General features: G+C 41.8%; 1 protein-coding gene across 2 annotated transcripts; it reads left to right on the top strand.

The window, feature by feature from the left end:
• Positions 1 to 57677: 57677 nt before the first annotated feature.
• EMC2 (ER membrane protein complex subunit 2) lies at positions 57678 to 119497 on the top strand. Of its 2 annotated transcripts, none has more exons than XM_065398811.1 (11): positions 57678 to 57752; positions 69365 to 69478; positions 73018 to 73082; positions 76604 to 76689; positions 86678 to 86735; positions 103231 to 103316; positions 103481 to 103540; positions 106346 to 106427; positions 107455 to 107565; positions 109335 to 109439; positions 118891 to 119497. In XM_065398811.1, the coding sequence occupies exons 1-11, from the start codon at positions 57713 to 57715 to the stop codon at positions 118975 to 118977; spliced, it is 894 nt and encodes a 297-aa protein (XP_065254883.1). In that variant the 5' UTR covers positions 57678 to 57712; the 3' UTR covers positions 118978 to 119497. The 2 variants fall into 2 exon arrangements, with proteins under 2 accessions (XP_065254883.1, XP_065254884.1); XM_065398812.1 differs by lacking the exon at positions 57678 to 57752 and adding an exon at positions 64081 to 64110.
• Positions 119498 to 144179: the final 24682 nt, after the last annotated feature.

The raw sequence follows: 144179 nt of genomic DNA, 5'->3' as shown, positions 1-144179 counted from the left end.
TATCAGAGGGGTAGCCGTGTTAGTCTGAATCTGTAAAAAGCAACAGAGGGTCCTGTGGCACCTTTAAGACTAACAGAAGTATTGGGAGCATAAGCTTTCGTGGGTAAGAACCTCACTTCTTCAGATGCAAGTAATGGAAATCTCCAGAGGCAGGTATAAATCAGTATGGAGATAACGAGGTTAGTTCAATCAGGGAGGGTGAGGTGCTCTGCTAGCAGTAGAGGTGTGAACATCAAGGGAGGAGAAACTGCTTCTGTAGTTGGATAGCCATTCACAGTCTTTGTTTAATCCTGATCTGATGGTGTCAAATTTGCAAATGAACTGGAGCTCAGCAGTTTCTCTTTGGAGTCTGGTCCTGAAGTTTTTTTTCTGTAAGATGGCTACCTTAACATCTGCTATTGTGTGGCCAGGGAGGTTGAAGTGTTCTCCTACAGGTTTTTGTATATTGCCATTCCTGATATCTGACTTGTGTCCATTTATCCTCTTGCGTAGTGACTGTCCAGTTTGGCCAATGTACATAGCAGAGGGGCATCTAGGTTCCCAGTGAGCTTCCTGCAGCCAAGCCTGTCTCTCTCTCTCCTATCAGAGGGAGACTACTCTGCTCTGGCTACCCTGGCCTTCTTATAAGGCTGAGTTGCTCCATTTGGGGCGTGGCCCCAGCTGCAGCCACTTCCCCAATCAGCCGGGGTTTTGCTCCTTTACTCAGCCCCAGCCCTCTGCAGGGCTGGAGCGGGCGGTCACCCCGCTACACCGCTATACTTACCTACATGCCTCCAGCTTTCATCCAGACCACATCACACGATCCATTGTCTACTGCCAAGCTCTAAAATAAAACCGCATTTGCTCCGATCCCTCAGACAGAGACAAACACCTACAGAATCTCTATCAAGCGTTCTTAAAACTGCAATACCCACCTGTTGAACTGAAGAAAGAGATTGACATAGCCAGAAGGGTACCGAGAAGTCTCCTACTACAAGACAGGCCCAACAAAGAAAATAACAGAATGCCACTAGCCGTCACCTACAGCCCCCAACTAAAACCTCTCCAGCGCATCATCAAGGATCTACAACCTATCCTGAAGGACGATCCCTCACTCTCACAGACCTTGGGAGACAGGCCAGTCCTCGCCTACAGACAACCTCCCAACCTGAAGCAAATACTCACCAGCAACCACACAACAAAAACACCAGCCCAGGAACCAAACCCTGCTACAAACCCTGGTGCCAACTCTGTCCACATATCTATTCAAGGGACACCATCATAGGACCTAACCATATCAGCCACACCATCAGGGGCTCGTTCACCTGCACATCCACCAATGTGATATATGCCATCATGTGCTAGCAATGCTCCTCTGCCATGTACATTGGCCAAACCGGACAGTCTCTACGCAAAAGAATAAATGGACACAAATCTGACATCAGGAATTATAACATTCAAAAACCAGTAGGAGAACACTTCAATCTCTCTGGTCACTCAATAACAGACCTCAAAGTGGCAATTCTTCAACAAAAATACTTCAAAAACAGACTCCAATGTGAAGCTGCAGAACTGGAATTAATTTGCAAATTGGATACCATCAGATTAGGCTGAATAAAGACTGGGAGTGGTTGGGTCATTACAAAACCTAAACTTAATTTCCCCAATACTAATTTCTCCCTACTGTTACTCACACCTTCTTGTCAACTGTCTGTAATGGGTCACTCTCTTACCACTTCAAAAGTTATTTTTCCTCCCTTGGTATCCTGCTGTTAATTGATTTATCTCATTAGATTGACCTCACACTTTCCTTTCATGTATTTATACCTGCTCCTGTATTTTTCACTTCATGCATCTGATGAAGTGGGTTCTAGCCCATGAAAGCTTATGCCCAAATAAATTTGTTAGTCTCCAAGGTGCCACAAGAACTCCCCATTGTTTTATCTGTGGAATGAGTTCTCTTTTAACAAGACACCTCTACACGGTAGTGAAATGAGCAAATCTTTGATCTAAATTTTCTGTAAAAGATAAAATCCCTGGTGAAAATAAAATGTAGATTCTGCAGGAATTTAATCTAGAACTCCTATTGATATCAATGGTTGCTGTCCTGCATTTGTGTTGCTTGCAGAACTTGCATTGATTTTAATATGGCCTGATCCTGCAATGCTGTGCATGCATTGATTCCATTCATTGGGAGTTGACGCCCATGGACTGCAGGATTCAGTCCTATTAGCATAGTTAAGAAAAAGAGAGAGAGAGAGAGGCTTGTAAACAGAAAATTTTAATGATAACCATTCTCTCACTAACCCTGAAGCTATTAGACCCATTTTGGATTATTTAATTTTCCAAATTAATGAGCACATGAACAAATCCAGTAATACAATAGAGGAGACTGTGTCATAGTGTTTTTCACTTATTTGAGCATGTGTACTTTAGCTTTAATTATTTATGACAATGCTTCACAGTATCTGGCTCCCAGACAATAGTGAGGTGGGTATGTGTGGCCAGCAGCAGCACCGGAGAAATATCAAGGAATGCAGCAGACAGGTATATTGGGGGAGGAAATTCATACTTTTGATGGTAATATCTCCCAGGTGCTATCTGGCTGCTCTCTCCATCAAGCAACAGGACCTTCACTACACAGAGGGTCTTAGAGGAGTTCCTGCATCTGCTAATAGTGCATGAGCCAGGGCTTAAGGTGGAAGGGTTCAATGTCTGCAGTGGGTTTTGCTGAAAGGGTAATGCATGCATACATTCCCCTCCTCCTGTGCCCTATTACTACACTGTTTTTGATGAAGGACAGTGGTGAGTCATATGTGGAGATGACAAAAATGGAGAGCAGCAAATTCAAACAGTGCACTTGGTAGATCCATGAAATATTGTATTAGGAATGGGGCATTGTCACCGGATGAATGGAGCCTTGGAGAGGAGTTCAAGCTCCAGCTCTGGTCTTGTCTGGTTTCCTTATAGATCAAGGGAATTCTGGGACTTGTAGTCCAGGAATCTGTGGAGTTGTAGGCCTGAGAGCAAGGGTATAAAGGCAGGTAAACCAGTGGGAGCAAAGAATAGCTTGTGGGTTTCTCCACCCAAGGGCCCTGGAAGGGGCTGTTGGAGGAATTGCATGGAGAGCTGTATTACTGGAGAAGGCAAACCCAGTAGGAGATGGTGTGTCCCAGAAAGGACAAAGAATTCTGGAGCAAGAGGGAGAAATTCCCCTCATTGAGCCAAAATAGTTGAAGGCTGCATAGACTCTTGGAAGAAAATCAGTGGCTCTGACAGAGTTAGAATAAGGTTTGTAGTTTGTACTGAACTTTTGCTTACCTTTCAAGTGGAGAACTTCTTGGTTTAGCCTGAGGGCTAACTACTGTACAAGCAGTGGAGAACCAAGGCATGGAAGAAGGAAACTGAGCAATGGCTTACATCTGATGTCAGTGAGGTAAGCCGCCCTCACCCAGCCACTTAAAATGATGGTTTCCCAAATCCCCTTAACCAGAGCTCAGACACTGTTGCAAATAATCATAAAAGAGTTAGAAAGATATGTGACTATGTTTTGCAAACACAGCTGTGCATATATGATAGAAGAAACTGGGATTGAGGTGTGCTAACCCAATACATCTGATTTTAATTACTTTTTTCCTGGTTCTCTCAGTTAGGAAAGAACCCTATATTCTTAAATATATGAGCAATGTATATAGCCATGTTTTTATTCATGGGGGGGAAAAAGACTCTCCTAAAATGTCCTTGTTCTACTTATCTCCTGCTAATGTGCAAACATCCACACACGCTTGCTTGTTTGCTTGCTTGCTTGTTTTCTGTCCCTCATCTCACCCCCAAGAGAAATGCTCGAATGATTTAATGAGGCTTTCTACTTGTTTTATCAAGGTTAAGTCATCCAAACCAAAAATAATGCCATATGACTTAAAGTGACAAATCACACAATTTGAATTCTAAATTTCAAGTATCAAATGAATACTTAAGATCTGAGCTTTACTACAGGCGGAGTTATTTATTTATTTATTTTATTTAACATCGACAAATTTTGATTAGATAAAAAAATTATAGAACTCCTTCTGTGAAAAGCATGTGAAGAGAAAAGCATTAAATTTACTAAATAAATTATGTTGTCAACTACCATTTTTTTACCTGTCTATAATCCTAAGTATATAATACAATCCTAGCAATATGAAACCTCCTTTCAGCATTTTGCTATCAAGCCTTTGTGGATCAACCCATCGTAACTTTTTTGGAATAATTTATTGGATTTTCAAATGATCAAATGTAAATTATTTTTATTTATGGCAGCCTTGGGCTGGAGCATGCTCAGCCGCTCTGTAGGGTATGAGTCACACATAGGAGCTATGTAGGGCTAGAGCATATTTAGTACAGATGGAATCTTCAGAAAATTTAGCAACCTGACACTCAGCCAGTCTCTAATAAGCATGTGCACACTGGGATTTTTTTCCCCAGAGGTTCATAATTTGGCCAAATTGGGGTAGTTTTTCTCAGGAACAACTAAAGGTGCATCCCTGACACTAGGACAACCCATCCCCTGCCCAATTTCAAGTTTGTGCTCTAAAGCATGGAGGCACTACAGCTTCAAAAAATATTCTTACAACTAATTCATTAACATGGGCAAAAGAACATTGTGACCAGGGTCTCAGGGAGGCCACGCTGAGATTGCTCAATTAGGGCAAACTGCAAAGAATGGGGCAGACAATCCCCAAAACTGGTGGTTTTTCTAATACTTTAGAATGATTCACCAAGCCAGCCATAAAACAGCTTCTACAATACTTTACTGGTTACCCAGAAGCCAAACACAGTTCCCTTCAAGCAACCCAGCCTTGAGCTCCCACCCAAACAGCTAAATCAAATATGATGAGGATTACTGAAAATCTTGTTTATCATATAAAAAGTTCTACCAATCCCAAAGGATTGGACACATTACCCACCAGGTTAATGAATATTTCATATCTTACCCACATACACACTTATAGCCAATTCTTATTAACTAAACTAAAATGTATTAAAAAGAAAAGAGTATTGGTTAAAAGAACATTATACATACAGATATAAATAGAGTTCTTAGATGAATTTTACAGTAGAGATGGTGAGCTTTAGATTTGCAAAAAGTTCTTTCAGAATTAGTCCATAGATTACAGTCCAATGTCCAATATCAGAGTGATCCAGATGGGATTGGAGACCTCAATCTTGCAATTTAAACTTCAACTTGCAACTTGCTTGAAGCTTAAGCATCTCTGAGATAACAGTTTCAGAGCCCAAAAGTATTTTTTTATAGTTCTCTAGCAGGCTATCAATAGCCTCTTGACAGCAGGCATTCCTTACATGAAGAATAGTGGCTTTGAAGTAACCTCCTATTTCCTAAGCATCACCGGTAATTAGCTACATGAATTAACATAAGGCAACTGCCCATCTCCAGCCATTTACAGGTAGTTTACTACATGCTTCAAAGAAAAATGAAGATAGTGATATTACTACATTCACAGTTCATCTAAATTTAACATCTCCTTTTGATCTCTGAATTAACAGAATACAGCGACAGAAAGGAACCATTTGGGTACATTGTCAACCTCTAACAATATATATGTAACTACACAAAACACCACACCTATTATCTACTAATATGTCTCTAAAGGTTGAATCTGGATCAATTAGCCTGCAAATTGCTTAATCCTTTCTGGCTCAGTGTCACAAACATATTTGTCCATAATCTCATTCTCAGAAATGGCTAAACCATTTTGGCTGAAACATTCAGCATGAAAAATTTCAGCCCAAATGGCTAGTTTGGCAAAGTTACAAGCAAATTAAAGTAGAGTCTTATAATGAGAAATATCAGGCATCCTTAACTGTAAGCATTGCTATTTGCACCCCCTACAATAGAGCTCTCTCGTAACTATCTTGGTGCATGCATATATTTATAATTATTGTCTGTACCTGTATGTAGACATACTGTATATTTCCCAATACACTTTTTTGTTGTTATCAAACAAATGGCTCTTTTACAGTGGCTTAAAGCTAGCTAAGTGGGGTTGGTTAAGTAAAGATTCCCACTGATGTGATTGATGTTATTGTAAAAAGTGATTGGTGGTTTTGTTTAAAATCTCTCTTGTTTAAGGTCTAGGTAGAACAGTATTAGACTTTTTCAGCTGTAGCCCCCAAATTAAGTGTGGCTCACTTCAGCCAAGTCCAACAGGAAGAAGGAACAAAGCCATACCCTTGGCCCAGTCTCTTTGCAGCTGCAGCCCTCTCCCTAGAGTTCCTTTCTCCCCATCCTCCCAGCCAGATTTGCCCTTTTCAAATATGCTGGGGAACTAGCTAACAGCTGGGTCAGCCCTGCTACTTGGCACATCCTTATATTTAGAGCGGGGAGCTCTAAGAAGGCTAACTCTTTCCCATCTATCATGAGAATGGGTGTATAGATCCTGTCACACTGCAATCCTTCCAAAAAATATGGATTAATTTCAAAAGCCTCTGTAATGGCCAAAAGAAGATACTGTCACCAGAAGCTGTTGCTTATATACATGTGTTGCCTAGTGTGAATCATTCTTGGCTGTATACATAAATAAACCTCCTGTAATTGCTTTAATAATTTTCAAATAAAAAATGATATAGCTGTAGACAGCTATAAATAACTAAAATGAAACACATTATTTGCACCATGCTTTCACATGCACTTGTTTAGCTCTTTTGCTGCTAACTTAAAACATGTGTCTCTATGGAACTGGAGCATTCCACTGCAAAACACAGTTATAGAAGTGACCCACATATTAAATGACAACATTTGACAAGTTTTAGCAGTTAATTTCTGGGAGGGAGTAGATTGTGGTTATAATCAGTATAAATGAAAAAATGTGTACCTATATAAACCTAGGGTTTAAACAAAACATCTGTATTGAATAATGTTGATAGAACAGCATTGTAGCCAGCCACCATACCATATGATAATGGTGTGTTTCTAACAATCCCTATTTCCATCTCTATCACCAAAATCAGATCCAGACCATACCCACTGGTATGAATTCTGTTGGAAACCAATTGGGATAGTTCCATGGCTACAATGGAGGTCATGTGACCCTGAGTAAACCTGAGATGTTGTCCGCTTAGGTATGGAAGATGCCTTTAACAAGAGAAACTCAGGGATTTCAATAACTGATGAAGTTAGTAAGACCAGATAGGAATTAAGGTGAGCATCAGGATGGTCTATAAGCTGTAAGAAATTCCCAACTTGTATCCTTTATGAAATGTGAATGTTCAGCAGGAAGATGGATGAAAAGTCACTGACAGCAGATGTGCTAGTGCTTGGCAGAGATCAGGATGTGGGCAGTCGTGCCTCATAGTTAGAGCAGGAATGAGTAGTCAGAAATAGGAATCTAGGGTCAGCGGTCAGATGACAGAGCCAAGGGTCAAAGCCAAAGTCAGGAATCAGAGCTGAGTCACCTGGAGTGAAGCAGGGCAGGGTAGGCACTATCACATCTATGGGCAAATTCTTTAAGAAGCTACCAAACTGCTGCTGCTGAGGCTTCAAAAGCTGGTCTGCTGACTCTTTCCACCAATCAGGCAGTGTAGCCAATCAGACAGCCTATTACAGACCAGCTGGACTCAATAGGTTGCCTGGAAACCGGCTCTGATGGAGGCCCTGATTCCTGATAGTGCAGGTCAGCTCTCAAAGTGTCCAGTGTCCCAGATTTGGAAGTTTATCTAAACTTTATTATAGTCTCTTGGGTTTGTGTAGTCTTTTGGACAATGGGCAGGTTTTTAAGATAATAACTGATAACCAGCAACTTAAAAAAAGCAGAGTTAGAAAAAAATCATGTAGAACAGTAGCTTACAATATTCGTTTAATTAGCATGTGGGATTAAACGTATTGTTTTTCTGTACTCAAATCTTTTATTAAGAAAGTTTTACAAAATTAGTAAGATAATGTACGAGTAGTGAGAGAGTGGCATAATAGGAATAGAGACAATTAGATGAATGAATTCAGGGATAGTAACGGACAAATGGAGATTTAAAAGTCACAAAGAAAGCAAAAACAATGTACATAAGTACACAGCAAAATCTGAAGGAAAACTTCAACTACTCACAGTAAAGGCAAAAGAAAAAAGGTTAAAACTCAAAGTACTTGGAAATATATAACCACTTCTGACACATTTTTCATAGAATTTTAAAGCCAGAGAGGGCAATTATTCATTTAGTCTGGCCTCCCTCTATCTGCTTATGCATTGTTATTTTTCTACCAAAATCTTTTCAAACCTGATTTTAAAATGTTCAGAGAACCTCCTGCAATAGGGTTTCTTCTTTGTTGTCTCTGATACAGTGTAACCAATTAATTACAATGCAAGTTCATGAAATGAAATGCTTTGTCACATTCATCCTTGGTTTCACAACTTGCATAGCTAATTTGCAGAGCAGAGTCTTTGGCATGATGATGTTTATTTCTCAGTCCAATGCAAATCTTAATCCCCAATATTTACCTGACTTTCACTTCATGCTCTTTGCCTGTCGTGTCATGGCATCTGGCAAATATACAAATATCCACAAGGAAACCACATGATCAGAGCAGTCTAGGTTTTTGTTCTGTGATTGTTAGCCAGAACCAAGCATATTACATATTACGATACATTGCTGTGTGAGTCACTTACAATGGTACAGCTGTACCCTAGTACAGAGTTGAAAAGGCATTTTTAAATATGCCAAGATGGAAATCATTGTCTAGTTACTTAAAAAGGGACACTTTTAGCCTGAAAGATTTTATATTGGCATCTATATCTTTGTTTAATAAAAAGTATCACCTTAATCTACCTGGTCCAGTACAGTATAATATAAACACTCTCCTTACATTTAGTAACTGGTAAAATCCTTCCAAATTCGGAATGGAGCCAGGGTTTTCGAGGATCTTTTACCCCATTATGTGAAAATTGCAAGTTACACACGATACTTCATCACTCATGATTTGTGCACCCTAAGAAATAACTAAAGCAAACTGAAGTGACTTTTAGGGTGGAATTTTATCCTTCAATGCTTAGGGTAAATTATGGTTGTGAGCTCTGTCTTTAAATTACATAGGAGATCAAGATTTTGTTTCTCTGATAAAGGCTGCAACATCTGAATATATGGCATCCTCATTTTCAGAGCTTTCTGTTGTTAAATACATTACAACCACGGAAGATCTAAATTCTATAAAGTCAGTGGGTGTGCCACCATTCTGTGAATCCATTACATTTTTCTTGTAGTATTGTGTGCCATTATTCCATTAATTTTATTTAGCCACTTGTGTTATGTGGAATACTGTCTGTATGCCATGATGGTTGAGTGTCTGGCACACACTGTTGACAGCTGTTTTGAAGTTAAGAATATGAAGTGTGCTACATCTGGCGATGCTGATATTGGAGAGGAGACAGTGGAAAAGTCCAATTTCTCTTTAAAAATAACAGGAGTACTTGTGGCACCTTAGAGACTAACAAATTTATTAGAGCATAAGCTTTCGTGGGCATCCGAAGAAGTGGGTTGTAGCCCACGAAAGCTTATGCTCTAATAAATTTGTTAGTCTCTAAGGTGCCACAAGTACTCCTGTTATTTTTGCGGATACAGACTAACACGGCTGCTACTCTGAAATTTCTCTTTAGGGACTCCTTGGAAGGATTTACAGTATATAAGCCTCCTATTCTGCAAAGGGACTCCATTAGCACCCACCCATGCAGATCATTTTGCAAAATCAGAGCCAAAGATTGTATGGCTGTGACCCAAAGCACCCCTGTATTCACACCCTACACACTATTGTAATAATCTTTGTGTAAAATGTGCCTTGTGAGTATCATTTGAAAACTAATAACTCACTGGTTGATATCATGGTGAAATGTGGTAACATTATATGTAAAGTTATGAATTCCCCCTGTATGATGTTACTTGTTCAAAACAAGACAGCCCAGCTTTTTTAGGCAAAAGTTGTTAAACAGGTCTATCTTAAACGAAGGAATGTGTGTTTACCTCTATTTGCATATAAGTAGTAAACCAGGGCATCAAGACAGCAGGAGGAGGAGATGGCAGGAAACAGAACAATTTGCATTTCAGCAAACACAAGTGGGAGAAAAAACAGCATGGAGCCTCCTTCACCATCAGAGTCCATGTTGCCATCCTCACTGCTTGAATAATCTTTACTTTAAGGGGTAACCTTCAGAACAATCCACTTCAAAGATTCAATGGACTATAAAAGAATTTGGGGTTTTCTGCCCCTTTATCTCTTTCACCTAAGAAGACAAAGGCACCAGCACCTTTGTTCCTTTAGAAGAGATCCTGATCGAGGAGCGTGTCAGTCACTATCTTGCCGGAAGGCTGTGCGTGAGAAAGCCCCATCTTGAACAAAGCCTTGAACCAAAACTTGCTAGATTAAGTTTTAGACTTCTAGAGGCATGTTTCACTTTTATTTGCTTGCAACCATTTCTAACTTTGAACTCACTTAAAATCCTATCTTCTCTTGTTAATATCCTTGCTTTACTATTAATCTAAACCAACAGTGCTGTGTTCATACTAAACGAATGTCAACTCTGGTTAATGTGGCAAACTGGTGTTTTGTCTCCTTAAAGGAGCAAATGAACCATATTATTTCTCTGAACTGTCCAGGAAAGGGCTGGGCATTGCAGAGAATACAGTTTAGGGAAAAATCAGGATTGGGAGTGTGTTGGAGTCACCCTGCAACTAGTAACCAAGCCTGGCAGAAACCAAAGTGGGGCCGTGGGGCTGTAGACAAGCTGCTGGGATCAGAGCTACTGAACCAAGGCTGTCTAGCTTGCAGACACTTGGGTCTGACCTGCATGCTGATAGGCTGATTGTGAGTGGCCCAGGTGGATCACTACATCAGTGAAGCATTGTGAGCCACCCAAGTTTACGGGGCAGGAAGTGATACAATCCCTCACTGGTCTGGACTGCACCCCAGAATGTGATAATGGCACATTATGTGACAAACGACCACTGAAGGGACTGACAAAATTATTTGTTTAAAGCTGATCGGCAAAGGAAAAAAGTTAGGCTTGTGCCCTGTGCTTTTTAATATGATTTAAAAAAAAAAATGTTTTCTCTGCTTGCTGTTGATATTAGAAAATCCTTGAGTGCCCTGGCGGACTGTATGTATGATTGGAGAACTGGTAGAATTGTAAAATTACTGACTCCAAGAAAGTGAAACCTGATTAATTGGGAAGGATAGTTTCTGAAGTCTTTTAATTCAGACTGTTAAAAACTCTTTGTCTTTTTTGGGGGAAAAGTTCCCTTTGATAAGAATTTTATACCTTGTCCCCGCAAACTCCCAGTCCACATGTCTGAGTCATCCAAAAAGTCTTCCAGAAAGCAGAGGAAAAAGAAACCTTCACATCCCTAATATTTGCAAGAAGACAGAAACCTCCAGTCTTCCAGCAAGAAGAGGCACAAATAATTCCCCCCTTTTTAATGGAGATTGTCTTCTAACAAAGTGGAACAGAAATGCACTCATATTTGTTTATAGTCTGAGCAATATATAAAAAAACAGTGAAGTTGCTGACTGAAGTTGTATATTATATTTGAATAATAGCATAAGCAGGCTCTGAACTAGATAAATTCATGGAGGATAGGTCCATCTATGGTTATTAGCCAGGATGGGCAGGGATGGTGTCCCTAGCCTCTGTTTGCCAGAAGCTGGGAATGAGTGACAGGGAATGGATCACTTGATGATTACCTGTTCTGTTCATTCCCTCTGGGGCACCTGGCATTGGCCACTGTTGAAAAACAGGACAGTGGGCTAGACGGACCTTTGGTCTGACCAGTATGGCTGTTCTTATGTTCTGAATGAGCTCTCCACTAACATCTAGTGATGAACTGGGGGAAAAAACTTCAGGAGAAGACTGTGTTTGTATGGACTCACCTACTCTGCCTAGCTGTTCAGCGGACAGAGCTGCTTTGCCAAAGTGATTGATTTTGGCTGGTTTTGGGTTACAGTTCACTGAATGCAGGGTAATTAAATGTTTTCCTTACTGTATGAGTAAAGGGCAGCAGTACTGTGCTTAGCATGCCCTGATTGAAGGGGTCACCCTAAACTGTACCTCACTTGCTAAGCAGAGGATAGAGATGGCAAACCCCAGTTAAAATGAGAAGGGAGTGGAGACAGGAATGCCTACTTGATGATGTGGACCAGTGGTCCCCAACCTTTTTTATCTGGCGGGCGCCAGACGACGAGCCACGGAGGACCGTGGCGGCGGACGAGCATCCGCTGAAATGCCACCAACAAGCGGCAACGTCAATAGGTGTCACCGCCGAAATGCCACCGAGAAGCAGCGCCATCGCCGAAATGACGCCAAAAATCGGCGTCATTTCGGCGGCGATGCCTCTGGATGACACTGCTTCTTGGTGGCATTTTGGCGGATTCTCGTCCACTGGCCAGTACGCGGGCACACTTAGATGCCCTGGCGGGCGCCATGGCCCCCACGGGCACCGCGTTGGGGACCCCTGATGTGGACTCTGCTTCAAGAGTCCTAGACCCCTCTCCAGAGTTTAAAGACAAAGCTGATTAGCGTCCATTGAGAGTCCTTGTTTCTGTTCAATGATTACTAGAGCTGAAATCGCTGTTGAGTAGGTCTAGGGGCTAAGTCTTAGATGTGGTATGGAGACAGCGTTGCAGTAAAAGACAATGAAATCACTAAGAACTGGGGTAGGTGGCCAAATCTCAGAATTTGGCTTTGCAGAAGTGGCAGTGAGCAGCAAGCAGCAGCAGTGATAATACTGACAGAGCTGAATGGCAGCATAAATAACAGCAGCAGAGGTAGCAGTGAGCGGACCGCAGTGGCAGAGATAACAGCGTCAGGAAGTGGTGGACATGGCAGAGATTGTTTGTTTGTTTGATGGAGATATCCCATCTCCTAGAACTGGAAGGGACCTTGAAAGGTCATCAAGTCCAGCCCCCTGCCTTCACTAGCAGGACCAAGTACTGATTTTGCCTCAGATCCCTAAGTGGCCCCCTCAAGATTGAACTCACAATCCTGGGTTTAGCAGGCCAATGCTCAAACCACTGAGCTATCCCTCCCCCAGTGGCAGCAGCAGTGGTGAGTGGTGGCAGAGTACAGCCGCAAGTGGCAGCAGAGATGGCAGCAGCAGAGCCATTGCTTATCCCCCATCCCTTTCAGGGGAGCGAGGCAGACCCATGTGAATGCACCTCTGAACCCCAGGTCTTCACTGACCAAGGACAACCACCTGTGAGTGGGGTGCCACAGAGGGAAAGGGGAGTGGTGTGTTAAAGGGACATTTGTCCGTTGGCCTTTCACACCGCAACATGGGAAACTGGGGCAAAGATCACTGCCCAATGTACTGTAGGGTGGGTGTTTACTTATGGTCACATACTTTTGAATTGTGGTTGTGGTGTTTTCCCAAATTAATGCTCGGTTCCCTTTCCCTTTTATTAAAAGTTTTCTTTTATTATACAAAGATTTGGGGCTTGTGCATGGGGAGATATTTTCCCTTAGAGACACCCAGAGGTGGTCAGCTTTCCCAGATTACTGAGTGGGGGCTTGAGCCAGTTCTGTTTTGTATTGTTAAGTGGAGCCCTTAGATATTGACCCTGGCCCTTGTTGCTGCTAACTCCACCTGGCAGAAGGGTTAAAATAGTGTGGATTAAAATTGTAGCCCCCAATGCTGTTGCACTAGTGCTTAACTTTAGGTATGTAAATAGTCATCCATCAAGTACTGTGGCTTCTTCTTGTTGCTGAAGAAATACAGAATGGCAAAAGTACTCCCCTGAAGTAAGAGTACCCAGTATCTTTTATAATATATGGGAAGAAAAAGGAAGGAACTCAGCTCTGCCATGTGCATTACACAATTGGTTTCTCCTTCTCTCTCTTTTTCTCTGGGGCTATGTGCATGTTTTCATGGTTCTTGCCGTCACCGATGGACCTGAACAAAGCCTTAATTGTGAATCCCTTGAACACTGGATCTGAAGCAGAATCCAAAACTCAGGGCCATCTCTCCACCACTCCATCTGCAGAAAGGTTGGTCTGATAGCTCCATTGGTTAATATGTGCTGCTAATAGCTCCATGTGCAGAGAGTGGAATGTGCCTTTTTCTAGGTCAGCGTTTCCCAAAGTTTTTTGGCCACGGAACACTTTTTAGCCTATTACGGAACACTTATAATATTATTTTGTAGTCGTTTGGTTTTCAAATAAAAAATTGTGTTATTTATGCTCAGATATATTTTATTTTATAAAACAAGCAAAAATACAAATTTAAAATAACTTGAACTAACAATTTTTCTAACTGGAAAGCGCGTATAAAGTAGTACAAAAATCAAGTGCAAGAGTCCAAATTAAAAACAGTGTTCTACTTAAAAAAAACTGTTTTTATATATACACAAACACCAAACAAATTAGATTTTTACTAGGAAAATCTATTTTTATAAACAGAAATACAAATTTGGATTTAATGGGATTGGTGTTTCTGCGTTCTGCCAAATTTAAAATTAAAAAAAATTTAAAGACCCTTTTTTTAATTACGATTCTTTCATGGAACACCTATTCACATTGTGTGGAACACCAGTGTTCCATGGAACACAGTTTGGGAAACGCTGTTCTAGGTATTAACATTAGAGATTGTGGCGAGCAGATGAGTGACAAAGCTCAGAGGAAGACTTGTTGGTCATCCTTTATTTTTGTGTAAACTTAAATTTTATTGTCAGGCTTCCTGGCAGCAGGCTGGCTGAGAATTCCACAGAAGAGAATGTTAGTGGATGGCAATATGAAAGCTGGCATTAAGCTGTCAGTTAGCAATAATTCTGTCAAATACTGGTGTGAGGTGATTGACTATGCATTTCAGAATTATATCATTTTTTATCTCACATTATTAAATAAAATACTCTAAGGCTAGGTCTACACTGCAGCGGGGGTCCGACCTAAGATACGCAACTTCAGCTACGTGAATACCGTAGCTGAAGTTGCGTATTTTAGGTCGGCTTACCTGGCGGTGAGGACGCGGGAAAGCCGACCGCTGCCGCGCTGCCGCCGACTCCGCTGCCGCCTCTTGCCGAGGTGGATTTCCGGAGTCGACGGCAGAGCGATCAGGGATCGATTTTACCGCGGCTTCACTAGACGCGGTAAGTCGATCCCCGAAAAACCGATTGCTACCCGCCGGATCGGCGGGTAGTGAAGACAAAGCCTAAGTCTTGCTTACTTAGGAGAATTCAGATCTAAGAAGACATCACATCATAGGACTATCTAAAGCTTCCTATAACTAGGAACAGAGAAGTCCAGAGAAGGGACTTGGGACACACTTAGGTGCTATGGTGCTAATTGCTATAGAAAACCCTAAGATATCTGCTTGTTAACTTTGTCTCTGTGCTTGAAAAAGTAAACTAGTGAGCACTTCATTCTGTGGATTCAGGCACAGTGTCCACTTTTGGTCCCTCTCTTAGTGTCTAGGCCATGTCCTCATTGGATGTATATTGGCATAGTTCTATTGAAATCAGAATACTAACTTACATGAGTTGATAAACTGGCCATCCAGATAAACTTCCACTCTGTGATGTGTTAAGGACTATGTTTGGAACTGCAAGTCAGTACTTGAAGAGTTGGGGGACGGGGGGGAAGAGATTTCCTGGTCCTGCTTGCAAGCAGGGGGCTCTGCAAGGAAGCTTGTGATCAGAGTAAGTCTGCAGAGAGCCAGCCTAGAGTAATGTAGGGTGAGTTGTGTCTCTCTGTTTTAGGGAGCAGCCTGCTTTGTCTTTCTCTGTTCTTGCTTTCTTGTGTGTTACTAGTGTAAATCCTAAGTAATAAAGCAATGTTACATTGCAACCTTCCAGTAAAAGTATTTTATATATTTACCTTGAACACAGCAACTACAGTCAACATTCACATACGTCAATATACTGATATATAATGTGTATGTATATATACACACACACACACACTCTCCACATAGAGCAATGGAGCCCTATAAAGTAACTAGGCAGCAAAACATAAGTGTTCATATTTTCTCAGAGTCTGAAATTCTATCCAATCCATTCCAGCACAGAGAAATGTGCAGCATCAACAAAATCAGTCTCTCCATTTGAAAGAAAATATTAATGTTTCTGCTGATGTACCCACTTTTCCCCAGGCATGCTCCATCTTCAGATGTTTTTAATAGAGTTCTGACACTCAGTCTAATCAATCCATATTAGAGAAACAGCAACAGGACTTGACATTACTTTTGGAAAATTACATAATTTAAGCGTTAGGTTGGGCATCTGCCACAGGGTTAGTCTGCATTAAGTGAAAGCCATTGGTAAGGGGAAAAAAGTTTGACCTAAGAAAACTTGGAACTAGTCAGCTAGCTTCATCCACTTTGCGTACTTTGTATTGTAATTTGAAGTGAAACTCATTACAAATAGGGCATTGTTTACTACAGTAGACTCTTGTCTACTCTTGTTTGGTGAACTAGGGGTCACCAAATGAAATTAATAGGCAGCAGGTTTAAAACAAATAAAAGGAAGTTCTTCACGCAGCGCACAGTCAACTTGTGGAACTCCTTACCTGAGGAGGTTGTGAAGGCTAGGACTATAACAATGTTTAAAAGGGGACTGGATAAATTCATGGTGGCAAAGTCCATAAATGGCTATTAGCCAGGATGGGTAAGAATGGTGTCCCTAGCCTCTGTTCGTCAGAGGATGGAGATGGATGGCAGGAGAGAGATCACTTGATCATTGCCTGTTAGGTTCATTCCCTCTGGGGCACCTGGCATTGGCCACTGTCGGCCTTTCTTATGTTCTTATGTTCTTGTCTACTGGTAGTGTTTTTTTGCTTTTTTTTTTTTTTTTTTAAACAACCACTATCTTGCTTCATATGTTATATAAATGGCAAAAAAGAATCTGAATTTGCTACTTATACCCTTATGGCCTCTGTTTATATTCTCTGCCATATTCAACGTAGCTTTAAAATATTAAATAGTACTTCCTACTTGTAGAAGCTAGTGAGGTTTAACTTGTAGAAGCATCAGCCAACTGGTGGTTGAGTGGTATGGAGTTTACTGGACACCCAGATGTTATATGCTTTCCAGAAAGATTGTGGTTTAATTGTGGATATTTCATTTTTGATTCTGAACAGTAAACTATTATTACATATTGCTCAGGGGGTAATTGCAACCCTATAAGCCTCAGCATGATATAATTAATATAATACAAGCCTCAATTATAATTTTAAAGATTTTGACATTTAAAATGACAGTCTACATTTAAAAAAAATATTTACATATTACACCACTATGAATATACACTTATTTGTGGTAACCAGAAGATTTCATAACCATTAGTTATTCATCATGAATTTACACATTAACCTCCCACTTCTCCACAGAAAAATAGGTCAATCCCTTGTCCTTTACAATTTATCTCCAATGGACACTTTTACTATTTTTTATGCTCTGTTGTGGTGTTGTTTTTTTAAACTTTTTTTCCAGCTACATTTGTGATACATCTTAAATTTAGACAACACACAAAGTTATCTAAATTATATGGTATTTAAAATGATAAAAAGCAGACTGGAAAGAAAAAACTTAAAATTTTATGTTTATACATTTTCTGAACTAAACTGCCAGTTTAATTAAGTTGCAAGTGCACTTGAGGGCCTGAAAAAGGAAGTCATCTGTAACATCTAACACTATTTTAAGGACTTAGGGTGGGATTCTCAAAAGTACCAAAGTACTTGTGTACACCTGGAGGAGTTCCTGATTAACTCCATGTGTGGACATTCTTATTCCAGATTAAGAATGCCTTGTTCTTGTTTAGTAGCTGAACCCACTTTGAAATCAATGAGAGCTAGGTGTCTAAAAACCTTTGAGGATCTGACCCTAAGTGACCTACCAATAGTGCTGTGTAAATAACTGATTTTTTGGTTCATTGGGCTGTACCAAAAATTAAATTAAAACATTACATTTTGGGTCAGCGCAAAACATTTTTTTAAAATTTTGGCCAACTGAAAAGTACAAAAAATGTGTTTGACCCAAAACAATATTTTTTTTGACCGAAACAAATCAGCAAATTGGCATGTTTTCAATGAAAAAGAGTTTTGGACAACACATTTTACTCAGCTCTACCTAGCAGTACTAGTTCCGCTGACTTTCAATGGTATTTGTGCTTACGTGTCTTTGGAAATCCCACCCTGAATATAATTCCCTGTAAATGATGCGAAAGATCATAGCCAAGATTTTCAAAAGCTTGATTTTTTGGTACCTGAATTTTGGGAAACCTATCTTAAGACCCCCTAGGTGCCTGATTATCAGAGGGTGGGTGATCCACACTGTCTGATAATCAAGCCCCTTTTAGGTCTCAAACTGAAACTCAAAACCACAGTTACTTTTGAAAATCTTGGCTAACAGTAATAACACTTGCACCGAACTTTAAGAGTCGGGTTTTCAAAAGCCCTCAAGAATGTTCTAGGTCTGATTCCACTGACATAAAAAGGTGTTCTAGACTTGAATTTAGTGGGAGCAAAGTTAGGCTCTGGGTGAGTGCCTCAGTGTTTAAAGCACAGTGCAAACATTAAGTAATGCTTATAACAAGTGTATGAGGTAAGTGGGTTAGTAGTATTATTCCCTTTTTAGAGAAGGGGGAAACTGAGCCAGCAATGCTACTCAGCAAGTCACTGTCAGGTCCCTGCTTAGTGTTACTAGTGTAAATCCTAAGTAATAAAGCAATGTTACATTGCAACCTTCCAGTAAAAGTATTTTATATATTTACCTTGAACATAGCAACTACAGTCAACATTGGATGCTTAGAACTTGGGAATTCCTGTATCCCAAACCTATGCTTATTTCTATAGAGGGTGCAGTCACCTTGTTTTGCCTCTCCCTACCCTCCCTTCAGTAAAAATAGGGAGAGAAAAGGGGCGGGGAACCAAAATCCAAAAATGTTTCAGTTTTTATTCTGTTTGAATGTTTTCATGTAGAACTAATACCATTTTTAGACCTGCTCCATCATAACAAAGCAAAAAAGATAAGCACAATTTAAAGAAAATCCATGAATCCTTTGTGTGAAGCTTTTTCACTCCAGATACCAGCCACATGGCTGTTAGAATCAATTCAAACTGGGGTGACTTATCCAGAGAAAAGCCTACTATTTTAACCTACATTTGAAAGGAACATCTGCCTCTGAAGTAACAAGTGACACAATGAGGTAATGATTTTCTAAGCTCTCCATTAAAATGTCCTTCAGTGCTGAAGACCTGATTTTCAGAAGTGCTGAGTACCCACATGTGTTTGAACTCTTAAACATGAATTATGACTCTGTCAGCTAAGAGACCTAGGGTGTCCTCATTTTGTCTGATTCCAGTGTAGATTTCATGACCTAACACTTCATTCACCATAAAAATAGTAACTGAGAGCTTTCAATAGACTTCATTTCAATTCTCTCCAGTTGCTATTAATCCATTTTGTTTTGCCCAGTGATAACTTTACCCACTGAAAGGCAGCCAGTTATCTTTCCCAGGTCTTGGGAGATAATAGATTAGTACACAGACCCAACACAGGAAACAAAATAAACGGAGGGAACATGAAGAATCCTCAGATCTGGAGCCAAAGGGAATAATACTTTTCACGTGGCTACTATATCCCAAACTTTCTAAAAGTAAAGTTATGGGTTCTCTCACTCTTTTGTACTCCATGATTTAACGAATTGCTGTCTTCAAAGTGAAGCAAAAAACAAAACAAAACAACAAAAACAATAACAACAACAACAACAAAACCTTGATAATTCATTGCAGCTTCCAGGGGGTCCAGCTGCTGTTTCTGCCATTGAGTAATAGATATCAGAATCCATTATGTTTCAGTAAACATGATGTCTTGCCTGGTATAGTCACATCTGTGTCAGAAGTTATTGAAATGATTGTTAGATCATTTCTTGATTAACACATTTAAACATGCCTCTTTTTCTCCCTCCCCGCCCCACCCTATCCCACATCACCTTTTTAGGTTCCCTGTCATTTTTGCTAGTTACAAAGAATCAACTTGCTTTCCAGAAACACTCAAGTCCCATTTAATTTCATGTGGAGTCAGCCACAATGCACCTTATTTTGGATGACTGTCCATTTTATATTGAAGAAATATAATTGAGTGAAACTTTTGACTGTATTGTCTGCAATGCTGTATTTATTTCCCCTGCATTATTTACTCTCTCCTCATTCCCTACAATCTGCTTCTGCCCCAGCACTCACCAAAGTTATCAGTGACCTCTTCCTGGCCACGTTGCATGGCCTTACTCTTGCGCTTATCCTTCTTGAACTACCATCTGGCTTCAACATAGCTGATCATTCTCTTGGTAGAAATTTTCCCTGCAGAGATTCTGACCTCTCCTGATTCTCTTCTTAAATTGCCTAATATTCTCTCTCTATTGAGGTCTCACAGGGATTCTCCTTGGCACTTTCCACTTCCCTGCACACCTTATCCCTGAGTGACCTCATCCATTCTATTCCCCTGTTAGCTATCAGTGACTTCCAGATCTGCCTTCCATCCCTGTTCAGACTAACATCTTTCTCTCTGACATCATTTCCTGGCTGTCTTGCTACCAACTCAAATTTAATAAAGCTATCTCTGAGCTCCTCACCTTCCCTCCCCGTCATCCCACCTTGGCTGCCTCCTCGCTTCTCCATTACCTCTCTCAGGCGAGGGAGGGCGGAGAAGCAGAGCAGCAGCGCGTTCAGGGGAACAGGCGGAGCAGAGGTGAGCTAGGGTGGGGGGGCGCAGGAAGTAACGAGGGGGTAGAGTAACTGCTCCCCACTCCAGCTCACCTCCACTCCACCACCACCGCCTCCCCCGAGCGCCCGCCGCTCGGCTTCTCCTCCCTCCCAGCCTTGCTGCGCAAAATAGCGGTTTCGCACGTGGCAAGCCTGGGAGGGAGGGGGGAGAAGCAGAGCGGCGGCACGTTCAGGGGAGCAGGCGGAGCGGAGGTGAGCTAGGGTGGGGGGCGCAGGAAGTAACGGGGGGGTAGAGGAACCACTCCCCGCTCCAGCTCACCTCCGCCGCCTCCCCCGAGCGCCCCACCGCTTCGCTTCTCCTCCCTCCCAGCATTGCTGCAAGACTGGGAGGGAGGGAGGAGAAGCGGAGCAGCAGCAGCGCGCTCAGGGGAGCAGGCGGAGTGGAGGCGAGCTGGGGCGGCGAGGGCACTTTTTCCCCATGCCCCGGAGTTGGCACCTATGATGGCCGGTGCCAGAATGCTGCCCCTAGAAATGTGCCACCCCAAGCACCTGCTTGTTTTGCTGGTCCCTGGAGCCGGCCCTGCATTTAGCACAGGGGTTCTCAAACTGGGGGTCGGGACACCTCAGGGGGTCACAAGGTTATTACATGGGGGGGTCGCGAGCTGTCAGTCTCCATCCCAAACCCTGCTTTGCCTTCAGCATTTATAATGGTGTTAAATATATAAAAAAGTATTTTTAACTTATATGGGGGGGGGTCGCACTCAGAGGCTTGCTATGTGAAAGGGGTCACCAGTACAAAAGTTTGAGAACCACTGATTTAGCAACAAGGCATTCGCTGGGAAAATCCCACCCTCTTCCACCCTCTAACTTCACCACCTCAACCAAGCTTCACAATTATCATAGCTGTGAACAGTATTAAATTGTTTGTTTAAAACGTATACTGTGTGTGTCTGTGTGTGTGTGTGTATATATAGTTTTTTGTCTGGTGAAAAAAATTTCCCTGGAACCTAACCCCCCCTGTTTACATTAATTCTTATGGGGAAATTGGATTCGCTTAACATCGTTTAGCTTAAAGTCGCATTTTTCAGGAACATAACTACAACGTTAAGCGAGGAATTACTGTACTACCCTCACGTCTGATCTCCCCACTGAGAGCGGCCGTGCTGTGGAAGGACAAGTCCTGTCTGTTCCCAGCCTGGCTGGAATAGCAGGTAGGAGCCCTCAGCTGGGGTGCTGCCAGGAGCACAAGGAGATCGGATTACATGGAGAAGGGCTTATTTCATGGTCTGTGACACGTGAAATTGGTAGGGCCCTACCAATGTGGGATGTGCTGTCAGAGTGCATGATACTAGGGTTCTCAGGTAATATGGCTTTTACGTGTTTGGAAAAGAAAGGACTTTATTCCCTCCAGATAATATGGATACTGATGGGATGTCTGTGCCCACTGTTATTTTAGGGTCTCAACCTACCCTCTGCTGCCCTGGCTCATGAAGTTGTACCCTGATATACGAACACCTGGCAGGAGAAAGTTTAATCACACACTGAACAGTTGCAGGACAGTGGTGGAATATGCATTTGGCCAACTGAAGGCAAGATGGTGCTGTCCACAAATCTGTTTGGATGCCAGTGTTCCAATGACATTCCTGTTACTGGGGTATGCTGCGCACCGTACAACATATGTGAGAATAAGGGAGAGGGTTTCACCAAGAGTGGTTCAAGACAGTGTTGGTTTACAGGCCTGGTTTAGGCAAACAAAAAGTGCACCTCTGATCACTGGAGCTGGGTCCAGGAGAGCAAGGAAAGTAAGGGATGCCTTGTGTGCCCATATCCTTGTGTTGCATAGGGAGATGTGATGCTTTGTATTATGGTAGTATACATACTAATTTTTCTGTTTGCTGTTGCTTTTATGTGATTTTTAAGAGAGTTTGAGAGACTCTCTTAATAGCTTTGGATAAAACTTCTTGTTTCTTCATTTTCCAAGCACTCCCACCCCAATCTTGAGTAAAAACAAAATCTTTATTAAAAGATCATTTATTAAAAAGCAATATAGGCATCCCAACTGCCAGTAAGTAAAGTGTGCAAACAGTTTTCATTGCATGTTGCACTTATTACTAACAGTGACACCAATCAGTGCAATCTCCCTGGTAATGGAATTGCACATTGCCAGCATACTGTTCTCCCTACCACACAGTTGCACAGGGGTAGAGTGAACAGGGTGTGACGGGTTAGATCACAGAACCCCCCTTGGGAGCTGCCAACTGATGTGCCAAGACTACTTCTGCCCCTGCTTTCCCTGCCAGCTCGGGACCCCAGCACCCTGTCTTGCTGAGCCAGACACGCCCGTCTGCTCCAACACAGACCCAGGGTCTGAATTACTCGCCCCAAAGCTGCAGACTTAGCTGAAAGCAGCTTACAGAAGTGTTCTTGTCTTTAACACTCACATGCCCAACTCCCAGTGGGGTCTAAACCCAAATAAATCCATTTTACCCTGTATAAAGCTTATACAGGGTAAACTCATAAATTGTTCGCCCTCTATAACACTGATAGAGAGATATACACAGTTTTTGCCATCCCTCCAGGTATTAATACATACTCTGGGTTAATTAATAAGTAAAAAATGATTTTATTAAATACAGAAAGTAGGATTTAAGACGGTTCCAAGTAGTGACAGACAGAACAAAGTGAGTTACCAAGCAAAATAAAATAAAACATGCAAATCTAAGCCTAATACAGTAATACAATTGAGTACAGATAATATCTCACCCTGAAAGATGTTTCAATACATTTCTTTCACAGACTGGATGTCTTCCTAGTCTGGCACAATCCTTTCCCCTGGTACAGCCCTTGTTCCAGCTCAGGTGGTAGCTAGGGGATTCCCCCTGATGGCTCTCAGAGTTATAGTTCATATTTCTAGTTTTAGATACAAGAGTGATACATTTATAGAAATAGGATGAATACACTCAGTAGGTTATAAGCTTTGTAATGCTACCTTACAAGACACCTTTTGCATGAAGCATATTCCAGTTACATTATATTCACTCATTAGCATATTTTTATAAAAATCATATAGACTGCAACGTCACACAGGGTATATCTGCCCATGCACACTTCTATTTCAGGAGTGCAGGGACAGACTCATGCAGGGCCAGCACTAGGCAGAAGCAGACTAAGCAATTGCTTAGGGTCCTGAGCAGCTCAAGCCCCCACCCCCATTTGCTTTTTCTTATGTGCTGTGTGGGGGGGTGGGCAAAAATATTTCTGCTTAGGGCCGTGTAGTGAGTCGGTGTGGCTCCCCTCCTGTCCTGAGGAGGGAGCCCCGGCGCAAACACCCAAGTGGGCGGAGCCACCGCCGCCTGTCCCCGCCCCCCGGAAGTCAAGGGGCGGGACAGGAAGTATAAAGGCCGGCAGCCAGAGCTCAGTCAGGCCCCAGCCACCGCAGGGAGCAGACGTGCGGTCGAGAGCTCCCCGCCTGGATACCTCGGAGGCCCGAGGTGGGTGCCCTAGCTGGCCGGAGCTGCCCAGAGCTCATTATGAGGAGGAGCCGCCGGAACCCGTTCGCTCCCGGCGCTGGGAGGCGCCCTTGGAACTCCCCCACAGCAACCCCGAAGGGGAGGCCCCGCCAGAACCCTTGCTGTTATCCGGAGGAGCCGCCCGAGGGCCAGTGGCCGGATTTCCCTACAGAGCTACCGGACCTGCCACCAAGCCCCGGCCGAGAGGAGGCTCCACTGATGGACTGGACCGCAGCCGGTGCCACAGACGAGGTAGGCCCCGAGGGGGATAATGGAAGTAGCCCGGGGGTAGCCGACCCCAGTCAGGCTACAGAGGCCTGTGAGCCCATGGCAGTGTGTTTCGGCCAGGACACCCCACTGACCGGCAGCGACACTAATCGCTGCTAAGGGCCCCGGGCTGGGACACAGTGGAGCGGGTGGGCCTGTGTCCCCCCCTGCCACCCGCACTCTCGGGTGGCAGGCTTCCCCCTCACCCCGCGATCAGGTAGAGGCCTGAGCTTATTGCCTGCTTGTGCTCAGCCCCTGCTACAAAGGGCCTGACCTTATTGACTGTTTGCACTCAGCCCCTGCACCAGAGGGCCTGAGCTAAGTGACTGTTTGCCTGCCCAGCCCCTGCGCCAGAGGGCCTGGGCTCTCTGACTGTGGCGTACTCAGCCCCCCTGGACCAGAAGGCCTGAGTCCGGAGCTAACTGATTGTTTAATTCGTGAAGTAGGGAGTCGGTGTGGCTCCCCTCCTGTCCTGAAGGGTCGAGCCCCGGCGCAAACCCTTCTACAGGCCCCCAATGTGCTAGCACTACCTCTGGACTCATGGCCCACCCCATGATTGTTTTCAGAGGTTCCATTGGCTGCAGGAAGTGATAGCGTGGAGGAGAGTCCACTAGTACTGTTGCAGATGCAGGTACTAGCACTGGGGTCTGCAGCCTATTGGCTATCAAGTTCAGTAACTGTTCAAACAGCCTTCCTTTGCTGCTATTGGTTCTGCTCCCTCATCCTGGGCTCCCACCCATTCGGATGTTACCATCCCACATTCAGCGAGGTATTCAGAATGAAAAGGATTAGGGGAACAGCACTGATCGTGCCTGAGAATATTCTGATGGTCTTGGAGTTTCCTGCCTTTTGTTGATTTTTATCACAACTTCAACGTTTTTTAAACTTACTGTTTTGGTGTTATATAAAGGAAATTTAAAGGAAAATAGCATTCAGATACTAAATATGTATTATTTACTGAATAGATTGAAATAATTCATTCTGGGATTGTCTAATATATCAGGTAAGTATATCTTAACAATAAGAATGTTTAAAGGTTATCTTATTCCAGGCACCTCAGGGACCAGAACAGTATGCTTGCTAAATAGGGGTTAATATGGTTTGGCAAAGCTAAAGTGGTAATTAAGGAAGAAGACGTTACAGGACCTGGCTCGTGATGAGATATTACTTTCCTCGGGTGTGCTGGAAAGCACAAGACCAAAGGCCAAGTGACTTCATCCTTCTCAGAAGTGGAAATGACACACATCCTGGAATGTCTTGTTGTGATTCTAAAATAGTCTTATATGGGCAGAAGCTTTTAACAAACTCCAAAGTGAAGTTTAGAGTATTTTTTCCAGTTATGAGTGCTAATTTAGTGTATTAAGTGAAAGTAGTTCTTGTGAACAATTAGGGATGTGTATGCAATTATTATATTTTAACTGACCTCAGTGCAGTCAGTGACTGTTTTAATACACCAGATCTTTTAGATGTATGGTAGCACGTGCATAGCAGTTTGGAGGCATGCATAGCTACTCCAAGCCCAAGACTTTACAGGCTCTAGCCCTTGTTCTTGGAGTTCTGTTATACATTCGCACACCTCTGATAAACAAAGGAGAATTCTTCCTTAAGGCTGACAGATATGAAAGGGTGCAAATACCCTACCTACAAACCTTAGAGTTTAGCAATTACAGACAAAGGTAAAGAACAGTTCTATATTAGGTCCCAAGGGGCAGGCCAAAAGGAAGGTATAAAGTAAATATTATAAATAAATAAATAGGCAAACATAGTGATATCAGAATAGCAATAGCTTGAAATTATGTGGGTTAGCCAACATCCTTCCTCCTTGGCTCAAATGGGTCTTGTGAGGCATAATTAGCTATTGCTCATGAAGTGCTTTGAGATCCTCCCATCAAAGACATTGAGCAAAGTATATTATTCCACTTTTTAATTACAGTGATACATTGGTATCAGATAGGTTGAATCATGAAAAACAGAGTAAGTCAATGGAAGAGCTAGGAATAGAATCCAGGAGTCATGGTATAACCATTACACAATGATATCTTTCCTAATGTAACAGCAGTTTCTGTGGGAACAAAGAGTTGGTGCAGATCATTAAAGTCAATAGAGCAATGCTGATTTATACCAGCAGAGGATCTTGTCCATTATACCTACGTGTAAATGATGAATGTTTCCTATAAACTTCTTTAGTCGAATCCAATATTTGACCATCTTTAAGAAATACAACAAAACCTTCTGCTTTGAAAAAGCAGTTCTATCATAAGAATGACAAGGTGGGTGAGATAGTATCTTTTATTGAACAACTTCTGTTGGTGAGAGAGACAAGCCACACAGAGCTCTTCTTATCAGGTAAAAGATATTACCTCACTCACCTTGTCTTTCTAATATCCTGGGACCAACATGGCCCCAACTATACTGCATATCATAAGAATGACACTCACAACATGGATACCCCCTTCTATTCAAAAAACCTCAACGAACCATAGACGCTGACATCGTGGGTGCTTAGGGGTGGGAGCACCCACAGAAAAAAACTAGTGGGTGATCAGCACCCACCAGCAGCCAGCTCCTCCCCCTAGCCTCCAGCAACTCCCTCCCACTGCAATCAGCTGTTTAGCAGCATTCAGGAGGTGCTGGGGGAGAGGGGAGGAGCCAGGGAAGGGTGTGCTTGGGGGAGTGGGGAGGGCGGGGACAGAATGGGGGTGGGAAGAGGAGTGACGGGGTGGGGGCTTGGAGGAAGGAGTGGAGTGGAGCGGGGGCGGGGCCTCATGCGGAGTGGGGGGTCGAGCACCCCCCGGCAACTCTCAAAGATGGCGCCTATGCAACCAACCCCACAAAAAGGTATCCAGAAACAAATCAACCACCCTAAGCATACATGCACTAAAGTAAATTAATAAAATATTAAAAGTCAAAATCCCAAACCCTCCCCCAGCAGAGTTTTGATCCCAAAAAGGGAGAAGTGCGAGAGACTATGTGAAGTCTACTAGGAACTTCACTATTGCTATAGATTTTACATGGAAGGCGCTCAGATTCTATGGTGATTGGGCAGCAGTACAAAACCCTAATGTAGATAGATGGATGATAATGTACAGTTAAAAGGTTTGGTCCAATGTTGTGCTCTGTTTGATCAATGAGGGGTGGGAAGAAGAGATTTTCCAGGGAGAGGCAGAAAGTTCCCATGCTGATGTAGATGCTGATTCTGAGCAGTCAGTCACTATCATGGAACGTATATTAGATTTATTTGCAAATCTCATGGTCTCTGCCAGTGATGTTACTATTTTTACTCTGATTTATTATACAAGACCATTAGAAATTGGCATCCTGCTTTTTCTTTCTTCTGATTGGTAATTCATATGTGGACATTCATTTTCATCTCTGATGTACATTGACCTTCCTGAGGGAATGAGCAATAGATGATATCTTTGAAAAGAAAGATAAGCTTTTCGGAACTAGTAGTTTGTTAATGCCTGGTGGTTTCTATAAATCCATTTTATGTTATGGTGTTGCCATGTCATTCATTGCCCATCATAAAGCTACAGCCAGGAGGGGCCTGAATTTACAAGGAGGCTTAAGAGAGCGGGTTTGGGGGGCATAAGAATGGGAAATCAGTGTTCATGAAGGTGTGTGATAAAATCTCAGAAGCTGTCTAGGTTTTTGATTTTGAAACAGGTTCATCCACCTGGGAGGGCTCTGCAGTGAGAGGTAAGCCACAATGGGAGAGCCAGACACCAGTTGCATGGGGGTTGGGAAGATTTTTGCACTGGCTGAGGAATGAAAGGAAATCAGAACTTTATTGAGAATTGAAATGTATTCTTTCACTTTTGAGAGCTTGGTCTTTGTTTACTTAGCATAATACTATGTTGAATTCTTTGTAGGTGCAATCATATGTTTCCTACACATAATTAGCTTGGTCCTTTTTGAATGAGCCTACGGTGAAGGGTTTCATAGATTCTGACATTGTATTCTAACTACTAATAAACAAGGAAAATACTTGTCAAATCTGGAAATATTAACTTTAAAATGGCAACTTTCTGTTCTTCTGTGGAAAAAAATCTTGGCAAGTCAGTCATAAAGTGAAGGTTTCCATAGAAACTCAAAGAATTTATTTTGCCTAATTATTCAAACAGGGGGCTGGGACTCAGGACTGCTGGGAACAGTCAGAATATCAGTTGGTATAAATTGCCATAGCTCCATTGACATCAGTGACAATTTACACTAGCTGAGCATCTGCCCATTGGGTTCCATTTCCAGCTGTGCAACTGACTTGCTGTGTGATGTTGGGTAAATGCTTTCTCCTCAGTTTACCCATTTGTGAAATGGATATAATAATATTGACCAACTCACAGCAGTGATGGGGTAATTAATTAACAGTTTACAAAGCACTTTGACATCCTGATGAGTGTAAAGTACTAGTATATTAAGGGAGGTTTTGTATGGTTCTAAAAATTATCCTGTTTATACTTTTCTTTCAAATCAGTTCTTACAGTTACAATGAGAGGAATCAGAATTAACCTCCTTCCCTTTGAGGACAATCTAATGCATTCACCTTTATTTGAAGCAAAACACATGAAACAGTTTATAGTAATTGTCATTAAATTACAGTCTAGACTCAGTGATTTATTTTAACAACATCCAATATCAAACCCATATGAAAACATTATTGTAATCTGCTGTTGCTAAATGTCTGCAAGCTTATTGTTCCAGGGACAAAGTATCACTGCAGCCAAGTAATTACTTAGTTTTAATGCAGAATTTGTAACAGGAAAAGAGTATTCACTGGGTCATTTGTAATAGCCTGTTTTTACTTTTTAACTGATATCTTTAGACGATGCAGCTGGGTCATCATTGTCAGACAGAGAAATGCAGCTTGTAATAGCTCGATAAAGTTATTTGCGGTTGGTTAATACCAATGCAGACAATACTACGGGGACCTTCTGAAAAGAAAATGAAACTCAAGGTAGAGCTGCATTTAATTTTTAATGCTTTTTGTGGTTGTTTGATTATATCGTTGTAATTCATGGAATCCACAAAATGTTTTCATTTCCCTCAAAACAGCAGCTGTGGAAGGCAGGGAGGATTATCTGCAGGATTTGCCCACAGCAGAACCCAACCTACTTCTGTGATAGGACACATAATATCTTACAAGGCAAGTGGTGCCGGCTAGCCAGATGAACACACACTAAGCATTGTTCACTTACAAATCTGTGATCACTTCCAATGAAAATAAAATGTGTCTGCAACCTCAATTTTTCATGGGCAGAATATTTTGGAAACTCAATTTGTATTCATTACAAATCTCATTGGTAATACTAGCCAAGATTTTCGGAAAGAGGAGCCCAAATACAGGGACACCTTTTTGTTCTGTGTTTGTACAGTGCCTTGTACAGTGGGGTCCTGATTCGTGACTGAGGCTTCTAGGTATTGTTGCTATACAAATAATACTTAATAGGCACCTAAATATGGACTCACTCCTGCAAGGTGATGAGCATGCCAACCCAGTTTAGCAAAGCACTTAAGCAAATGAGTAGTCGCATGATTTGTGCTCAGTACAAGTGGTCTTATTTTCAAAAGAGCTGAACACTCACCCAACAACTGAATGGAACCTCAATGGGAGCTATTAGGTGTTCAGCACATTGGAAAATCATGCACTTATTAGATGCTTAACTTTAGGGTCCTGTTTTTGAAAATTTTGGCCATGGTCTTTCCTTGAAAATTACCAGTGGTTTTGGTTTTGATTCATATATTGTTAATGAAAAGTGATTAATTGCCACCCTAGGAGACTGAAGTCCCGTATTTGTCCACAGAAAAGATATACCACTGGCATCAGCAGTGCAAGATTCCACCTCACTTGGACCACCAATTGGCTTGACTTTCAAAGATGCTGACCACTTGCAGCTTCCACTGACTTCAGTGGAATTTCTGGGTGCTCAGCACTTAATCAACCCCAGGTCAGGGTTAAATGTGCCTTAACCCGGACCTGGAATGGTGATTCTAGGAATGGGAGAGTAAGTCAGTCTCCATGTTCATTCAGTTCTTGTTCTCCTTGCTGAAATTGTCAAAAAGAGTACTGCTCTGTGCCTACTGTGGTGGTGAGTTCCGTGCCATGAACACCTGCCCGAAATAGGCAATTTAGAAAATTTTACTGTTCGTTTAAATTGCTTTGGGGCCTAACTATCATTTAAAGTTAATGGGACATAGGGTCCTAAATGCCTAAATAGCTTATGAAACTATAACTTAGGGAACTTAGCCTCCTAAATCACATGGCCTATCAATTCATTTAACAGAGCCACTCAACAGTGATTTGATTATAATGACTTGCAGTGACCAGTCACCTGTTCCATAATTGAACCACTGCTTTTCAGTGCTCTTTATTAATTTTGAAGTTATCACTAAATGTAAATAGGCAAATAAGTTAAAGTGCTTCCTACCTCTATTCACCTGGTCTGATGTTATTCTTGTGTTGAATTCTTGACCCGATGTAGAGCCCAGTTCAGCAAAGCACTTAATTTCAAGCACACTTTTAAGTCTCAGGGTATGTCTACACTACGAGAGTAGTTCGATTTTAGTTAAATCGAATTAGTGGAACCAATATTACAAAGTCGAAAACGTGTGTATCTACACTAAGAACAGTAATTCGACTTTGTGAGTCCACACTAACGGGGCAAGCGTCGACATTGGAAGCGGTGCACTGTGGGCAGCTATCCCACAGTTCCCGCTACCCATTGGAATTCTGGGTCGAGCCCCGAATGCCTGCTGGGGAAAAAAATGTGTCGAGGGTGGTTTTGGGTAACTGTCGTCATTCAACCGTCACTCCCGCCCTCCCTCCCTGAAAGCACCAGCGGGCAATCAGTTCGCTCACTTTTCTGGTGAGTGACAGCGCGGACGCCACAGCACTGCGAGCATGGAGCCCGCTGCGACCATCGCTGCAGTTATGGTCGTTGTCAACACCTCGCACCTTATCATCCACCTTTTTCAGAGGCAGATGCTGAGAAATCGGGCGAGGAGGCTACAGCAGCGCGGTGAGGACATTAAGTCTGAGAGTGGCACAGACCTCTCGCAAAGCACGGGACCCCGCGCCGTGGACATCATGGTGGCAATGGGTCATGTTGATGCTGTGGAACGGCGATTCTGGGCCCGGGAAACAAGCACAGACTGGTGGGACTGCATAGTGCTGCAGGTCTGGGATGAATTACAGTGGCTGCGAAACTTTCGCATGCGTAAGGGAACTTTCCTTGAACTTGTGAGTTGCTGTCCCCTGCCCTGAAGCGCAAGGACACCCGGATGCGAGCAGCCCTGACTGTCCAGAAGCGAGTAGCCATAGCCCTCTGGAAGCTTGCAACGCCAGACAGCTACCGGTCAGTCGCGAACCACTTTGGCATGGGCAAATCTACCGTGGGGGTTGCTGTGATGCAAGTAGCCAACGCAATCGTCAAGGTACTGCTCTCAAAGGTAGTGACCCTGGGAAACGTGCAGGTCAATGGGACAAAAGCACATGTTTAAAGTTAAGTGCAAAACTTTTGATGGATTTTTTTTTTCAAAAATCTTTCCCACTTTTTGTTGTTGTTTTGTGGGCAGCTTTTACTCTAGCCCCAAAATTTTGAAACTTTGAAATTTGAAATAATTTTTTTTCAAGAAAATTTCTTCCATTTTCATCAGATCCAATATTAATATTGTAAATTAAAAAGAAGGAAAAATCTTGCAATAAAAAACTGAGCTTTGAAAGGGATGAAAGATTGTTTATTTTAGCCCTTCTCCCTTTCATCTCCCTTTCTATTCCTCCTAACTGTCCTCTCTCTCTCTCTCTCTCTCTCTCTCTCTCTCTCTGTTCTCCCTTTCACACTTCTTTTCCTTCTGCAAGGTTCTTCTACCCAGACAAATGGTAATATATTTAGATAGTAGGGAAAACTTTCTAACTATAATGATAGTTAGGCACTGGAACAGGTTACTTAGAGAGGTTGTGGAATGCCCATTACTGGAGTTTTTTAAATGCAGGTGAGACAAACACCAATCAGAAATGGTCCTGGTATACTTAATCTGGCCTCAGTGAGGGAGGTGGACTACATAACCTCTCAAGGTCCATTCTAGCCCTATATTTCTATTAATCTGGTTAGATTTTGTTTCAAAACTAAACTGGAATGGAGTGGCTGGGATTCTCCCGATGGAAAACCGAATATATATTGTTGAACAAAAGCCTTCCTGGCCTACAATGAATGAAGAATGATGAGATGGTGGGGCAGAGGTATATGAGGAAGGGCACAATTATACTGTCACTGAAGTCAGTGACAAAACTCCATTGACTTCAACAGGAGTTGCATCAGGCCTGAAGCATGGAAATAAGCCAAATGGGTTTAAAAGTATCTTTAAAGCATTTTCCCTTTCAGTAGTTTGACAGCCTTGTTTCTTTCATTTTATTCAGCCAAATGGAACGAAAACCTCAACATTCTGACTACTGGAGCCAATCCTAGCAGAGAGAATAAAATAGCTAATCACAGCTGAAAGATTTGCATAGTCCCCATAAGATATTAAGAGTGAATATGAGACCATTTTTAATTATCTCCTCTCCTCAGAAAACCACCTTCCTTTTCATAAGTTTCTGGTCCTTTCAGACATATTAAACTTGCTTTCTTGTGTGCAAACAAAATTAGGAGCTGTACAATATTCCAAATTTAGGTCCCAGTCCTGCAAACTCTTATGGAGGTGCTTATGTCTATGAACATAATGAGACCCATTGTCTTCAATAGGGCTGATGGCCATGAGCATCAAATTAAGTTTCTGTGAAAGCTGGAATTGTCTGCTGGGCCACAAAATGCTGCTGAAAGGACAGCTGGGGAATCTGGAAATCTGGTGGTGGGAAGAAAGCTCCAAATAGTCTAGGAGAGAGTGAAAGTGTAGGAAAAAAACAATATTGCTATGATAGGGAACTGCTACAAAGTACAAATATCCAGTAAATATTTCATAAAACCTATAACTGAAGTGAATAAATAACTGCAAAAAACTACAGCAATACAACATTAAGATGGAACAGTTGAAATTGAAAAAGGAAATGGAAAAGTGAATGTTCCTACCACACTATTAATGTTGTCATGCATTTTGTTTCAGTTTTCCTTGTAAAATGAGTAACCTGATATATTTGTTTATTGATGTTGTTACATTTATATAATAAAATATACAGCGTTTGCAATGAGGCTGAGTTAAAACAGAGATGTAGGAATATTATCGCTTGCATTTACTGACCTTTTAAAATGTTGACTGTACCCTCAGTGTTTTATTAATATTGCATTCAGCTCTTGTATTTTTTTCTCCTCTCCCTGATAAGGCTAGGTTACTTTTTTTTGAGGATTTCGTTGTGTGGTTTTAATGAGGCATTTACAATCTTCTTCATGCAGACATTTCCCCACCGCATCCTAAGAGCAGCAGTCTTGGACCTGTCAGGCTGAGCAGAAAGAAAACGTGTGGTCTCAGTGAGGAGGGGCTTCATTGGACTCTGCATAGAAGTCCTCACAGATGCCCAGTAAGCAGGGCCGGCTCCAGCTTTTCTGCTGCCCCAAGCAACAACAACAAAAAAAAGCCGATCGGCGGCACTTTGGCGGCAGCTCAACCGCGCCGCTTCTTCTGCGGCAGTTCGGCGGCGGGTCCTCCCTCTCTTCCTCTTCAGCGGCAATTCAGCGACAGTTCAAAGAGGAAGAGAGGGAATGACGGACCCGCCGCCGAATTTCCGCCGAAGACCCGGATGTGCCGCCCCGATACCGGACGGAGTGCTGCCCCTTTGAATTGGCTGCCCCAAGCACCTGCTTGCTAAGCTGGTGCCTGGAGCCAGCCCTGCCAGTAAGCATGCCCAGAAAGGATTTTCAGTCACATGTAACTTATTTTTATTCCCCTGCCCACCCACACTTAGCATGGGCATCTCGACTTTCAAACTTCAGCCTGGTTTGCTGTAGTTGTGACTAAAAAAAAGCATGATTAGAATTTAATAAAAGGGGAAGCATGTTCTTCTTAGCTGAAAATTACTTGAATAGAATTTCCTCAAATAAAGAAGACAAAGGAGAAGAAATGGAAATTAATCACTTTTGGGCTAGAACCAAGCAATGAAAAGTTCAACCGCAATGGGGATAGAGGAGGAATGAGAAAGTTACATTCAGCTGAAAACAGGGACTTAAAATGGAAAAAAATTTCAGCTGTAACTATGGTCCAAATCCTGAAGTCTTTACTCAGAAATGTAATAGACACTTCGACACAACTTCTATTAGACATCAATTGGACTTTTGTACTACTCTAGTGGTACACAGACTTTTGGGCAGGCCCTGCCAACACAAATGAATGTAATTCATATAAGGAATAAAGATGCAAAATAGGGACATGGAAAAGTAAAATAGACAATAGTGAAACATAAATTCCTATTAAATATGACATAGGATATTAAGTATTTATTCCAAAGCAAAAACTCAGTTCAGTTTCAGTTAAGTTTGCTAATAGCAGTTCAAGAGAAGATGTATCATTGAATGCATCCATAAAAATGCAAACATTAAAAGCTATGGAAATTGCAAAGGAAGGGTTACACAAACAATTCTGACTCAAACAAGGCACTCACAGTTTCATGTGTTGATTTTCTTTTTTACTGACATCAAGCAATGTGCCATGACACTGATGTAATAAAGCACATGTCCAAAAAGTTTTTGACCACTTTACTGCATGTTGGGCCATTTGATGCTGTGTGCACTGCTTGCAAATAGCTGAACGCACCATTCCCTTCTTTTACTGGTGCATGAAATGTTTTCAATATGTCAGACTCACCTCTGAGCAAAATGTGAAAATCCTCTGAATGATCCTTTGAAACAATTCTAACAAATCAATCATGCTAGTGTACACCAAGCTCTCCCTTCATACCAAAAATGTGCAATATAAATGTTCTGTGACATAGAAAGGATGTGCCATCACTCCAAATGACTGAATGTTAAAAGTTTCAAAAAAGATAACTCCTGCTTTTAATTTACTGACAAAATATATATTTTACTCTGCTTGCAATTAAACATTGTGCATACTAGCAGAAAATAGAAACTGAGCTTTATTAACACCAGGATCAAATTGACTAAATTCAAAACAAGCCAAACTCCACATGTGTTATCTGTGGATCTTTTCAATACATCAGTGAATATCAACTATTTCATGAGATCATCTTTATTAGATTTGTCATCAGATTGTAAAACATTTTAACCTCAACTGTCAGTAAGCCTTAAACCAAAATAAACACATCAAAGAGTAAAATGAAAGATAATATTAAAGTTGATGATAAATTCCCTTCACCAGCAGAAACACTTGCTTTCATTCTTATTTCCAGAGATCAAAAATTTTCCTTGCGAACCGCCGGCTGAGCTGCTCAGCACAGAATAAATGATTCAGTTTTACCACATACTTTGTATGATGAGGTAAGAGTAGCTACTTTTTTGACAGCTTATGCAGATTTTTACTCCGGAAATTGTTTGTGGTACATGTAGTGAAATAAGCTCTTGTTCTTTTTCCATTTAATGAATTTTTTTTACAGTAATACCTTAAAAATAATGTTGTTGAAACTTTAATTTGCTGTAATAATGCTTTGCTGCTTCTCATTGTACAACTACTCTGCAATTGAGGGAAAGATGCAACAGCTATTAATCTGAGCAGCCATCTTGTGGTGCTGATGGCAGGGCCAGCTCCAGGATTTTGGCCGCCCCAAGCAGCCCAAAAAAAAAAAAAAAAAAAAAAAGCCGCGATCGCAATCTGCGGCGGCAATTCGGCGGAAGGTCCTTCGCTCCGAGCGGGAGTGAGGGACCGTCCGCCGAATTGCCGCCGAATAGCTGGACCTGCCGCCCCTCTCCGGAGTGGCCGCCCCAAGCACCTGCTTGCCAAGCTGGTGCCTGGAGCCGGCCCTGGCTGATGGCTAAAGATTCTGTTACACATGTACAGGGCCAGATCCTGTCTGCCTTTTTCAATCCAAACTCCCTTTGATTTCACTGGGAGTTCTGAGTGGACTGCAAGATTACATCCACTGAGGACCATCTTCTCCCACCCTTACTCACATTGAGTAGTGCCTTACTCTGTGATTACCCCAATTAAAATCAAAAGGACTATTCAAAGAGTAAGGTACTACTCACTGTAAGGAAGGATGGTAGAATCTGGCCCTGAATTTACAACATGTTGGTGTATGCAATATTTAAATTCCAACAGCCAAAAAAATATTTTAAAAAACAGTTAAGGTTTCTATGTGGCAGCATTGTAATTATGGCTCACACTAGGCAGGACCCTGGGCTGGTGTCAATCAATGTAATTCTATTGACTTCAATGGAATATGCCAGCTTACACCAGCTGATGATCTTGTCCATTTTTCTTATCAGGTATAAAGCAATGCATATTACTTCACAACACAACACCTTATCTCTGACCAAGGTAAATGATTCTGTCACTAGGAGCCTCAGGATCTAAGATACAGCCCTGTGCTGGAATTATATTGCCAGGGTGTGTGGGGGGGTCATACAGCTGGTAGGGAAGCATAGGCAGTAATAGTGACTTCCCACATCCTCACTGAATAGGGTCTCTGCGAAGAATGCCCTGGCACCCCACTGTTGCCATGGGATCTGTACAGATCCCTGGGGATCTTCCAAGTTTGGGGTCAGGCCTAGTGGCTGATTCCACTGGGGCGATCTCCATAAAAGGAGATGTTTTTCCCCTTAGCTCCTACCAAGGCTTTATTGCTACAGGACATGATCTAGCCCTCTGTTATCACTTCCAGTTACTGCTAGTCAAAATTTTTCAAAAATTCAACAAAAAACCAAGAATTTTTCAAGATGTTTTACACAATTTTATTTGCCATTGTTCAACCATCTTTAGTCTGATAACTGTGGAATGCTTTGTCAAAACATAAAAAGCATGCTTTTTAATGTGTTCCTTTGACTTTATTTGCCCTTCCTTATCATTCTTTTTCCTTATTTGCTTGTTTTTAAAATACATCTCTACCATGCAGGGAAAGTGTGAATGAAATAATGTCTCTACGTACTGGTTAATGTTTAAGGACCCAACTGTGAGAAGTGCTCAATGACTCTTAGTATCAGGCTCTACAAGAAGTTGCATTTTAGCATGGTGTGCATCAGTCATGTGACCAAAATTCTTCATGAATGGGAAATCTTCAGTGTTGACCACTAGCTAACTGTCCCCCTACTGAACATTTGTATTCATATCTACCATCGTAACACCACCTGCAGGCTGGATGAACTCTCCTCTGGGCCCGTGGCTATTAGATTTTGTGGGGCCCCTGTATACAAGTCTTTTTCCTAATTTAAAACAAAATTATCACAATTATGGCATCGAGGCTATTAATGCTATACTAAACTTGCATTTTAATTAACATAAAGCCATTCGGTGGTCTTAAAACATGTAGAATATAGTTAAGTTAATTCAAAATAGTCTACTTCTTACCTTAGAACAGCTGTTATATTAGTTTATTTCTGGGAGGGAATTTGGGTGCAGGAGGGGGCTCCAGGCTGGGGCAGAGTGTTGGGATGCAGGAGAGGGGTGCGGGTTCTGGGAGGGAGTTTGGGTGCAGGAGAGAATTCTGACCTGGGGCAGGGGGTTGGGGTGCAGGAGGGGGTGTGAGGTGTCAGGTCCAACCGGGAGGCACTTACCACAGGCAGCTCCTGGCCGGCGGTGCAGCAGGGCTCAGGCAGACTGCCTGCCTGCCTGCCATAACGCCACACCACTCCCGGAAGCAGCCGGCTGCTGACACGTCTTTGCGCACCCCTGAGGGGAGGGGGACAGTGTGTCGCCATGCACTGCCCGCAAGTGCCGCCCCCACAGCTCCCATTGGCTGGGAACCGGCCAATGAGAGCTCTGGGGGCAGGGGCAGCATGTGGAGCCGCCTTGCCAGTCGCTGCCTGCCAGGGGCTGCAGAGACATAACAGCAGCTGGCTGCTTCCGTGAGTGGCGTGGGGCCACGGCATGCAGGCAGCCTGCCTGAGCCCTGCTGCACCAGGGCCCCCTTAGGCCAGGGCCCTGGACTGCAGCCCCTAAAGTCCCTGCGTTAATCCGGCCCTGACTACCTGATTTAGCTGTATCTGTACATACTCCATAATTAGAGCAGACTTTTTCCCCCTTTACAAGGGAAACAAAAAAAATGGCTACCTCTTACAAAGGAATTAATGTTTTTAGTTAGCTCACAAATAAGTCAAGGCCACATTACAATTTAATTTCTGCACAGTGTACAATGCCACTGCCACATTCCTCCTTACTCTACAGCTATATCAGAGCTGTTTCCTATACCCTATCTCTCTCATCACCCTTGTCAATGATACAGTCACCATCACTAATACAAAAATGATCACATTAGGATACTAAAGCAGGTGCTTAATCTTGATAGGTGATGAACATGCACAGCTCTCAATGGAACACTCAGCATCAGGCAGCATGGTCGCTTGCTTGGGTTTATTGGTAGGTTGTAATTAAGGCAGCTGTACTTGAACTCTCCCTCCTTGGTATGCGTCATTTCTCTGATCTCTAATTCTGACTGAATTATTATCCAGAGGCTGCTAAGTCAGAGTCTGCTGACAAAAAGCATTTATAATGAAAAACAGAATCATTTGTAATGAGATTTTTGTGCATGGTTTTTCATTTATTTTCATTTGGTAACTGTTAGAATTAATTGTGGTGACTACAAAAAGCTTAAAGCGAGCTTCATTCAGTTTTTAAGAGTCATTCATAACAGCAAACAACTTGCAGCTAGGGTCATGGGTAAGTGCTGGTAAGATTAATGTTTTGTGTTTACTTTCTTGCTGATGTTTGGCACAAAAGAACATACAACAGCAAAACCCAGAAACCAAATTTTACAATGGCAGTAGCATTTCTAGAACAATATTTTAAATTGTTGTCAACAATCCAGTTTAAATCTAGAAAGGAAAAGGTAACTGACAGAACTGCTCAGCCTTAATGAGCAATTCCTTAATGGTTTTACTTTCCAAGAAGAAAAAGGACATAAAACATATGTCTGTGTTTCCAGCTATAACAATGGTTATCTCCTACACCTGGATATTGTATCAATAAAGATTTGGAATTCCCTGCTCTATATGAGTGTGCTTCTGTGACACAGATTCTCTCTTCCACAGTAAGGACATAGGAAAACAGAGGAAGGATTGGTTCAAGTTCCAGTGTTACCACAGAATTTTCCTGTGACTTTGGGCAAGTTATTTAAACATTCTGTGCTTCAGTTCCCTCTCTGTAAAAATGGACAATACTTCTCTACCTCACAGGAGTTCTTTGAGGATAAATCCATGAATGTTGTTGCAGCGCTCAGATACTATGGATATTGGGGACATAAAAATACCTGGAAAGATGGATCTGCTGTACCAGATCAGACCAATGTCCCTTCTAATTCAGTATCCTATCTCCTGTCAGTGGCTTCAGAGGAAGGCATATAACCCTATGGGGAAAGTGCAAATATAGTATGTAGATGCTCTCACCTTCAGGCCATCAGTTTCAATTCTAGTTCAGGTCCCTTAGTGGCCAAAATCCTGACCATCTAATTTCTGTTTGACAGACTGTGTAAAAACAATTGGTGGTCTCAGTCCAGTTCAGAATGAACAACATAATTTGTACCGAGTAAAACATAATTTGGCAATAACTGGTAAATGTATTGACAGAGACTGAGGCTTGATTTGGAGGATAGAGCCTGAAATATCTACTAATTCCTGGAGGAGATCTCTTCAGATCAGAGTTGAGGAATATTTGTGAGACAGTGTTAGGAAGCTTATACTTCTGCGTAGCATTTTCAACAAATCAGGATCCTTGAAGGTGTCTCAAGTTGGGCACAAAAATCACTAGTCATTTCTGAAAATCTTAATCATGGACTTTTAAGATGATAGTGCCTCTTTAAGCTCTACTGTTGTTATTATTTCTTATTTGCCTGGAGGCCCTAACCAAAATTGGGACCCCATTGTGCTAGGTGCTGCACTTACATGTGGTGAGAGACAGTCTGTGCCCTGAAGAGCTTACAAACTAAAGAGATAAGATAGAAGAAAGGTGAGACAGGAAAGAGAAGCACAAAGAAGTGAAGTGACTTGCCCAAGATCACATAGCAGACCAGGAAATAGAACCCAGCTCTCCTGAGTGACAGTCCAGTACCCTACCAATGCTACTGTAACTCAGATCAACTAACATAGGCTAAATCAACCTGAAACTGAAAAAAAAAAAAGATGAAATCCTGGTCCATTGAAGTCAATGGCAAAACTCCCACTGACTTCAACAGGATTAGAATGTTCGCTTGAAGTGTTTATGTGAAGTTTAACCAACAGGGCTGTCGATGTTTGTGATATGAATGTGAATGTCACCATGTGGGGCAGTTTTTTCAGGATCCCTATGACAAGCAGAGTTAGATAATCCAAGGGTTAAAACAGCGGGGATTGCTCTGCAGTAGAGCTTTCACCTTTGCTACTACTGGTGGAGCTGCAATGTCCTACTGCAACAGTGGAAGATTTTTAAGAAAAATGCTTTTGTAGGCCTGACCTTTGAGAAGTTGCAGATCCTAACAATCTCCTCTCTCTGATCTCTCTGCTTTTATCTTAGTCACAGGCAGTTCATATGTAAGGATGCTTGGATGACAGAGTCACACTGGTGATGGGCTAAAGCAGAATGCCTAATATTAAAAGAGGAAACTAGATTAGTAGGTACCTCATAATCTGTACACATTTAATGAGTAAAACCAGATCTTTCTAACTGAGTTTAGGTCAAATAGGCCAAACTGGAAAAGTCAATGATTTCTCCCCTCTCACCGTAACTATTTCATTCTTGAAGCAAAGCAGAGACATCTGATAGGAACTTATCAGACTTTCACTTTTTTCTTTTCAATTATCCAGACCTGATCAGTCTCATTTAGTTGTGGATTCATTTTAAGGCAGTTTTAAAGACTTCACTCGCAAATCAAATTTGTGTTTGTGACAGATTTTGCATATGTGTGCAAACTAGAAGTGCACTCTATAGTTGTGAGTGATTTTTTTTTCAGTGTGTTTTTTTGCAGTGTAATTATGCAAAGCAGTTGCAGTGTATGTGTTGTGGGATGATTTGGCCTGAGGTGTATATGTGATTTTTCAGGGAAGTTGGGATGATATTGTAGGGCTCTGTGTGTGTGTGATTGTGAAGTGGGGGGAGGGGGAGAGGTATGTGCAAGGCGGTTGGGGGACATTTTACATGAGGTGTGACTGTGCAGAGGGGGCTGTGGGTATGACTGTGTTGTGTGTATAATTGTACAGGGGGCTGGGTGTGTGGTTGTACAGGGGGGCAGAGTGCTGCTGGGTGTGGATTTGTGATTGTGTCACATCTCATTTTCAATAATCCCCACCCCTTCCCATTTCCTAGAACAGCTCTGAACCGCAAGCCCAGTGCCATGACTGAGCCGCCCACCTGTGGTCCACATGGACCCTGCCTGGCACTATCCTCCAATGAGGGCTATCCCAGTCCCTTTCTCCGCAGGACCAAGAATAACGTGAGCTGGGCTGTTATGAGCCGGCACAATTTGCTGCTGGTAGCAGTTACTGATATCTAGGAATTCTCTTTTGCTGCTTAGTCATAACTTGCTCATAGACTTCAAGGTCAGAAGGGACCATCATGATCATCTTGTCTGATCTCCTGCATGTCATAGGCCACAGAACCTCTCCCACCCACTCATGTAATACATCCATAACCTCTGGCTGAGTTAATGAAGTCTTCAAATCACAATTTAAAGACTTCAAGTTACAGAGAATCCATCATTTACTCTAGGTCAAACCAGCAAGTGACCCGTGCCCCCTACTGCAGAGGAAGGTAAAAAAAACCCAGGATCTTTGTCAATCTGACCCTGGGGGAAATTCCTTCCAGATCCCAGATATGGTGATCATTTAGCCCCTAAGCATGTTGGCAAGACCCACCAGCCAGACATCTGGGAAAGAATTCTGTGTAGTAACTCAGAGCCCTCCCCATCTAGTGTCCCATCTCCAGCCACTGGAGATATTTGCTAATAGTAGTTGCAGATGGTCTATATGCCATTGTAGGCAATCTCATCATACCATTCCCTCCATATCAAGCTCAGTCTTAAAACAAGTTAGGTATTTTGCCCCTACTACTCTGCTTGGAAGGCTGTTCCAGAACTTCATTCCTCTGATGGTTAGAAACCTGTGCCTAATTTCAAACCTAAACCTATTAATGGCCAGTTTATATCCAGTTGATCTTGGGCCAACATTGGCCCTTAACTTAAATAACTCCTCTTCCTTCCTGGTATTTATCCCTCTGATGTATTGATAAAGAGCAATATCTCCCCATATCCATCATTTTGTTAAGCTAAACAAGCCAAGCTTCCTTAAGGCCTGGTCTACACTAGGAGTTTATGTCGAATTTAGCACCGTTACATCGAATTAACTCTGCACCCGTCCACACCACGAAGCTATTTAGTTCGACATAGAGGTCTCTTAAATTCGACTTCTGTACTCCTCCCCAACGAGGGGAGTAGCGCTAAATTCAACATGGCCATGTCGAATTAGGCTAGGTGTGGATGGAAATCGACGGTAATAGCTCCGGGAGCTATCCCACAGTGCACCACTCTGTTGACGCTCTGGACAGCAGTCCGAGCTCGGATGTTCTGACCAGCCACACAGGAAAAGCCCCGGGAAAATTTGAATTCCTTTTCCTGTCTGGGCAGTTTGAATCTCATTTCCTGTTTGGACATCGTGGCGAGCTCAGCAGCACTGGCAACGATGCAGAGCTCTCCAGCAGAGATGGCCATGCAATCTCAGAATAGAAAGAGGGCCCCAGCATGGACTGATCGGGAAGTCATGGATCTGATCGCTGTGTGGGGCGATGAGTCCGTGCTTTCCGAGCTGCGATCAAAAAGACGGAATGCAAAGATCTACGAGAAGATCTCTAAAGCCATGGCAGAGAGAGGATACAGCCGGGATGCAACGCAGTGCCGCGTGAAAATCAAGGAGCTGAGACAAGGCTACCAGAAGACCAAAGAGGCAAACGGACGCTCCGGATCCCAGCCCCAGACATCCCGTTTCTACGAGGCACTGCATTCCATCCTAGGTGCGGCCGCCACCACTACCCCACCACTGACCGTGGACTCTGAGGATGGGATATTGTCGACGGCCGCTTCCTCTGACATGTTAGCGGACGGAGAAGATGAGGAAGGAGATGAGGAGGACGAGGCAGTCGACTGCGCTTACAACGCTGATTTCCCCGACAGCCAGGATCTCTTCATCACCCTTACAGAGATCCCCTACCAACCATCCCCAGGCGTTAACCCGGACACAGAATCAGAGGACGGATCAGTCAGTAAGTGTTTTAAACATGTAAACATTTATTTTTAACAGAACAGGAATATTAACAATATTAACAATGGGTTTTTCATGATTAGTTTGCCCTAGACGCTTCACGTTTCAGTCCTTGGCAGTGCAACTACTGAAAAAAAATCTAACAATGTCCGGTTTAGCATGATTGTTTTGCCCTAGGCGCTCTACTGTTTAGTCCCTGCCAGTGCAGCTACAGTAAAATCCGGTCTATATGTCCGGGGATAGAGCAGAAATCCTCCTGGGACATCTCCACGAAGCTCTCCTGGAGGTAATTGGAAAGCCTTTGCATCAGGTTCCTGGGGAGAGCGGCCTTATTGGGTCCTCCGTGGTACGAAACGTTTCCGCGCCAGGAGACAAGCAAGTACTCCGGGATCATTGCCTTGCAGAGCATGGTGGCATATGGCCCTGGTCTTTGCATGCTTTCCCGAAGCATCCTTTCTTTCTCCGTCTCTGAAATCCTCATCAGAGTGATGTCGCTCATGGTGACCTGCTTTGAATTAGGTAGGGGAATGTTAGTATTGGGACTGCTTGCCTGTTCCTTTACAGAACTGTAACCGGCGGTTTACAGCCACGCGGTGGAGGCGGGAGAGGGGCAGCATACAGGGATCTTTCCCTGGGACAGCCGCGAGGGGGTGGGACAGGGGCAGAGTTCATGCTTGCCGGCTTGCTGGCAGCAGGGACTGGCATTGCTTTGAACGTGAAAGGAGGCCAGTGCAACTATTAAAGTTTTAAGCAGCCACAAGTCTATGGCTTACCATGTCTGCCTGCTACACAAATTCCGCTGTCCTGCCCCGCTTCTCTGATCTGCACTGCAAGACCCCAGGCACTGAATGCGAAGGCCGAAAATTCGACCTTGTCCTGAGTGCGCATGTGATAGGTGCTGTGCATGGTCTTGTTCACAGAGAAAGACTATGTTCTTTGTTCACAACTAAATTTATCTTTCTGAGGAATTCACTCCCTTTTTCCCATCCCACAGCTGCGACTGTCTCCCGACCTAGCCTGGCATCACACTCCCAGAGGCTAGCGCAGATTAGGCGTAGGAAGAAGAGGACACGGGAGGACATGTTCTCGGAACTTATGGGCTGCTCCCGAGCCCAGGCAGCCCAGCAGACCCAGTGGAGGGAGATCTTGTCCCAAATGCACCGATCACACATGGAACGGGAGGAGAGGTGGCGGCAGGAAGACCAGCAGGCGACTCAAACGCTGCTTGGACTAATGAGGGAGCAAACGGACATGCTCCGGCGCCTTGTGGATGTTCTGCAGGACCGGAGGCAGGAGGACAGAGCCCCGCTGCAGTCTATCTCTAACCGCCCTCCCCCGCCACAAAGTCCCATACCCCCCTCACCCAAAGTCCCAAGAAGGAGGGGCGGCAGAGTCCGTGAAAACTCTCACTCCACCCCTGCAGACTGCTCAAGTACCAGAAGGCTCTCATTCCCCAAAATTTGAAAAGTCCTTTACTTTCCGCCTCACCCAAGCCCCCGTCCCAGTTTCATCCCCCAGTTTCATGTGTAGTTGCTAATAAAAAATACGTTTCTGTTAATTACTGTTTCCATCATGTTCTTTTAGAGGAGAGTCTGTCTGAAGGGGGGGAAGGGAGTTGGTAATTGGACAGGACAGTCACCTTTACCAGGGTACAGAGGCGGGGGCAGGTTCAGCAGCAGGGCACACACACATTGCAGTCACTAGTTACCCTGGTCAGTCTGGGAGGTGGTTTTCATGTTCTGTGGGGGGGGGGGGGGGGCTATGTGACTTTGTGGCGGGGGAGGGCGGTTAGAGATCTTATGCAGCGGTCCTTATCCTGGATCACAGAGCCACGCAGCAGGGGATCTGTAACCGTCCTCCCCCTGCCACAAAGTCACATAGCCCCCACACACAGAGTCCCGAACAGGAGGGGTGGCAGGCTCCGTTGAAATAACCAGTCCACCACTGCGGAGCCTGTCATTCCTGGAGTTTAGAAGCGTCCTTTGCATCACTACACTACACCCGCTCCCCACCACAGTCTGCGTCCCAGGTTCAACACTTTACCGAGAAAACAGTAATAAAGAAAATGGTGTTCATTAACAAAATTCAAGTGATTTTATTTTTAAACGTGTGTTGGAAGGGGGTGAACGGGGTGAACGGGGTATGTAACTGGAGAGGATAGTGAACATTTACTGGGTAAAGAAACGGGGGCAGGTTCAGCTTCTCTGTAAACAAACTTAATAGTCACAGGTTACCCTGCTCACTCAGGAACCTAGCTTTCAAAGCCTCCCGGATGCACAGCGCGTCCCGCTGGGCTCTTCTAATCGCCCGGCTGTCTGGCTGGGCGTAATCAGCAGCCAGGCTATTTGCCTCAACCTCCCACCCCGCCATAAAGGTCTCCCCCTTGCTCTCACACAGATTGTGGAGCACACAGCAAGCTGCAATAACAATGGGGATATTGGTTTCGCTGAGATCACAGCGAGTCAGTAAGGTTCTCCATCTCCCCTTGAGACGTCCAAAAGCACACTCCACCACCATTCTGCACTTGCTCAGCCGGTAGTTGAAGAGTTCTTTTTCAGTGTCCAGGGCGCCAGTATAGGGCTTCATGAGCCAGGGCATTAGCGGGTAGGCTGGGTCCCCGAGGATGACTATAGGCATCTCCACATCCCCAAGAGTTATTTTGTGGTCCGGGAAGTAAATACCTTCCTGCAGCCGTCTAAACAGACCAGAGTTCCTGAAAACACGAGCGTCATGAACCTTGCCTGGCCATCCAACGTTGATGTTTGTAAAACGTCCCCTATGGTCCACCAGTGCTTGCAGCACCATTGAAAAGTAGCCCTTTCTGTTAATGTACTGGCTGGCCTGGTAGTCCGGTCCCAGGATAGGGATGTGAGTTCCATCTATAGCCCCACCGCAGTTTGGGAATCCCATTGCGGCGAAGCCATCTATGATGACCTCCACGTTTCCCAGGGTCACTACCTTTGAGAGCAGTAGCTCAACGATTGCGTTGGCTACTTGCATGACAACAACCCCCACAGTAGATTTGCCCACGCCAAAGTGGTTCGCGACTGACCGGTAGCTGTCCGGCGTTGCAAGCTTCCAGAGGGCTATGGCCACTCGCTTCTGGACACTCAGGGCTGCTCGCATCCGGGTGTCCTTGCGCTTCAGGGCAGGGGACAGCAACTCACAAAGTTCCATGAAAGTCCCCTTCCGCATGCGAAAGTTTCGCAGTCACTGTGATTCATCCCAGACCTGCAGCACTATGCGGTCCCACCAGTCCGTGCTTGTTTCCCGGGCCCAGAATCGCCGTTCCACAACATCAACATGACCCATTGCCACCATGATGTCCTCGGCGCGGGGTCCCGTGCTTTGTGACAAGTCTGTGCCACTCTCAGACTTCAGGTCCTCACCGCGCTGCCGTAGCCTCCTCGCCCGATTTCTCAGCATCTGCCTCTGGGAAAGGTGGATGATAAGGTGCGAGGTGTTGACAACGGCCATAACTGCAGCGATGGTCGCAGCGGGCTCCATGCTCGCAGTGCTGTGGCGTCCGCGCTGTCACTGACCAGAAAAGTGCGCGAATTGATTTCCCGCCGGCGCTTTCAGGGAGGGAGGGCGGGAGTGACGGTTGGATGACGACAGTTACCCAAAAGCACCCTCGACACATTTTTTTCCCCAGAAGGCATTGGGGGCTCGACCCAGAATTCCAATGGGCAACGGGAACTGTGGGATAGCTGCCCACAGTGCACCGCTTCCAATGTTGACGCTTGCCCCGTTAGTGTGGACTCACAAAGTCGAATTACTGTCCTTAGTGTGGACACACACGTTCGACTTTGTAATATCGATTCCACATATTCGATTTAAGTAAAATCGAACTACTCTCGTAGTGTAGACATACCCTAAGTCTCCTCTGGTAAGGTAGTTTCTCTATTCCTCTGATCATCCTAGTTGTCTTTCTTTGCCCCTGTTCTAGTTTAAAGTCAACTTTCTTAAACATGGGAGGCCAGAACTGAACACAGATTCCAGATGAGGTCTCACCAGTGTCTTGTATAATGGTAATAACACTTCCTATCTCCAATCCTAGTATGTATCAAGTGAGGCATCTGGAAATACCTCACTTGATGCATCCTAGGATTGTGTTAGGCTTTTTCACAGCCACATCACATGGTGGCTTATAATCATCCTGTGATTGACCAAGACACCCAGGTCTTTCTATTCCTCTGTTGCTTAGAACTAATACATCAGCAGCTAATAGCAAAAATTTTGTTTATTCCCTAAGTGCATGACCTTGCACTTTGCACTATTACATTTCATCCTATTTCTATTACTCCAGTTTTTCAGGTCATCCAAAACCTCTTGCATGATATTCTGGCCCTCCTCCATATTGGCAATATCTCCCAACTTTGTGTCATCTGCAAATTTTATTAGCACACTCCCACCTTTTTGTGCCAAGGTCATTAATGAAAATGTTAAATAAGACTGGTCCCAAGACTGATCCTTGATGAACTTCACTAGTAACTTCCTTCCAGCCTGACACCTTTCAGCATGACCTATTGTAGTCTTCCCTTTAACCAGTTCCTTACCCACCTTTCAATTCTCATATTAATTCCCATCTTCTCCAATGTAACTAATAATTTCCCATGTGGAACTGTATCAAAACTTTACTGAAATCCAGGTAGATTAGATCTACATCTCTACCCCAATATAACATGACCGGATATAACACGAATTTGGATATAATATGGTAAAGCAGTGCTCCGGGGGGTGGGGCTGCGCACTCCGGCAGATCAAAGCAAGTTCGATATAACGTGGTTTCACCTATAATGCGGTAAGATTTTTTGGCTCCTGAGGACAGCGTTATATTGGGGTAGAGGTGTACTACATTTCCTTTGTCTAGAAAATCAGTTATCGTCTCAAAGAAAGAGATCAGGTTGGTCTGGCATGATTTACCTTTTGTAAAAACATGTTGTATTTTATCCCAATTGCTGTTACCGCTATGTCATTAATTATTCCTGCTTTCTAAATTTGTTCTAAGACCTTGCATACAACTGAGGTCAAACCAATGGGCCTGTAGTTTCCTAGATCACTTTTTTTCTCTTTCTTAAAAATAGATACTATAGATACTATATTTACAGTTCTCCAGTCATCGGGTATGACCCCGAAGTTTACAGATTCATTAAAAATCATTGCTATTGTGCCTGCAATTTCATGTGCCCTTTCCTTTAATATTCTTGAACAGAGATTATCCGGACCCTTCAATTTGGTCCCATTAAGCTGTTTGAGCTTGGCTTCCATCTTGGCTGTGGTAATTTCTATTTCCATATCATTGTTCCCAAACCCTGCCACTGCCCCCAAGTTCCTCATTACCCTTACTAAAAACTGAGGCAAAGTATTAATTTAAGTATTGGACCAGACCTAGGTTATCTTTACTCTCCACTCTATCCTAAGTGCTCACTGTCTTTACCTTTCCACATCCTCTGGGCCAGGGGGCAGCTATTTGTGATGGATGGGGGGAACTAGACTCATAGACTCATAGACTTTAAGGTCAGAAGGGACCAATATGGTCATCTAGTCTGACCTCCCGCATGATGCAGGCCACAAAAGCTGACCCACCCACTTTCCCTTGAAGTCTTTAAATTAAGTCGCAGAGAATCCTCCAGCCTGCGACCCCTGCCCTATGCTGCGGAGGAAGGCGAAAAACCTCCAGGGCCTCTGCCAATCTACCCTGGAGGAAAATTCCTTCCCGACCCCAAATATGGCGATCAGTAGAACCCCGAGCATACAAGCAAGATTCTACAGCTGGACCCTTATTTTACCAGTGATGGCTCGTTAATGCCTAACTGACTAAAATCACGTTATCCCATCAAACCATTCCCTCCATAAACTTATCTAGCCTACTCTTGAAGCCAGAGAGGTCTTTCGCCCCCACCGTTTCCCTCGGAAGGCTGTTCCAAAATTTCACCCCTCTGACAGTTAGAAACCTTCGTCTAATTTCAAGCCTAAACTTCCCCACGGCCAGTTTATATCCATTTGTTCTCGTGTCCACATTAGTACTGAGCTGAAATAATTCCTCTCCCTCCTTGGTATTTATCCCTTTGATATATTTAAAGAGAGCAATCATATCCCCCCTCAGCCTTCTTTTGGTTAGGCTAAACAAACCGAGCTCCTCGAGTCTCCTTTCATAGGAAAGGTTTTCCATTCCTCGGATCATCCTAGTGGCCCTTCTCTGTACCCGTTCTAGTTTGAGTTCATCCTTTTTAAACATAGGAGACCAGAACTGCACACAGTACTCCAAATGAGGTCTCACCAGTGCCTTGTATAACGAAAGCAGCACCTCCTTGTCCCTACTAGAAATACCTCGCCTAACGTATCCCAAGATCGCATTAGCTTTTTTCACAGCCACGTCACATTGCCGACTCATAGTCATCCTGCGATCAACCAGGACTCCGAGGTCCTTCTCCTCCTCCGTCACTTCCAACTGATGCGTCCCCAGCTTATAACTAAAATTCTTGTTAGTCATCCCTAAATGCATCACCTTACACTTCTCACTATTAAATCTCATCCTATTATTATTACTCCAATTTACAAGGTCATCCAAGTCTCCCTGCAGAATATCCCGATCCTTCTTCGAATTGGCAATATCTCCCAACTTTGTGTCATCCGCAAACTTTATCAGCCCACTCCTACATTCGGTTCCGAGGTCAGTAATGAATAGATTAAATAAAATCGGACCCAAAACCGAACCTTGAGGAACCCCACTGGTGACCTCCCTCCAACCTGACAGTTCACCTTTCAGTACTACCCGCTGCAGTCTCCCCTTTAACCAGTTCTTTATCCACCTCTGGATTTTCATATCGATCCTCATCTTTTCTAATTTAACCAATAATTCCTCATGCGGCACAGTATCAAACGCTTTACTAAAATCGAGGTATATTAGATCCACCGCATTTCCTTTATCTAGAAGGTCTGTTACTTTCTCAAAGAAGGAGATCAGATTGGTTTGGCACGATCTGCCTTTCATGAACCCATGTTGTAGTTTGTCCCAATTGCCATTCACCTCAAGGTCCTTAACCACTTTCTCCTTCAAAATTTTTTCCAAGACCTTGCATACTACAGAAGTTAAACTAACAGGCCTGTAGTTACCCGGGTCACTTTTTCCCCCCTTCTTGAAAATAGGAACCACATTAGCTATTTTCCAGTCCAACGGTACCACCCCCGAGTTTACAGATTCATTAAAAATTATCGCTAAGGGGCTTGCAATTTCTCGCGCCAGTTCCTTCAATATTCTAGGATGAAGATCATCCGGTCCGCCCGATTTAGTCCCATTTAGCTGGTCAAGTTTGGCTTCCACCTCTGATACTGTAATGTCAATTGCCCCTCCTTTATTCCCCTCTGTCCTGCTCCCTCTATTCCTAAGCCCTTCATTAGCCTTATTAAAGACCGATGCAAAATATTCATTTAGATATTGTGCCATGCCTAGATTATCCTTAATCTCCACTCCATCTACATTCTTCAGCGGTCCCACTTCCTCTTTCTTTGTTTTCTTCCTATTTATATGGCTATAAAACCTCTTACTATTGGTTTTAATTCCCCTCGCGAGGTCCAACTCTACACGGCTTTTGGCCTTTCTCACTGCATCCCTACATGCTCTGACCTCAATAAGGTAGGTTTCCTTGCTGATCTCTCCCCTCTTCCATTCTTTGTACGCTTTCTGTTTTTTCTTAATCGCCCCTTTGAGACGCCCGCTCATCCAGCTAGGTCTAATTCTCCTGCCTACTAACCGTTTTCCCTTTCTCGGGATACAGGCCTCGGACAGCTCGTGCAACTTCAGCTTGAAATAATCCCAGGCGTCATCTGCCTTTAGATCCCTAAGTATGTTAGCCCAATCCACTTCCCTAAGTAGTTGCCTTAATTTATTAAAGTTGGCCTTTTTGAAATCGTAAACCTTAGTCACAGTTTTATTTCTGTTAATCCTTCCATTTAGTTTAAACCGAATTAGCTACTATCATACTATCACAATTGGCTACCATTGTGAAAACTCTATTTTAAATATGGACACAAATAAAGGTTCTTTTGTAATTTGGAAAAAGAATTCTACAGTGTTAAACCGCAGGGCTATGGTATGTAAAATCCATCACAAAGGTGTTATTTTTTTATTCGTCTCTTTCTAGTATAGATTAGGCCATACAGTTTCTATACAAAACAAACATTTAAAACACAGAAAATAGTGTAAAGCATTGTAAAGAGTATTTGGAATACTTATTAAACATAAGCTAGTATGCAGAAAATCTACCACTGTTCCTTATACAGACTTCCCCCATGGTCACTGTTATACATACTAAACAACAAGTTTTCAATACAAAATTTGCACTTCTGTGCTTTGGTACACATGTGAGTGCATCGTGCTCTGATCTTATTTCAGAGACATTTTCTCTGGCCTTTCCCTCACTGTTACCACTAAAGCGCCTTGTTCTCACTGCTTTTTTACCTTATAATAGACAATAGCTCATGCACCTGAGTTATCCTGAGGTAAAAAAAAACCAACTTCCCCCCAATCTTTTTTAGCAGTAAGCAAAATGCCCAAGGGCTATATTCACAAAGGCATGTAGGCATTGAGATGTTGAGCGTTGCAACACCTAACTTTTAGGTGCCTAGAAAGCACAGCAACAACACTTGCAATTCACAAATCCTGAGTTAGGCATCTATGATCCCTATACACTGAATGGAGAGAGCTAGGTGCCTAAGATTAGATTCACAAAAGCCAGCACTCTAGTGGGAGCCACTTAAGCTAGACAATGGGAGATGCTGATGAGAGGGTGTGTCCTAAGCCCACCCCTCCGACACTTAGGTGTAGAGTTCTCAAGTCACCACCAGGCTTGAGAACCCAAGCTCCAGCCTAATCTGCAACCTCAAAATAATGTCTACACAGCTATTTTTGGTGCGTTAGTGCAAGCTCTGCTACCACCAGTTTGTGGACCCAGGCTCAGAGGCTTGCTTCCAGTTGTAGTATAGACATACCTTATAATGTGCTATAATATGTAGTGGATGCACCTGGCTTCTCCAGATCTTGATAAGGAAGTCAGCATCCTCCTTCTTTTCAAACACTTTTCAGTGTTGTCACCAAACCATCCCTCAGAGCAGACATGCTTGCTCTTGCATTGATCAGCCACTGATGTCACATGGCTGCCTTAAAGTTGTATTTATAACATTTCCCCCGTTGAGGACTGATTGGCTCAGCTATCAGGTGAATAAATATGGAGTGGCCTGCCAGGCAGCTTACCTACAATGAAAACATCCCATACTGCTTCTGAGTGAAATATATAGAATATGTCTAATAGCTGCCACACCCTATTTCTGGGTCAGGTGATCCTACACCCTATTTCTGGATGTTTCTGGGCCAGGTGATTAGCCCTGCACTCAGCACATGTGCTGAGACACAACATCACAATGTTCTAAGAGACCCGAAAACGTTTCTGTTGCAGCCTACAGGACTGTGTCCTTGCACCTTTGTGAATATCGCAATGATGAACTCATTAATATTACCATCAAAATGTAAGAAAAGTATAAGAGACAATGTGGTGTTTGCAAATTAAATTTTCCTAGAGGCACATAGTTAGTAAAAGATAAGGTTTACATCATGTGTGGTTAGCGTACAGGTAGAGGCTAAGATCAAAGAGGACACTTTATAGTTTACATCACCAAAAATGTGGATCAATTGGTTAATTCGAATAGAAAAAAGTGCCACCAATTCTATACATTACTTATAGTGGGGATCACTGTACAGGTAGGCCAACATCCTCTATAAACACATCAGGATATACCACAACAGTGTCAGACCTTCATTCTCCTGATCATGAAATATGTCCTGACCAGCACAGGGCAGAGAGAAGCAGTGAGATCACCTTAAATTTGAACCTTAAACCATGTGTTGAAAGTTTGTCAGGCCAAAACTGACACCTGTGAAATACTGTAACGGTGTTCCTTCAGAGGGTAACTCTCAGGAAAGTTAAGATGAGTGCTCCACTGCTTCCCTCCTTCTCTTTGGACTTAGAGAACAATCAAACGTGGGCTACACCTGGACTATACAAATTTTTTTAAATGTTCAAGATAGGTCAAGGGCCTGATGATTAACAGTGTTTTGGGGAAGAACTGCTGCTATCTTTTATGGTTACCCTGACTGTTGTTGTCTAAACTAAAGACACTTTACGTCTGAACGATAGCGTCCACACAGGGGATAAGGCATTGTAACTTATGGTTATTAACTTCAGACCTTCAGGGTAACCATGTAGACAAGCCCTTAGTAAGTAATGGGGAAAGGAATATAGGAAATTGAGGGGGGAAAGCCTTTATTCATTCCTTTAGTTTACAAATGTTTTAAAAGTTTTCCATGAGAACCACTCCAGTGGGGGGCTGCAGACATTCAGATGCAAATACCTCTGATGGCAAAACAGCAGTTATCGACATAATCAGAACTGTCAAGCCACAAATAATAATGGTGCATTAAACATCTCTGAGTCAGCATTATAGTGTGTGTCCTCACTGTTAAGAAAATGTGTATTTTTTTTACTGCTGTGTAGCTAACATGCATTAGCTATCCCTCTATAAATCCATAGTGGAAACAAGGCACTTAAGTTTTGCCATTATGCACCCACCCAGACCAATGCAAAGGAGTGACAGAATAATTCACGTTTAAAAATCGTTGATTTTTGGTAGAACAAAACTGTGAATTTTTCAGAATGAGAATATATCCTAACAAAATATGTAGCAGACATAAAAAGCTATACAAGTAAGATATGGAATTAGAAATATAAACAATTTGGTAGAATAACAGCATCTGTGTATGCAACAATTGAAGTAATAGAAAAGTAAGTATGTGTGCTCCAGTGTTTCAGTGGCAGATTAATGCACGGGTGTGACAGGTTCCCCCCAGGTGCCACCTGAAACTGGGGTACCACTGAGCCCGCCTCACCCACCAGCCTGGGCTCCCTTTCACACTGTGGTGCTGTGATAAATTGCCAAGCTCTCCAAGCTTGCTCTTTCACCAGCATGCACACAGATAGGGACACACCCAGCTGCAGCTTTACACACAGATGCTGAGACCAGCTCTGCATGGGAAGGCTCAGCTAAGGCACCTCCCAGTTGCTAAGGCACGCACCCCCCTCTGGAGTGTAAACCCAAAATTATACCGTCTTGCACTGCACAGGGAACTGTACAGCGTAAGCTCATAAAATTCACCCCCTCCCTCAATGTGGAACGAGATATGCAACAGCTTTCCACCGCAAGTTATAATTTCCACATACTGGTTTTAGACAAAACAAAAATAAGTTTATTAACTACAAAAGATAGATTTTAAGTGATTATAAGTGATAGCAAACAGATCAAAGCAGATTACCTTTGTAAATAAACAAAACCGCAAACTGAGTTTAACACACTAGACAGGTGGGATATGAATTAGCAAATTCTCACCCTGAGTGATAAACAGGCTGGCAGATTCTTAAGGCATAAGTTGCCTTGGCTTTAACAGGTTTTCATACACAGGCTAAAAATCCCTCTAGCCTAGGACCATCACTTCCCACAGTTCAGTCCTTGCCCCTCAGATGTTTCCAGGTGTGTTGTTGTAGGGAGAGTGAGGTACCATCATGATGTCATTTTCCCCTTTTATATCTTCTTCCCACTTAGTGGAAAGCTCTTTTGCTGTGACCTGGGTCAAACAGTTCCCATTGTGTAGTGCTATCTCTGAGAGGTTTGTACTATACACAGTTCCTGGGGCAATCCTTCTTGCTTGTGTGCATTTCCTCAATAAGCCATTAACATTGTTTGGCCTTTTTACTGTTCTACTTGAAAGGCTGCTTGTGGGTGTTTTCAACCTCACATGTTTCAGTAACACATACATAGCCAAACTTCATAACTTCACATACGCCGGTGGAACATACAATCCAACGAGATATTACTGTCTTCTAGCAGATCAAGACTTTTAGAATGATACCATACAAGGCATACTTTGTACAAAACATATCCTAATTACATGACAATGGTGTATATTGGGGTGCCAGGGTGTCACGACTTTTGGGGGCCCTCGCAGGAGTGCCAGAACCTGTGTAGAAATGAGGGAGCCACCGGTGCTGGAACTGTGGCACCACCTTCTGCCCCTCCTCTTCCCCCCGAGGCCCCACCCTCTGGCCAGGCCACAAACTGGGCCATAGCAAGAGCCACGCGGGAAGCCTGGGCCACTGTGGGGAGCCCTGGACCCTCCACCTACCCTGGGCGGGGGTCCAGGGTACTTGAGAGCAGCCCCTGGCCTATGTCCCTTCCCTCTGAGGCATGCCACCCAGGGCAGGTGGAGATATAGGGAGCCAAAATGTTCTTTGTGTGCAGGGCCCAATAAATCCTAATCTGCCTCTGCAGTGTTTGCGGGATGGGTGATTACTTACAGAAATAAGGATTTTTTAATACAATTTCAATTAAAAGGGGGGTGATAAATCACATATTTCTGGAAGTCCAAAGCAGTATTGAATGTTATATGTATGTACAACCATTTTAGGTATATGGATTCTTTGGGAGAGGTAACAGCAAAAGTATGATGTTAGTGCACCCTAAAGACTCAGAAACAAAACAAAAAACTAACCAAACTATTTTTTTTAAATTTCATGATTTTGGGGTCAATTTTAGAATTCTTGTGGTTCAATTTGCCTTTACTATGTTTAGTAAAAATTACGTAGAAATTTGGCTTTGAGAAGGGTTTCATACAAGATGGTACAGTGCCCTTATGGCCACATTTCTAAAGGCATTTAGGTCACTGGTGGAATTTTTAAAAGCATCTAGATGCTTTCAACCTTTAAAAATCTGGCCTTTAGTTAATATCTGGGAATGAAGTTCTACACACAATGGTGACATGTGAAAACGCACTAGGGTGATGGATACGGAGGCAAAATACAAGTTGACAAAGGCAATCCTCATTGGCAGATCAAAGGAAGCTAAAGTTTTGACACTAACCCAGCAAATTAGTCAGCCTTGAAGTGATGTGATCTCAAAGAATAAATCTATTATAAAAAAAAAAGAATTAAAAATTGTAGATGACAAAACTGCAGTAAAAACACAGGAAGAGTTATTCTAGAAATATTGTCAGATGTGATTGCTGAAGCTACTAGCAACTATTAATATGTTCAAGGATGATCTAGTATTAAAATGTAAGTTAAATAGCACGTCATCCATCTGCACAGTATTAATGAAGGTAAGTGATGAAGTGCTAAGAATAAGAAGAGTAATAAAAAATAACATTTTAAAAGGTAAGTAATTTAAAGGCATGAAACTACATTTACAGTGGACTGCAAGAAAAAGACAGTCCAATGCAGGCAGTCAGAACAGCAGCTGAGACAAGCTATAATGAGGCTTTATGCAGACATATTAGCTAATAACCAATTCTTTTAATCCTACAAATATGTATGGCCATCAGAGTTTTTAGGGGTGTGCGTGTATGTAAAATATTTCACCAGATCCAGTCTCTTTCAGCAGCTCAATCCATGCTTGCAGATCGAGAAGCCCGGCCTTGTCCAGGCATTGGGCTGCGCTGAGCCTGTAAGCACTCAGCCCTGGGAAGCGGGTACCGTCCCGCCCAGGTTGGGAAAACAGCCCCTCTGCCACCCACCCCCTATTTCTGCTGCCACGGCAGCGGGCTCACCCCCTTCGCGGGAACTTTGCCTGGGGTTCCCCCAGCTGCCCCTGTCTGAAAGCGCCTCACCCCAGCTCCAGTCCTACCCCACCCCTGCTTCTGCCCCGGCCTTCCCCTGCCTCCAGCTGTTGTTTGCCGCTCCTGCGCAGCCACGTTCCCCCATCCCGCCGCCCGTTAACCTAACAGCGGGGAGCCCAGGCAAAGCCCAAGGCAGGGCAGAGGCTTCAGCAGACATCATTACGCGTGCGCAGCCCACAGGCGCATGCTCAGAGAGTGCTCGCGCAGGGGCGCAGAAGTGGACGTTACGCCGGCAAGATGGCGAAGGTCTCGGACTTGTACGATGTGACCTGGGAAGGTAACTGCTCCCGGGCGTAGGGGGTGACTTGCCTCCCTCCCTCGGGTCACTAGCACGGGCTGCCCGGCTGGGGGGGGGTCTCGTCTGGCTGGGGCCTGCGGAGTGCGCTGAGCTCCCCGCGAGCGGCCAGCGCCGCCGGCCTTCCCAGCTGGCAGTGGGCCTGGGAGCCCCGCGGGGCGGGCGATGGGGAGCCTCAGCCCTTCCCCGCCTCGTACCCCTGCGCGAGCCGCGGTCAGCGCCGGGTGCTCCTGGCTCGCCGTAGCGCTGGCTCTGGGGTGGAGCAGCTGCCGCCCCCAGGCGGGGGTTCTGAATGGACAGCTGGAATGCCGAGCTGTGGGGCAGGGAAGGGTCTGGTACCTGCCGGGGGGGATCCTGTGCCAAAAAAGCCAAAAATTCTTCACATAATATTTTAAAATTCTGCAATTTTTATTTGTCAATAAATAAACATGGTGGCTCCAGCATGACAGTAGGGAGCACAGGCCACTGGCTGCATGAACGTGGGAGATCACCCTGCAGCCCCCCAAGCGCCTCCTTCCCGGGACAGGGACTCTGGGGGTGAGGCTGCACCTGACCGTGACACAGCACAGGTTTTGGGCCTGCCCCAGAAGCATCCTGGGGGGCCAGGTGCACCAGGTGTGGGGCAAGCAGGCTCAGCTTAGCAGGATCCAAGTGTGGAGGGGCTTAGTGCGGGGGTGGTTCCGGGTGGGATGAGAGGGTTCTGTGTGGGCCAGTCTGGGTGTGTGGGGGATCTGAATGCACAGGTGCTCATTCAGGACTTCTCGGTGCAGGGGCAATGGGACTCTGCGGGAGGGTGTGAGGTGTCCAGGTGAAGGTGCTTGGGGCTGAGCAGAGGGGATTTGGGTGTGGGAAAATGGGGCTCTGCAAGGGGTCTGGGGTCTGGGTGGAGCTGGTTGTGACTTAGTGGGATGGGGTCCCAGGTGTGGTGTGAGGGGCTTGGGGAGGTCCAGGTGTGTGGTGGATGGGCTCATTGGAGTGGGGATTCGATGGGCCTGCTTAACAGTGGATCCCAGCTGCTTCTGCTGAGGGGATATCACATGCAAAGTTCCTGCTCTCCCTCTTTCCCCATTGCGCTTCCCTCCCCACTGCTGCCTGTCCTATCCCTTTCCCCTTCCTCTCCCTGCCCCATCCCCCTTCCTGGCCCTCTTCTCAGTATTTACGCTACCTTGCTTGCCAGCATTTCCCAAATGAGGATTGGCAGGGAAAACTTTGTTCTCTCTCCCTGACTGTAACATCACATGTGTGGAACAGGACTCCTGTTCCAAACCTTCTCGCACATGTGCTCTGTTACAAAATTTCTGTTAATACATTTAGCTCACGTTGTTGTTAAACCTGCAGGGTATCTGGACCTGTTGGCAGACAGCCCACTAGCAACTGTCCTTTCATTGTTGAGAGAAAAAAGCCTTGATGAGAAACTACACTCTTACACTTGAAATTGTCCAATAACTCAGGGCAGGTCTATACTAGAAACTTTTCCAGTAGAGGGGTGTAACTTTTTTTAAAATGACATTTTTATACTTGCAAAAAGCCCTGGTTTAGGCACAGTTACACCAGTTGTTATAGTTTATTTCATTTGGGGAATTGGTATAACCTATACCAGCAAAAGAACTCTTGTATAAGCTTGTATCTACACTGGCAAACCCTTTTTAGTGTAGACATGGCCTCAAAAATGGCTGAACAGATTTAACTCAGATTTTCAAATAAAAGAAAATAGATGGAAAATTTCAAGCCCCGAAGAAAACTTTACAGAAAGTTGTAGGCAACTGACACCCGTGAATGTTATCAAGAATGACAGATAATTCCCTACAGTGTCCGTGAGAATTATGTGTTGGTTTTTCAAAAGCTCCTAAGTGACTTATGAGTACAAGCTGCAATGGGACTGGTGCTTTGAAGTCACGTAGTTGCTTCTGAAAGTTTCATCCTTACACTTTCTAGGTGCATTTCATATTATAGAAAATTATTTTACTTTGGGGCTTTTGTCTAAAGTCCTCAAAGTACTTGGTAACAAACAACTAATTTAATCTTGCATCCACAAATGCCAGATCATTTAGCATCAGGGTGGATTTGATTTAAAGCACTAGTCAGAAAGATTTAAATCACTGGTCAGGAAGACTCGATTTAATCATGGATTTCTACATAAAAGTGTATTCTTCACAACTCAGAGATAGATGTAGGTTTCATTTTTAGAAGGTACACACTATACATTTTTTAAGTGATTTATTTTGAAAATTTTGGCTAGGAGGTGCATCAAATGAGCACTGCAACTGTATGTTATTAGCTTCGGACTCTCTTCTAAAGATTTCTTCCCATATTGGATACATTTGCAGCATTGTCTGTGACCAAGCTGCGTACTAGACATTTGAATTTTTTTTTCACAGTTTGTTATAGCTTTTACTGCTACTTCTTGTAAGTATTCTGCTGCATGGGCATTTCCTGATGTATCAATTGTTTCTTTAAGGACGACATTCCCTTCTTCTGTTGTCACACGAGCACATACAATAGGATCATTGTGGACATTGCTCCACCCATCAAGTCTCAGGTTAACAATTTTTACCCTCTAGACCTTTTGCACACTGCTCAGTTTCTCATTTGTACACTTTATCCAGCAATTTGCCTGCGACATTTGTTCTTTTGGGTGGACTGTATCCTGGTCTTAATGATTGAACCATGTTAATGAAGTGTGGGTTCTCAATCATATGGAAAGGAGAGTTTGTTGCATAAACAAACCAGGCAATATTGTCATCAGTTACTTCTTTTTGTAATCTGCTCGTTCTTATCACAAACTTATCTATGGTTGTTTCTGGATGATGGAGATTTTTTATTTCTTTTTGCTACAGGTGATATACTGTGGCTATGTGACATATATGATGTGACTGAAACGCTATCAGTGGCAGATAACTCTGAAACTATAGAAAATGATGGTGATCTTGAAGGTGGATAGTCTTCAGAATCTTGTATGTTGAGGATGGATTCTCCTAAACAAAATAAGTCAATGCAATTATTTAATGATTATTACCATACTGCTCATTTAGTATTACTCATTGCATTCACTGACCCTCAGTACTACTTTAAAGATGAAATTGTAAAAGGAAGATCTGCCTATTTCAGCTATTTATTTTTTATCACAACTGCATCTAAAATGATAGTACCATAGAGTACACCTCTACCCCGATATAATGCGACCCGATATAACATGAATTCGGATGTAACGCGGTAAAGCAGCGCTGCGGGGGGGGGGGGGGGGGGCCTGTGCACTCTGGTGGATCAAAGCAAGTTCGATATAACGTGGTTTCACCTATAACACGGTAAGATTTTTTGGCTCCCGAGGACAGTGTTATATCGGGATAGAGGTGTATATGTTTTGCTCAAACATGAGAATTCAAGAATAGTCCAGAAGGAAGACAGGCAGTCCTTAAGAAAGAAGTATGAAATAAAAAGGTTTACCAACCTGAAGATCCTGCATGTTCAGACATGTTCCTTTCATCATCTTCAACGCAGCTTCCTCCTGAAAAGGAACACTTCTCATGATGTTGTTTCATTCGGGCAACCAGGCATTGCATTTCTTTGTTGCACTGTTTGCATTTTGCACGCATGCCTGTCTTACCCACGGGTAGAGGAACTTCATTAAAATATTCCCAAACTGGGTCTCTTTTACTGCCTGATGCAATTATAGGTTTTCCCTTCTAGTGAGAGAATGGTATGGTAGAACTCAAATCAATGAAGGCTACATTCAGATAGACCTCAAGACTTCTGGAATATGCTGCTCAAATAGTTTCACTTTTGTTTCTACTGCCTGTCCCTCCTTTCTCACATTTATCTCCAGACTTCTTCTCCTTGTCCAGATCTATTCCACCCCCAACAATCTTCTATTCATTTAACTTTTTGAAACTTTGCACTTTTAGAGAGAGGTAAGGGATTGACTCTGTGTACACAAATTTGCAGAGGGACAATAGGGCGAGGTCTGTTATTTCTCACCTTTATATATTTATTTATTTATTTAAAAACATTTTTGCTGTTAACAAGCATGTTATCTCTAGAGACACAAATCCACAGTTTGAGAACTGCAAAACAAAGCATATCTGATAGTGCTCAGTCTAGAAGATACCGAGTCCCATTGGGTAGATAAAAAGATTAACCTAAATAATCTATACAGAAGCCCCTGGAACCCCATAAGATTGGGTCCCTAGTCCATGAACTATTGGAACTCATTTACAAAACTTTTCTTAAACATTACATGAATATATTGTCCCAGACTATAGAATTAGAATTTATAATCCCTATTCCATGATTAGATATCTTTGAGCTATAATGTATCTTAATTAAAAATATCTTTAGATAGGTTTGTTCCGCCAAAAGCATTTTATCAAAAAAATCCGATTTAAATAAAAATCTGATTTTTTTTCTAAATCATTGATTTTTATCCACCCTGTATAGCATTATGACCTGTTGGATCCATAATTGAGTTAAATTATTATTAATGTATGTTGTTTTGGCTCTATAGATGAGGCCTAAAACTAGATAATATATAATAGAGAGCAATCATGTGTTGCCAGACAGTGACTACATGACTGGTAATTTTTTTTTTTTTTTTTAAACCTCTGAAGAAAGAGTTGAACTTCTTGATGTAAGCAATTTTAAAAGTAGACTTAAGGGAGGTATGCCCTGCACATAGATAGATGGTGGTTCTCTTTGTTTAAATTTGAGGATGGGAGGGATATTGGAAAAGGAAATAGTCTGGCAATAACCTACACATTTGAAAATGGTGCCTGCTTTTATTTCATCTCTGCTGCTTCCTTTTCACTGACTCACAAGCAGAACTATTTTGACTGAATCTTAAAGGAACACTGTCAACCTGAAATCACATTTCCATCAGAAAACATTGCTTCTACAATTGTTACAGATAACACAAGATCACTATAACTGAAAGATTAGAGGAGAGGGAAGTGGGCTTTTTTACCAAATTGTTTATTTCATGCCTTTGACAGTCCTTTGTCAGTTTTGCTATTTTATCGATAGTCATTTGTGCTTCCTGTCATTTGCCCTAAGATAATGTCATTATGCGCATTTACTGCTTGGGAGGGAAAGCTCATCTGTGTGCTTTTATGGGGACCCTGCAAGAAGGTTATTGCAGCAGCAGCTGCAGCAAAGCTGAAACAGAACAGGAGATAGACAGACACTTGCACACACAGAAAGGGAACTGGAGGGATGCACTGATAGTTTTACTCTTGGACCTGTCCAAAAGACCCTTCTCAACATCATTAGGTGCGCAGAAGTCGCTTATAAAATTTAAAAAACCCACACTATTTAGAAGGTTGGAGCTTTATCAGAAAACTGAATTATTTGAAATTAATCAGTTTTTCAAAAGAAGCAAGTTGCTAGTGTCCCTTTAAGTGAACACAGTGTATTCATGAACGTGAATACAGGAAAAGGGATTCCTTAAAACAGAAGACAACTGAAACATTCTTGCATCTATCCTGGAAGAGGTTTATAACTATCCAGTGTGAGAAACAGTGCTGATGGACACTTAAAAAAAAATAATAATCCCCAAATCCACAGGGATCTTTTATCAGAGAAGATGGGCCTCAGTTCTTAAATAGGGTTAAATACTTGCCTACCTCATGAATATGTTCTGAGGATTAATTAGTAGGCTCTTCATAGTTTGGGTCTGGACTTTTGCAGAAACAGCTTCTCTGAACTTTAACATATCTGAGGTCAAGCAGGAGTAGGATACTCAAGCTGATAATACCTCACCTTGGTAAACAAATCTAGGTACACTCAACAGAGGTGTCTCAACTCTGGGATTTGCTTTCACAGTTTGTTCAACAGAGCCATAATAATTGACCTTCATAGCCTGGTGGTATTTACTAGGCGTTAATGAGCATGAAATTTGAGGGGAAGTAGTTGGGGAGTTTTGTCATTAATTGATTTTTTTAAGTTGATATATTCTGGTCTTCCCTGCAAGTCAGGCTGACAACCTGCAGCAGTGAGTGTTGGCTGCTCTGACTGGCAGCTGGAGGAGAGCCCTGGACAAGAACAAGGGACACATGTAGAGGAGCTGATGTGGAAGGGGTGAGGTTGTTGGGTTTCTCTCCCTCTCTTTAGGATGGATGTACATAAAATATTAAATCTTGTTTCATGCCCAGACTACAAACTAAAGGTGGTTAAAAACTAAGCAAATTCCCGTAGTCTGCTGTAAAAAGGCTTTACCCAGACCTCTTCTCCTCCTCCATTAGTCAAGCTCCATGCTCCAATGAGGCGCTGAGGCTGATGTAATGACACAAGCAGAGTGCATGCTGGAGGACATTGCGAAGAGAGTCCGAGGAAGTTGTAGAAAATTTGGGTAAAGTGAATTCTATACTAAATGCTGTATCCTTGTTGCTGCTGTCAGTGGTGCCCACTGTGCTAGGTGCTTTCTAAACACTTAAAAAAGGGAGACCCTGCTCCAAGGACCTTACAGTTCAATGACAAACAAACAGTTGGAGATCAGGGAAAAGAGAATAATAATAGGCAATTGATATACAGCAGTGGTTCCTAAATTTGTTCCGCCGCTTGTGCAGGGAAAACCCCTGGTGGGCCGGGCTGGTTTGTGTACCTGTCGCGTCCGCAGGTTCGGCCGATCGCGGCTCCCAGTGGCTGCGGTTCGCTGCTCCAGGCCAATGGGAGCTGCTGGAAGCGGCGCGGGCCGAGGGACATACTGGCCGCTGCTTCCAGCAGCTCCCATTGGCCTGGAGCAGCGAACCGCAGCCACTGGGAGCCGCGATCGGCCGAACCTGCGGACGCGGCAGGTACACAAACCGGCCTGGCCCGCCCCGCTAGGGGCTTTCCCTGAACAAGCGGCGGAACAGGTTTGGGAACCACTGATATACAGTTCAGTTCAATGTGATTCACTGTAGGCAGCATGGCGGAAGTGGGTGTTTAAGAGTGACCTCCATGGGGGGCAGGGTAGGGGCATTTTGATGAGCTCACATTTAATCGTGCATAGGAGGCTGCATGAAACAAGGCATGGAAGTGACAGTGTAATTCCTATTGCTGTTACCCTCATCCTTCCTTCTACTTACTTTTGTTTGTTACATTCACTTGTTGGGTCTTGTTTTTTTTTTAAATTGGATTCTGTAAGTTCTTGGGTCAGGCAACAACTCGTACTTTGAGTGTTCAGTGCCTCAAAGGATCTCCAATCCTTGCTGGGGCCTCTGGACACTACAGTAATATAAATAATGATATTTAGGGCATTCAGTTCTATAGTTAATTTAGGTGTTTTTTTTAGTTCTCTTTGTGTACCATCTTTTGAAGCAAATCAATAGCAGCATTCCTATGTTAATGTCAGTGTGGAGTGTGACACATTAATGAATTTGAATTGGAGAAAATTGAATACAAAATAGAAAAAATTGGATATTCTAAATTGAAGGTATTACAAGCACAGCCTAGTAGGTGGATCATTGCTGAAGTCTAGAATAGTGCTTTCCAAAGGCAATACTCCTTTATTAATAAATTTCTCAGTGTGCCCATAAACTGTACAGTTATTTGTATTGCTTTTGTCAATAATCAATGCTTATCAAAGATATCACTTTATTGCATTTTACTTGAATTCTTCTAATTTTTTCATGCAAACTAAGTATAGGTTAGATACATCCCTGGTGTGACTCCATTGATTTAGTTAAAGTTACTGCAGGGATGAGTTTGACGCATGAAAGAAAAAATAAAAACGATTTTATATAAAAGCCATATCAGGAACTAGTGTTGTGCAGCAGCAATTGGACAGTGTAACAGATGTCAATTTGAACTGATGTCAACTTTAACTATTAAAAGAATTCTTTAACTTTCTGTTTACCTTTATATTCTGATTTTACCTTTATATTCTCCATGTACACATTAAAAGATTGTGGATATTTTTGTTATGCTCTGTAAATTGTTCGAACTTGCTTCTAAGCATCCTTCATTTGTTACTGTCATAAGACAGTATTTAGTTTACATTTATTTTATACACCAAATGAGATCACTCTAAAACTGGGATTGCCACAGAAAAGTGAGGTTCTTAAACATTAACTTAGCTAACTGCAGATGTTGAGCTGTCACAGTTAGAGGCAACATGGGCCATTGGATAAAGCACTGGTCTTTGTTAGTAGGTGAGGATTTTCTTTCTTGGCAAGACTGCCATTCAGAAGCTTGGATACCCTGGTATAGGGCAAGGAGATAAGAACCTGAATACAACACAGTTGCTCTGCTACTTCCTAGTGTGTGACCTTGGACAAGTTGTTTAATCTGTTGCTTTTTTACATATGAGGGTGAAGAACTTATATATACCATTGTAAAGGACTTTAAGAAAGCAGTATAAAAATTGGTGGTATAAATCATTAAGTATACAGTCCTCCTTGTTGTGGGCCCAGCTGCCTAATGATTGATCACAGTTAGTTACATCAAAGTAAAAGTGCAGAAAATGTGAATATCCGCTATTCGGTAATAATGCCCCTACCCTTGGTTTTATTTTCTTCAGTTGTGTTTTTAATGGTAAAGACTTGAAAACTATATTCCAAAATGCACACTGAACAAACAAAGAGAATTAAAATCTTAAAATACTTGGAAAAATTAAGATTTAAGTCTAGCGACTTTGATACCCAGAAAATGTGAACCGAAAACCTAGTAAAAGTTGAGTAACTACAAACTATACCTTTTTGTTTTCCAGTGTGCCCCGTGTCATCCTTTCAGACTGTAAACTCTCCATAGCGGAGATTGCATTTTACTTCTTGCATAGAATGGCCCCAGTGTGCTCAGTTCTGTTATAATGCACCACCATTGTGACAAAGTGTCTGTTGCAGTGGGTTTCTTACACTTCCATTTATATATCCATAACTCTGGATGACCTTGACCATTTTTGTTTTAAACTACATTAAAATAAATAGACCCATGAGTTCTTCTAGATCCACTTATATACACATAATGACATAAATATAACTGAAATTAATCAGCCTCCCCGCACCACTACCAGAGTCCAATACTGCTACTGCCCAGCCCTGTGTTACCAAGTACAGGTGTACTTGCCCTAAATATTTAAAGTATGATTGGCTGACACAACCGATAAGTTTCTTAACCCCCCACCCCCAAAAATGAGTCTGCTTAGGTTGTTACCAACATTTTTCATTTGTTTTGCCTTCTGTTCAGAGTGCAGCACTTTATAATCTAGCTAACATATCTTTCATTATATTTATGTATACTAGAACATTTATTTTTACTTGTATTCTCACTTTCAGTGATCAAAGGATACAGCATGCTCTCTGTGTTTTGCTTTTTTCCATCACTGCAAAGCCTACTTTGGTGATTAATAGTTGGCATGAATGTTATTAGTAGCTTAGATAGTATTACATTTGAAAGTTATACTGGTATGGAGTCTTTAATAGTTGTCAAGTAAATGAATTGGTGAAAATTGGATGACTTATTTATTTTGTGTATTTTTAGACTGTCAGTTTGTGTGATACATTTGTGTTCAGTCACATTCTTGCTGTCTAACTTTTAAATTGCCAAGGATCGTCATGTCAAGAACCATTTAATTTTACTCATGCACATGAAATGTAACCCTGTGGTGGTTTTGGTTGACTTTCAGAATACAAAATGTGACACAGTAACAGTTTTATGAGAGATCTGAGATCACTTCTGGTAGATGGAAAAGGGTCTACGTTTACTCTTAAACTGTCAAATTTTGTTAATTTGTGCATTTTGAAATGCAAGGAAAACTGTCAAAATTCCCCTTTGTCGTATTTCCCCCCCAAATGATGTAAATTTAAAAATAACATTGGCAATAATTTTGCATAGTGTGTTTTCATAGTAAGAAGTAGAAAACAAAACTTTTTCCTTCCCCTCCCCATCTATGGGAGTGGTATCAAATTATAGTCTTAGTGTTTGGTGTTTTTGAGGATGAACAAAGCCACTGTCAGTAAGATGGTGAGTGCCCTCTACTCCCATTGACCTTAAAATCAGGTCTTGCACCTTTTAAGATTGAGTCCATAGTAAATGCACTTTTAAAATTTTAAAATTGAAAATCTGGTCTTCTTTCCATCTCAGATTTGAAGTGGTTTGCTTTGATCGTTTTCACATTTGGATCCCATTTACTTTTGCAGAAAGAAAGTCTTTATTCTCATGCCTCCTTTTTCATGCTGCATATCATCATAGGAACATACAGAACATTCCTAGAATGGAATTTTACAGCAGTTATTTATTTTTACTGTAAAAATATGCTTCTCATATTTATCAGTTGAGTTTTCATATTATTGCTGATCTCTTCCAAAATCAAATTTATTCTCATAGAGCTGTTATAAATAAATAAAAAGCAGTTTTAGTGGTGGCTTGCAAATATGATAAGTATAACATCAATAAGAATTTTACTTTAAAAGCTCTCTGAGCCTGTTTTCTGTAACGGAGGATGATGTCATGTTCATAAAGTTAAATTACTTATTGGGATGTCCAGAAAATCTGTCCAGTAAAAAGTCTATAAAATATGTACATGCATACAGTGCTTTTGTCTGATTTAATTTTAGTAGTACAACTGAATTGCCTCAATCTGGAATTCAGTGTTTGAGTCTAGTTTTGTTAAATCATTGTATATAATAGTTGGTACAGTAACATAAAATACTAGTTTCTATTATATTTTACCATTGCAACTGAAATGTCAAATCGAAAAACAAATAGCAAGATCTATTAGCTATAGGAAAGTTATAATTCATGGGGATGATGAAATTTACTTTGAAAGTTATGTTGAAGATACTAATCACAAGTTTGAAAATGGGAGTTCTGTGATTCTTGTTTGTATGGTGAAGTTTTGTATTGGTAGCTTAGAACAGTTCTAAGGTGGAACTCTGCTTCTTGTTTTTGGTTTTTTTCCTTGTCCACTTTCCATGGACTATCCTTCCTTCCCTGTAATGATGAACAATAATATCTTATATAATAGTGCTTTCCATCCAGGAGAATCTGAGTGCCCTCCAAAGTATATCCTTGCAGCATCACTCAATATAACTCACTCAGGGTTGGAGAGGGTGACATCCAGATGGACAAATGGCACCCATGGTTGAGAGAGGGTAATTATGACTAAGAATGCCAGGATAAGCCCTTAGCAAGATTTAATAAGATCTTCCACCTGTTGCCATCCCCAGTAGGGGAGGACCTCAGTTTTTAAGGTTTTTGTTTGGTTGGTTGGTTTATTTTTTGTTGGTTTGAAGCGCTATACATATTAACAGTTTGGTACTAAATTGATCTACACTGGATCATAGGACTTGAATTGACCATGCTCGGAGCTGAATCTGTATTCTCAGAGAGTCTTTTTCACATCTGATGATGTTAGCCCAATATCCTCTGAACTCACAAATTCAGTGGATTACTTCTCTCCCCCCCGACCCTCCTTGCTTTTGGACAGTCTTCACAAGAATTGCAAGATAACAATTTCAAAGTTCCAGGGATCAATCTGTCCACAAACGATTTTGGTATTAGTGGAAATTACTTCTGTGGATCTCCTGTATATGTCTGAGAATAGATTATACCCCTCAAAGTGAGTTCCAGAAATAGACTTCACATTATGTTATTGCATGAAAATCTTATATTTTGTTTTTCAGAGATGCGTGATAAAATGAGGAAGTGGAGGGAAGAAAACTATCGGAACAGCGAGCAGATAGTGGAAGTTGGAGAAGAGTTAATTAACGAATATGCATCTAAGCTTGGGGATGACAGTAGGTTGAAATTATTTGAAAAGCTTTCACTGTCTGTAACTGTTAGTATATGTTAGTTTTGTTACTCTGCTATTCTCCTGTTATACTCTCCATATTATTTTTACCCTTTTGTTGTGATTCTGCATCTACTAATGTTGAGTACATACATTATTTTCTCAATTTTCTAATTTGCCAGTATTCCAAGCTCTTAGTTTGCTTCTCAAAGATGGTGTGTAGAGGAAGTCGGTGAAAAAAATACCTAATTGAGCGTAGGGGTGCTGGAACAATTTTTATAATGAAGGTGTTGAGAGCCATTGAACCAAACTGTAAACCCTGTATATAATGGTAACCACTTCAAGCCAGGGGGTGCTGCTGCACCCCCAGTTCCAGCACCTATGATTGGGCTTTTAGGTTGGCACATAGTGACCAGTCATAAGAATATACTGTGAACATTTGACAGAGATCTGTTATCTAGCTGTCACTCAACAGGTCATCTACACTTCAGAGGAATGTCAAAAAATATGAGGGGAGTTTTTTAATAAGGAGAAGGGAATGTTATTTCTTAAATTAAGCCATAAGTGATACTATATTGTAGAAATTAATATGAAAGCTGTTCTTATGATAGAATTGCATTTGTGATGCTATAGTTTAGGGCATGTCTGGGTTTCTGCAATACATAAAATGGCTATTTTCAGGGGATTTTAATTACTTGACACTATGTCTCTCTGGACAGAAACTTGGCATACAGTGCTTCAGACCAGAAGGGAATTGTTCAGAAATAACAATGCAATATCACATTTATGTAAGAGCAGTAGAAAAAACAAAATACTTCATGGCAAGAATGCTTTATGGGTTTGCATATGAATCCCATACAGGCAGGAAGGGATAAATAGCCATGATTTGTTTTTAATGTTCATTCCTCTTTCTTTGGCTTTCCTTTTTATAATTTGGTTAACCTAATACAAGCAGTACATTTTCCTTTTTAATTTTTTTCATTTGCCAGCCTTGCTTTTACAGTTGCTATTGAAGTTTTGCAACCATAGTGATGAAATATATTTATTAGTTGAAGTCTGAAGAGCTTTAAACAAGTCCCTGTTTAATTTTAATAAATTATTATTTCTTTAACAGACCAGTGATTAAAAATCTGGCAAAATATATCCTGGACTAACTCTTGCACTCATTTTCTTAATATTTGACCAGAAATCTTTCAACTTGCAATGTTCCTGGAAACTATAAAGGTGGCTCCCTGTACCATGGTATTTCCTCCAGATTTCTTGCAATGAGAGGGATCTTAAAACCCTAACCATTACGAATAGTAATCCTCTTTAGATAGTTCTATGGATAATCTTTGCAAACAGACTTCCCTATGTATATTATAGCACAAGCTTCTTGGGACGAAGAGTCTTTAAGTAGCTGATAAGAGTCTTGCATGTGCTGCCTCCCTTCTGCAACTACACCTCTACCTTGATATAACGCTGTCCTCGGGAGCCAAAAAATCTTACCGCGTTATATTGAACTTGATTTGATCCACCGGAGTGCGCAGCCCTGCCCCCCCGGAGCACTGCTTTACCGTGTTATATCAGAATTCGTGTTATATCGGGTCACGTTATATCGAGGTAGCGGTGTATTATAAATGCATTGTAGGACTGCATGCATAGGTGCTGGAGTGCTGCCGCACCCCCTGGCTTGAAGTAGTTTCCATTATATACAGGGTTTACAGTTTGGTTCAATGGTTCTCAGCAGCCCTGACTCCATGGGTGGATTTGATAGTGGCTCCAGCAGGAAGTTGGTGGTGAAATTAACGCAGGGCATAACAAAGAGGCTATTGCCATTTTTGTCTCTGTAAATAAACAGAAACTCACCGTGGATTAGCTTATTTTATTAGGATCTTGTTAATCACTCATGAGGAAAACTACATTTTATTATGGGCTGGTGCTGGCTTTGTGGGGTGCTCTGGCTTTGTGGGGTGCCTCCCCACCCCTTCTTTACCAGAGCCCTTGCACAGTAGGCCACTCCATTGCCCTGCATCACAGGCTGAGTCACTCTCATCATGCCCTGTGTTGTCCAGTCCAATTTTCATCATTTTCAGAGTAAGTGTGTAGACTGGACTGTGTCCCATATATTTCCCAATTTCCCCACCAACTCCCCTGGGGAGACATAAGAGAGAATGAACCATATGTGACATGTGTTAGCCATGTCGCTTAATGCACTACTGGAAGGCACTACAAACCTATATAGAATAGAAATTAATGAATGCCACAGAGAGGGTAAATTGAATATCTCTGTTTACACTGTCCCATCATACAGAGGATATCCAATAAAACTGAAAGGAAACCATTTTCAAATTGATAAAGAAACATCATTTAAAAGAACACCTTATTTATCCTGTGGAACTTGGCAAAAGCTGTTGAGTGTTTAATAGTGGTCAAAGAAGGACTGCACTTTTATATGGATGGTCAGAAAATCCAAGTCCTATTGGATGGGATTTAAAAATATATAAAAGCCCTTGGCTTCCCCCAGGGGAAGCTTATTGTATAACTGTCAGCTGCAGGGGTTCTTGTGCTAAGCATCTGGAGCTAGCTACTTCTAGAGACAGGATACCAGACTAGTGGACTACGGCTTGATGTGCTCCAATGAAATCTGATTTACTTTGTAGTAACTTAGAATTTTTTTTTTTAAATGTAACTTTTCTTTGAATGAAATTAGAAATACCTGTACAGTGAGCAATAGCCTTTATTCTGGTAGGGGAAAAGGTTAACTTTATTGTTTAGATTTGTGCTTTCTTTCTTTTAAAATTCCTATAAAAAAGATTAATTTGTTTTCCCTCAGGTTCTCTGGGCACCAGTGGTGTTGGCTATTTGTCCTCTTTGTGGAAGATTTTCGCTTCAGGCCTGATCCTGCAAGGAGCTGAGCACCCTTGCCTCCCATTAACTTAATACTCAGCTCACTCTGGGGAGTATGTTACATACTCCCCTCCCCTTCCCCCTGGGTTCTCTGTCTTGTCTAACAGGACTGTAAGCTATCCCTGGCAGGGACTGTCTCTCACTCTGTACAGTGCCTAGCACAGTGGGGCCTCATGTTCAGTTGCCTCCTACACACTATCCTAAAACAAATAACATGTGTCAGTGGAATAAGCTAATTCCTGCAGAAAAGGGAAGAAGGCAATATTGTACTTACAGTAAGGTAGTGAAACAGTTAAGGGAAAAGTTGTTTTCTTTCTAGCACGTATGGCTGCTCTCCAGATCTGGTCACAGTGCATTTCATAATGGGTCTGTTTCAACAGAAAACTGTAGATACAATGTTAAGAAAAGCAAAGAAAGAGTTTTTTGCCTTTCAAGATGTCAAAAGATACTTTGTTACTGAAGCAATAAAATCGCATAAGTGTACTTTTAATTAATTCCAGCAGTGCGTTTAAATGTCCCTGTTTCAGTAATGATGTACAGGAGTGGTAGGGGAAAATATACAAAGACGGAATTCATTAATCTTATTTACATTTTAGGTGTTTCCCACCATTTTGAAAAATCAATTCTCCACATTTAATATGTCTCTCTTGTGTCTAGTATGGATAATATATGAACAGGTGATGCTTGCTGCCCTGGACTGCAGTCGGGATGACTTGGCATCGGTAAGTTGTCAAGCTATTTTTCACTCAAACCTTGTGTTTTTTTTTTTCACATGAACCTCTTCCAGATTAGTTCTTTGGACAGTTTTATAGGATGCTAGGAACTATGTAGCTCGGACTTGTAGAATCTCAAGAAATATACTGCTGGGGAGAAACCTTCTCCACCCACTTTAATGTGTAACTCTTATTTGGGCAGATCATGTTTCTTCTTGCTGTGAAAATATTTATAGCTACTCTGATATGGGCTGAAAGTCAGGAATAATATTAAAACTGCCATATTATCCAGAGAATATTTGTTGGAAACCTCTCAAATTGTATCACGTTTTCAAACACTTTGAGATAAAGTGTCAGTGCTGTGCATGTGAATTTAGCTGCATGATAAATGTTAACATTAACAGGAGTCATGTAGCTAAATGCTTGCACAGTGCATTAAGAAGGCCAATATGTATGATTCAGCTGCTTGCAGCATTTTTAAAGATGAATATTAAAGCAAAAATTTTGGCTGTACCCTTTATTACTCCTTCATGATATTTAAAGAGTCAGAAACTTAAACATGCTTTGTTTTTTTATACTACAAATATATTGAGTTGTATTCTTTCCTTCCCTCCTCCCCATGCGTCCTGAGGAGGAAGAGCTGGAGCTGAAGTTGCAGCCTTATGTGGCATCACTTTTCACCCCCTGAAAGCACACCAGAGTCCTCCTGCAAAGACAAAAGGGAGGACCTGATAGTCACATGAGGCTTGGTCCTACACCTTTAAAATCAGTGGACTTTTTTTTCTCATTGCCTTGAATGAGAACAGGATTACGCCCATGTAAAACAACTGGGAATGAGGGGGAGAAGTGGTTTAACAAATGTTTGATGTATCAAAGCCAAAAAACAAGTGCCCTTGCCATTAATCATTTTTTAAAGTTACTGCATTTCAGCCATAGAAGTTGGTCAGCAGTAGAAAAACTTTATTGCAGAATACTTCAGTATGCTTTCTTAATAAATCAGCATTCTTGTGAATAGCCTTGTTGTTAGAAATAGCCAGTTAAGTAAATTAAGGGAGCCTTTTTATATTTTAATTTGTTTGTTACAGGCCACAATCAGTCTCTAAAGCTTAAAAAGCCTTTTGGATATCTCATTCAGCCATTTGTTTTTAACATTACTACTTAGATGCAGGGGGAGAAAGTAAGATTTTTAGCTAATAATTCTTAACATTGTTGTGCGGGTAGTGAACTAATTCTTTCTCCAGCATATTATGTCAGAGGACTGAAGACAAAGAGTCTATCCAGGGCTCTAAGCACCATTGCAATGGATTAAAAATGCAAACAAAAGCAAACTCAGCAACTTTCCCAAAATCAGGATAGAAAAATGACAAAAGGACCTCTGTGCACGCATTTCAACCCTCTGTGCATTCTCCTGCCTGGCCTGGGAGAAGAAACTGTGTTTTGTTGTGCCCAGAAGGTCAACAGGCCTGGGCTTCTTCAAACCAAGAAGAGAGAGAATTCCACAGTTCAGAGTCCTGCATGGAGACTGCTGTTACAGTGCCTTGTAATGCCAGGGGTTCAGTTCAAGTGCCTTCACTGACCACAGCTATGGCAGTATAGAACTGGGAGAGGGTCAGTCTCTCGAATAGCCAGGATTAGAAAAGTGTAACGATCTTGAGTTCCACGTTTAGGGTTAACTTCAATATATGCAGTAACGTAATATACCATATTGCACTTTCTGCAAGCCTCATGAATTCCTCTCATAGATAAGTCTTCTCTTCCACTAAGGAAATAAATGAATAGGATGAGAGAGAAGCCTCTTTTTATACTATTTTTCCACTTATTTTTGAGGTATTTTTGATCTCTGTGGTTTTTTTAATAATGCTTTTGTGAAATGCTTAAATGGACCAACATTGGAAAAAAAATCAAAAGTTGCCAAATGTTGTGTTTACTAATAACCCAAGTAGCAGCTTTCAGTTTGAACTACTGGCCTCTTAGTGTCCTATGAGGAACACAGCATGATCTGAGAGTATAGCTGCTTCTCCACAGCACTGAGTATAAGCTAAAGGCTTTGTGTAAGCCTGACATCTGGGTTGGGGTTATTTTAGTTTTGTTATAGGTCCACACATTTAATTCAAACTGGCTAAGATCATAGTGGCTTTTTGTTACAGCTGCAGCCCCTGAGTATGTGAATAGTCTTTGAATTCCAATCAGTGAAGCACTTGACAGCTGTGATGCATCTTTCCTAAGGGACTGGTGTCGTCTGTTCCAAATGAGAAGTCTGAGATGGTTTTCACCTCCTTTCTTTCTTTTTTGTCCTCTTATTTTCTTCATTCCCTTGCACCAAACAGCTGTTCATAACCCACGCATAGCCAATTCCATCTTTGTAAAACACCTGGCTTTAGTGAGATCACCTACTATTGGCAGACACCTGCAAAACCTGTGTCTAACATGCTAGAGTTACATTTTCTTTGCCTTTGTAGGATTAAACCAGACACTTAAGATTAAGAAACCTACCTGTTGAAGTACAGTAGAACTTCAGCGTCACAAACACCAGAGTTATGAACTGACCAATCAACCACACACCTCATTTGGAACCAGAAGTACACAATCAGGTAGCAGCAGAGACCCCCCCAAAAAAAAAAAAAGCAAATACAGTACTAGGGTGTGAATACCTTCTCCTGCCCAGCTGTTTCATTGTTTGCAGGAGTGTGCAGACTGCATCTCCTGTGCCTGTAAGATTGATTGAACCCAGGGACACAAACATTATACTATATAAATGTTTACTTTGTATTGCAAACCATTATAAACAGCTTCTTTCAAAGGCAATTTTTTCCATTATAATAAAGACATTCATTAAACAAAAAAGTGCCACCTGAACTCTTATTGTCTTTATAGGTGGGTTTTTTTGTTGTTGTTGTTTTTTGTGTGTGCACTGATTTAGGAAGGCCTCAAATCTGAAAAGCACCAAAGAGTTTTTTAAAACAAGCTTAATTTTCAAGCTAAATAACTGTTTCCAAGGAGCTCTGATGGTCTAGCTACTTTCATGGAAAATTCATCTTGTAATTAAGTCTTCCAGCTGACAAGGTTTCAGTTTCTGAGCTTGTCTTTATTAATACATTTTATGGCTTATCCCAGAAGTTGCTGTTTTGTTTTAATCAAAAGTCACATTCCAGGTTGTTGACTTAGTCAGTCAAGGACTGTTTTTTTTTTTCTTTTTATTCCATGTGTTGAATAATTATATTCACAGGGTATTGGCTGAATTAAATAGTTTAAACTCTGAAAATAATTAATACTATTTTTTTTAAATGGCTGGCCATGAGTCTTTCTCAGCTTGGAGTCTATGGTCTGGCTACATATTCTGGAATCCTTGTGACATCACTGGACAGGAAGTAGTAGACTTTTTCTAGGCGTTGATGTGCTTTTTCTCTGGTTGTAGTAGGAAGTGCTGGTGACAAATATGCCTTCTGATTCTGATTTTTTTTTTAATGTGATAAGTAGTATTTGTCACAAGCCGAATCACTAACTCTGAGGAATTTATTTTATTTATGTAGTTTTGTCTTCAGGAGCTAAGGCGACAATTCCCTGGGAGCCACAGAGTTAAGCGATTAACTGGCATGAGATTTGAATACATGGAAAGGTAATGGCTGAATTTAAAAACCTAATTCTTCTCTGGAAAAGGTACTTGATATCTCTCTTTAAAAAGGAATTCTTCCCACAGTAAAATTTAGAACAGAGGGAATGAATGCAGTGCTCTTTCCTTTATAAAAATAGTACTGTGTATGATGAGCTTATTGTGCTTAGGCACTTCTGTTGTATTTTGGCTAGCACAACATTACAGTACTCGTAATCTTCCATTTGGACTTGATAGATTTAAAAGGTTCTTTAGTTGCCATCATCAAACTATAGACAGTAAAACACTACACAGTTTTTGGCAAAACAAAGTCTGTATGCCACAGCTATAAACCAACATATTTAATCCAAATGGTCCAGAATTCCAAGTAGCATTCAAAACCATTGCCCTGCCCCAAATAACTGATGAATATAGCTCTTCTCCCAGTCTTTGTCCTTGTGAATAAAACCCTAATAGGGTTTTATAGAAATGACTCTAAAAACCTTGTAGAATATAAAAGAGAAAACTATAACTCTTCTGGATGCTTTTGCTCTATCCTACTGAAGAACTATAACTCTATTACATTTTATATAGGATGGTTCAGACAACTTACAGATGGGTTCACTGTCCATAATATACGACTTTTCCCACAAAGGTGACCCCAGGAGTAGACTGTCCTCTAGGGCACCTCTAGTCTTTGGCTGACTTGCCCTTTTGGACACGTTGTATATCAAGTTCCAATAACCTATTCCAAAACCATCTACTTGTGGTGTGGCAGCTAGCAATTTTGCAAAGGACTTCTAGTAACTGCTGATATGGAACATTGGTACCTAGCATGAACTATTTCCTGTAACATACTGCTTACAGTGTTGGCTTTTGAGGCCTAATGCCCGTGGGCCATCCCGGTTCCAGGACATTGGACACGTAAAGGGGGAAAAGCCCATTTTCATTTAACAGATGTTTCTCATCCTTTCTTTTCCTTGCAAGGAATGTTTTGAAACTGTAAATTGATATGAATCTATGAAGCCTATTGTTTGGGTTGAAATGAATTGAATGCTGGGCTCTTCTGCTGCAGCACGAGGCTAAGGTACCTAAGCAATCCTTCTCTCACACCCACTCTTATGTAAAATGAGTTGATTTGAGATGTCTTGTTAATCCTTCCCCATAATTCTTAGCTCTGGCGTATGCATATTGGTGTAGCATGGTGAACAGGAATCTGGTTTTGGTTGGGCACAAATTGTTTCTCAAACCTGCTCAAAAATGTGAAGGTCAGCTCTGTCTGCTTGTACGTGCTTCTGTCAAGATTTGTATGACCAAACTAAAGATGTTGGCCCATGCCTTTGACAAATGGACTCTAACCAGAGGCAGGCATATGTGCACAAGAATGGCCGTACTTGGTCAGACATTGGTCCATCTAGCTCAGTATTCTGTCTTAACAGTGGCCAGTGCCAGATCCTTCTCACAGTTGGAGGTTTAGGGACACATGGCACATGGGGTTGTGTCCCTGACCATCTTGGCTAATAGCCATTGGTGGACCTATCTTCTAGGAACGTATCTCTCTCTTTTTTTTTTTTTTTTAAACCCAGTTATACTTTTGGCCTTCTCAGTATCCCCTGGGAAGAGTTCCACAGCTTGACTGTGTGTTGTGTGAAGAAGTACTTCCTTCTATGTGGCTTTTTTTTTTTTTTTTTTTTTAAACCTGCTGTCTGTTAATTTCATCGGGCGATATCCCTAGTTCTTGTGTTATATGAAGGGGTAAACAACACTTCGCTATTCACTTTCTCCATACCACTCATGATTTCATAGACCTCTATCATGTGCCCCCTTAGTCATCTCTTTTCTAAGATGAACAGTCCCAGTCTTTTTAATCTTTCCTTGTATGGAAGCTGTTGCATGCCCCATCTATTCCTTTCCTAATGGTTCCTAGCACTCTGTTAGCTTTTTTGACTGTTGCTGTACATTGAGCAGATGTTTTGAGAGAATTATTTGGACTTTCAGTGGCTCAAGATCTTTCTTAAGTAGCAATAGCTAATTTAGATCCAATCATTTTGTATGTATAATTGGGATTATTTTTTCCAGTGTGCATTACTTATCAACATTGAATTTCATCTCCCATTTTATTGCACAGTGCCCAACTGACCATTTATTCCTATCCTATTTCCTATCTTTTAACCAGTTACTGATCCATGAGAGGATCTTTCCTCTTATCCTATTTTTTATCCTATCCTATCCTTAATTTGTTTAAAAGCCTTTGGTAATGGACCTTGTCAAAAGCTTTCTGAAAGTCTAAATACACTATATCAACTGGATCACCCGTATCCACATGCTGGTTGACTCCATCAAGCAGTCAGTAGATTGGTGAGGCATGATTTCCCCTTACAAAAGCCATGTTGACTCTTCCCCACGTATCATGTTTATGTTTTATAATCTTGTTGTTTATTACAGTTTCAAACAATTTGATGGGTACTGAAGTTAGGCTTACCAGCCTATAATTGCCAGGATCGCTTGTGGAGCCTTTTTAAAAAATAGGTGCTACATTAGCTATCTTCCAATCATCTGGTATGGAGCCTGATTTAAGCAATAGGTTACATCCCACAGTTAATATATCTGCAAGTTCATATTTGAGTTCCTTCAGAACTCTTGGGTGAGTACCGTCTGGTCCTGATGACATATAATTTTTCAGTTTGGTCCAAAACTTCCTCTATTGACACCTCAGTCTGTGACAGTTCCTCAGATTTGTCACCTAAAAAGAATGACTTGGGTATAGGGCTCTCCCCTATGTCCTGTGCAGTAAAGAATGATGCAAAGAATTCATTTAACTTCTGTGCAATGGCCTTCTCTTCCTTTAGTGTTCCTTTAGTGACCCACTGACTGTGGAAAGCTTCCTGTTTCTGATGTACTTAAAAACATATTTGCTGTTACTTTTTGTGTCTTGGTAGTTGCTCTTCCGATTCTTTTTTGACCTGCCTTGTCACATCTTTTCACTTGACTTGCCAGAGTTTATGTTCCTTTCTATTACTCTCAATAGGATTTAATGTCCAATTTTTATAGGATGCCTTTTTGCCTCTAACTGCCTCTTTTACTCTGCTAATTAGCCCTGGAAGCATTTTGTGGTCCTCTTACTGGTTTTCTTTGATTTTTTGAAATTTGGGGATCTACAATTAGTTTGAGCCTCCATTATGGCATTTTTAAATTGTCTTCGTGCAGTTTGCAGGCATTTCACCCTTGTGACTATTCCTTTACATTTCCATATAACTAGCTTCCTTATTTCTGTGTAGTTCCCCTTTTTTGAAGTTAAATGCTACTGTGATGAGTTTCTTTGGTGCTTTTCCTCTTACAAGGATGTTAAATTTAATTGTGCTATTACTGACCGGTTCAGCTATATTCACCTCCTGGACCAGATCCTGTGCTCCATTTAGAACTAAATCAAGAATTGCATCTCCCATGGTGGGTTCCAGGACGAGCTTTTCCAAGAAACAGTTATTTATGGTGTCTAGAAATTTTTATCTCTGCATCCCTTTTTGAGGTGACATATACCCAGTCAGTATGAGGATAGTTTAAATCAGCCTCTCGAATCTCCCTGATCATTTCACAGTCCTTGTCACCATCCTAGTCAGGTGGTCGTTAGTGTATTCCTACTGCTATACTCTTATTGATCAAGCATAGAATTTCTATCCTTAGAGATTATATGGTACAATTTTGATTCATTTAAGATTTTTACTTTGACTCTATGCTTTCTTTCACATATGGTGCCACTCCCCCACCAATGTGACCTATTCTGTCATTCCCATATATTTTGTACATGGTATTACCTTGTCCCCAAGTTTCCATGATGCCTATTATATCAATACCCTCCTTTTAAGCCAGGCACGCTAGTTCATCCCGTTTAGTATTTAGACTTCTAGCATTTGTATACAAACAGTTGTACATTTTGTCAATAGTCAGTTGCTTGCCTTCATGTGTTATATTTAAATGGGACACTTTTGCGTTTGTCTGTTCTTCATTCGCTCCTACCTGTACTTTACCAACTTCTTCCCTATCCTTTTTTCTAGGATACAGAATTTCCCCTTTATTAAAGTAATCCCTAAGGGATGCCTCTGCCCAAACCATGTGATTCACCACACCTGTTAGCTTTCCCCCAACCCTTTTTAAAAAAAAATCTCTACAGCCTTTTAAATTTTACATGCCAGCAGTCTGGTTCCACTTTGGTTTAAGTGAAGCCCACCCTTAATGTATTGGCTCCTTCTTTCCCCTAAGGTTCCCCAGTTCTTAATAAACCTAAAACCCTCCTCCCTACACTCTCATCTCATCCACACATTGAGACCCTACAGTTCTGCCTGTCTTTCTGGCCCCTGCTCATGTAACTGGAAGCATTTCAGAGAATGCTACCATGGAGGTCCCGGACTTCAATGTCTTATCTAGCAGCCTAAATTTGGCCACCAGGACCTCTGTCTTACCTTTCCCTATGTCACTGGTGCCTACATGTACCATGACCACCAGCTCCTCCCCAGTACTGCATATAAGCCTGTCTAGACGCCTTGTGAGATCTGCAACCTTGCCACCTGGCAGACAATTTACAATGTGGTTCTCCAAGTCATCACAGACTCAACTATCTATATTTCTAATAATCAAATCTTCCATTACTATTATCTGTTTCTTCCTAATAATTGGGGCTCCCTTCCCTGGAGAGGTATCCTAAGTGCAAGAAGATACCATGACATCATGTGGAAAGAGATTCCCAACTATGGGATGGTTTCTGTCCTCTCCTTCCATGAGACTTTCATCCTCCTTAATAGCACAGATTCTGTCTGATTGGGGGCGGGATTGCTCTATGATGTCCCTGAAAGTCTCATCTATGTACCTCTCTGTCCCCCGTAGCTTCTCTAGTTCAGCCACTTTGGCCTCAAAAGCCTGGATTGTTTCTCTGAGGGCCCCAGAGCTGTTTGTACTGTATGCACACATATGCTACCTGCCCACAAGGCAAGTAATCATACATGCTGCATTCAGTGCAATAAACTGGGTAGTCCCGCACTCTGCTGCTGGACTTTTGCCTGCATTATTTTTACTCTTGCAGGGATTTTTTTGTTTGTTTGTGTGTGCGTTAGTGGCCAAAGTTTAGACCAGGGGTAGGCAACCTATGGCACGTGTGCCGAAGGCGGCACGGGAGCTGATTTTCAGTGGCACTCACACTGCCCGGGTCCTGGCTTCCGGTCCGGAGGGCTCTGCATTTTAATTTAATTTTAAACGAAGCTTCTTAAACATTTTAAAAACCTTATTTACTTTACATACAACAATAGTTTAGTTATATATTATAGACTTATAGAAAGAGACCTTCTAAAAACGTTAAAATGTATTACTGGCACGCGAAACCTTAAATTAGAGTGAATAAATGAAGACTCGGCACACCACTTCTGAAAGGTTGCCGACCCCTGGTTTAGACTGTTTGTTAAGTGTATCTGCCTCTTGCGCGCGCGCGCTCTCTCTCTCTCTCTCTCTCTCTCTCTCTCTCTAACCTCTCCTGTTCGCTGCTCCTGTTCATTAGCTCCTCTCATTGCTTAGGCGCTGTCTCTCCCTGTTCCCCCTGAGTTCTCTGCCCCCTTTTCAAGGGATTCTAAAAGGGTTAGCGATCAAAGGATAGCAGTTTGGAGCCTCAGTAAGCTTAGCACAGCACACAGCCCCCACACCACACCACACTGTAATCTTTAATCAAGCAAGCACATGGCAAGCAAGCAAATGTAAATGTGGGGGATGACAATTAGAGTCATTATGGGCTGGCAATCTGGAATGATTCTGCAGGGGAATGGAGTTCAACCAGCAGTTTTCCAAAACTGACAATACAGTACTCAAGCTAATGTCTTAGAGAGGTGGGATTACCTGGTGTAGTTCAACAGTAATCTCTGAGATGAAGCTAGAAGTAACAGTTAATGGGCTTCTATGGGCAGTAACATCTAGCTGTCCTCAATAGCAGCAGACGATAGTGATGAAGAGTCTTGAGTGATAAGAACATCCTCTACTGGACTGGAGAATAATATGTTGCATCAAACAGCTGAGCCAGTAGCCATTATATTTAGGTTTGTAAAGACCCTGTAGAAATCTGATATATTTAGTATTATGTAGTAGGGTGATTTGAAGAACCTAAATAGACCCCTCACCATGTGGTTGTAACATAGTACAGTAACTCCTCGCTTAATGTTGTAGTTATGTTCCTGAAAAATGCGACTTTAAGTGAAACGATGTTAAGCGAATCCAATTTCCCTAGGGTTACCATATTTCAGCAAGCAAAAAAGAGGATGGGAGGAGCCCCGCCCTATCCCCGCCCCTGTCCTGCCCTAGCCCCGCCCCATCCTGCCCTAGCCCCGCCCCATCCTGCCCTAGCCCCGCCCCTGCCCTTCCCACTTCCCCCCCTCAGAACCCCCAACCCTCCCCCCGCTCCTTGTCCCCTGACTGCCCCCTCCTGGGACCCCTGCCCCTAACTGCCCCCCAGGACTCCACCCCCTACCTAAGCCTCCCTGCCTCTTGTCCCCTGACTGCCCCAACCCTTATCCACACCCCCATCCCCAGACAGACCCCTGGGACTCCCACGTCCCATCCAACCACTCCCCACCCCCTGACAGCCCCCCCAGAACTCCCGACCCATCTAAACCCCTCTGCTCCGTCCCCTGACTGCTCCGATCCCTCTCCCCACCCCTGCCACCTGACAGCCCCCCCCCCCAGAACTCCCAAACACCCCCCCACCCGCTCCTTGTCCCCTGACTGCCCCCTCCTGGGACCCTTGCTCCTAACTGCCCTCCAGAACCCCACCCCCTACCTAAGCCTCTCTGTTCCTTGTCCCCTAACTGCCCCCTTCTAAGACCCCCCCCAAATGCCCCCCAGCACCCTACCCCCTACCTGTACCCTGACTGCCCAAAACCTTATCCACACCTCCACCCCCAGAAAGCACTCTGGGGAGCGGGGGGGGAGGAGCTCCAGACTGCCGGAGGCGATCTGCGAATGCAGGGAGGGAGTGATCTCTGCTGCAGGGGAGAGGAGGAGGGGCTCTCTCTGGCTGTCGGAGCCCCATGTAAGTGGCACCATCCGGCCGGCTGCCCTGTTAGCCGCGCGCGCTCTGCAATGGGGGGGGAGTCCGGACATTTACAAATTCCCCCCGGACGCTATTTTTAGCTCAAAAAGCCGGACATGTCCGGGGGAATCCGGACGAATGGTAACCCTAAATTTCCCCATAAGAATTAATGTAAATGGGGGGGGGGGGGGGTTAGGTTCCAGGGGAAAAAATTTAACCAGACAAAAGACTATATTTTATATGTATTTTATATGTATATATACACACACACAGTATAAGTTTTAAACAAACAATTTAATGCTGGTACACAGCGATGATGATTGTGAAGCTTGGTTGAGGTGGTGAAGTCAGAGGGTGGGATATTTCCCAGGGAATGCCTTACTGCTAAATGATGAACTAGCAATTGACTGAGCCCTCAAGGGTTAACTCGTTGTTATTGTAGCCTCACACTCTACAAGGCAGCAGGAATGGAGGGAGGGGAGACAGCATGGCAGACAGACACACACACGCTGTGTGTGAGAGAGAGATGCGCATTGCTCCTTTAAGTATGCTGACCCCACTCTAAGTACACTGCCTTTTTAAGTTGATCAGCAAGCTGAGTCGGCAGCTGCTGCCAGGAAGCTCCCTCCGTCCTGAACCCTGTTCTGTGTCCCCCCTGCTCTATGGAAGATGGGGTAAGGGGGCTGCAGGTGCAGAGGGGAGGGGGACATCCTGACATTAAACCCCCCCTTCCCCTACCTCTTCCCCCAAAGCAAGCAGGAGGCTCCGGGGAGCAGCTCCAAGGCAGAGGGCAGGAGCAGCACATGGCAGTGGGGGGAGGGACAGCTGAACTGCCCTGCAATTGATAGCCTGCTGGGTGGCCGCTACACAGGGAACTTAGGGGAGCGGGGAGCTGATAGGGGTGCTACCGGTCCACCCTGGTTCCAAGCCCCCAGCAGCTAGCTATTCCTGCAAGCAGTGGACAAAGCAGGCGGCTGCCAAACGACATTAGAAGGGAGCATTGCACAACTTTAAACAAGCGTGTTCCCTAATTGATCAGCAACGTAACAACGAAACAACCTTAACCGGGATGACTTTAAGTGAGGAGTCACTGTATCTACGTAGCTACACTGTATAGAACAGGGGTCGGCAACCTTTCAGAAGGGGTGTGCCGAGTCTTCATTTATTCACTCTAATTTAAGGTTTTGCATGCCGGTAATACATTTTAACGTTTTTAGAAGATCTCTCTCTATAAGTCTGTATTATATAACTAAACTATTGTTGTATGTAAAGTAAACAAGTTTTTAAAAATGTTTAAGAACCTTCATTTAAAATTAAATTAAAATGCAGATCTTATCAGTTTAGTGCAGTGGTTCTTAACCTGGGGTGCACGCACTCCCTGGGGTTGTGAGATGCCCTTTCTGGGGGTGCGAGACATGCGAGTTTTTTTTTTGTAGAAGGTAAATCATCGAAAACACAAATTAAGCACGGGCACATAAGTACAGCTACTTTGTTTCATCAAACCTATGTATTTATTAACATTATACATGTTTTAAGGATTACTGTAATGTACAAACAAAGTTTTTAAGTTTTCAAGTTTTTAAGCTAATTGTAGTATAATTTTTGATAAGGGCTGCAGAGCGCTGGGACCAGGCCAAGAGCAGAGCCCTGGGCTGGCTGCCCGTACCCCAGGCCGGCAGGAGGGCTGAGCAGGGCCGGAGGCCTGGACCCGGCTGGCAGGGGGCCGGGCGGCTGGAACCCCAGACCAGCAGCAAGGTGAGCAGGGCCGGCAGCTGGTATTCCAGGCCGGCAGCAGGCTCAGCCCGCTGGTGGTCTGGGGTTCTGGCCACCGGCCCCTGCCAGCCGGGATCCCGGCCGCCGGCCCCGCTCAGCCACTGCCAGCCGGGAGTTCCGTTCACTCAGGCCGGCAGCAGGCTGAGTGGGGCCGGCGGCCGGGACCCCAGACCGGCAGTGGGCTGAGCGGCTCATCCTGCTGCCGGTCTGGAATTCCGTCCGCTGGCTCCTGCCAGCCGGGGTCCTGGCCACTGGCCCCACTCAGCCTGCTGCCGGCCGGGGGTTCCGTTCACTCAGGCCGGCAGCGGGCTGAGCAGGGCTGGCGTCCGGGACCCCGGCTGGCAGCAGCGTGCCAGTAAAAATCGGCTCGCGTGCCGCAGGTTGCCGATCCTTGGTATAGAACCAGCTCAGGCTATGAAATGGGCTGGATGAAATGATGAATGTTTCTCAGGGAGGGTTTAAAACAATAGAGAGAGTCATTGTAGCAACATAGGTTAACTTATTTCTTGTATATTTCTAGTAGCAGAATTATAATGGAGTAAATCTGTGTTGTTGTGATTGGAAGGGCCTAATCTCATTTTTGCAATAGACTAGGAGTATGTGGGGTACCTGTGATAGCCTCACAATCCATTATATTCTGCTGCTTATACTTTACACCATCATAAGAGAAACTTTAAATCCAAAATGAGACTCTCTGGAGCTTTGAAATACCACTGCTGTAATGGAGTGGCAAGTCTCTTGTCTTGGGTAGCCTTTAAAAGGGCTGTGCTGGTGTATGGGTGCGCGCAGTCAGAGAGAAAATAAAGGACCTAGGAAACTAAAAAGGTAGAATGAAGAAACAAAGGCTGTATAAAATACCTGCCCTGTTTCTGATGCAATCTATATAATATCCCACTAAGAACTGCAATTTATTTTTCCGTTTTTTTGGTGAAACCCAATGCTGCAGTCCTTACTCAAGACTTTCTTGACAGGAGTTTTGCTTGAGTAAACATTTATGTAAGGACAGTAAAATTCAGCGACTGGTACACGTTTGCCTTTGCAGCTATATAAGGTTAGCACAATACCAAGTATAGAAAATGCTATAATGCTGTTACCTAATTACGGAGCCAATCAAAAACTTTTTAACCAAATAATTGAGCTGAGTAAGCATTTTCTAAAATTCACCTCTATTTCTTTAAATAGGTACGATGACGCCATCCAGCTATATGACAGAATTTTACAAGAAGATTCAACCAATACAGTAAGTTAGATGGTTTCCCTGGAAATAATATTAAATTGTTTTAATTTGTACTAAACCTTTGCTAGTATAAGTGTAGTGACATCACTGGGTAATTGATAAATCATTTTCTAAAACTTCCTAGTATAATATTCTAGCATTTAATTGTCTTCAGAATTATTTATTTTCCTTTCATCAAAAGGATCCAGGGTTGCATTTTCTTTTACGTATGTCGAATTTTGAGAGCCTACCACTGTAAGTGGTAGTCCTGTTCATTGACCTCAATGGGTATGTCTACACTGTGGCTGGGAGTGAGCCTCCCTGCCTAGGTAGACAGACTTGCACTAGTGGGGCTTGAGCTAGTGTGCTAAAGCTAGCAGTGTGGACATTGTGGATTGGGCTGGAGCTTGGGCTGTCAAGCAGTCCTGTAGGTGGCAATTCAGTACTAGATGGTAGACGGACTAAAACTAGCCTATTATGTCTCTCCTATCCCTACCTTCTGTTAGTCTGATTTTGAAAATATAATTCAAATATATTCTGGGAATGTTTGAATTGTGCAATACTTATCTCAGTTTAATAGCTGGAAGGCTATAAACTTGCTCTTGAGTCAAACTGCAATTCATTGAACAGTGTGCCGACTTTAAAAAATCACTGTGCAGAGATTTTGGGCATCGGCCATGCAGACGGCACTTGCAGTCCTGCAATGCTATGTGTTCTTAAGTGTTACTTCAGTGCTGGTTGTTGAATTACTTTGCAGGATCTTGCCACCTGATATGCAAAATAGTTTGAAGGTGCAAATGATTAACTTTTTCCAGAGCCACCATGCTGGCTGCAGCTCATCTGTGTCACAGCTGTTGGATAAAGTTGGAAATTACCATGATATGGTAAAGGTAGGCTTGGGTCTTTTATGTGGCAGTTGACTGATTCCAGATTCTGTTACTATGCATTAACAAAGGTAGTCAATATGCCTTTTTAATTTGGTAATGATTTCTTGTTTCTTATTATTTTTGTATTAGTAAACTTCTCTGTGTATTCTTAGGACTTAATTTTGTCCTGTGGTTTTGTTTTTTTGTTTTTAAATCAGCATTGGTGCATGACAGTTGTTTGAGCATTAGTAATAGCACCTGTGTATCTTGTGAGCGCTTAGCAAAATTTTATTTTTTAGTTTTATAAAATTGCAGTTACTAGCTTCAAGCATCAACTAAATTAAACTAGTCTTTACAAAATTAACCCATTTTCTTGGACTAAGTAATGTGTGTGTTCGTTTTTTGGACAGACAAGTAAAATATCGCTAGTCCTGTCTTATTAGTAGGTCATTCCTCAGTCATCGTGGAGGCTTTCACAGGAGTTTTGCAAAGTTGAGTCAAGAACTGAAATTCTCCTAATAAGTAGGTTAAAGGCACATTAAAGGATATTTCTAAAATGAAATCACCCTTTCTTTTCTTTTGTGGATCCACTAAACCCAGATGCCCTGCAACTGGTGACATCTACTCAATGGGATGCCCTAGCACAGTCTGTTGATATTTCATTCCTTAATAGATAGTCTGGAAAGCAGAGCCTGTATATTAGAAATAATATATGTGATATCCTTCTCCACACCACTGAATATTATATCTTTCAACATTTGTGTGGACTATAAAATAAGATTTTCTTTTTTTTAAAATGCCAACATTTTAGGGCTTGAGGAGAACCTGGCTTGCAACATCTTTGTAGGTGGGCTTTCATCTCGAGTGCTGTTCTGTAAGGATTTGATAGCAGTATGGTGCATACTTTGACATCATGTGGAATGGGAACTGCAGTTGCACAGGATTTGAATTTTATGGACTTGACAAAAAAGAGAGTATTTGAACAATAGCAATGTCCTGCCATGTCATTTAAGATATTTGGGACATTTCAGCATTTGAGTGCTTTTCTCCCCTCTTCCTCCACGAATACAGTTGAACATTTCACGAATATTACTGAATGTATATAGGGGCTTTCTAACCTACAGCCCATTATTTCATCTTCGTATTTTTCTAATGCTTAACGCAACACTTGGCCCTCTGCCACCCAATAGTACCCACAGTGTCCTGCCATAGGCAAAGTACAAAAACAAAAGAAGGTACAGCCCTTGACCTGAACAGCTTATACTCTTACACTGGGGACTTCTTTAATATGAAAGGATGATGGCTATTTCATATTCAAAATGTATAGCTAGTAAGATAACCCAAAAGGGCAATGCTAAATTATATGTTGTCACATAGTCTTGGCTCCCATTGTTAGTGTTTATTTAGTCACCGATCAGGCAAATACTTTTACACATAAGTCCCATTGAAGTCTGTGTGTACATAGATACTCAAGTGTATTAGTGTTTGTAGGGTTGAGATAGTAGTAACTGGATCTTGCATGCAGGGAGGCTCATTGGTCTCTAGGCTTAGCATTGTACATCAGTGTGTTTATATAGCCTGACTTGCATCCACTTCAGTATTATGATGCATCTGATTTCCTTCACTTCCTCTCATTCCAATTTATTTTTTCCTCCATAGGTATCAAATGAAACTGTTCTCAGTGGTAAAAAAGCTGTTCTTTACTGATGAACAGGCAAGAGAAAAAGCTTGATGGGAAGCCATTTTGCATAATTGTTATACATTCTTTCTCCTCTTGAATCGCAGCTAAGTCAGACAATGTCCTTTTAACTCATAATTATTTTGTCTTCATCTCTGGTGCCACAGAGTCTCGTGTACTCTTTCTGAAGACTTTTGTTCTTTCAGTTTTTGATAGGTACTTACACAAGTATGATACTTTCTGGTATTCTAGACAGGCCAGAGGATTTGCAAGTCACATGTTCACCTTCAGGAATGGATTTCAAACTCCTCTAGCTTTTCTGCAATCTGCTTATTTTCCTTGGTTTCGTATTCATGTTTGAAGGACGCACAGAAACATGGGGAAGCTGACGATACAGGGATAATCTGATTAAAAATAAATCTACACCAACCATCAAATGCACAAAGTTGGAAAAAATATATGTAAATCATTTTTTGAAAGAAATGGATCTTACATGTTATAACAAATGTAAATAAAGGATGTTCGAATAGCATGCTTCTAAATTGATGATGGCCCGGTTTTGGAGTCCGATTAAATTGTGTCTTTTTGCAACAATTTCTGGCTCATGAGAACTGGGCAGAATTCTGTCCAGTGGTGAAAAGAACAAAACTCACCACCCCTTTTAGCTTTCTCTAGAAGTCATGCTGAAACCAAGCAAAGATGCTTCTAAAGTATAGCCACATTTTACAAGAATAGGTCAGCTAGGTGCGTGTTTTGTGATCTGCTGCTGAAACCAATGGAAAATGGAGCTCCATATTATTTAAGATTTGGGTAGACCATAAGCCTTTGAAGTATTTGTTTTTGGCAGGTGCACTTTTCAGCTGTTTCCAAATGGCTAACATCATCCGAATCTGTGGTTTGTTGAATATTTTTATTTAAATGTATAATTTTGTTTTAATAAGGAACCATCATGCTTGACGAAATTATCTAATTATGTTTTTCTCCATTAAAAATTCTAAATACATTAATAGTGAAAGGTATAAAATAATATAAATTGAAATATTAGAACAGGTGTGTGACATCTTGACTTCCTCAGATTCTGAAAATCGAGGAGGCTCTGTTCAATATAGTGGTGTTTTAAAGATAACTGTAGAATAGATTGTGTCAGTCTTGCATTTGAAGAGTGAAAGTCAAATAGAAACTTTTGATAAATTGTCAGGTATTGGAATTGTTTGTCATCTACCTGTTAATTATTTCCATGCACACATGTGGCTGCTGTAGGAAAATAAATGTTTCAGGGTTTTAAAAAAGTAACCATTGCTGAGTTTGTCTTGGCACTCACTTTGCCATGTAGCAGTTTTTTCTGGTGTGCTGACACATGGAGTTGCTTAGATATATTAAACATTTTTTCTTGTTTGGCAAGTGCTGTAAGTGAAACAGACATTTGTTCACACAAGTCATGTAAAAATCTCATACTGTATGGATTGACAGTTTCAGACAAAAAGCTGCTTGGGAATTGTACAAAGATTAAGAAATCATTTGTTTTTGAGATCCAGCAGATTTTTTTAATTGTAGTAAATGGAATTATGAACTTAAGTTCATGAAATACAAAAGTACATCTTCATGTCAGTTTTGTTAGATTTAAAACTACTGAATTAAGAGAATGACCAGAAGAAGAACTCTTTGTAACCTCGAAAGCTAGTCTCATTCACCATCAGAAACTGGTCCAATAAAAGATATTACCTCACCTGCTTTGTCTCTAATATCCTGGGGCCAACATGGCTACAACACTGCAAACAACTATTTTATTGAGCTATCTAAGGATGGAGGTTGAAGTAGGTGTTTAATTTTGTATAAATGTAAAAGCTCACTTAAGAACATTTCATTCTCCCTTTCAGATCTCTAGCTGGAAGAAAAGTAAGCCATTCGATATAGGAGCCATGTTAAAATTGTTTTATTTATATTACAGTAGTGAGATCGGGGTTCCACCGTACTAGGCACTGAACAGACACAAAGTAAGAGAAAATCTCTGCCCTGAAGAGTTAACAATCTAGGGTGTGGCTAGAATGAGAGAGGGACAGGAGCCCAGGTGGGGTGATAGGAGCAGAGGGAGACACAGACAGGCTGGGGACACTGGAGTAGGGGCTAAAAGGGCCAAAACCCCATAATGTGGACTCACTTCTAGAACCCAAAACTGAACTGAAGTTCAGTCTCTGCAATCATCTGCTGTCAGCATATAGTTATAAAACCCAGTGGCAAAGACTGTGTGTCATTCTCCTCTAGGGTGTGGTGCACACTGAGCATAATGGCTTGCTGCTGCTATCCGTTATTGTGTTAGCCTTAGCGTTAAAGGTCTGTTTGGTGGATAGTAATATCTGAACCCTGCTGATGACCCAAGTTTGGAGTCAGTATGGTTCCAAATAGAATTTCTATTTTTTCAGTTTAAAAAAATATTAGGAATTTGCATATTTTTTTAGAAAACTGTGCAAAGTTAAGCACTCAAAAGTTAGGAAATGCCAGAATTAAGGTTACCTGAGCAACCTTAAATCCAGCCCCTTGTGAGTACGCATTATTATCCAGTCTTTTGATTTGCTAGAGAGGGGATGTAAATTATTGGTCTTTAACTGTTTCTATCAGAATTTAAAAAAAACAATAATAATGGAACATCTTTATAAAGTGTTAAAAATTTGATTTTACAAAAACAAAATTTGAGGCCAGATTCAACTTTTGACCTTTTTATTTTATGGAGTATTTTTTATAATGTAGTTCTTAGTATCCCCACTAACAGGTTTGAGAATACTATCACTATGTTCTGAATGGTATTCTTGTAGAGGATTTAGTAATAAACCTGTTCAGAGTAAGTAGAGTATCTATCAGTCTGTCTCCCGTAGGTGCTTATATACCCCTAATTGCCGTAGTATGTGAGCATATCACAGTCTTGAACGTGTAGATCCTCATAACACCCCTCTGAGATAGGGCAGTGTTACCCCATTTTACAGATGGGGAACAGAGAGACTAAGGGCTAGGCGAACTTTTTGGCCCAAGAGCCACGTCTGGATGGGGAAATTGTATGCAAGGCTATGAATGTAGGGCTGGGACAGGGTGTTGGGGTGCGGGAGGGAGTGTGGGGTCTGGGAGGGGGTGCAGTGTGCAGGAAGGGCTCAGGGCAAGGGGTTGGGGTGTGGGATGCAGGAGGGGGCTCAGGGCATGGGGTTGGGGTGCAGGAGGGGTGCAGCAGGGGGTTGGGGGCTCAGGGCAGGGGGTTGAGGTGCAGGAGGGGTGCGGCCGGGGTGTGGGGTGTGGCAGGGGTGCGGGGTGCAGGAGAGGTTCGGGGTACGGGCACCGGCCCGGCCCCGCTTACCTAAAGCGGCTCCTGGCTAAGGCAGGCTCCCTGCCTGCTCTGGCCCCGTGCCGCTCCCAGAAGTGGCCAGCATGTCTGGCAGTGGCTCCTGGGGGTGGGGAAGGTGGCTCCACCGCACGCTGCCCTCACCTGCGGGTACCATCCCTGAAGCTCCCATTGGCCACGGTTTCCCGTTCCCAGCTAATGGGAGCTGCAGGGGGTGGTCCTGCAGTGAAGGGCAGCGCACGGAGCCCTCTGCCCCCTCCGTCCTCCCCCTCCCCCCCCCCCCCACTTCCCCCAGGGGCCGCAGGGACGTGGTGCTGTCCGCTTCCGGGAGCGGCGCAGGGCTAGGGCAGGAAGGGAGCCTGCCTTAGTCCTGCTGTGCCACGGGGCTGGCAATCCTGCTGGCCAGATTGAAAGCCCTGACGGGCCGGATCTGGCCCGCGGGCTGTAGTTTGCCCTCCCCTGGGCTAGATCCATAACAGGATTTAGGCATGTAATTGCTACTTTAGGCACCTAAATAAAAAATTTAGATTCTCAAAACCCTGGCTCAGCAGCCACCTAAAGCTGTAGGTGCTTAGGTTTCCACCATTAAAGTCCCCAAAGTGTCTGAATTTCTGCTGATGGGCATATGCATAGCCGCCCTAGTTGTGATGCCACCAGGCTGCTTATCATGTTGGCTCCGGCAGTATCCTCAGAGTAAGTGTTCCCCCTCCTATCTTGCTTGCAGGCTCAATCCGCTAAGCATTCTCAGAGGCGCTGTCTAAGAACATGCCTACGGGACTGGGCCCCACACGAAACACAGCGGACTAGGGTGTGTTGGTGCTTCCCTTATGCCCTAGAGCCCAGTGGTAAGAGCATTTATCAAGGCTGTGGGGCACCTGACTTCAGGAGAGAATTCATAGCTGTGAATCCAGCCCAGAGTTAGCTGCCTATTCCCTTTCAGGGGCAGGGCTTGGGCCCCACCCCTCTCCTTCCATTTCCTATTAGCTAGCTTAGGCAGCTCCCTGCTCAGCATGCAGGCTTCTTTGAATCCTGTTCCTGGGTGCCTAACTTGGGGCTGAGGATTCCACTGGGCAGCAAGGCTCCTGAAATTAGGCATTGCAATGCTGAGCCTAAATCCCCTTTGTGGATCTAGCATTAAACAGTTTGCCCAAGGTCACACACAGTCTGCAATGGAGCAGAGAACTGAACCTGGGTCTCTCAAGACCCAGACTAGCACTCTGAACACTGGACTATCCTTCCACCTGAGGTACAACTTTCCTCTTATTCTTCAGCTCAGCTAATCAGAAGATTAAATTAGATTGACAGTGGGCTGTATCTTCTAGCAACAGCTATGCTCCAGTGAAGAAGGCTGCATTTGACCAGAAGTCCAGCCTTAGCCCTACCTAAGGGAACAATCAGAAGTCTGTTTGGGTAGAATTTTCACATTGTCCTTGACATTTTCTATTCTCTGGGCCCTCTTCAGCAAGTTATTTGCAAATGTGTCTAAATTTAAGCATGAGTAGTTCCATTGACTTCACTGGGATACTTATGCAGTTAAGTACCTTGCTGAATCAGGGCCTAAACAGGGTATTTACATCCAAACACAGGGTTCTGATTTGGTCCCAGACCATCCAGGGGTTTAAAAATAATCTCTACTAACAGCTTGGTTGCATGTTCATGGAAGCAGTACATGGATTTGACCATGTATGTTTACACTTGTCTGCCCCATTTTGCTGGGAGGTAGCTGAATTCTGCACAAGCTGGATGTAGTTAATGTTATGTGGGAACCCAGGTACTATGCTGCATCATTAGGATCTCAAGGCTATGGATAACTTCAACAAAAATCAGGTATATTGTCCTCAATAGTTAATGCAAACACAGCCTCTGCTCAGTCCTCGTATTGTCTCCCACTCCCAACAAGCACAGCTACTGTCTTGTTTGTTTGAATCAAAGCTGCTTCACTTTCATCCAGATCTGTACTTCTGTCAAAGACAGGGAGAGTAATGAGACTGTAGAATCTGGGTGTCATAGATCTAAGTAGGGTTGCCAATTTTGGTTGGCCATATTCCTGGAGGTTTCATCACACCACATAATCTTTAATTAAAGATTAACCTTTATTTCCTGGAGATTCCAGGGCAATCCTGGAGGGTTGGCAACCATAGATCTAAGGGTCATCAGCATGTTGACAGTGCTGTAGCCCAAAATTTTCTCTGCCTCCCTTAGTGGCTTTACATACTTTTAAACAGGAGGAGGTCAGGTGGGATCTTGAGGGACCTGCACATTCTGGTGCCTTTGTGGAGGAGCAGCAGTTGTCTAACAGTATGCTCTGAAGGAAAGGAGCAAATCTACAGAAGAGCCATTCCAACCAGCCGTCCGGGAGGGGGTGGCATTTAGCAACAGCTATAAAATTCTTGTTCTCTCTTACTTCTGCCTTGTTTTTTTGCAGTTTGAAGAAAATTATCTAGTCTTTAGTTTCAGAAGGTTACTAACCCTTTTATAAAAATGAATTTGACCATGGATAAAAACAAAAAATATTCTTGATTTTTGCTTTGAAGAATTTCATTCATTTTATAATTCACAACATTAAATTTCTGTAACATTGAAACCAGTTACACAAAATGTGGAACTGTTCCTTCATGCAAGAGAGTCAGTAACTGCAAAACCATCTCCTGATAATACTCTCCTTCCAACCATGAAATTTAGAACGATCTCAGACTTTCTGTTGGTACGTTTTTACTAATCAAATGCAGAAGTTGATAAATGCTCAAATCCTCACTTCACTTTTAGTCTACTTAATGCTAATTAAAAAGAATCATGACAAATGGAGGATTAGTTCTTGAGCCAGAGTGGGGATTATTAGGTTTTTAAAAGAAATAGCTTGGAAAGGTTCATTGTTTAATAAAGAAATATGTGGCATTCTAAAGCACCTTAGCCCATATGATACTGATTATAGTATGTGTTTCTTTAAGATGACATTTCTTTCCATTAAGAATGTTGGCTTCACAGAGTTAGCCAATAGCTGCTCCAGTGTTTTGTTTTAAACTCTGAGAAATTGATAGGGGGAATTTCATGTCATAAGTTCTGCATGGTCAAGCAACATAGATTTCGTTGCAATGACAGACATTTTTGTCCTGTTCCTGAAATTCTTCTTGAGTTGGAAAGGAAAAAAGAGCCATTTGTATGACAAACTTTTTCTTATAATCTTTTTTGCTGAGATATAAAGAATGTGAAGTACTTCTTCAGGTAAATTCAAACTTAGCTATAGGGGTGTCAGCTTTTATTTTTCTACTTCCACAGCTGCTCTCATTTTTAGAACACTTATAATCATAGTATGTTTTTGAGATTGCATTTCTTGGGCAGTTTTGGGTGAACATGTATTGTGAAATACTGAAAACCCAAATCTGAATTAACTAAGTGAAATTTGTAAATTCATTATTTTTCCAGCAATGTTTACCTTTCTTAAATCTATTGGGTTTTACTTTCCCTAGCTAAAATACTGCCTGAAGTATGCTAAAATGCATGATAATTATAAACTGTCTGTATAACCAAAAAAACCTTCAAAAACAGACTCCAATGAGAAACTGCAGAACTGGAATTAATTTGCAAACTGGACACCATCAAATTAGATCTGAATAAAGACTGGGAGTGGATGGGTCACTGCAAAAACTAAAAACTAATTTCCCCCTACTGTTACTCATGCCTTCTTGTCAACTGTTTGAAATGGGCCACCCTGATTATCACTACAAAAGTGATTTTTCTTCCTGTTGATAATAGCCCACTTCCACTTCAATTGTCTCGTTAGAACTGACCCCCCACTTGGTAAGGCAACTCCCATCTTTTCATGTACTGTGGATATATATCTGCCTACTGTATTTTCCATTCCATGCATCTGATGAACTGGGTTTTATCCCACAAAAGCTTATGCCCAAATAAATTTGTTAGTCTCTAAGGTGCCACAAATACTCCTTGTTGTTTTTATTGTTGTTAATGTAGCCTCACACTCTACAAGGCAGCATGAATGGAGAGAGGAGACACAATAGACGCATGGCAGTGGCTGCAAACATTCCCTGTGGAAACTGAACGTGATGAACCCATGCTATCCCACTGGAGTGCACCACTCCCTCCACTTTCCAAAGTGCCGGGGGGGGGGCGGGGGCGGCTGTGCATGTGTGTGTGAGTGAGAGACGCGCATTGTCCCTTTACGCTGACCCCGCTCCAAGTACACTGCCTTTTTAAGTAGATCAGCAAGTTGAGACAACAGCTGCTGCCAGCAAGCTCCCTCCGTCCTGAGCCCTGTCCTGTTCCTCCCCCCCCCCCGCTCTGTGGAGATGGGGTACAGGAGTGGGGAGAGGGGGATACCCTAACATCAGCACCCCTCCTCCCCCCACCCCCTGCACAGCAAGCAGGAGGCTCCCAGGAGCAGCTCCAAGGCAGAGGGCAGGAGCAGCACATGGCAGTGGGGAGAGGAACACCTGAACCGCCCAGCAATTGATAGCCTGCTGGGCGGCTGCCACACAGGGAACTTAGGGTAGCTGATAAGGGGGCTGCCGGTCCATCCTGGTTCCAAGCCCCCCCCACCAGTTAGCTCCAATGGGCTGTTCTTCCTGCAAGCAGTGGACAAAGCCGGCGGCTGCCAAACAATGTTATAAGGGAGCATTGCACAACTTTAAACAAGCATGTTCTCTAATTGATCAGTGACGTAACAACAAAACAACATTAACCGGGATGACGTTAAGTGAGGAGTTACTCTATAATTCCCATTTCACAGATGGCCAAACTGAGGCACAGAATGACTTGCTGCTCAAGGTTGCAGCTGGAGTATAAATCAAAATGAGGATTAGAACACAGTACTGCCCCAAATCACGATTTTCATGTAAGTCTTTCTGATAGTGGTGTTTTTTTTCTTAAGGTCCGAGCTGTTAGTCTTGTTGATTTACATGAGGATCTCAATTTTTTTTTGGTAAATTTTCAAGCCCTCATGGTTGCAGAAAAGCTTGAAAACATGACCTGAGTGCACTCTAAATGCTCTTCAACTGGAGGACAAATAAAAATGAAAATGTATTATTATTTTGAATCTTTGGTTTTCTAAAAAAAATCAAATCTCATGATTTTATGGGCTTGATTCATGATTTTTTTTTTTTTTTAATACTTCAGGTTGGCAGTGCTGAACACATGAGTATGTGAACTCCTGGTCCAGTATTCAGACAATTTCCCTTTTATTTTGCTGATGGGATTGAAAACCTTTAGACCTATTAATAGAAAACCTATTAAAGTCACGCCCTCCTTTCAAATCGTTCCCAACAATTTTAAATAGTTTCAACAAAATAGCTTCAGTAAAATACATTAACTCACCAATTTCTTTTACTCCGTGCCATTTTAAAAGCACTTTGTTCTTCCAGGTTCTGTGCTTTCTCTGTGAAATGCCAGCACAGCTCTTAAATGTCCAGAACTCTCACTTCAGCTGAGAGTTGCCATTTGTAAGTAAGACATAGGACATTTTATTCAACATTTCCCCAAAAAGGCACTTTTTGGGAGGTGACTAGATGTTGGTTTAAAAATCTGAATTGTTCTGTTTTGGTTTTGCGGTTGGGGTTCGGTGATGGGGAAAATATTAGAAACAGAAAATTAAGTGTAGTGTTCAAGAGACTTAGTGAGACTTGGTGCAGGTAGGAGCCGGGCTTGCAGGGAAGGAATGTCTTCAAACTGCGCACATAATTCATCTCAGACCTGAATGCTATGCACTGCTGATTGGAGCCTGCTAATCATTCCAGATTGTGTGATCTTCTGATGTGACCATGTATCCCGTAGGTGCTAGTCGCAGATGATCAGTTTATACTTGTGTCCTAAAAAAGATGTAAGGTTTCCAGAAATAGGTGGCTTGGGGTCTGAAAGGTCTGTGCTGTCTAGAAGAATACTGTGGTCTGCGACTAGAACTGCAACAGCTGAGAGTCTATTTCCAAACTATTCTGGAAGGGCCTACTTAACTGAAGGAGCTTCATTCAGACGAAAAGAAACGCTCTTTTCAGGGAGAGTGAGCTGACTGCTCTGTATGTTGTTGCCAATGAAGATGTTGGATGCATTGGTTGGCTTGTTGGATTAAACAGCTAATTTAAGTTCCCAAGCAGTTTTGTTTCTGTTCAGTCTCCTGATTTTTTTTTTTTTTTTTTTCCAGGGCATAAAATTAATACCTATTGGAGAACATTATCCAAAAGCTATCTTTTCAAATGGGGGAATATAAGAGTGTGTTTCTTTTTCTTTTGTGGCTACAGAACTAAGTTCTGTTACTGAGCAATTATTTATTTTGCTTTAAATAGTAAATACACCTATGCAAGGATGTAGGATCTCTAGCACCTAATTAATACTACAGCAAAACCCTAACCATCATTAAAATAATTATTCAGAAATGAACTCTGTCAGCCTGTCACCTACAAAAAATAGCTCCTTTCTCTGTAGGTCTTCATATGTCATAACCAACACATTAAACTCCCCTCAGAGGCCCTTGGGCAACCAGTGCAGATCCAAAGCACTGGTATTATGATGCTTGTGGATACCCTGGTCAAGAAGCAAGCTATTGTCTTCTGCACCGGTTTCAGTCTCCAAATGGTTTAGATTAAATGTTGCATCTTGTGATACAATATTAAACAAATTATTCCTTTTGTTGCAAATATAGAGACAGTATTCCTTTCAAATGGTGGCAGCATATCCTAGTCGATAGACTACTAGACTAAAACACAGCAGACCTAGGTTGTAGTCCCAGCTCTGCCACTGGCCTGCTTGGTGACGTTGGGCTAGTCACTTTCCCTCCCTGTGCCTGAATTTCCGGATCTGTAAAATGGGGATAATGATGCTGACCTCCTTTGTAAAGTGCTTTGAGATCTACTGATGAAAAACAGTACAGGTATTATTATTTTATTTTATTAGAGAGACAGCCAAAATAAAGACAAATCTCTGCAAACTGTTGACAGTTGAGCATATTAAATACATTGTTTTTGTCCGTTCCCTTTGTTTATATTTCATCACAGATATTTTTTAATCACCTTATTATACAAATTTTAAAAATTTAGGAAAGTGATGTACAGTATGTTGCTGCTGTGTATAACTAATGCTAGAAATTTTCAAAGCCAATTGGGGATTTAGCTACGCAACTCCCATTAAAAGTAGAAGTATCAACATTATTACCCAAACTGTAGTTTGGCTAGGAAACATGGATTAACATGACTGCTCTTGTGAGTTAGACCTACCACACTGATCCCTCTTCAGATCCCTTTGGTGGCTTCCTCTCTACCTCTGAATTAAATTTAAGTCCCAAAGCATGATGTCCTTGTTTTCAAGATCCCACATAGTTTGGCTTTTGTCATTTCATTTCCCCTTTGTTCTGTCCTAGCAGCATGCCTCGATGTTGCCGAGTTTCCACATGACCTAACCTTCACCCAGATCTTGTTAGCAGTGCTTTCTGTCTTCCCAGTTGCTCTCAAAACTCCTTTCTATCATGATGCCACGGACCTTCGTCCTCTTGGTTAAAAAAATAAGAGGAGTAGCATTTTAAAAAAATCTTGAACCTCCAAGATCTATGCATTACTGATAGGAGTAACCACATGGCCGTAGGCAGTAAGAATTCATCCTCCCTTATCCATTTAGTCCATGTACTTGTTACCCTTACTCTTATTGATTGTATGAAAGTTAATTTTAATCTCTTCTGGGCAAGGATTTCATCTTTCATTTTTCCATTAAGTACCATGGCACCATATACCAACTACAGCAAGAATGTTCATGACTAGTGATGATAAGACCTCAGTTCTGCATCACACCTGAAGTTTAATACTGAGATCTACACTGTATTTTGATACAGTACTGACTCAAAGGAAAGAATTATACCTACTATATTACCAACAATACAGGAAAAATTGTGGGAAATTAGAGGTTTATCTTCTAAGTACTTGTCTAATCCAACGCTGTTGAGTTTGGGATTTGATTACTTGAGTTATCACTTCTTCTAGAGCATAATTACAAAACTTGTGTTGCTTCTTTGCAGACTTGCTCAAGTTTTCATTTAATCTTAGAGGGCCAAAGTTATTAACAGAAAAAATAAACTTCAGTAAGTGTCAAGTTTCTTTCTAACTATGCCGTTCTCATTTTTTTTATATTCTTGAATTCTGTTACAGTGAATGTTACATGCTTGCCTCCAACCTAGAAGAAATTAAATTAGGCAAATCCTAAAAAGATGAGTATGTAATTAGAGATTAATAAAGGATTAAGGGTAGCCAAAAACGTAGAGACTGCAGTAGTCCATGCTTGACTATGTGGCTGGGATGGCGTGACACAAAGAAGTTAATTTTAGAAATATGATTTCAAACTGTGAAATGAACAGCTCTTTAATAAAAAATGAAGCAATATTTATTGAACAATTGTTCATTTCCATGCAACCCAAGCATCTAGATATTTTCTTTACATGGTTTACTTTTGTTACTCATTTTTCTCAAATTCTGTGTGTTCATATAGAAATATATATGAGCCTGGTATTATGGGGCGGGTGGTGACTTTCTTGAGGACTCTGGAGGAAGGGTGGCTCTTGGGTGACCTTTTCATAATTTAGGATTTTTTGCCCCTCGCCTATACCATGAAATTTACTTTAAAAAAAAAAAAAAAAAAAGTGTGAGAAAATGATAGCTCTATTGATGAGAGATCAGCCTGTAAAGCAGGGGTCCCCAAACTTTTCAGGGTCGTACCCCCTCCACCCCTGTCCGCGCATCCCCTCACCGGGAACAGGGTCCCAGCTCCTGGGGGGGCAGAAGCTGTGGGCTGTGGCTGGGAATGGAGCCACAGCCAGTGGCCTAGACTGGGGGCGGGGCTGGGGGCGGAGCCACTGCCAGGTCGGGGATCGAGGATGGGGGCGGGGCCGGGGGGTCAGGCTGGGGGTGAGGCCAGAGCAGAGTGGGACTGGATGGTGCACCCTCCCAGTGCCCCTCCTGAATGTTCCCACAGTTTGGGGACCTTTGCTGTAAAACTTCTACAGGTCCAAGATTTAATAAAGCCCATCCTGGGGCTCAGCCTAATGTAACCTTGGGGGAGGAATTCCACACTTGTGGGAAAAGAAGGAAGAAAAATGATACATGTTTGTTTATTTATTTTAAGGAGAGACAGGAGGGCAGGCAAAAAGCAGCTATTTAGAATGTTAGGATCTCTTTCAAAGGAGATGGGTTGGGGCAGAAAGGGCAGGTGAGGCCGTCAAAAGTGCATGAGAAATGCATTTATCAAATGGCCTATAAAGTTATGATTAATAGCTTTATGGCATGCAAAGGAACATGGGAGATGTGGTATAGATGACACGGCCCTTACCCAAAGTGTGCAATCTAAATTTTAGGTATGATTGGGGGAGGGAGAGTCATGAGCGACAGTAAGAGGATGGAGAGAGAAAATAAGGGATACCTAAGTTTAGTGTGGATACTGCCACCACATGGGGTAGGGGTATATGAGTGCATACAAGGTATAGAGAAGAATGCTTCTGCGTGTCTATCTGCAGTACTTGTGATCATTCAAGGGACAATAGTTTAAGCGAATGGGGTGGAGTGTTGCTGGTAGTACATTCTTTGTGAGGTGACTATACTCTGGAACTTGCTTCCCTGTTTGGTCTCTTGATCTGTCAGAGCCCATATCTGATGATTTTCAGGGCATGCTGGGGTGTTTTGTAGTATGGTATAGGGTTTTGGAGCAAATGGCTGGGGAGAGTCATAGTATTACACCACTGTGTTGTTGTTTTTTTCTATCAATTTTTTTACCTCTTAGAATTTATCCATACCTTTACATGCTGATCCAAAGCCCACTGAAGTCAATGGAAAGTCTACCTTTGAGAATGGTGTCAGCACACTTTAGAAATCCATGTGTGCATATATGCTGCTCAGAATAATGAATTACTAAAATGCTGTGTAGTCTCTCTCCTGGTCGGGGGGAAGTGTAAACTGTTACTACAATGCAATACCTCCATCTCTTGGATTTATATTGTTTCTGTTAAAATGCATTTTCCACACAAATATGAAAAGCAAGTTCGTTTTGGAAAAGTTTTGCACATTTGTCGCATGAATCATTTAAGATGAAGGGCACAAATGCAATAGCTATTTTTTAATTAACCTCATACTCTAAATTATTTTTATGCATTAAGAATGATGAAAGCTTGATTAAGAAGATACTGCAATTTTATACAACACTATTAGAAGTGACATTTAGCTCTTCATGTCAAAAATCTTAAAAGTTGCAGAGAGCCATTCTTAATACAGTGGCAATCAAGATGCCACTGTGGGATTCTCTAATCTCTAGTGACTGACTATCTCTAAAATACGGATCTATGAATGACAGGGTAGGAGACTTTGGGTTGGATAAAGATTAGCATCATCCTGCTGCTTTGTAATTATCAGAATCTGGACAGTCACTTATTTGGATGAAATGATGCATACAATTTCTGCATCCAAAGTAAAGCATATGTAATGTGATTGTAAGAAGAGTTTTCAAATCTCCCAGTGGGATGTCATAGGGCATATTTATAAACTCCAGCTAAGCAGTTGTTCTGCATTGGAATTCCACTGGCATTGAGATAATAATTTGCACAGTCAAATTGCCTTCTTTACAAAAACCCAGGGAATTATGAGAGCCTAATCCTTTATTAATGCTAACCCATAGGCAACAAGAAAGCGTAAGATTGCCATTCGAAAAGCCCAAGGGAAAAATGTTGAGGCCATCCGAGAGCTGAATGAATATCTGGAACAGTGAGTGTTTTACAAGAAAAAGGATTGTGTTTTGCTATTCTGATAAATCTTTTTAATTAAAATGGAATTTGCATTTGATTTATGCCTTTGCTTCCATGCTGTTCATTTACAGAATCTCTACACAAGCTTTTTTTTTTTTTTTTTTTTAATTTCTCCCCATCCAGATTTGTTGGGGACCAAGAAGCTTGGCATGAACTTGCAGAACTTTACATCAATGAGCATGAGTAAGTTGTTTGCTGAGTCTACATAAGAAGTGCTAGGTTGAAATCTTCTCCATGTAAATCAAAATCCATAGTGACTGTTTCTAAAGGCATGTATACAGTTATATAAAGGTATACAATTTGGTGTCCAATATGACAAAGAACATCATAAAGCAATTAGGAACCTGATGTGGCTAGCAAATTCTTTAACAAGGTATTTTATTTAAAAATACGAAGGATTTAACAAAGTGTGTGTGTGTGGGAGAGAGAGGGAGAATGTTGACCACATTTTGTTTAAAATGAATCCTGCTGATGTAAAGAAGAATTGAATAATAACTTTCAGAATATCCTGTTCAGATAATGCTCTTCATTACATCTAAATTTTAAATGCTTGGAGTCTACAAAAATTATCTGTGGATAATTTAATGCTAGGAGTGGATTTCTAGGAGACTTCTGTAGAAGGACATAATACAAATTGTATTCATTTACCATGGTTCCTTTAAAAAAAAACCCCAAGATTGGTCCAAAGTAGGGGCATTTGGTTGCCTGGGTACAAAACTCAGTGCAGTCAAGAATGTTGAATGTTGTAGGAACTTGCTTATTGGATATTTAATGTTTTTGTTAGCTTTTTTTTATTGCTGTAGTGACAGGAGGAAATCCCAGTGTGAGAGGATTAGCCCAAAGCCTTAGTGCAAGTTTTCTAATATTGCAGCATTAATTCTAACCTCCATCCAGAGGCATGTTCTTTTTTTTCTCTTTAGTTCATCACCCAGCTTGAATTATATCATATTGTTTCCTTCCTTCCTTTCCAGAAAGTGGTAAAAGAATCAGATTCTCAGGGAAAAGGTGGCCATTCTCATTGTGCCAGAAAAACCAGTCCCAGTTCCCATAGAAAAGAAATAAAATAAATACTCAGATCTTCTGACTCTCTCTAGATCTACAGTTTTAGTGCACAGATTTTCCATTTCTTTTGGGAAATGTGCCAGCAACTGTATAGGAAAAACAAATAGCTCAGAAAACTTTTTTTATTGCAATGTATAAAAATATATGTTACATAGTGAAGGCTATAGCTACACGATTATTTCTTTCTCCAGTTTTCTGCTTTTTGCTGACGTTCTGCTTTTTTCCAAAAATTTTCTTGAGCAATAGTGTATGGAATTTATCTGAGTTCATTGAAAAATTGAACCACATTGAATATATGCCCATGAGCATTATCAAATAAATAGTTTTCAAGAGTATTGGTTATGAAATAATGCAAATTCTTGGCTGAGAAACAGCTGAAAGTAATTTTTTTAGGAAATGATTGTGGTCAGCCTACCCTTCTCAGCTATGTTATAAATTCTGTTTTGACTTTGAAGCTGGTTAAAGTTACAAATTTCGGCCCTGATCCTGCAAAGATTTATGCACATGCTTATCTTTAATAACTGTAAATAGTACTCAGTCCTGCAATCTGATCCATTAGTGAGGAATGGTGTGCCTCTCCATAGCCTCAGTGAGGGGTCTTGGAGTAGCCATCCATATGTGTGTAAGCTGAAATCGGGGCCGTGATAATATATAATGATAAATGTATGTACCAAGATATTATGAGTAAATTGTGGACCAAAACTGCTAGTTTTTATTTTAAAAAATACAGTCCCTATTACAAATATAAAGTGTACAGCTATAAACTTTCATAACATGGTTCATTTGCTATTATAGCTAAAGTAAATATCTGTCAATATTTACTTTATGAACCCCAGTTTTCTGGGTTTGGGCATCTTACTATTTCAAACCACATTGAACTAAGATGTCTTATACCTGGTTTAAATCCAAATTCTGAATGTTCTACAGGTAACAGTGTAAATCATTTGAACCACACTGAAATTTTATGGTTTGTATATTTAGAAAACAAAAAGGCCCCCAAAATGGTTTTGTGAGCTTTTTCTCTATTATTTTTTTAAAGACTTCATTAAAGAAAAGAGTGGTAACTTCCTCTTTTGGAATGGTATAAATATTTCCATTTAAATTTGTATAGTATTTTGTATCTGTATGCAAATCTGGTATAGTTGATTTAGGGGTGTTCACGTTAAGGTGTTAGGTCTCAGTCTTGCAATTAATTCCTAAAGGGTAGACCTAGCAGGGGGTTAATTCCAGAATCAGAGCCTTACTCCATAATTTTCAATGGCTTATATGGCATCAAATAACTTAAAATACTTTCTTCAGCTGTGGAACAAAATGATGGTAGCTTGTCTTTAAAATTAATCAAATGCTTTGTAGCAGTTTGGGTTTTTTAAAGTTTTGAAAAAGCACCAGAAGATGTCTTGTATATTACAGTGGTACCCATCACTGCTTAGTAGGTGTCTTAAGTGTTCACACCTTATATTAATTGTTTCTGTATGCCAAGTCCATTAAAATGACACATAATATATACTCAATACTGGTCATTACACTGTTGGGTGTGGAATCCTTCAATAACTTCAATGCATAGTCCTCTGAAAGAAACATGAGTTCACAATGATATCAGATCATTTCCATTGAGCCTATTTCAGTTCACCAGGTATTATGATTTTATATAAAAAAAGAATAAATCCTCAATTTTTTAAGGTTTCAGAGTAGCAGCCGTGTTAGTCTGTATCCGTAAAAAGAACAGGAGTATTTGTGGCACCTTAGAGACTAACAAATTTATTCTGTTTTATTATCATAAATTTCATGAAATAATGAGAGACAATATACGATTATAATAAGGAGGGCTAAAAATACTGAATTGTAAAGAATACAATAGCAAAGACCTGTACACACATCAAATCAGCAGTTTGTTGTATGTCACTTTCTGGTTTTGATGTTCCTCAGCTATGCAAAGGCGGCCTTCTGTTTGGAGGAGCTTATGATGACTAATCCACACAACCACTTATATTGTCAGCAATTTGCTGAAGTAAGTATTTTCAAAAGAATCAATTGTGTTTGAATAGCTGTTCTGGTTTTGCTACTAATGGGAATAATACAAATAGAATACAAAATATTTTTTTTAGTATGTTTCACCTTTGGGATTTTAAGTAAGTACAAAGAGGAGGCATCAGTTTAAAACACCCGATAGAACTTTGCACGTTCAGTAATGATTTTTTTTTTAAATCCTAGGATTACTATTACTAAATTGTAAATAAGAATTAAACCATCATTTGTTGAATGTACAAATTCTTATTGAAATAAACTAAGCTTGTTGAAATGTTTATGCTCTTCAGTGAAGTTTCAAAACTAAATGCATGAGAAATTAAACCTTGACATAATATTAATGCTTTTCTTGGGAAGTATGTTTTGCTTTTGGTACAATCAAGGGGCCAGATCTTGCAGTCCTCCTTTGTAGGAAATCTTGCCTGACAGAGAATTGGGAAAAATTACAGGATTTGGCCCAAGATATTTAGCAGTTTGCACTAGATTCCAGTTTTTAAATAAAAAAAAATGGCATTATTATTAGTGGGAGTAAATACAATTCATTCTGTTTACATGGATTAAATATTAGATAATTGTTCAAATTTAAGAGTCTGCTTATATCACTTTGTGGTTCCTAGAAATCCAGATTTCTAGAATACATCTTCTAATATGTATTCCCTTCTCTAGCTAATGTAATAATGGGAATTCATTCATTTAATTTCTCCTTTATTCTGTCAGTGAGTGACATTTAAAATAGCAGTGACTTTTTTTATAGTGAGAGCATCTTTTTTCTAAATTTGATTATTAAAAGGATTAGGTACCTCACAGACTAGTGCTTTGCCTTTTGTGTTTCACATGACATTCAAGATTTAGATGAGTCTTAATGGTCTTAAGAGTAGTTTCTATAATCTCTTTCATTCCGATAGAAAATATCTACCTACTGCAGTTTCTGGTGCCCGAGGCATGATGAAACATGCAAATTTTCAAAGTAGTAAAATAAAACAGGTTTAATCAGTCTATAATTTTAACAGGTTAAATATACCCAAGGCGGGCTTGAAAACCTTGAGCTATCAAGAAAATATTTTGCACAAGCATTGAAACTGAACAACAGAAACATGAGAGCTTTATTTGGACTATACATGGTGAGTTTGAATGAATACTCATTGATTGTGTGTTGTCATTTAAAATTCAGTAATCTTCCTAGTCTAATATAATAGTTTTACTGATTTGAATGAGCGTTATTAAATATCAGGAATGAACTGTTTGTTTGGCCAACGCACTAAGGGCCTGCTTCCACACCAATTTAAATCAATGGGACACAAGAGGACCTAGATTCTGTTCTTGCTCTACCCCTGACCTTCACATCACCCTTCTGTGCCCTTAGTTCCCCATATATCAAATCAGATAATTATACGTCAACCTGCGTAAAGTGCTTTGAGATCTAGTTAGCGCACTGTAATGTGGTTTTGTTTTTGTTTGGGAATTTAATTGCAAAAAGTGTGATTATTCTATAACCTTGTCTGTACTACAGAAACTTTGCAAAAATTTCCCCAGTTTCCTACACCAGTTCAACTCCACCGGGGGTAGCAACAGAGGAAGCCTAGTGTAAATGAGTTGCCGACATTTTAAGTAATTCACCTTTGAAAAGCAATTGGATAAAGTGAACTGTGAGGGTACTAGAATTATTATTTATTTAACCTTAACTTACCATTTACATGCATTTTGGGGGATTGGGTTATTAATGGTAACAGTATGTGCTTTTTAACAATTATATTTATTATTGTAGGACTGTCTTAACCTTAAGTTAACAATGTGTTTTTACTTGGGAATAAAAAAAAATTAGTGGACACTAGCCGTCAATTAGACATTTGGTAATGAATCAAGCATACTATATGTAATATCTTCCCTTTCTATTTAGGGCACACTCAAGCACTGAATTGTTAAGCATTAATGAGACCAAATTAATAATAAAATAAAACCGTTTTCCTAAATCTGTAGCTTCTTCATTACTGAGTGGTGATGTGATTTGTTGCTGCCAGAGTATGTAGAGTCCCAGTGTTTCTGCAGTCACAAGTTGGTTAATTAGTTTTGAGAATTTTCTGCAAGCAAGCAATTATCCCTTATGTGTTTTACGTTAATGGAAACTTCTCTAATGAAGCTATGTTCAACATTTATATTTATTTTAAGGGTAGACATGCACGAAGCCTGAACTACCTTATAACTGTTGATCTCTAATATGTCAGTCTGGATACTAAGGGTATGTCTACACTGCAGTTAGACACCAGCGACTGGCCGATGCCAGCTGATTCAGGCTCTCAAGGCTTGGGCTAATGGGCTGTTTAACTGCAGTGTAGATGTTTGGACTCAGGATGCAACCAGAGCTCTGGGACCCTCCCACCTTGCAGATCCTAGAATCCAGACCAAGCCTGAACATTTCCACTGTGGTTAAACAGCCCTTAGCCCGAGCCGCATAAGCCTGAGTCAGCTGGCACTGCCAGCAACGGGTGTTTTACTGCAGTGTAGACATATCCCAAGACATTGGGTTTTATAGCCTCCTTGCCAGCAGATGGAGACAGAAAGCTATTTTTGTGACACTTTCACCCCATAAATGAAAATGGACTGATTGAATATGCCCAGTTCTTTTTCTGTCTCCCACACAGGGATAGGAGAGAGGGACCTTCTTGTGGACAGCTGAACCCCAAAGTCTTTAATTTTAGTGAGATCAGTTCTCAATTCTTTGAACAATGTAGTTTTAGGCTGGAGACTGTTTATGAGCCAAGGTTCATTTTACTTTCTCCCTTGGTTCCTTTCTGTTGGACTGTGTGTGGCGCACACCACCAGTTCCTATGGTCCCCTCTTTTGTATATGTATGTATTTTGCAATCTTATTATTTTTTGTTTTGTAATCCTAGTCTGCCAGCCATATTGCTTCCAATCCTAAAGCAAGTGCAAAAATGAAAAAGGACAATATGAAGTATGCCAGTTGGGCAGCTAACCAAATCAATAGAGCTTACCAGGTCAGTATGTTGTCTACATTTTAAAGTCTTCTCCTGGACATACTGCATATCTCCATGTTATGATAAAATGGGTTACTAAAAGGCAAGATGTCTGCATATCTTAATAGCTTTTCTGCTTCTTTTAAAATTAAATAGGACAGATTTGCAGCTTCCGTAAATCAGCATAACTTGATTGATTTCAGGTCACACCAGCTGATGATCTGATTCAAATGTATGCATTCTATTTCTACGTAAAGGACTCTGATGTTTTACGTGCTGTATTAATCTGTATAGTCTACTGATATATTTTTTTTTGTCTCTATTGATTAGTTCTTTCTAGTATTAGCATTGAATGCACAGGGTAGCATTATATGAATCTCCAAGACTTGGGACTATATATTTTGGATTGTTTCATCATATGTGATATGTCAGTAGTCAATTAAAATAGTTTTGAATTTCAATTTTAGTTGTGTTATTTACTAAAAGAAAACTAATTAAGGGTTCTTAGTATTTGCCCTTCCCTTCAGGTTTATAAAGTTCATAATAAATTATTTAACAATGTACCAGATAAGTATCCTAAAATGTGCCAAATCACTGTTGGTGCTGGTTTTCCATAGTTTATGTAGGAAGTGGACATGATATATTGCACAAAATTAAACTTTGTGGGCCAGATTCAAAACTCCAAGACAATGGGAGTCTTTCCAATGATTTAAAGCAGGGATTGGCAACCTTTGGCACGCGGCTCGCCAGGGTAAGCACCCTGGCTGGCCGGGCCGGTTTGTTTACCTGCCACGTCCGCAGGTTCGGCCAATCGCGGCTCCCAGTGGCTGCGGTTCACCATCCCAGGCCAATGAGGGCTGCAGGAAGCAGCGCGGGCCAAGGGATGTGCTGGCTGCTGCTTCCTGCAGCCCCCATTGGCCTGGAGTGGCGAACCGCGGCCAGTGGGAGCCGTGATCGGCCGAACCTGCGGACACGGCAGGTAAACAAAGTGGCCCGGCCCGCCAGGGTGCTTACCCTGGCGAGCCGCGTGCCAAAGGTTGCCAATCCCTGATTTAAAGGGTTATGCATCAGGCTGTATGTAGGTTTAAAATAATTCTTGAATAGGAAACAGTTATTAGCATGTTGATTTCTGCTATCACTCTGCTTTCTGAAATCATGTCCAGAACTTGGTATCTACTCAGCTTGTTTATTACACTGCTCTACAGCCAAAATGCTTCTGAAATAAGTTGTAGTCAAACTTTACTAATTCTGGGTCACTGAGAACGAAAATGATGCTTAAAATTGTTGATTGGCTCTAGTTTTCAAGATATGCTATTGGGTCAGTATATACGACCCTTGACCTGGGAATGGCGGAGGATAAGTGAGTTATAAAGGGAAGGGATCTCAATTTAAACCAGAAATGACTAAAATACATCTTTGACTGGATCTATGAATAAATCTATGACTGAGTTTGGACAGTACTTGCTTTTTAGGCAAAACAATGAATGATGCAATCTGAAGCTGGTATTGCATCATACATGATATGAATTGCATCATGTTATTCCTAGAAGTCATGGATGATGCAATCATAACGAAGCTTACATCACTCTGCTGAACAAATTGCCCTATATCAGCTCTAGAAATCATACAGTGTCGTGCTCTCTTATTTGTCAGTGTTTGATTTTGCAAAGGGACACATTTCTGTTTAGCCAAAGTGAGCAGAGATGCCTCGTACTTGTGTGAACAGTGCAGATAACTTCTGCTACATTTGTGGTGAAGTGACTTTTGCATCACAAAAGCGCAGTATAACCACTATGGTTAAGAAAGCTTATCACCTTTATTTGGGCTCCAAAATTGGAGATCAGGACAAGAGGTGGGCCCCACACATATGCTGCAACACTTGTGCAACAAATCTTCGCCAGTGGTTGAACAGGAAAAGGAAATCTATGCCTTTTGCAGTGCCAGTGATTTGGAGAGAGCCAACAGATCATACCAGCAATTGTTACTTCTGCATGGTGCCTCCAGTTGGGAAAGGTGTGTCAAAGAAGAAAAAGTGGACTGTGCATTATCCAAACATTCCATCAGCTATACGCCCAGTACCCCACGGAGAAGGACTGCCGGTTCCTGATGCACCAGAATCATTCTCACTTGAGTCAGACGAGGAAGAGGATGAAACTTCTGGTCCTGAACCATCAATGTCACAGGACCCACATTTTCTCCCATCCTCCTCCTCTGAACCACACCTCATAACACAAGGTGAACTGAATGACCTTGTCAGGGATTTGGAACTACCCAAGAGTAAGGCAGAGCTGTTGGGCTCCAGACTACAGCAGTGGAATCTCCTGGCAGGTGATGTTAGGGTTTCCATGTTCCGTGACCGTCAAAAGGATCTTGTCCCATTCTCCTTCATGGAAGGTGATCTTGTAGCCTGCAACAACATCGATGGTGTGATGGCAGCCCTCAACATCGTTCACGATCCAGATGAGTGGAGACTGTTCATTGATTCAACGAAGACGAGTCTTAAAGCTGTTTTACTGCATAATGGCAATGTTTTGCCATCAATTCCAGTTGGTCATGCAGTCCATATGAAGGAAACCTATGACAACATGAAACAACTTTTGAGGTGCATAAACTATGACCAACATCAGTGGCAGCTTTGTGGCCATTTGAAGGTTGTTGCTCTCTTGCTTGGTCTGCAGACTGGATACACAAAGTACTGCTGTTTTCTATGCGAATGGGATAGTCGTGCAAGAGATTCCCACTACATCAAGAAAGATTGGCCACTCCGACAGTCATTGGAGCCTGGGAGGAAAAGTGTTCAGCATCCACCACTTGTTGAATCAAGGAAGATTTTGTTACCACCCTTACACATCAAGCTGGGTCTGATGAAGAACTTTGTCAAGGCCATTGACAAAACACAAGCAGCTTTCAGGTACCTCCGTGGAAAATTTCCAAGGTTAAGTGAAGCTAAGATAAAGGAAGGTGTCTTTGTTGGTCCTCAGATTCGTGAACTTCTTCGAGATGATGCATGTGACCATGCACTGCATGGCAAGGAAAAGACGGCATGGAAAGCCTTCCAGTTAGTGGCAATAAATTTTCTCGGAAACAACAAGGCAGACAACTACAGGTTGTTGGTGGAAAACCTCCTCAAGGCATACAAAAGCCTTGGTTGCAACATGTCACTAAAGATACATTTTTTGCACTCTCATCTAGATTTTTTTCCACCGAACTGCGGAGCAGTGAGCGACGAGCACGGCGAGTGATTTCACCAGGACATTGCAACAATGGAGAAACGCTATCACGGCAAATGGAGCCCATCAATGCTTGCAGACTATTGCTGGACAATGACAAGAGATGCTCCATTTAATGAATACAAGAGACAAGCCAAGAAGCGCCGAGTAGACACTGAATAGGACTAAACTATGTACAGAATAGTTTTTTGCCTTTTGTTTCATAATAAATTTTATTTATATAACCCTTTTGCTGATTTTTAAAGTGTTACATAAACAGGACAGGTGAAATATTATCATGTAAAGCAACCATAAAGACATGAAAAGACCTAGGTTTACAATTTATGATTAAAACTCTACTATCTACACAATATACATAGACATAAAATGTAAAAACTTAAATATCTTAGAAACAGTAGCCAATCAGTTGTTTTAATTGTCATATTTGAATTCAGCACATCAAAATACATAATAAATAGCACAGTTTATCTCTGAAGCAGATGACTTCTCAAAAATTGTAGACCAGTGTTATTTGTACTCGGTAGCAACTGATGACCACAATAAGGAATAGCACTCCTTGTGCTAAGGAATGGTCCCTTCCCCGAGTTTACAGTCTAGTTTAAGACAAATCACATAATGTGGATGTAACAAACAGAGGGGAATGGGGTGGAGAAGAAGACATTTATAGTGACAAGTCTTTCCTCTGAGACTATTTTTGTCTGTGTAGTACAAATTGAACCAGCTCACTCACTCAGGCCTATCATTCAAGGCAGATAATACCAAATTCACTGAAGATGACACACAATGAAGAAATCCTTTCACGAGCCTAGCCTCCCTAGTAACACTTTCCATGCTGTTGTATGTATAAGGTTGTGGTATTGCAACACACGCCTTTCTGGTCTCTCTCACCCTCTTTTATCGAACAAAATTAAGTGTGAAGAAAAGTCCACTTTTCTCTTTGCATTGGTATCCTTTCTGGTGTACGTTGTTATTTCAGTGTCTGGGTGGAGTGTGGTATCTCATTCCCCCACAGTGCCTTATTAGGATGTTTTACCTTGAAGGTGCCTTACTGCTTTCTAGCTTAAAGCTATTTAATGGTATAACTGATGTTCTGCAGCTGACGCTTGTGTAATTTAATTGGGCTTTCTCTTCATAACATCAGGTCCTGACCACATACAGCTTTACTAAAGCAAGAGGGCACATAGGGTATAGCTTCTCTGGAAAGTGTCAATGGCAGATGGTAACTGTGAGACTGTTTCCACTTTGCACTGTTAGTCAAGTGGTTCCTGACTCAGCACACTGATGATTTCTCCTTTGAAACAAAGCACAGTATACCCATAAAGAAATGCACAGTTACGTGATAATTAAAAGGATGGCTTAGGTCCCCATATTTATATGGTTAACTGCACTTCATTCCTTATGTCAATAAATCATCAGCATATTTCTTCATGACAATAAGCAGTGTGTGTGGAATGCCATCCTATCTTTTTATATATGATTTGCACAAAAATGTGAAAGACTCCCATTGACTTCAATACACATTGAATTGTGCCTTATGTATCTTAAGTAAAATATTGATAGGAATCCCACGGATTGGGGAGCAGAATGTGAGTTGCATTCGGTTTCTTGTAGCTAAGTACAGCAGGATAGCTTTTAAAAGATGTATCTTTCAAAATTAATGCAAATACTAGTGCTGTTTTCATACAGGAATAAAACAAGCCACAGAGATTAAAGGACTCAAGGCAAGTTTTTTTTTTTTAAAGTGACTTGGGTGCCCAGTTTAAAACACTGGATTTTGGGGGACAGGTGCTCAGCACTTTCTGGAAAACAGCCTCTTTTAAGGTGTCTCAAGTTGAATACCCAAAGTCACAAGCCCCTTTGACAGTGCTGGCCTTAGTGAATTGGTGGCATAGTCAGGATTAGTACTATGGAATCTTGAGTCCCAGGTTGGAACTTTAAAACTAGCGGTTTATTAGTAAAAATGAAAGCTTGTAGTTATTTGATTCACAGCCACTTATTTTTGTTCTTTTCATGTGGCTGTCTAACAGCTCAGTATCACTCAGGAAATATGATTTGTGTGGTTATTTTTTGTTTTGTTTTTGTTTTACTCTATGGTGCAGTTATACAGTTTTTGTGAAGTTATGTTGGAGCCAGGTTAAAATGATTGGCTCCCCTTTCTCAGTTGATGCTTACCAGAACAGATCACATTAACACAACTAAAATATATATTTAAAACAAATGTCAGAACTTCTTTGTGCCTTCATTTCTTTGTGACACATTGCATACTTCAGATGTATTTTATAGCAGTTTGGGATAAAAAGTGACAAATACCATATCTGACTGAAACTGCAGGGGGGATTTCGATTTGTAGCATGTATTTACTCAAATTAGAATTTGGACAGCAACTGGCGTGAACAACATTCCTCTTGCCAAAAAAAAATAAAAAAATACAGCTGGACAGGACCATTTCCCAATCCCACACTGCTTAAAATGTGAGTCTGACAAAACCGTGGTAGGGTTTGGTGACGCCATAGAAAATCCAGGTGGTACAGGAAATGGTGGTGTTGCAGTAGGTGGCCGTCTCCCTTCTGAGTTGATATGGAATCAGACCCCTTGCATAATATTGTGGTGTTGAAGATGAAACTTTGGTCACTTGTGCCAATTAACGTCCCTATGGCCTTTTTCATGAGAGGAGATTTCATTTTGGATAATTAAATAGTCTACGAAACTCCACCCTTCTCCCACATTCCCCAAAGTTCTATGCAAAGTGAGATAGGAGACATAAAATCTTAGTGAGTTTGCCAGGGGTTTATGAGTTCTGCTATGTGGACTTGCTGACATTGTCAGCAACTCAGTTTGTCCTTCAGTCATGTCTGTTCTCTTACTCCAGAGAGGTTATGCATTCTTCATCCTGATTTGGCTGCCTAGCAAAGTAATGTGGATTTGTGGCTCTGAATATGGATGTTTTAATTGAAGAAGTGTAGAGGTGTTGGGAATCTATTGCAAAATATATGCTCTTCAGATGGCTTTTCCATGTGGATTTTAAACTTAGATTCCTACCAGTTTCATGCACAATTCCATTAATTTTGGATAACTTCCTCTATTTTGTCAAGTTCAGGTCTACAAGTTTATTTGATAAATATTCAGTTGTTTTGTTTTTCAGTGGATCTCTATTTTTGATAAGCCCTAATTAAAAATGTTTCTTTAGTGGCCTACTTCTCTTCATCTGGCTTCTGGAACCTAATTTTAGTCTTTTGCTTTGTTTTTTCCTGTAAGCTTGAGTCTCTATTCAAACTATTGAATTACTTTTGTTTCTTGTATTAAGTGGTTTATTTTATTTGTGAACACTCTGATGAAATTAAAAAAAACAAAATTTAGGCAAACAATTTAGGAAAACAAAATTATCCAAGATCTGTCAGACTGGAATAGGCTCCCAAGGAAAGTAGAGTTAGGAAGGTCGAATTAGATCGTGAATTTTTTTAGGAGTACAAATATTTCCACTTACGTATTTTTTGGCAATCCATATTTATTTAGGTGTTCAATATTTGTCCATCCTTGCTAACTAGTGCTTCTCTAGCTGTGCCTGGTCTAGTAGAGAAATGTCCATTTAGGAAGGGAGAATTGTCTGGTATCTAGAACTCCTGGATTCTAACCCAGACACTAAAAACAGGATTACTTCTCAGGGCATTGGGTTTAATTGTTTGTAAAAAAAAAACACTGTTAACCCATCATATGAAAGCCTTTATAAAAGTACCAACTATTGAAGAATAAGTGTATTTCTATTACATTAAACACTTGAGACTGGTGGCTTATCATCAAGGTTAGGTTTTACATTGTGTGGAGGTCACAGAACATCTTTTTAGTGAAATTCTGACCTGTGGTATCAAAGCAAGCTCCCTACAGTTGTATATAAAATCCATTTATTTAACTATTGACATGAATCACACAAAAAGTGAAGAACTACTACTTTCTTTCTGTCGCTTAACATCGAAACAAAATATGGCTACCTAATACTCTCCAATTAGATAATTGGTTTAGCATGTCCTGTGGTAAAAGCATTTCAGCAGAGGCAAGCAAGTTTGATTAATGCTCATGAAAATCTTTAATGTGATCCCACTCGTGGTAACTTTCCAGATAAATGTTTCTTAGGCACACTGCTAAATTCTTCAGTGTTAGTGAGTCACATGTTATTTATGATTGGAGAGGTGATTCTGTTACAAACCATTTGGGAAACAGAAAATTAAATCATGATTAAAAAAAAAAAAAGGATTCCGGCTCAATCAACTGAATTGCAGTATAATGCCGGAATAGACAAAATAATTGGTCGTCAAGGAAAATTTGAAGTGATTAGATTTCAAGCTTCTATTTGTTATGATGTGGAGTTTAGTTTTATTTGTTCTAATTTAAAGTGCATGTGTCAGTATCATTAAGGCAGCCACTCATGAAACTAACAAGTAATGTTTCTTAAATTGACATAAAATATTAATTTTGTTCTCAATGTCCTTAAAGCAGAAACAGAAGTAAAATTCTGCTAATTTTGAAATCCCCTGCCTCCCTTCTCCAATCACCCCCACCCCATCCCCCAACTATTTCTACCATGCAGCATTACTTTTTGACCACACCGTGCACAGGCTTCTGTGCTATTACTGAAAGAATCACAGGAATCATAACACATGTTTCTTTTTTAATTTTTTTAAATCAAAGCTGTTTCTCAAAGAATTGGACCTCCCCAAGTATTTGATTAGGACTGTTCTTGTTTTGTGTAGAAAAAGGAGGGCATAGAAGAAAGGTTTTTTTCTGTTCTGTTCAAATCCAGGCAAAAGATACTTTGTCAGCTGGGAAGGCAAAAAGCAATCTCTGCTGTTCCTCTAAAGTGTTATCATTATGGGCAGTTATGGGAATCTGACAATTTAAAAGGTGGATTTACATCTACTAGCACAGGCAAAATTAAATAGCATTCCACTTCCAGAAAAAGCGAGGTATTTTTTAGTTAAGGGATACAGTAAACAGTTTGTCATCATAGCTACATTTTATGCTTCTAGATATTTAATTTGTAATGCTCCTTTATTTACCATACCAAATCTAGTTTTTTAACAACACAAAGCTAACAGCTAGGAATTAAGGGAAACCTAATGCTAGACTGTAGCCTAAGGGGTCAAAAGCAGGTTAACAGCTCCTGCAGCTTGCTGCTGCTGTGATATTACCTGAGCTTGATCACTTAATCTTTCTCAACAGGTCATGAGAAGTTTGCTAAATTAAGTTAATTACAAGAGAGATGGGACACATCATAAATCAAGCATTAAGCATGCAGGACAGCAGTGGTATTTGAAGAAAAAAATCATTAAATTGTAAATTTATTGAGTGTTTAGATGTTAACATTTAGTCAGAGAATAGGGTATTTTACTAACAGCAAATTATAGTCAGTACTTCTTTATCACCAAAATATTTAGTGTGGGTATGTTTTAAAAAAAAAAAGAAATGGTGGTGGCTCTTTTTTCCCACTTGACTGAAGCACCAACCTAGCCAATAAATCTGTTGTGTTATATCAGGCTGATGAGTGATGGGAATTGTCAGTACAGTTAGAAAACTCATTTTGAGATCAGCATGGGGTAGTCAACAACTTCCCCCTCCGCCCCCCCCCCCCTCCCCGATGCTAGGCTACTAGTATAGTATGGAATTTAAATGCTAAAATGTACAAAGGTAGTATTTGCATGGCTTCATATTCCTTCATTACCAATATGGACTTTATTTCAAATTCAATCTGGAATTACAATTGTAATGGTAGATTATAATTTAAATAAAAGGTTCTGACTCACAATCACAGTTGAACCGAGAAATACATTTATGTGCTCACTGCCTTGCTTTACAGTATGTTTTTGTAAGTAAACTATTCCATTCCCATGCTGTAAATAATATGGAGTCTTATTAGTTTTTTTATCATGTGCAGATCCTGCCTCTATCAAAATATGAACATGATCTAAGTTAAATCAAATAAAAGACCAGCTTTTTTAAATGTTTGTGATAAATCACAAAGCAGACAATGGAAAAATTCTCTTTTCTCGTGTTAAGGTAAATGCTAACTTAAGTGGTACAATCTTATTGAAACATTTGTTTGTCTTTGCAGGAAATTGGTGGACTGTGTGTTTTAACAGTTATTTTTGATTAACGTTTAGAACCGTAGCTTGTACAAGACTATTGCACAGCATTGTGTAGTGCATTTTCTGTCACATGACTGGTAAAAGTGAGTTTATTCTTTTCCTTAGTTTGCAGGTCGCAGTAAGAAAGAGACCAAGTACTCTCTCAAGGCAGTGGAAGACATGTTGGAAGCCCTGCAAATCACTCAATCTTAGGCCGTCACAAAAAGATCTAATGTTAGATTTTACAACTCCATGTTCAACCTTTAATGATCTATGAGTTATGTTACTTTAAATGCCTAATTCCATTGTTAGTTAATGTGCTATCTTAAAGGATGTTTTTATGAACATTTAAAATGTCTATTTATTGCTGCTGTGAAGAAGACACAATGAAACTCACTGAAATGTATAACTTATCCCAGGAAGATAACAAAGAAATTAAACGTATTGCACATCAGTCTCTTTAGATCCTGTATGTACAGTGACTGCTTTTTAAGCCATAACCTGATGTAGAAATAAACTTGTTAAATGATCAAGTACAATTATGTATTGGGCCTGCAGACTTATACATATAGATGAATACCATATGTTAGATAAAATTATCTTAATTGAATACTTGAGTTAAAATGTGGTAAAAGGTAAACAATTACTGAGCAGTATTCATTATACAAACATGAATCATTACTGTACCTGTGCACAGTTTATTCAAGAATAAATTTGATATTAAAGTTTTTAAGATATTTTCTTGTGTGTAGAAATGGAAGTAATATAATCATGCCCTTGGTTTCAGTGGAAATAACTCACATGCTTAAAGATAAGCATATACTTAATGCTTTGCTGGAGCCTTTGTGTATAAATGCATGAGCAAGTATCTGCTTGTCTATGCAGCTATGTGATTGATGCATCTGCCTGCACATTTTTTATTTGTGCAGTTAAGGACAGAAGGAAACCACCTCATGCTTCAAGAGCTATATGAATACAGCATTGTGTACTAGTTTTGATGTTTACTGAGCAAAACAGTGCAACTCATGGTTTATGAATCTTTGGTTCAGTCAGAATTAAGCTGCTGTTAATTCATAAACTATGGCAATTTAGTCATGCAGATGTTTCTTCTACTGCAGTTTCAGCAATCGAGCTGCAGAGTGGAAATTATATCAACTAAAATATTCCACTCAGAAATACTTCAACCCTTGATTTTAATGATGGATATCAACATAATTAATAGTATGGCTCATATTTTAAACTTCATATTCTTCTATACCCAGAGTGAGGTTAAGTCAAAGGCACTATAAGCCTTCCTAAGGCCCCAATTCCTGTGGTCATGTGATGAGATCAGAGACTTTCAGCTTTCATTGAAATAAATAAAAGTTTCTGTCCCTCAAGGATTCACAAAATAGCTTGAAAACATGACCCAAGGGTAACTGATACCTGCCGGAGTCTGCCTACAATAGCTCAAATTGCTGTTTTGAACAATAGCTCCAAAAATGTGAACTGACTTATTCATCTTAACTCTGAAACATGCTTCCACCCCAAGCAGGAGTGGGGTGTGGGCAGTGGGGCCTTGAGATGTGGGTTTTGCCCTAGATTGCCTTAATTCAATCCTGCTAAATACCAAAAGGCATGTATTATAATGGACTTTTTCACATTTCAGAAACATGGTTTACTTCATTTCGGTCACTTCACCTCACAAAGATTTAAAACAAAATTCATTAATTTGGTTTTACAGTGAATCATTGAGACAAAGCATGAAGTGTTCCCAAACAATGGGTTGAAAATTTGGTAAAATTATTGAAAAATAGGTACATTTTTCCATAGGTACTTGTTAAACGTGAAGCCAATGATGTACGTATTTTGGTTTTAAATGAATTGCCTTTGATTAGTCAGTTCAGAATTAGCTATATTATTTATAATATTTACTGTCAAGTGTAGGAATAAAAGCTAGGATTTTTTTTCCACATTAGGAATGTTTTCAGTATTAATTGTACCAAGATTAGAAAGTGGCAGTTCTCACAAACATTTTCTGTCCTTAATTATGATCTTATTCCTCATCAGTTCCACGGTCAAAGGATTTCCACCTCCAGATTACTTCTATATAAAAAGTTGCCCTGTCTTATGGGATATACTTTAAATATTTAAAATTTCACTTTTATACTAGTAGCTAAAAGAAATATATGTATTCAGCTAGTTCTTGAGTAAATCAAGGAGATACTTTATTACAATAACTAATTCACAGGCCCTTTTTATTGTGTACTTTTAAGATGACAATAATATGTCAATAGAGAATATTAAGTGTGAAACTCTCAAAAGTAAGCTTAGAGATTTCTTCATGAATTTACAGCCTTATACTGTAGGAGTACGCCATCTAGAGTTTTAAAAAACTCCATTAATTTCTTCAGCACATTCTCCAATAATTTGGTTGCATCCTGCAGTTCAAAAAGAATGGGAAGCTTTAGCAGTGTTTGTTGAAACACTTCTGTACAAAAAATAAAGTCTCTTCTTTGCCTCAGAGGTTTAGATTTTCTAAATGGGTTCAATTTGCTGTATGTTTTATATCCAATGTAGTTTAGTTACTATCACTATAGCATTAAAATGTGAAACCCATTGAAACAACTATTTTATAATGTACACATTCATCTCTAACTCCAGTGAGTGAAGTACAAGATTCATGCTGTGAAGTTTCAGCTCCTAGTGTTGAGTTTAGGATCATCAATAAAATAAAACCACGAAGGTACTAAGTATAGTAACATCCAAAGTGTTTAAACATTTTACTGTGTGTAATTTCTCATTTTGTAATTAGGAATCATTCTCCCAAAATTTATTTCTGCCAATTAAATAATAATAAATTGAGATATACCTATCTCATAGAACTGAAAGGGACCCTGAAAGGTTATTGAGTCCAGCTCCCTACCTTCAATAGCAGGACCAAGTACTGATTTTGCCCCAGATCCCTAAGTGGCCCCCTCAAGGATTGAGCTCACAACACTGGGTTTAACAGGCCAGTGCTCAAACCACTGAGCTATTCCTCCTCCCCTGAGTTGTACGAAACTTTTGTGCAGTGTTTACCTCCCAGTGTGTTAATAGATAGTGCACTTGTCCCATGCATCAGACAGCTGGTGGTCCTTGAAAATGAACATATAAGCTGTTCTGTGTGAGACAACTTTCAGCATAACTAGCACATTGACAACTTATTTGTGAAATCTAGGCCCTGTTACTAATTCCCAAATTATCCACAAATAGATATCAGTTTTGTTTCTCCTTTGAAATTATTCAGTGACATGTCATTTTATTAGACTGCTCACAGACTATCTACTATAACTGTTGCATCAAGTATTCCCTCTTTATGTTATGTGACTAGTCTCATGGCTTGGATGCTTCCCCAAGCTTCAGAGCTTAGAAAATGGCCTAGCGAATATTTATGCAAATCCACTAGTATGAATATTTGTGAATTTTTCTTTCCACTAACATTTGCAAACAGTTGGCCAGAATGTTTATGGAAAGTGATTGAAAGGGGTTGCAAATACCATCAAATATAATTGAGTTTTCTATTCAGATGAAGAATTGTAAATCCTTTATCGCATTAGTCCCACCTTACACAATTTTGTGTCCAAGATCTATGATAACCTCATTCAGTAACCTCATTCATATAGGTTGACTGTTCCAAGAATAGTAAACATTTTTGTAAAATACTATTGATGTTGCCTTGGTCTAGTGAATAGAATTTCATACAAGGGAGTTTATTTAACTGAAAAATAAATGTCACTAACTTAGGTGCTCTGACAATGACAAGCACTATGTAAGTGCTAAGCATTGTCATCAGTGTGCAGTCCCCTCTCTCCAAAGTAATAGGCTGTTATTCCATATTGTTTCAACTGGCACCATAGATTAAGCATCATATGTTGAGTTACAGCATTCTGCTTTGAGATACTTAACAGTGAAGCTGTTATTTCTTATGTGGTTTTGTGCACCTGCAGTTTGACAGCATGCATGATGGGAGGTAGGTATTTGTGTTTTGAATTGGAACAAAATGCATAGAAGTATACAGCAGAATCCATGTTCTCCAGATGCAAGAATGTGTATATTTTGTGTAGAATAGATCCTCAAACCTCTTGCAGTTTAGTGTCCAGAATATCTTGCAGTTGCTTTGGGAAGTTCTGTTATTAGTCAACGGAGGGTTTCCTCTTGGCAGTGTTGTATTTGTGATGGCACCCATGTTTGCTAGTCATTGCATTTGCAGTGGAACTTGTGTTTCAGCCAGCTTTAGAAGGGAGGAGAAAAGGAAGGCAAATTAAACTTGATTTACTGGCATGAATTCATTAGCTTCTTGTTACTTGCACCCACATATGCCAAGAAGACCAAGCATTCAGGTTTGCCATAATTGCTCTCCATGTTGTAACTGAAGAGCTCCTATATATTTAGCTGCACAGCTAAAAATCCATTAAAATCTAAAACATATGCAACACAGTTAAAATAATGTGTTATGTGACTTGATGAGGCTATCCTGGAATGCAAGGCAAGGACCATTCTCCCAACATTACTCAAAGTAAGATCAGAATTTAGCAACATTACAATGCTGCTTTAAAACTTTTTTTTTTTTTTTTTGTCCAGATAAATGGTTTCACTTTATACACTGCTTATATTACTTGCTTTACTCGGTGCTTGAAAGAAGAGAATTCTAGGACCAGTTATTTGATTGGAGCTGTAGATATTTGGATCTACATGGAGGGTAAAGTACTTTGGACTAGTCATTAGTCTTCTCTGAAATGATTCTGCACCCTCAAAGATCTGTAGCCTTTGATAGGCACCAGCAGGAAGTTAGATTTAAACCAGAGAGTGTAGTTTTCAGAAATACAAGTTCATTAATCTGCTTGCTTCTAAAAGGAAAATGGGAAGGGGGGGGGGGTAGGGGGAGGAGTGTGGTCCAGGTGCTGGATGTGAAGTGAGAAAAGTCTTTACTACACAGGTACATTTATTCGTTCTCTCAGGAAATCCTCCAATTGCAAATGACAGCGCAAGCCCCTCTGTGCTCTCCAGCCTGTTTGGCAAGGCATTTATTTGAGGAAGGGGCTCAGGGCAGAGAAGTTGTGCAAAGGCCTGTACAACACATATGCCTTGGGGGGTGGGGCTCTGAGTTGGCCAATGCAAAGAGGGCTAATGCGACAAGCTAAAATATGTGCCCATTGGTTCTGCATTTGGGGTCCTGTGGTTAGGTACCAATAGGAGTGTGGCTGTATTCCAGCAACAGACTGGCTATCCTGGACTGGGGATGTTAGTTCCAGCCCTCCCCAATGCACCCAGAGTAGAAAGTCTGAGTATCCTCTGTGTGAGATCTAGCTGAATTAGAGAGCACTAGCCAAATTAGAGCACACTGGGTTGTTTGGGGGGTTTTAAGAGCAGGAAATGGTAGCATTTATATTACAAATATAAATGTAGCTAGGAAAAGGAAAGCAGGAAAAATGTCTTTTGTATGGGCGCATGCTACGTACTATAATTTATGGGTCTAACAGTGAGGGCAGTCTATGCAGAGATAACAGAGGATGGAGAAAGAGTATATTAACTAAAGCAAAAGGAAACACTTTGCTAAATGACAGCAAAAATCATGGGACTTAGAAGCAGCATCCCAGCCAGCTGTTTAAAAAAAAAATTTTTTTTAAATCCTCGCCCCAGAATCAAAAATCCCATTGACTTCCATTAGGCCAGGAGTTCACCTGCATTGTGTGTGACCCTTTTCCCTATGCTTTGTCTGTATTTTTTCTACTTGGGCCTGAATTCTGCAATCTGATCCATGTGGGTGAACTGTGGCCACATAAAGCCTTACTGATTTCAGTGGGACTCTGTGCAGATGTAAGGGTCTATCCAGACAGATCAGATTGATGCCTTAGACCCTGATTCTGCAAAGATTTATGCACATTCTTAGCATCAAGCACACAAGTAGAACTACTCAGTTCATGGGTCTATTTGCATGCGTAAATTTAAGAACATGTCTTTGCAAGACTCTGACAACCTCTTGAATTTTGCTCAAGTACTGTTATCATTTTTTGTTTTTCTAATTACATTTCTTTAAAAAATGTATGATCTAAAATGGCATAGAGCTAACTAGGAGGGAAAACATTTCTAACTAGGGTGAGCTTCACACTAGCTCAAGTTGCCAGTTCTACCTATAGGAATTAAGGGCCTCAACTGGTGTAAATCAGCTTAACTCCAGTGGCTCAGTTCTATGCAGCGAGCTAAATGTTTTATGTCCCTGTTGTGTTCTGATTTTGCACAGGTGTTAATGACCACACTAGGTGCAATGCTGTGGAGAATCAAGCCCTAAGGTTGGAAGTGCAAACTCACTTCTGTCCCCTTGTCTGTCTGTATTGCAATTGTTTTCATTCAGCCCCTGCTAGTACTAGATCAGCATCCTTAGTGTTAAGAACAAATAAAGAGCTATTCTAGGCTGAGTAAAGTTATTCCTGAGCTTCTGCCAGTGCAGGAGCAGGACCTAAGTTGATGCCTTCTTTAAAATGAAATACCTGGGGCAGGCACTGGGAACACTACTTACTCCTGGGCCAGTGCTTACCCAAGCAGATCTCCTCTTAATAGTCAGGTGAGTTCTACCAAAAGAATGAAGGTTCATGCCCCAAATGTATCATAATTTTCTGTAACAAGCTTTTGGACATAGAAGTGACATGGAAGTGATATTTTATACCATGCTGATGCGGTCCTCTGAGGAAATGACTGCAAAGATCAGCACTGAGGCAGTTTCAGAAAGTGAGCAACTAAAATTAACCATTGTTTCTGCTTCTTTAGGTAATTAAGCCTGACACAGTGGTGTGTCTGACAAGTTGTTCCATATATATATATATATATATATATATATATATATATATATATATATATATATATATATATATATATATATACACACACACACTATACCAGGGGTTGGCAACGTTTGGCACGCGGCTCGCCAGGGTAAGCACCCTGGCGGGCCAGGCCAGTTTGTTTACCTGCTGACGTGGCAGGTTCGGCCGATCGCGGCCCCCACTGGCCGCGGTTCGCCGTCCCGGGCCAATGGGGGTGGCGAGAAGCGGCGCGGGCGAGCGATGTGCCAAACATTGCCGACCCCTGCACTATACTAAATTTTCTCTCTCTTTCTCTCTCTCTCTGTATATGTGTGTCTATATAGAGAGAGAGAGGGAGAGAGAAATAAAAGTATGACCCTTGAAGCTGTCACTGGCAGTCTGGGAATGTTTGTTTCATTTTAAGCTTTGGAAATCATATTAAGTATGGATAGATCACTATGTGGGCAGGAGTATGAGAAAACCACCCAATACAGAGCAGTATCTCCTTTCCCTGGAAAGTTGTTGTAGCTTTTTCTGTTTAAGTCAGAATGAAGAACAAAAACCATGAAAAATTGCTAATAGTACTATTGAAAGTCATAGCTGCTGTATCCTCTTTTCTCTAAAGTCAACGTTGTCATTTTATTTCACTAACAAGCTACTATAAAGGCCCTTGGAGCATTATTTACTTAGCTTTATTTTCAGCTACAAATATATTTTTAAGTTCTAAAGGAGAATGAAAATGTTGAATAAATAATCAGTAGCTCGACTCCTTAGTACTTTCTGGACCTACTCTAACCTGGTCCAACATGTGTAGTTCTGCAGGGCAGGGACTGTTCTTTTCATCAAGTATTTGTACAGTGCCTATTACACCGCGGTTCTGGCCTCTAGAAGTTACTGTAACACAAATAATGATAATGCTTTCTAAAATGCAGAGGACTTGCCATGTGGAGTGGGATCAATGGTCTGGTGTGTTATTCCTCACTCTAGTCAATATGCATGCAAAGGTTTTAAAAAATAAGCTCCTAACTTAGGCTCCTAGGTCCATATTTAGGCAGCGGAATACGTTGCCTGATTTTTCAATATCACTGTTCAAACAGCTCCCATTGACTTCAGTGGCAGTTTTCAGCTGCTCAGCTCTTTTGAAAATCAGGTTACATATTTAGATGTCTATATATGGGCTTAGGTGCCTAACTTTAGACACCCACTTCTGAGAATGTTGTCCTTAATGTGCTACCCTCTTTAATGAAAATGGGGACAGGATATATTTTCCAAATCTCTCATAGCTATAGTTGGAAGCTACCTTTCTGGGTACCATCACCACCTCTGTGTTGAGTCTTAAGGAACAAACAGCAGGTGGGACTTGTGTCTGAGACCATAAGATACACATTTTGAGCCAGATAAATGCAGAAAGTGCTTCAAAGCCATGAAAATCATAGAAGTCAGTGATGTAAGAGATCTATTTAAAGAAAGGACAGTGTAAGCAACAAGTCATATGCTCTGCTCACCCAAGCAACCTCATGATCTTATTTTTTTGTTATTTTCCATGTCTTTCCCACACAAGTGTATGTAGGGTTGGAGGCTAGGTTAGATACAAGATGTTACAGAAGGAGAGGACTAGAACTACATTGAACCAGCAGAAGGTTTAAAAGGATAAAGTAGGAAAATAAATAGTTTACTTGGAAAAAACTACTTTGAAATTTCTGATGGTTGGCATGTAGGTAGATATCATCCAACACGGGCAATAAGACAAACAACCTGGTTCTCATGGGAGACTTTAATCACCCTGATATCTGCTGGGAGAGCAATACAGCGGTGCACAGGCAATCCAGGAAGTTTTTGGAAAATGTAGGGGACAATTTCCTGGTGCAAGTGCTGGAGGAACCAACTAGGGGCAGAGCTTTTCTTGACCTGCTGCTCACAAACAGGGAAGAATTAGTAGGGGAAGCAAATGTGGATGGGAACCTGGGAGGCAGTGACCATGAGATGGTCGAGTTCAGGATCCTGACACAAGGAAGAAAGGAGAGCAGCAGAATACGGACCCTGGACTTCAGAAAAGCAGACTTTGACTCCCTCAGGGAACAGATGGGCAGGATCCCCTGGGAGAATAACATGAAGGGCAAAGGGGTCCAGAAGAGCTGGCTGTATTTTAAAGAATCTTTATTGCGGTTGCAGGAACAAACCATCCCGATGTGTAGAAAGAATAGTAAATATGGCAGGCAACCAGCTTGGCTAAACAGTGAAATCCTTGCTGATCTTAAACGCAAAAAAGAAGCTTACAAGAGTGGAAGATTGGACAAATGACCAGGGAGGAGTATAAAAATATCGCTCAGGCATGCAGGAGTGAAATCAGGAAGGCCAAATCGCACTTGGAGTTGCAGCTAGCAAGAGATGTTAAGAGTAACAAGAAGGGTTTCTTCAGGTATGTTAGCAACAAGAAGAAAGTCAAGGAAAGTGTGGGCCCCTTACTGAATGAGGGAGGCAACCTAGTGACCGAGGATGTGGAAAAAGCTAATGTACTCAATGATTTTTTTGCCTCTGTCTTCACGAACAAGGTCAGCTCCCAGACTGCTGGACTGGGCAGCACAGTATGGGGAGAAGGTGACCAGCCCTCTGTGGAGAAAGAAGTGGTTCGGGACTATTTAGAAAAACTGGATGTGCACAAGTCCATGGGGCCGGATGCGCTGCATCCGAGGGTGCTAAAGGAGGGTGCCACTGTAAGGTGGATAGAAAGCTGGCTAGATCGTCGGCTCAACGGGTAGTGATCAATGGCTCCATGTCTAGTTGGCAGCCGGTTTTGAGCGGAGTGCCCCAGGGGTCGGTCCTGGGGCCGGTTTTGTTTAATGTCTTTATTAATGATCTAGAGGATGGTGTGGACTGCACTCTCAGCAAGTTTGCAGATGACACTAAACTGGGAGGCGTGGTAGATACACTAGAGGGTAGGGATCGGATACAGAGGGACCTAGACAAATTAGAGGATTGGGCCAAAAAAAACCTGATGAGGTTCAACAAGTGCAGAGTACTGCACTTAGGACAGAAGAATCCCATGCACAGCTACAGACTAGGGACTGAATGGCTAGGTAGCAGTTCTGCAGAAAAGGACCTAGGGGTCACAGTGGACAAGAAGCTGGATATGAGTCAACAGTGTGCTCTTGTTGCCAAGAAGGCTAACGGCATTTTGGGCTGTATAAGTAGGGGCATTGCCAGCAGATCGAGGAACGTGATCGTTCCCCTTTATTCGACACTGGTGAGGCCTCATTGGAGTACTGTGTCCAGTTTTGGGCCCCACACTACAAGAAGGATGTGGAAAAATTGGAAAGAGTCCAGCGGAGGGCAACAAAAATGATTAGGGGTCTGGAGCACATGACTTATGAGGAGAGGCTGAGGGAACTGGGATTGTTTAGTCTCCAGAAGAGAAGAATGAGGGGGGATTTGATAGCTGCTTTCAACTACCTGAGGGGGGGTTTCAAAGAGGATGGAGCTCGGCTGTTCTCAGTAGTGGCAGATGACAGAACAAGGAGCAATGGTCTCAAGTTGCAGTGGGGGAGGTCTAGGTTGGATATTAGGAAACACTATTTCACTAGGAGGGTGGTGAAGCACTGGAATGCGTTACCTAGGGAGGTGGTGGAATCTCCTTCCTTAGAGGTTTTTAAGGCCCGGCTTGACAAAGCCCTGGCTGGGATGATTTAGTTGGGAATTGGTCCTGCTTTGAGCAGGGGGTTGGACTAGATGACCTCCTGAGGTCCCTTCCAACCCTGATATTCTATGATTCTATGAAACTCTAGGAAATTTTAATGAAGAGGGAGGCTAAAATGATCAAAAATTGAATAGGAAGGCCTTTCAATGAACCTTAAATATAGCCACAGAAGACCTTCATTGGATTAACTCAGCAAAGGAATATAGTGCAGGGGAGTGGACTAGAAGACCTCTTGAGGTCCCTTCCAGTCCTATGCTGCGATGATTCTATGACTTCTATGAAACTTGAACAGAGAGAGCCCTGTTCAGTCAAGAGGGAATCCTGGGTGCTAGAGGAAGGCCAGCCTAGCTAATCTAAGGTCTCTTTGCCAGACATAAAAGGAAGAGACAACTTCATCAACAAACAAAACACATGGCTAGCTGCCTGTAATTCTGCCCCTCACTAACTGCGAAGGCATGATTCAGTATAGTGCCTTCAAAAATATCTTTCTCTACTTTATGTATAAACAAATAAAAACAAATGTTTTGGGCCTGATGTTGCCCACACTGAGTAACATCTTGTAATATAAGTGATTGTGAACCTATGGGAACCTGCAAGATCACTCATGGTATATCACAGGGATCCGCAACTTTTGGCACGCGGCTCGCCAGGGTAAGCCCCCTAGCGGGCCGGGCCGGTTTGTTTACCCACCGCATCTGCAGGTTCAGCCGATCGCAGCTCCCACTGGCCGCGGTTCGCCGCTCCAGGCCAATGGGGGCAGTGGGAAGCAGCAGCCAGCACATCCCTCAGCCCGTGCTGCTTCCTGCAGCCCCCATTGGCCTGGAGCGGTGAACCGCAGCCAGTGGGAGCCTCGATCGGCCGAACCTGCAGACGCAGCGGGTAAACAAACCGGCCCGGCCCGCCAGGGGACTTACCCTGGCGGACCACGTGCCAAAGGTTGCTGATTCCTGGTATATCGTGAAGGGGTGGCCCTTTGTTATTAGAGCAAAGGTTTGTTTACTAGGGCCGATTGGGAAAGCAACCCAAATTTTTATACACCAATTTTTGTGAAACTTCCATTGTTTTTCTCATTGCAATTTGGGATTTCACTGCAAAATTTCACTCACACTTTATTTTTTTTTCAACCAGCTCTGTTGTTTACGTGTTGGGCCAGGTGTCCAGCCAGTGTAAATCGGCATAGCTGAAACTTAACATCAGTGGGGCAGTGTCACTTCACTCTAGTAGAGGAGGGTCTGGCCTAATGTGTTTAGTACAAACAGAAATATGATAGAATATACATTCTCTCTCTCTTTCTTTTTAACTCCTTTGGCTTAACATCCACGTGTTTTCCAGCAGCAGTCTCTTGTGGAGTATATAAAGAAGATCCTATGGGGTCTTTCTTCAGCCTGGGGTAGATAGGGTAATTTTCAAAAATTGGTGTGTGAAAGTGTGCTTTTGTTTCCCAACCAGCTCTAGTGTTGACATATTGCTCTGCATATGTGCTGACTGAGACAAGTTGACACCAGTGGCACCTGGTGTGGGGGTATGATCCTGCCCTTACAGATCCCTTTGCAGGATCAGGGCCTACGCCTGGTAATATTGTTCAGCATATGTAACCCACACACCTCCTGGGTGTGGTGTTCTGTCCCATCTAGGGGCACCGACACCACTGAGAGAGAGAGAGATAAAATGAATCTGCTCTACAGCCTTAGCTAACAGTGTTTAGCACATGCTGTAGAGGCTCATGCACTAAGCTCTAGAGATCCCTGGTTCGATCCTGCCCGCCGATGACCAGGGTCTGTCGAGGTTACACATGGAGCTGACAGAGTTATATTCCTTTTGGTTATTATGGGGCATCTTTGGCATGTAGTTTCTCTTTGGTTAATATGAATTGAACATAGATACGGGCTCCAGGCTTTATGCTTTCCTAGGAGCCAGAGAACCAGTTGTGACTTTAACAGAATCAGCTGCTTTAACATGAGCCTTCTTTGCTTAGCAGGGAGGCTGTTAAAATCTGGCATTGCTGAGGGAGACACGTGTCATTTCAGCAATGCCAGCACTTCAGAAAATGCTAAGTTTTTAAATTTCCCAATTGGTGCCAAGTTTTCACGTTTTTCCTACTTGGCTGCAGTCCTGGTCATGGGGGGTGGGGACTGGGTGGAGGGAAGCATTGTTTTCCCATTATGCTGATGTTTTTGAAAAGACCTATGTGAACATTGCCTTCCATGTTACTGGGCTACTTTTCTGCCTGCTGAGTCAGTATAGCATTTGAGGTCATGAAATCCTCTACAGCTTATGCACTAAGTGATATTTCTCTGATACTGGTATTCAGAAATAGAGGAATAACAGCAAGGGAGAATGATGTTTGATTTTTTTTCTTTTTCATAGGTATATTGAATCCTATATTAGGGGAGAAATACGGCAAATATGTAGGAGGCAGTATAGTCTTGTGATCAGCATAGAGAATTTGAAGTCAGTCACTTCTTTGGTTGTATTCTTGGCTTTCCTATGTAACTAAGGGCAAATTGTACTCATTTAGTCACTTTCCCCATTGGTAAAATGGGGTAATAATACTCAACTCACCTTACATATAAAACTGTTTTGTAAGTATTGCTGAGCAACCAATACAAGTTTGTTTGTTTTTTATTATTATCCTTGTTATTTTGGTGGACGCTGTAAAAGATATGCTTATGACTAGAACTTTCATTAATTATTCAAGATTGATTTTCTGAATGCAAATAGTGTGATACTAATTAAGGCCCCCTCAAACCTGCAAGTCCTGTCAAGGTTTATAATGAAGTATCTGTTTATCCTCTACTGTTTAGATTACAAAGTAAAGTTTGGTTAAGTCAGTGGTATGTGAAATTTTGGTGAGCTCAACCATGGATCAGTGGAACACAGAGTAAAGGAATTTGTGAGAAAGTATGAAAGTTACCGGGAGAGGCGGGAATAGTAGATAAAACATTTGTAAATATTAGAGGAATCATTGTGGTATTGGTTATTCTCTAAATTTTGGCCCTCATCCAGCTCAGATTCAAGTAATTGGGAGTCTTTATTTTTACTTTAATTGGAGCTGCATGAGGGCTTTAGAGCATTTTAAGGGAATACAAAAGCTGTTCTATTTTGCACATAAAAATTATTTTACATAGACTCATAGACTTTAAGGTCAGAAGGGACCATTATGGTCATCTAGTCTGACCTCCTGCATGATGCAGGCCACAAAAGCTGACCCCCCCACTTTCCCTTAACTCAGCTGTTGAAGTCTCCAGATCGTGATTTAAAGACTTCAAGTCGCAGAGAATGCTCTAGCTTGCGACCCCTGCCCTATGCTGCGGAGGAAGGCGAAAAACCTCCAGGGCCTCTGCCAATCTACCCTGGAGGAAAATTCCTTCCCGACCCCAAATATGGCGATCAGTAGAACCCCGAGCATACAGGCAAGATTCTCCAGCCAGACCCTCATTTTACCAGCGATGGCACGTTATTGCCTAATTGACTAAAACCACTTATCCCATCAAACCATTCCCTCCATAAACTTATCTAGCCTAATCTTGAAGCCAGAGAGGTCTTTCGCCCCCACCGTTTCCCTCGGAAGGCTGTTCCAAAATTTCACCCCTCTGACGGTTAGAAACCTTCGTCTAATTTCAAGCCTAAACTTCCCCACGGCCAGTTTATATCCATTTGTTCTCGTGTCCACATTAGTACTGAGCTGAAATAATTCCTCTCCCTCCCTGGTATTTATCCCTTTGATATATTTAAAGAGAGCAGTCATATCCCCCCTCAGCCTTCTTTTGGTTAGGCTAAACAAACCGAGCTCCTCGAGTCTCCTTTCATAGGAAAGGTTTTCCATTCCTCGGATCATCCTAGTGGCCCTTCTCTGTACCCGTTCCAGTTTGAGTTCATCCTTTTTAAACATAGGAGACCAGAACTGCACACAGTACTCCAAATGAGGTCTCACCAGCGCCTTGTATAACGGAAGCAGCACCTCCCTGTCCCTACTAGAAATACCTCGCCTAATGCATCCCAAGATCGCATTAGCTTTTTTCACAGCCACGTCACATTGCCGACTCATAGTCATCCTGCGATCAACCAGGACTCCGAGGTCCTTCTCCTCCTCCGTCACTTCCAACCGATGCGTCCCCAGTTTATAACTAAAATTCTTGTTAGTCATCCCTAAATGCATCACCTTACACTTCTCACTATTAAATCTCATCCTATTATTATTACTCCAATTTACAAGGTCATCCAAGTCTCCCTGCAGAATATCCCGATCCTTCTCCGAATTGGCAATACCTCCCAACTTCGTGTCATCCGCAAACTTTATCAGCCCACTCCTACATTCGGTTCCGAGGTCAGTAATAAATAGATTAAATAAAATCGGACCCAAAACCGAACCTTGAGGAACTCCACTGGTGACCTCCCTCCAACCTGACAGTTCACCTTTCAATACTACCCGCTGCAGTCTCCCCTTTAACCAGTTCTTTATCCACCTCTGGATTTTCATATCAATCCCCATCTTTTCCAATTTAACCAATAATTCCTCATGCGGTACAGTATCAAACGCTTTACTGAAATCGAGGTATATTAGATCCACCGCATTTCCTTTATCTAGAAGGTCTATTATTTTCTCAAAGAAGGAGATCAGGTTGGTTTGGCACGATCTGCCTTTTGTAAACCCATGTTGTAATTTGTCCCAATTGCCATTCACCTCAAGGTCCTTAACTACTTTCTCCTTCAAAATTTTTTCCAAGACTTTGCATACTACAGAAGTTAAACTAACAGGCCTGTAGTTACCCAGGTCACTTTTTTTCCCCTTCTTGAAAATAGGAACCACATTAGCTATTTTCCAGTCCAACGGTACCACCCCCGAGTTTACAGATTCATTAAAAATTATCGCCAAGGGGCTTGCAATTTCTCGCGCCAGTTCCTTCAATATTCTAGGATGAAGATCATCCGGTCCGCCCGATTTAGTCCCGTTTAGCTGGTCAAGTTTGGCTTCCACCTCTGATACTGTAATGTCAACCCCCCCTCCTTTATTCCCCTCTGTCCTGCTCCCTCTATTCCTAAGCCCTTCATTAGCCTTATTAAAGACCGATGCAAAATATTCATTTAGATATTGTGCCATGCCTAGATTATCCTTAATCTCCACTCCATCTACATTCTTCAGCGGTCCCACTTCCTCTTTCTTTGTTTTCTTCCTGTTTATATGGCTATAAAACCTCTTGGATCTATTGGATTTAATTCCCCTCGCAAGGTCCAACTCTACTCGGCTTTTGGCCTTTCTCACTGCATCCCTACATGCTCTAACCTCAATAAGGTAGGTTTCCTTGCTGATCTCTCCCCTCTTCCATTCTTTGTACGCTTTCTGTTTTTTCCTAATCGCCCCTTTGAGACGCCCGCTCATCCAGCTAGGTCTAAATCTCCTGCCTACTAATCGTTTTCCCTTTCTCGGGATACAGGCCTCGGACAGCTCGTGCAACTTCAACTTGAAATAATCCCAGGCGTCATCTGCCTTTAGATCCCTAAGTATGTTAGCCCAATCCACTTCCCTAAGTAGTTGCCTTAATTTATTAAAGTTGGCCTTTTTGAAATCGTAAACCTTAGTCACAGTTTTATTTCTGTTAATCCTTCCATTTAGTTTAAACCGAATTAGCTCATGGTCACTCGAGCCAAGGTTGTCCCCTACAACCATTTCCTCAACGAGGTCCTCACTACTCACCAGCACCAAATCTAAAATTGCATCCCCCCTCGTCGGATCAGTTACTACTTTTAGGTCACCATTGTGTCCAAATGTAACCATATTTTGCTATATATTGAGAATATGGCATTGTCAACTACATGATCATGTATTTCTGTTCAGCAGGAAAAGATGAAATAAGAAACTGATTTAAAAAAAATTCTTATTTTAAAAATGTTTTTCCATCATAACTCTGGAAAGCATGCACCATGAATTTTTTTAATTATCATTAGGCAGCTCTGGTATAATTTATGTTAAAAGGTTTTGGCCTGTTTACGTGTGCTGGAATTTGCCAAAATTAGTAATGTGATAGTCCATCTTTAGCAAACCTATAGAGCAATAAATAATGACACATGACTGTATGCAAGTGCTATTAGTTTAAAAAAAAAAAATTGTGGTGTTCGTGAAATGCAGGGATCTTCCAACCCAAATTCTGCAGTATTAGGCAGCAAGTTGTACTCTGAACTAAACCAGATGCTGATCAGCTCTGTTCCTATTATCGACTCAGGGCTGAGACAGTAACCAGACCTTATTTGCTATGTTAACATTTGGAACAGATTAACAGCAGTTAAGCTGAAATGAGAAACCTCCACTTTACTAAAAGGTTCAAAACATGTAATGCTGTAAAATCAGAAGGTCTGTAGTATGTTAAACAGAAATAAATAAGTTAACTGTATGCCATGCTTTCCCTATGCAGCATGTGTTGTTTCCAGTTTGAGTGCCTCCTTTAAAGGATATGTTTGAGGTATATGAGGTTTAAGCCCTGTTAAACCATGTGCCTCATAAGGTACATCATATTCGAGCTCACTGTTTGAGTTTATTTCACCGTGGCATGAGTTAGTTTAGTCTTGTAGAAGTATTGTCTGTGTAGGGGCATTGTCTCTATTAGGGCCAAATCCTGAATGGCCTGGTACAGCTGGGAGGATTTATAGATTCCAAGACCAGAAGGGCCCATTATCATCATCTAGTCTGACCTCTTGTATAACACAAGCCATAGAACTTCCCCAAAGTAATTCCTAGAGCAGATCTTTTAGAACAAATCCAGCGAATCCACCAAGACCCTTGGTAAATTGTTCCAGTGGTTAATTATCCTCAGTGTCAAAAATGTATGCCTTATTGCCAGCCTGAATATGTCTAGCTTCAACTTCCAGCCATTGGATTGTGTTATACCTTTCTCTACTAGCTTGAAGAGCCCATTATTAAATATTTGTTCCCCATGTAAGTACTTATAAGCTGTAATCAAGTCAACCATTAACCTTCCCTTTAAGTTAAATAGATTGAGCTCTTTGAGGCTATCACTATAAGGCATGTCCTTTCTAATCCTTTAATCATTCTCATGGCTCTTCTCTGAACTCTCTCCAATTTATTAACATCCTTCTTGAATTGTGGGCACCACAACTGGACACAGTATTCCAGCTGCAGTCACACTGGTGCCAAATACAGAGATAAAAATAACCTCTCTGTTCCTACTCGAGATTTCCCCTGTTTATGCCTCCCAGTATGCATTAGCTCTTTTGGCCACAGCATCACACTGGGAGCTCATGTTCAGCTGATTATCCCCCACAACCCCCAAATCTTTTTCAGAATCACTGCTTCCCAGGATAGAGTCCCCCAGTCTGTAAGTATGGCCCACATCCTTTGTTCCCAGATATATACATTTACATTTAGCCATATTAAAACACATTTTAATTTGATTTTTCCAACTACACCAAAATACCAGATTCCTCATAATACACAGAGTGGGGAGCGAAAGTAACATAGCTATCTTTCAGAATCTATGTTAATCATAGGCCTCTAAAGAGTCAGCCCAAATTTGAATTTTTTGTATGCAGTGTTGTTTTAGCCATGTTGGTCCCAGGATATTAAGGACACAAGGTGGGTGAGGTCATATCTTTTATTGGACCAACATCTATTGGTGAGAAAGACAAGCTTTCGAGCTTACACAGAGCTCTTCTTCAGTGCTGGAACCAAGCTGCCTTGTTTTCAGCTAACAGGAATATATCTAAGTTAAAACGCATATTGTTTTCTTGCACCCAGTTTGCCAAGAGATGCAGATCATTCTGTATCAGTGACCTGTCCTCTTCATTATTTACCACTCCCCCAATATTTGTGTCCTCTGCGAACTTGATCAGTAGTGATTTTGTTTTCTCCTGGACATTGATAAAAAGTTAAACAGCATAGTGCCAAGAACTGATCCCTGAGGGACCCCACTAGGGATGCACCTGCCTGATGATGATTCCCCATTTACAATTACACTTTGAGACCTATTAGTTAGCCAGTTTTTAATCTATTTATTGTGTGCCATGTTCACATATTCTAGCTTTTAATCAAAATGTCATGTGGCATCAAGTAAAACGTCTTACAGAAGTTAAGTAAATTCTGTTAACACTATTACCTTGATCAACCAAGCTTGTAATCTCATCAAAAAGGATATATAATGAACACCTGACATTACTACACAATCACTGTCATGACGGAATAGCTAGGGCTGCAACCAGGTTTTTCAATAAAAACCTATTTGGCTTTGAAAATTGGCTTGGCATGAAAATTGCCAAAAGGTCACTGGACTAAGGAGTCAGTGAGGGGGAGGGTCCCAGAGCCTGGGCTTCAGTACAAGCAGGAACATAGACACTGCTATTTTTAGCCCTGCAGCCTGAGCTCTGCAAGGCCAAATCAATTTACCTGGGCTCTACGACTGTGCCACTAGTTTTTCTTTGCACTGTTGACATACCCTAATTCATCCAGGTAACCAGATGAAATGGGTCTCCTTAGAATTGACTCAGCAAAAGGAAAAACTGTGTCTTCTGAAATAAGAGAGCCAGAGGGAAGGACAATAAGGTCTTGTCTACACAGGAAAGTTGCATTGCTATCACCTACGTGTGAAAGTAAACCAATACAGTAACTCCTCACTTAAAGTCATCCCAGTTAACGTTGTTTCATTGTTACGTTGCTGATCAATTAGGGAACATGCTCCTTTAAAGTTGTGCAATGCTCCCTTCTAACGTCGTGTGGCAGCTGCCTGCTTTGTCCACTGCTTGCAGGAAGATATCCCATCTCCTAGAACTGGAAGGGACCTTGAAAGGTCATTGAGTCCAGCCCCCTGCCTTCACTAGCAGGACCAATTTTGATTTTGCCCCAGATTCCTAAGTGGCCCCCTCAAGGATTGAACTCACAACCCTAGGTTTAGCAGGACAATGCTCAAACCACTGAGCTATCCCTCCCCCTGAGAGCAGCCCCCTTGCAGCTAGCTGGTGGGGGCTTGTAACCAGGGTGGACCAGCAGCCCCCCTATCAGCTCCCTGCTCCCCTAAGTTTCCTGTGCAGCAGCCACCCAGCAGGCTATCAATTGCCGGGCAGTTCAGCTGTCCCTCCCCGCACTGCCATGTGCTGCTCCTGCCCTCTGCCTTGGAGCTGCTCCCAGAGACTCCTGCTTGCAGTACAGGAGGGGAAGCGGGTGGGGGGGGGCTAATGTCAGGGTGCCCCCTGCTCCTGCATCCCGCTTACCCCTTCTCCATATAGAGCAGGGAGGGGACACAGCCGGAGAGAGACAGAGAGAGCTTGGGGCAGCAGCTGCTATCTCAACTTCCTGATCCACTTAAAAAGACAATGCACTTAAGAGTGGGTCAGCTTACTTAAAGGGGCAGTGTGCATCTCTCTCTTTCTCTCTCTCTCTCTCTCTCTCCCACACACAAGGTGTGTGTCTGTCTGTGTCTGCTATGCTGTTTCCCCTCCCTCATGTTCGTGCTGCCTTGTGTGAGAGGCTACATTAACAACAATTTGTTAACCCTTGAGGGCTCAGCCGAGTGCCTTTAGCAGCAAGGCATTCCCTGGGAAATATCCCTCCCTCTTCCACCCTCTGACTTCACCACCTCAACCAAGCTTCACAATCATCATAGCTGTGAACTGTATTAAATTGTTTGTTTAAAATGTATACTGTGTGTATATCTATATAATATATAATTTTTTGTCTGGTGAAAAAAAATTCCCTGGAACCTAACCCCCCCTATTTATACTAATTCTTATGGGGAAATTGGATTCGCTTAACATCGTTTCGCTTAAAGTCGCATTTTTCAGGAACATAACTGCAACATTAAGCGAGGAGTTACTGTATAAGCAATACCCGCCTAAACTGTGTGGATGCTCTTATTTCAGTATAGGAACAATTTTTTTCAATTCAGTTTAAGTCAGTTGGGAACAGTTTTAACTTGAATCAAAGTATGTCCACACCAGGTTTGCACTGAGTTAGGCTATGTCTACACTAGCACTAGCATTGTTGCTCCAGGGTATGAAAAAACACGCCCTGACTGACATAAGTTACACCGACAGCGCTGTTCATCCAGGTGCTTCTATGTCGGTGGGAAACATTCTCCCACTGACACAGCTACCACCACTCATTGGGGGTGGTTTAATTAAACTGATAGCAGAGCTCTCCTGTCAGCACAGAGTGGCTACATGGGAGACCTTACAGTGGCGCAGCTGCATCGGTACAGCTGTGCTGCTGTAAGGTCTCCAGTGTAGACATAGCCTTAGTTATGTCAATTTTTAAAAGGATTTGAATTAAACTGGTGCAACTTTCCCATGTAAACAAGACCTAAGAGCTTGTCTACACACACAAGTGGCAGTGGTATAACTGAAATTTGTTTAAAAAAGTTGTAATTAAACCAGTTAAAACCTCTCTGTGGAAACACTTATATCAGTTTAAATCTGTTATGCCAGTTTAGCTTGTACCAGTAAATTCACCATTGCAAGCCAATACGACAGGCTTAAATTGGTGTAACAATGTCCATAAACAAAAGTACATGGGTTTAAAATTGCACCTTTTGTTAGACCACTGCAACTTTACGTGTAGGCCAAGCATAAGTTCTGCAAGGAGAAGTCCTGGAAATAAACTCCCCTGAGAGGAAGCTTGGGTGAGAATTGTGAGTCTGTGGAGAACTGCCTCAGGGCTTTGTTATTGCATTACATTCCTGAAGCTGAATAATAAAGACAAGCTGCAAGAAGCAGCATGAGTTTTGAACCTTATTGTGAGTGTTTACAGCATGAAATGGCATGAGGATTGTACCTGATTAAGGGTACGTCTTCACTACCCACCGGATCAGCGGGTAGCAATCGATCTATCGGGGATCGATTTATCGCGTCTCGTCTAGACGCGATCAATCGATCCCCGAACGCGCTCCCCATCAACTCCGGAACTCCACAAGGGCGAGAGGCGGAAGCGGAGTCGATGCTGGAGCCGCGGCCATCGATCCCGCACCGTGAGGACGGGAGGTAAGTTGATCTAAGATACGTCAACTTCAGCTACACTATTCTCGTAGCTGAAGTTGCGTATCTTAGATTGACCTCCCCCCCTAGTGTAGACCAGCCCACGAGTGAGCGTGTTCCCCTCTACTAGCCTGTTGCCGCTTAGGGAGAATACAAAGGTCTTTCTATAGGCAATACTGAAGAGAGTTTCCTTTAGTTCAATGCTACAGATCTATATTCTGCAGCTGTAGAACCAGGGTTCCACTTGCAGGCTAACCTGAGTGTGTGGGGTTTGAGACATTTTTTATTCCTTTGTAGCAATGGATTCATCATAGAAAGTACCTAAGTGTCTTTGGCCCTGATCCCACAATGAGATCCACACAGGTTGACCTCTGTGCTTGCATCCAAGCAGAGTCCCACTGCAGGGTCAGGGCCTTATTTTGTATGGTGCATTGGTCTGACTCTTTTTGAGTTACAGTTCATTAAAATTTCCCTTGGATGTGCTCTGCTTAGGAGCAGCTCCATAATTCAAATTGTAACCAGAGTTTCATTTGTCATGCCCCTTATGATGCTGCACTGGCAAGGCGGTGGGAAAGGGGGGTAGAACTATGAAACCTTTCAGAGTAGTAGAGTTTTTTGGAGAATGTGAAGAGATTATTAAGTTATGGGTGCTTGTAACAGGGTATGCTGAGCCAGGAGCTAACTCAGCACCCTGTTACTCTAATACCCACCAGTACATACTAACTGGGACCTAATTGGAAGCCAGGTAGTTGACAGAGGGTGCCAATTAACTGCACAGAGCTACAGCTGAAAGGCTAATTGAAGGGGAAGCAATGCCAGAGCTGGAATTATATAAATAGACGGGAAGGAAGCACTGGAGAAGAGCAGGGAGCTTGAATGAAGGCTGAAGTAGGTAGGACTGGATGCTGCTAGTACTGCTCCCTTCCCTAGAAGTAGGTGAGGAAGCTGGCTATGGGCTATAAGTATATGTAAAGAGTGCTACAGGCTGAGGCCTGCAGAATACAATAAAACATGGTGGTGGTGAAGGAGACCTGGAGTGGTTGTGGTCTGTGATTAAGGCCTGAAAGACTCTCTTGGGACCAGCCTGTGACATTGCTTTGAAATTACACTATCTAAAAGATGGTGTACACTGGGGAGCTGAAGAAGGGATTTTGGTTCCCAGAGGCCGTATGGGGAAGGAGCAGCTCTGCAGTATTAGTGGAGCAGAAATGGGCCTTAAAGGAAGCTCTGAGCCGTAATGCTGCTAAACGGCAGCCTTGAGTGAAAGGCAAGGAAGATTTCCATCTGTAAACGCAATCCTGGTGGAGTGAGGGGAGTTTGCAGTATCCTGCTGGAAGGAGCCTATGCTGAAAGACAAATAAGCAGGAGCATTTTGATACCAAAGGGCTCACCGCTCTGCCTGATTTAAAAGACCTGTGGCAATTTCATAGGGTGACCAGACAGCAAATGTGAAAAATCGGGACGGGGTGGGGAGGTAATAGGAGCCTATATAAGAAAAAGACCCAAAAATCGGGACTGTCCCTATAAAATCGGGACATCTGGTCACCCTACAATTTCACCAAGGGGGGTTGTTGCTTAATGATGCAGGAATTCTGAAGAGAAAATCCCACAAACCTAAGTATCACCTAGCTCTAAAGAATTAGAATTTTGCTCCAATAAAGCTTTATGTGCCCAGTCCTTCGGTCTCTCCACTCACCTTTCTCTCTTCCTCCTTTTTAATCCTCTCTTGTCAAGTCTTTCTCACTGATAGATAGCGGCTATGGAATGACGCTGCACAGCTCACCCTCAGCAGAACTGGTTGGGCCCTTCAGAAAGTCTCACCTCTTGACAGCAAAGGTATCAGTCATCCTCTGTCTCTGTGCTTCCAAAATTTCTTCAAGTCACTTACTGCTCTCAGAGGCAATTATGTGGTGTAAAAAGACATTGCATGTTTCTGCTTCTCTTGTTTTAATCTCTCCTTAATTAAACAGTATAGAAGCAGGGTGTGACGGGTTGGATCACAGAAACCCCATTGGGAGCTGCCACCTGATGTGCAAAGACTACCCCTGCTCCTGTTTTCCCTGCCAGCTCAGGACTCCAGCACCCTGTCTTGCTGAGCCAGACACTCCTGTCTGGCTCCAACACCGACCCAGGGTCTGAATCACTTGTCCCAAAGCTGCAAGTTTACCTGAAAACAGCTCACAGGAGTGTGCTTGTCTTTAGTACTCAGATGCCCAACTCCCAATGGGGTCTAAACCCAAATAAATCCATTTTACCCTGCATAAAGTTTATGCAGGGCAAACTCATAAATTGTTTGCCCTCTATAACACTGATAGAGAGATATGCACAGTTGTTTGCTCCCCCAGGTATTAATACATACTCTGAGTAAATTACTAAATAAAAAGTGGGGGGGAGGGATAGCTCAGTGGTTTGAGCATTGGCCTGCTAAACCCAGGGTTGTGAGTTCAGTCCTTGAGGGGGCCACTTAGGGATCTGGGGCAAAATCAGTACTTGGTCCTGCTAGTGAAGGCAGGGGGCTGGACTCAATGACCTTTCAAGGTCCCTTCCAGTTCTAGGAGATGGGATATCTCCATTAATTAAATTATTAATTATAAAAATTAAATTAAAAAAGTGATTTTATTAAATACAGACAGTAGGATTTAAGTGGTTCCAAGTAGTAACAGACAGAACAAAGTAAGTCACCAAGCAAAACAAAATAAAATGCGCAAATCTATGTCTAATCAAACTAAATACAGATAAGTTCCTCACCAGTTCCAGAATGCTCCCTTTTACAGGCCAATCTCCGTTTAGCCTGGGTCCAGCAATCACTCACACCCCCTGTAGTTACTGTCGTTTGTTCCAGTTCCCTTCAAGTATCCTGGGGGGGTGGAGAGGCTCCTTCCTTAGCCAGCTGAAGACAAAATGGAGGGGTCTCCCATGGGTTTAAATAGACTCTTGTGGGTGGAGACCCCCCTCCTCCCTCCTATGCAAAGTCCAGCTCCAAGATGGAGTTCTGGAGTCACCTGGGCAAGTCACATGCCCCTGCATGACTCAGTCTTTACAGGCCGACGCCATTGTCCACCTGGTATCTTGCATGTCTCCAGGAAGACTTCTCATGTGGATTGGAGCATTCCAAGATGCATTGTTCCCCAAGCGTTTCCTGATCAGGTACTTAACCTGGCGAATTCCTTCCTAAAGAAGCTAACCAAATGCCTCACAAAGCTTACTTAGAAACCAAGCAAGCATACAGCCCATATTCTTAACCTCAAGTAGAAAATGATATATATGTACAAATAGGATGAATAGATATAGTAGACCATAACCTTTACGGAGATATGTTACATGGCACAGGCAGCACAAAACATATTCCAGTTATGTCATACATACATTTATAAGCACCCCCTCCCCATAAAGCCTTATGGGGTACACTGTCACACAGGGGTGCTGGAACAAGTTGTACAGTGGGGGTGCTCTAGATAGCAAGTGTGAAAAATCGGGACAGGGGGTAGGGGGTAATAGGAGCCTATATAAGAAAAAGACCCAAAAATCGGGACTGTCCCTATAAAATCGGGACATCTGGTCACCCTACCGGGTTCTCAGAGCCATTGAACCAAACTGTAAACCCTGTGCATGATGGAAACCACTTTAAGCCAGGAGGTGCAGCAGCACCCCCAGCACCTATGTATAGAAGGGATCCATATTAGTCCCTTTATAGATGACTATTATTGTATAAGATCCAGTTTACTCATTGTAAATGATCCTCCATATTGGAAGTAGTGATTGAGTTTTAACTACTGAGCAGATACTCGGTAAAAACTCAGTCACTGGTTCCAATATACTTAGGGATTTAAAAGCAGCCAAAAATGTATTTGTGGGATAAAATTTGGCTATGTTCACAGCCTGGGAATTAATTTTCAGACTTGGAAGAAAAACTGCTTGGCCTGTTT

The sequence above is a fragment of the Emys orbicularis genome, chromosome 2 (assembly GCF_028017835.1).
Source record: "Emys orbicularis isolate rEmyOrb1 chromosome 2, rEmyOrb1.hap1, whole genome shotgun sequence".
Classification (NCBI taxonomy): domain Eukaryota; kingdom Metazoa; phylum Chordata; order Testudines; family Emydidae; genus Emys; species Emys orbicularis.
Note: the sequence above shows the minus strand (reverse complement) of the source record. Positions and strands in the feature narration are given on the sequence as shown.

Coding starts and splice junctions, on each gene's coding strand:
- EMC2 (XM_065398811.1), top strand. CDS start 57,713: ATGGCGAAGGTCTCGGACTTGTACGATGTGACCTGGGAAG. Junction 69,479..73,017: donor ATCTAAGCTTGGGGATGACA/GTAGGTTGAAAT, acceptor TCTTGTGTCTAG/TATGGATAATATATGAACAG. Junction 106,428..107,454: donor ATTGTCAGCAATTTGCTGAA/GTAAGTATTTTC, acceptor TAATTTTAACAG/GTTAAATATACCCAAGGCGG.